The 128,128-nt window shown below is 42.0% G+C and overlaps 3 protein-coding genes across 6 annotated transcripts in view; 1 reads left to right on the forward strand and 2 right to left on the reverse strand.

Annotated features, from left to right (window-relative positions):
- The window catches only part of notch3 (notch receptor 3), a 30,804-nt gene extending 16,760 nt beyond the window's left edge, over window positions 1–14,044 (reverse strand). Inside the window, exons 1-4 of one of the 3 annotated variants that reach the window (XM_040158477.1) lie at window positions 13,756–14,044; window positions 12,442–12,514; window positions 1,109–1,251; window positions 667–1,002 (exon numbers count right to left, since the gene is read on the reverse strand). In XM_040158477.1, coding sequence (XP_040014411.1) covers window positions 667–1,002; window positions 1,109–1,251; window positions 12,442–12,514; window positions 13,756–13,816 — 613 coding nt within the window. In that variant the 5' untranslated portion in view covers window positions 13,817–14,044. Of the gene's footprint in view, window positions 1–666; window positions 1,003–1,108; window positions 1,252–12,441; window positions 12,515–12,735; window positions 13,004–13,755 lie in introns of those variants that run through there. The other 2 variants (XM_040158496.1, XM_040158487.1) reach the window with 2 other exon arrangements.
- Window positions 14,045–46,658: 32,614 nt separating this feature from the next.
- Window positions 46,659–54,258, reverse strand: rdh8a (retinol dehydrogenase 8a). Its single transcript, XM_040155699.1, has 6 exons — window positions 53,893–54,258; window positions 51,315–51,476; window positions 50,313–50,492; window positions 49,316–49,409; window positions 49,031–49,214; window positions 46,659–48,873 (listed from the first exon to the last, which is right to left on the reverse strand). Exons 1-6 carry the CDS (start codon window positions 53,996–53,998, stop codon window positions 48,646–48,648), a joined length of 954 nt encoding a protein of 317 aa, XP_040011633.1. The 5' UTR covers window positions 53,999–54,258; the 3' UTR covers window positions 46,659–48,645.
- An 8,647-nt stretch (window positions 54,259–62,905) lies between these two features.
- col5a3a (collagen, type V, alpha 3a) lies at window positions 62,906–113,724 on the forward strand. Of its 2 annotated transcripts, XM_040157418.1 has the most exons (67): window positions 62,906–63,133; window positions 72,400–72,567; window positions 72,935–73,148; window positions 73,593–73,755; window positions 78,813–78,935; window positions 80,549–80,950; window positions 81,796–81,915; window positions 82,026–82,142; window positions 82,251–82,304; window positions 82,415–82,456; window positions 82,883–82,945; window positions 84,340–84,414; window positions 84,639–84,722; window positions 84,902–84,958; window positions 85,314–85,367; window positions 85,515–85,568; window positions 85,697–85,750; window positions 86,285–86,338; window positions 86,590–86,643; window positions 87,199–87,243; window positions 88,649–88,702; window positions 88,899–88,943; window positions 89,204–89,257; window positions 89,810–89,854; window positions 90,240–90,293; window positions 91,179–91,223; window positions 91,612–91,665; window positions 92,594–92,638; window positions 92,793–92,846; window positions 92,952–93,059; window positions 93,277–93,330; window positions 93,672–93,725; window positions 93,850–93,894; window positions 94,114–94,167; window positions 94,537–94,581; window positions 94,738–94,791; window positions 94,930–94,983; window positions 95,282–95,335; window positions 95,452–95,559; window positions 95,876–95,965; window positions 96,069–96,122; window positions 96,319–96,426; window positions 96,738–96,845; window positions 96,947–97,000; window positions 97,202–97,255; window positions 97,405–97,512; window positions 97,644–97,697; window positions 100,775–100,828; window positions 102,413–102,466; window positions 102,598–102,651; window positions 102,762–102,869; window positions 102,981–103,034; window positions 103,119–103,172; window positions 103,387–103,440; window positions 103,528–103,581; window positions 103,704–103,811; window positions 103,923–103,976; window positions 104,144–104,197; window positions 104,285–104,392; window positions 104,483–104,536; window positions 105,468–105,503; window positions 105,960–106,013; window positions 106,104–106,404; window positions 109,775–109,887; window positions 110,020–110,088; window positions 110,958–111,191; window positions 111,425–113,724. In XM_040157418.1, the coding sequence occupies exons 1-67, from the start codon at window positions 63,049–63,051 to the stop codon at window positions 111,569–111,571; spliced, it is 5,610 nt and encodes a 1,869-aa protein (XP_040013352.1). In that variant the 5' UTR covers window positions 62,906–63,048; the 3' UTR covers window positions 111,572–113,724. The 2 variants fall into 2 exon arrangements, with proteins under 2 accessions (XP_040013352.1, XP_040013361.1); XM_040157427.1 differs by lacking the exons at window positions 62,906–63,133; window positions 72,400–72,567; window positions 72,935–73,148; window positions 73,593–73,755 and adding an exon at window positions 78,519–78,607.
- The last annotated feature ends 14,404 nt before the right edge of the window (window positions 113,725–128,128 follow it).

Below are 128,128 nucleotides of genomic sequence, written 5' to 3' on the forward strand. Positions count from 1 at the left end.
CACATGAGAGTTTATCAAACATTCAGTGACCCCTGTTCCAGACACTAAACATTTCTACTGATAACCTTGAGTCATATATACCACGCTAGAGGAAGTATGGTGCTAATATGGGGAGTAAAAAGGGTTCAGAGGGTGTCTGATTGTTTACATCTTTACATGACGGTTCCCATACGATGCCAGAAACAGCCGTGACTCCTGCCTGCCTCAGAGGTCTACACTCCCCACAGTGTTTGCTTGTTTTATAATCTCTCACAGTTTCAATGACTTCCTCTTTGGCAAGAGACATTTCCTGCTAGTTCCCCAGTGGGAAACCGGGAGGCCCATAAAGTAAATTCTTTCTGTTGTGAACAGAGCAAAGTACAGAAGGGTGCAGGCGGGCTGCCTCTACAACTCTCCCACCATCCCATCTCCCATCAGCAGCTATTAATAGCACACAGGAAGCTGACCTGGGACAGAAGCGTAAATCCCAGCAACAGCACTAACAGCTACGTCATCGGGCTGAGAAAATCTGTATGCCTTTAGCGCTGTGTTGGGGGCCTGGAAAAACAGTGTGATCTGCAGACTGACCTGTGTGTGTGTGTGTGTGTGTGTGTGTGTGTGTGTGTGTGTGTGTGTGTGTGTGTGTGTGTGTGTGTGTTCTATTATGCTGATAGAGAGCTATTCTACCTGGTAGGCAAGCACACTCATAGGAATGGTCGCTGGTCTGTCGACAGGTGCCCCCATTAAGGCACTGGGATGGGGCACAGGGCAGGGTGGACACCTCACAAGTGCTCCCGCTGTATCCAGGTTGGCACTGACAGCGGAAGGACCCTAGGGTGTTAATGCAGAGGCCACCGTTGAGGCACACGCCAGGCTTGCGGCACTCATCAATGTCATTGCGGCAGTTCTTTCCCTGGAAGCCAGGTGGGCAGGAACAGTTGTAGTGGTTATTCCAGTTGGCACAACGGGCCCCATTGGCACAGGGACTTGTGGCACAGGCATCAATGTTAGAGCAGTCTTGGCCTGGAGATTAAATAGTGAATTTCATTCAGTTAACATACCTACTTTCCATTTCCCTTATCAGATCTGATTTCTCTAATGAAGACAAATTCTGATAGATGTACTGTACCTCTGAACCCTCTCTGGCACACACAGGAGTGTTGCGGGATACCATTGACCACCTGGCTCTTACAAGCTGCTCCATTCAGACATGGCGATCGATGACAGGGATCCAGGTACTGACAGAGAGGACCAATGAATCCAGGACGACATCTGGACAAACAAATTCACACACACAAACACACACACACACACACACACACACACACACACACACACACACACACACACACACACACACACACACACAAATGTTAGGATGCTCAAAACAGTCCTCAAGCTGACAAACCAAGGTATTTAAGACAGAGCTGACACACTCAAACTCCAGTGCAGGACGGTTCCCCATCATGTTCTGGGTCTGGCAAACAAGACCCAATGGCACCTTGGCAAGGTCTGCCTTACTCATGCCAAGGCATGAGTAAGGCTTCTGGGCCCCGGGATGAATTTGTATGAACACAGCTTACCCAATAAGAACTAATCATGCAATGCATTGTGCATGGAATGAGACACACATAGATTACACTCACAAACTTTAAAATAAGAAGATGGAGAAAGGCCATCTTTCTATGTCTTATAATGCAAACTTGTTATTTCCAGCTGGAAAGCTTCAGTTTCTCTATTTCAGCTAACATTCCTCCATTATTAGAGTTTTTCTGCACCTCAGCTCTTGTTTCTGTTCTTGTAAGAACACACCCAGAAACAGCAGTCTGGAAACTTAACAATTGCCAATGTGGAAATTAAAAAGTGAGGACTACACACTGCACGCATCAACTGACTAAGAGAAGCAGCTGTGGTATTTGAATGAAGCAACACATTCTCCTCTTAGTGACTATATTCTGATAGAAAAGTGCATAATCCTGATAAAACACTAGTGGATTGTGTACATAGAAGGTCTTCTGGCTGTGTTTTTCAGTTGTCCCTCTCACACACATCTGACGGAACAGATACGTTTCAGTTATAATCTATACATGCATTTTGAATTATACACGTGTAACACCCGATGCCTCAAGTCTTCCGTGTTCTTCCGTTTTCCGCAAGTAACCACAGTGATTGTATATTGGGATCCGAGCAATGCCAAAACGAGGAGCTTACACTAAATACTGGGCCTGAATGCATCCTGTGTAGACACAGGTGGACGACTGCTCTGCTAACGTGTTGTGTGGGCAGTGTAGACATTGTGTAAGCCTGACCTAAACCTGCTCCACTAAGAAGTAGAGATAAACATACAAACAGGGCTTCCTATAGCTCTCTTTGGAGGTCCTACGGGAGTTTAGACAAGGTTTTGGCTTACTAAGGAGGTCAGTATGAGCTGGTAACTCTACACCCAGAGTGCAGCCCCTAGCTGGGGACAAGCCTCCTCTTCAAACAGGCTGTTTGATGCTGATGACAGGGCAGTGACGGCTGGATTTTTGCCTGTCCTTGGGCTCCGTCTTCTCTTTCTTTTGAGAGGAACCCCTGGGCAGGATCAACAATGGGTTTTCATCTGTTCTCTTTCACATGAGCATTACCACTACATCTTTTACTTTTTTGATATGCCCTCCCTCTCTAAAAAACCTAAAACAAAGGCTAAAATATTTTTCTTGCTCTCGCCTCTGGGTAGGAGACTGAAGCCGCTCCAGGTTGGGCTAAAGAGGATGAACTGATCCCGAACCAGATTTTCACTGAAATAGTCTGCTTTCTTTCCAACTAGTCTGCTCTGGCTCAGAAAAACTGGAGACTGCTCAGTTTTGTTTGGCTTTTTTTCCAGCTTTACAAAGACAATAGTGAAATGGAGGAGCCACAGGGCTAAGCACGAAGGAGCCAGGCACACAGGCGTATCCACAAGAATGTGCAAATACACAGAAACAGCGTAGAAAAAAGTAAAATGTCTCCAAAGTAATAGGTTTTTTGGTATATAAAAATTAGTTGAGGATCTAAGCGTAACAACTGGAGTCTAAGCATAACAACTATATAATGCCATAGGGAAAGAAGATTTTCCCATGATGATAACTATAGTACAAGGTCGGCACTAAGGCGCTCAGACTTGGTGTGGAAGTTAAAGTGAAGCAACAGTAGAGCTGGCATATAGGGAGAGAGTTTGCACAATTACTACAGCTACTCTTCCGTCTCCTATAGCCCCTCTGCACGCCAGCTTGCATTTCCCCCTAACAAGCCCCTCCTCTCACGTGCTGAGAGGTCAGATGTCAGAGGTCCCCCGTCTGATTGTGATGGTAATGTCATGACTGCAGGGAGTGGGGTGGGGCTGCTCTGCAGGAGAGAATGTGTTTAGAAGGTGGAATTGGTGGAGAGGGTTATGAAGAGGAGGAGAGAGTGGTCTGGTCCAGCAAGAATGTCATGTCATATTTCCTGTAATCCCTCGTCCCTCGCTCTGAAAACACCGCACTCACTCCTAATGCACAATCCCTGTTGCCCTAGCAACCTCACAGACGAACAAGCAAGCCTGACACCCAACCAATCACCCCTCCCCCTTACACCCACCCTTGGTCCCCATGGCTATTTGTCATGGCTTGGCTGGGTTTATTTAGAGGCAAATTAACTATGTCTGGAATCTAGGGTATCAATAAAAAATGAAACATGAATGTGGCACAAAGAAGGCTTTGAAAGGACTGAGGAAGAAAGTTGCTTTTAGAGCTGAAACATACAACACAGACTGACAGTCAAATTTTTCTGGAGCTGCACTTTAGTGTGGTCTTTTGACTGCTGATGAAAGCCATAGAGCTACAGCCTAAACAGGCTGTTATTATCTGGAGACCATCGTGACCCTCTTTGGACAGGGAATAACTTACAACTCATTCCAGGCAGTATTGTGTGTCCAAGTGCATGTTGTTGTTGATCCACAGAGACCAAAATACTAGTTAATGGGACTAAAGGTGTGTTCAGCTATGAGAATTAAGTGCGATAGTAATTATTTGTGTGTGTGTGTTAGTTTATATGTGTGCAGGTGTGCATGTGGGTAAGAATGATGATAATAGCAAGGTCTGATAAATGATTTGTTCTCCCTTACAAATGCACAGTAAACTGAGAAGCCAAAACACATTCTTTTGTCTAGACCTGACTCATTGCCAACATGCTACTCCCATAACACACAAACCAGAGTGCTATCAGTCCAGAGACTGTGAGAGACGCACAACTTGGTCCTAGTGCACCTGAGGGTCTCCTTATCAGGCTCTTTACAACCTTGTGGATTCTACTGCTCCTGTGGAATCCACAAGGCAGAGCAGGAACTGTGGCTTTGCCCGGGCCCCGCCTTATTTGTGGCGAATGTACGAGGCAGGTGCTGGCTGCTGTTGTGCAATGGGCCCCTGAGTCATATTTAGTGAGTGTCAACTTCTGACCTTTGAGGAAGAGAGTGCAGCAGATGAGGAGGAGGTCTTTGAGTGCAGCGGAGGGACTGGCCAGAGTGGTTAATCTCTCCGTGTCAACCCATATAAAGGTTTTTGCCAGCTGCTGCCCCGGCACCATGCATCTGTCCACATCTGTCAGTGCACCTCTGGGCGTCTGGCATTTACCTCTCCTGCCAGACTTTAAGCCAAAACAACTGTGCTGTGTTGCTTATGGGACTAGTCCTGCAACCAACATACACACACACACACTCACACACGGGCCATTTCACACCACTCAAGAGATGTGGTCATCCTTCACAAACACATGCATTAACAGTTCCTCTTAAAACACTTTCAAGACTGTTAAGCAGAGGCACCACTGCAACAAAGCAAACACATGCAACAATCACTGCACGCCCAAACACAAAGAAAAGAAACTTACAACCTGAATCAGCGTCTGAGGAATGGTGGTATCGTGAACCCATAAAAGAGAAGATCCATTGAGGAAATTATAAGAGGAGGAATGAGATGGCAATATTGACAAAAAAGGAGGAAGAGTTTAAAGATCAAATGATATCATAAAACATTTCACTCATTTGAATTATTATATTCCAGCAGTGTGCTTGGATTTGTCAGTTGTTCTGTATTCAGTATGAGGATCCTCCGACTAAAACCCATTTGATTTATGTAAGTGAGTTCTGTCACCTATACTTTTGTAACACAATGCCAGTTTTCCTGCTTTCTGGGTCACTGAAGTAGGGTAACCTGAGCTCACCCTCTCCCATACAATAGCTGCTTCTCTGCCAGAGGTCAGAGGGTGGCTCACCTGTGAACAAAGAGGCTGTAATCTCTGACATGGGTCATACACACAGTCATGCTCCACAAAGCAACAAGTAACAACTATAAAGGAGTCTTCCTATCTCAGGGGGCAATTGGACAAAAAAGAAAAAAAGAGAGGAAGAGCAACAATAGAACTACCATCTTTTGACTTGAGGCACAATTTCAACTTCTGTATTGTATGAGAAGAGCTAATCGAAGTTTTACAAATTCTTTCAAACCCGAAGTTACTAGAACAAAATCAAATCTTTGGGAAAACTCCCTCAACAGTGTCTCTTTCTCTCAACACAGCCTCTTTCCCTCACCCCCTCTTTCCACAAGCAAGCAAGAATCAGTTCTATTCCTTTATGAGAGTCCATACTGACACCATACTGCCAACAGGAGCCCATCCACATCACCCCCCTCCCTTCCAACAGCCTCTTCTGCTCTGCTCTCCTCAGCTTGGCTCTCCTTTTCTCAGCAAAGAGCCAGATTGGGGGTTGGGGAGCGTTTTGTGGCCCAAATAAAAGAGCTAAAGTAGTCAGAACTCCTTTGTATAAAAGTGTAGTGTGTGTGTGTGTGTGTGTGTGTGTGTGTGTGTGTGTGTGTGTGTGTGTGTGTGTGTGTGTGTGTGGAGGGGGGGGGCCCAAACAGCTAGTCTTTCAGGCCTGGGCTTACACGGACCAACAGGCCTGGGCTGTAGCCTGGCAACAGTAACCCATGGTGAGAGAGAGACAGAGTGAGAGAAAAGGGGGTGATGACAGACAGGGTTTCGTGAGGACAGTTGGAGCACTTTAGAGGATTGATCCCCAACATATGCAGGTAGCACTGAGCACTGTGCGCGGGCCAATTCAGTCTGGTAATTAAGTACGATCATGTCTACAGGGATGCGTGTTTGCCGGTACAAAGTGCAAAGTTTGTTTCAACAATTGTTCTTAGACACACAATGGAGGTATTGAAATCTCCAGAAGGAGGTTTCCAGAGCACCCCCTGAGCATGAATATTAAACATGTGAATACAAGGACATTTAACTTTCTCTAGAGAGGAAAAACAGTAATGAATCTGGCTATAAGGCCAGGAAGGCTGTCAGCGCATCCTTCTCACCTCTGGTAGCCACTCAACACTCAGATCTACATTTATAAGGTTATAAATCAAGAATGGAAATGTCAGGAATTTCCTTGGCAGTGGGGACTGCACAGATCTGCTACGCGAAGAGAATAAAAATAAAAATATTTTACACTTGTAGCTCATACACTAGCTTAACAAATTTACTTCAAGTGTCAACAGATTTTTGGAAGAATCCTCCCTGACATTTTTCAAATATCAATGCGCTTGCCCATAACCACATTGCATGAATCCCAGGGTCGAGGTCTTTCAAAGCATTCTAAACTGAACTCAACCACAAAATCCCCACCCAACCACCTAAACTGAACCAGATTTCTATAAAACTTTGAAATTTCAAAAGACTCTTTCCCGAGCCTAGCATGAAAGATCAACTACAATGCCTTGTCCAATGTTTTCTCTCAAGTTAGCCTGAAGTTAGTCCTAAAAACACAATGTGACAAAAGATATATTAGACCTTTCTAATGGCCTGTATAGCTATTCATTTCAGGGCAAACATTTGCTGCACAATGACTGTGGATTAAACAGTACTATAACATCTGATAAACCACACTCCAGTTTGATAATGTTGACAGAAACTGGCACACAGATTGACTGAGACCAACACATACTCTCACATGCTTATAGTCTTGAAAGAATGTGATTTGTTTATGGTGCACTGGCAAAGGTTCTTAGTGATAAGCTAAGGGGAACGCCAGGAAAACAGCCAGAGAATGTCTATTATCTCAACTGCTGTCACCCAAAGAAGTACTTGAGATGTTTAAGCAGTCTGTGGGCCAGTCATACGTAATGAAACATTTTATAAAACTAAAACTAATTAAAATAATGTAGAATTTTTGATATGTTTCTATTTGGCAAAGTAGTTAAGTCCCAAAACTTCTGATAAATCTTAAATTAGGAAAAGGTAAACACTGGCAAAATGCTGCCTGGTTAAAAATCAAGATGTCTGTGGAAAGTGTGCTTAGTGGAAAAGTGAATGCCTTTTCCTGAATAATTTAATGATGGACCCATCCCTTCCTCTTCTAAAAGGGAGGGAGAGACTAGGGAAATTTTGCTGGCGGACTTCAGCTATTCCAATCAGGCCTGCCTGAATGTCTCTTCAAAAGTCACCGTCTCCGGGATAATAACAAACAGCCAGGGGATGAGACTTCAGAGGCAGGCTTATCCCTACATAAGCATGTGGTTCAGACATACATTGAGTCCAAAAAGAATAATAATGCACAAATCCCAACTGGAGGTTCCTGTGCCAACAATGCAACAATAACGGCAAACCTGATATTAAGTATCACACTAGGTTCGTTTTCTGATGTGACATGCGAGTGAGCACATAACTTTTCATTTCTACATACTTGGATATAAGTTCCAAGTAATCAAGAATGAAGCAATTTTAGCACAACGTAGCCATGTGGTGAGAAGGAAGGCTGGAATAAAATGAAGCAAAAGAGAAAGTTGAGTGGCAGGGAGAGTAAGCACTGAGAAAACGGCTTAAGCTTCTCTGATAAGACAGGATGTGCGTCGCAGGGAGGTCATATGGCACCACTTCCTGTGATGGGGCCTGGGAACCACAGCTCCCAGTCTCCACTCATGACCCAGGGAGAAGAAGGGACAACAAATCCAAATCTTCCTCCCTGTGATGCTGTAACCTCTTGGTCAGATAGTACTCATCTCCTCATGTATATGACCACTGTCCTCCTATTAAGTCATTTGAAACTACTGGGTCTACAAAGCATCAGTTTTCCTGGACAATGACATGACAATGGCTCCATCTGTCTGTCAGGACAGCATGAGTGATATGGGCTATATGTTGCCTCACAAAATTGCAGAGTAACTAATTGCAAATCAAACAAGTCATTCTAAACATCCCATTTTCAATGAGACTAGCCTGGGAGCATTGTTAAAGGCATTCCTGAAGGGGCAAGCAGGGTGAATGGATGTATGGACAATAACCTGAAAGCACCAGAGGGACAGGAGGAATCTTACTAAGCATTCCTTCCTAATCCACCATTAAGATGCTAAAGAAAACATTAGCCCTGAGGTGCTCTGAACTAAGATAACAATATAATCTGTCTCTATGTGCCTTGGCATGTGTGTATATTTCCACTTCTTAGCAAGCTGTGTTCCTCAAAAATGCATTTTCATCTGTTGTAAATAAACTTTTTTCAAAATTAAAATGAAGTGGGCAGATACAAAGTTTTTACTAGACGAAGAGCTCCTTCACTGGCTGGGAAGTCTGCTCCCTATCAAAGTCAAAGATGTCCTCTTTCATCATGTTCTAAGAGGCTGGGAGTCGCTACAGGGTCACAACAAAACACTCACAATTGATATGGTAACTCTGCTACTGAGGCCAAGGGCAAAGCATTTATATCATAAAGAAGACCAGTGTATCCATCCTTCGGCCTCACAAAGCGGAGAAGCCCCACATTTATTTCCATTCTTCTTTGAGGATCTGAGAGGAAAGAGGTCCTCATACTCTGCGATCAGCCACTGTGTCGAGATAGACAGAGGCAGAGGATGAGCCACCCGGGCTGGGACAACACACAGAGAGAAAATGAGTGGACCTGGTTGCTGCTGCACTGTGAGAGAAGCAAAATGTGCTAGAGGGGCCCTGAGCTACCGGCTTCATTCCTCCACAAGCTTGTCTCTCACAGTACGGGGGCAGCTGACTGCTCAATGGCAGCACCTGGCCCTATGCTTCCCCTTTGTCAAGATCTGACTTCACTGGATTACCATCACAACATCCACCAGCTGTCCTCTACACAGCCCCCCCCCGCTTCCTACCCAGCCTCCCTCTACCCATTCCCTACCCCCAGTCGGATCCCTCCAGCTGGATCCTCTCTGAATGACACCCTCTCAATCTGCCTAATTATCTCTCCTCTGACCATGCCGCTGTGGCCCTCTCTAGGCAGCACATTCTGCTCACGGGGCAATGGCTGAGGGGCCAAATGCACTTCAACAGGACTTCCTGACTGCTCACCTAGAGGGCCGCACTCTCTGTGACATCAACCCTTCACTGTCAAGTTCAAAACTCTGGGCCACAGTAGGATCATATAGAGAATACTTCAAATTTTTTTATCGTGTATTAAGCTGAACACTGTGTGCATAACTTGTAAAATGTTTATCATGCGAATAAACAGGTAAAGGTTGATTTGCAGAGCTGGTGTTTTCTGGGCAACTTCATCTCTGGAGCAGACAGGCAGAACTACAAAATCTCACCTACATGTTATACTTATCTGCAGGCCTCAAACCAAGCCTGGTTTGGTAAAAACCACACCCCCACAAGTGCACACAAACATGTTCGCAGACTCAGACACAGAGGCATGTTTAAGTGCATATGCTACACAATTATGAAATGCTGCCATGTCAATGGGAATCATCTTCAAACTCATTTTACCTTAATTATACAATTTCTCACACAAACCCCATGTATGACATGGATTCTGAGCTCAGCACAACCTGACTCTCACCCTGGTTTACAACTGTAGTAGCACTTATGTCATTTGCTAAAAATGATATCACATTTCAATTAGGATGCAGTGGTCACTGATGTGTTTGAACACTGTTTTAAATTGGCACATGCATGTGCAGCTGATTTTTTTGCAACGTTAAAAAAAAAAAGGATCACTTTAAGAATAGTGAGAGCAACCACTCATTCTACATCATGTTCATTTGCCATCATAAAGAAAGGAATTAGTAGCTGACTAGCAGTTGCAGGCAACATCTATTGCACGTTAGCACCTAGGCTGGGAGAAGGGGTCATGGAGCCCGGTGTGAATACTCAACCCTTTCAGACTAAAAGCATTAACCGATTTTTACTGGGTCACTGAAAAAGATGAAATGGGTATCAGAAAGTTTGTTCTCTTGAACAGTTTCCTGAGGATTACTACTGTAATCCCCTATCAGAAACTCTGAATTGCGACTTTTACTAAGTCACCTGAGGAATAAGCCAGTACGCCCATAGAGTCAGAAAAACTAACAAGATAGGAAACTATGAGAGAACTTTGAAATTTCTTACATGTTAAGGCTTTCATTTGATATCATGGTTGTGTTTGCCAACAGGTCAGAGTATCTGGGATCTGGGACAGTAACAATGGTGTCGACCACAGCATTACGGTCACTTGAGAAGCTACTTTCCATAAGAAAAACTTAAATAACAGAGGCTGGATAACAAGCAGGAGCAGATGACCATTCTCCACACAGAACACTGTGTGTGGAACTGTGGAGCCGCAGAAATTTCTTGTAAGGTTGTTTTCCACTGCTTCTCCAAATTCCTGTCAAATGCAAAAACGTGTATCTGTATTTGCATTTGTTTCTGTCTTTCTTTTCCGCGTTGGCCTCATCTTGCTGTGTCCTTTATTCTCTCCCTCTCTACACTCTGTTCTGATGGTGCCAGGTTACAGCCAGGTATCTGGTGAAAGAAAGGATCTTTTCTGCTGTTTTGGATCTCCTGTTTCTCTCGGCTCCCAGGGGACGGGGTGGGGTAGCTCAACCACTCACCTCTGTCTAGGACAGGTCTGACTGCTCATGTGGCCATGCTCTGCTCCACTGCTCTGCCCTGCTATATGACTCTTTTCTACACTGTGTGGTATGACATTTGTCTCGTTCCATTTGAAAACCTTTCCCTTTGCACTTTGAGTTTTTCTTTTTCCTGGCCAGCATAGTGATTACAATTGCCCAACTCCTATGCACCCAACATATGTACACATTCGTGTACAAACCACAAAGGACTAGAGGTAGACAAAGCATGACTGAATGAATAACCTCTTCAAAGAAGAAAAAACACATTCCCTGTGATGTGATGACATTACTTCTGGAGATTAATGTACACACAAAGCTAAACATTGTGATTGTTGCGTTAATTTTAATCCAGTAGAAGGAAAGTGATATTTCTGTTTGGTGTTGAAAATAAATGATATACCAACAAAAATGGTGTCAGGTATGATGAAAAAAAGGATCTAACTGCATAAAATTATACATTTACTCACTTAATGACACTCACCCATCCTGGCTCCAGCTAATGATTGAAAAAATGTGGTTGGTAGTTACTTGTTCCACATGCAGTCTGGTGACACATTATACACACAGTGTATAAAAGGCTACTATTGGCAGTATATTCACTTTTTATATATAAATCTTTGTCTTATTATTTGCTTGTGAAAAATGCATTTCTGGTATTGGCTAAACTTTGACCCCTGCAGCAGGGTAAACTGCTAGCCCACTCCAATAAAATAATGCATTTACTGGTTTGGAGGGAAGCAGCTGGCAACCAAGGAGTTTTTTTGTTCTATAAATGACGCTATCTCCTCCATCTGAAACACTCATGCATGTTTCCTAAACTAAAGGGTTTTTTAAAAGGACAAATGACCCCCAGGCAAGACACTGTAGGCTATTTAAGTTGACTATTGTAATCCACCCCCCCCCTTCATGAATTTGAAAAACAAAAGCCTTATCACTGCCAAAAGATACGTGAGCTCAGAAATGCACAAAGCAGGTGGGAAACGAAGACAGTTCATCAAAAAAAGTTTTTTTTAAACTTTCCCCTGAAACTCATAGTGCTAGTAAAAGGTAAACTGCACAACAAAGAAAAATATTACACACTGAAAATAACAATGAAAAAAAAAGAAGTCACAAAACACAGAAGGAAAGCTTTACTCATACTATGTGCAGCATAATGCTGTGATTTATGTCTGACAAAGCTCCTTAACAGGTGCAAGAGATGAGTGTGGCAGCCAAACATGTTGAAGCTTGCTTATGCTCATCTGTGCAGGCCTAATCAATTTTTCCTATCTTTCACCACTTTTACGTGAATGATGTAAATTAACAGCCAAACAGGATATAAAGAAGGGATATTCACATCATTGTTTGAGACGGAGTATCTGACTGGAAATCAATCCCCCCCCCCCCGAACCTTTGAAGAGCCAACAGACAAATAACAGCCTGTGTAAATCGATTTACACACAAGGCCTACACTTTTGGTTTGAGTACATTTCAAACACTGAGAAAAGTCAAACTGGTGGCTTTGCTGAAAGAAAACTTTGGCCCACAAGCCTTATCCTGGTAGATCTTTACAGTATGTTCCACTTACATGCATCGAGAGGGTGAATCTAAGCATGTCCCTCCATTCTCACAAGGTCTGTATTTATCCACGCAACGGAACCCTGTGGAAATGGGAGAAATCAGTTAGAGAACCAAACATTTGACAAATTATTTGATGTAATCCACATTAAGCCTAAGAGGAACATATAATCCTTCAGGCAATAAATCACAGCAAAACTATTATAAAAGTCCCATTGGAATAGTTTAAGTATGGGAGAGTTTTATGAACTTTCTGTAAAATATCATGGAGATACTCGAATTGATAGGACTCCTTTAAACTCACTGAAACAGATTTCATGCATATCCTTTCTAGATAGCAGGCCTGTTACCCCTTGTGGCATCCTGCAGACACACCCGCATGTTTGGTGTTTACTTTGTCAAAAGCAGATAAAACCCTTTTTTGTCTCTCCTCGATGGAGATACAGGCTGACATGTGCGCACTGAGCTCGTTTCTGCTCGGAAACAAGTCTACCTTAGAGACATGAATTTATCTGACAGTCATTGCTCAGTCGCGTCGGGGGGGGGAAAAATATTCAGTTGCTTAAAAGGCCTTTGTTCGGAGAGAATGGGAGAACTTCAGCGCATCACCCCCTGCTTTAGGTTAAACAAATTTTCACCTTGCCCCCCCCACACACACACACTCCCCTCCCCTCCCCCTCCCCCTCCTCCACGTAGCCTACAGTTTTGTAAACTTATTAGGTTAAACATACTCGCAGCCCACACTTCCCAGGCAAACTTTTTGCAGTGCGGCTGATGTTACCGGGGCTCACTTTCTACGCTGCGGGTTTTTGTCAACTTGGTGGAGCAGCAGCGCTCCCAGGGTCATCAGACTTTTCCCACAGAAGAAACCCATCTACTGCAGAAAGATCAGATACATTTAAAATATATATATATATATCTGTTACCCCAGTGCGGCAATGTGAGATTTATTCACAAAAGCAGCTGTGTGCGTGTGCGTGTGTGATATTTTGACACGTGAGGCGTGTAAACGTCCTCGGCTATCTGTTAATATTATCTGTTGCGGTTCAATTATTCCAAAAGGACTTTGGAAAACTTTGAAGATTATCCGTTGATAGGCCACATGTAACTCAAACGACTAAATGAAAGAATCAAATAAGAAGTGGACGTAGAAATCCATTTGGCGCTAAACATGTCAGTGCTCACTGGGAGCTCGGATAGTCAAGGATAGCCCCCGTTTTATTTAGAGCCGGACTGCGGATGGGCTGTCCAGACATGTCCAGTCTACCTCTGGCTATACAGCCCGCTTCTATGCTGCGAGTGTTCATTGTACAAATAGACTTACCTTCACAAATATGCATAAAAAATAAAAATGACAAAATAATCCATGGAATATTTCCTTCCATTTCGGTGGAAAAGTTCCCAGATTTTCAAGTTGGGCTTTTAGTAGAAATACATCCTTCGTTAAGTTCACCAAAAAATAAAGGCTCCAAAATCGATGGGGGATTTTTCATAAAGTCAGCCGGGAAGCGTGGCGTTAGGTCCCAATCCCGTATTGTCCTCCGCAGCTCGGTCACGGCTGCTGTGATTCTCGGTTAACCTCCTGAAACTTCTGAGAAACTTTTCCTTCCCGATCTGTCCCAGCGTCTGCTATCCCCGCCTCCTCTGTCTCTCTCTCCCTCCCTCCCTCTCTCTCCTCCAAACTAGATAGTCCTTGCGCTGAGCTTCCCAATATTGGGTCCTTCAGGGACATATGCGCCCCCCCCCCCCAAAAAAAAAAAAAAAAAAACCCACTACCGCACACGCTCACAACTAAAACTGAATAGTTTGATGTATTGGACTCCCTAGAAAATTGAGAGCATGGTGGTAGGAAAACATAGTGATCCGAGTTCCAGACGTTTGAGGCAGTCATGCAGCTCTGGACCGAATCTGCCAACAGAAACGGGCCCTTGGCTGAGACACTAATTGGAAAGCAGCCTTTATTATAACACAACTGGCATAACAGATTTGAAGGAAAAACATGTATCTCGCCGGGGTCTCGCTCCAGAATCTTCAGTGAATCAACAGTTATCTTCTATTTGGGGCATTTTAGAGCCATATAGCTACAAATCACATACAAAACTGGGAGCACTGGGAGTGTGAAAACATTTAGTCTAAGCTAAAGGACCTAGCACAACTGCAATTGACAGCAATTGTAGGAGGGCAGAAAATTTGGGGTGTCCCAAATGCCGCAGAAAAACCTGAAACCCACTGGTATCTCAGTTAGCTTAGGATTCTTCTCTGCAAATCCTGAAACGCAGAAGACCCGTGTTGACATAAACACAAGGACTCCGGAGGTTGGAGGAATCTTTAAGTTATACAGGCAATATAACTAATAGGTTTTAAAAATCAAACTGTAGGGTGAGGCTCTGTGAAATGTGTTTAATGCAGTGTAACAAAAACAATTACTTCAAATCAAGCATTTGCTTGGAATCCAAAAACAATAACAAAAAACTCAGACTATGTCTATAAAGACATAGCTTCTGTATTATGCTAACAGTCTGGAATTTGTCTAATCCTGCGCGAGCCTACTTGTTTGTTTGTGTGTTGACAGTTGACGAATTGCAGATAAGAGAGTGATTTGTGTTTACATGGTAGCGGAGAGGCGGACGGCATTCCTGTTATCCCCATGGCCCATGTCCTGAGTTGCGGCCCTGCTCTCTCAGCCTGCACCTCCTCAGCCCAATGGCAGTGGACTCGTTTTCTGCAGCCCGCGTATAGTGTCTCGGTTGTTGTGCGGCACAGAGCGGAGCCGGTTGCTTACAGAGACAATGGCCTTGATTTGAATCATAAAAGGGGTCCGGCATTATGACACAGTTTCTCTCGGCAGGGGAGGGTAGCGCACTAATATTCAAGCACACTGCTCCTACACCACCGTCTCCCCTTCTTCATCGCCCTATTCCTGGTCCTGGCCTTGAATAAATTACAGGCATGGGTAGGGCCATGAATGTAGCAGGCTGCTTTGGAGTGAAATTCGTTAGTGCGTGTGACGTAATGTATAGGGATCAGTGAAAAGAGCTTGTTAGGCCTCACAGACACCTGCTTCGTTTTGGCACCCACAGTGTGATGAAAGTTGGGCAGTGCAAAGTTTTCAGTGGCTTGATTTAGCTTTTTGTGCACAATTACATGATGACTTAGTCCTGTATTCTTCATAAGCACTTGGATATTACTGCAACTGATTTAAAATCCTCATTTAAAATCCCATGTTTGTATCAAAGTGTGTTTCTGACTGCGTCTCCAGCTGAAAGTCAAAACTTGATAGAGTCTGTAATAGAGTCTATGGATATTACAAATAGGTATAATAAGCTGATTTTTGTGTCTGGACGTAAAATATGCCCCCCCCCCCTCCCGGGGATGTAGAAAACGCACTCCCAGCTCAGTCTGGCAGGTGCTGGCAGTATTTTGACTGGCTTCCAGTTGGAGGAGGTCAGAGGGAGAGATTTTTCGGTGTGCTCAGGGACAGACAGTTGTATTTACGGTATGTTGCTATCTAGGCACTCAAAGTCTGCAAATGCCTCACGTGCCTCATCCCTCTGGAAAACTGAAGGTCCTGATCCTTCCATGGAAAACAGCTGCTGGCATCCCCATGTCGAACAAGGTTTTCACAACAAGTAGAGGCTGTTATCAATCAACATATTATTGTAACAAAATTATTAACAGATGAATGCATTAAATATCCAAACCTAGATTGTAGATATGTTTCTTCAATGAAAACAAAAATAGTCATTACAACTCTCATTTAGAAAAGCAATTACAGCACAGAGAGAAAGACAATTAAAGAGAATAATTTAAAATTGTTTTTTTAATGGAATTTTGTACATGTTCTTTGATTTTCTCTTCTGTTAATGATTTAGGTCTTTCCACAAAGCTGAATTTAAATCTTAATTAATTCTCAAAGCCCACTGTGCAATCAGACTTTGAAAGAGTGCTGCTGAAAGGCCCACAGGACTTCCAATTTTCTTCACTCACAAGCTAAAATGCTTTGTTTGAGAGGATTTCAATCTGCGCTGCCTGACTCAAGAAAATAAAGACCCAATGAGAAAATTCCAGTTTGTCTTCTTTCCCGCTGATCTCATGAGCGGAGGTGGCTGCTCCAGCCCTTCCCTCTGGAAATTTGACCTCTCCTTGATTTTTTCAGACATGAAAGCGAACAGTGAACTAAATCTTGTCAGAACAAGAGCAGTAGGACAGCGTCTGGTTTCTTTTTGGGACAGTTTTTGTACTATAGTCTTCAATGTGTAGTTTTAATGAATTCTTAATCATGTTACATATTTATTTCATTATCTCTTCTGTCTCTCGTCCTCTTTCTCTCTGTCTCTCTCTCTCTCTACACACACACACACACACACACACACACACACACACACACAAACACACACACACACACACACACACACACACACACACACACACACACACACACACACACACACACACACACACACACACACACACAAAGACAGAACAAATAAGTGAGTGTTTTGTTTGTATTTGAAAGTGCGAGAGTAGAAGCCCTAGCGACAGAATTCCCGTGCATGACTCAGGGGGAACCTCAAATCACACAAACAAAGATGTGACTGGTCAGGATTTATAACTCTGCTCTCCGTTGGAAAGAGAGTGGCACTCCCCTTTGAACAATCGTTGGCATTGCTCAGAGTTGATAGATGTAAATATGAAGAAATAGCAGGCCTACATTTAATCAGGCAACCTTAGTGTACACATTTAATCTAGAATATGCATGTGTAGGAGCACCTTCTGCTTTTGTATACCCAGCTGTACAAGGTACTCTGTAATTCCTCTAATTGGGCATTTGGTATCTTGGTACACATTTCTGACAGAGCAGCTTTTATACAGAACTGCATGTGAATGATACTGTACGACTTGCGGTGTCAAGAGTGAAAATTAACCAAAGCCTGTTAAGTGAAGACCACCCATGGATGAGCCCAGATAACCCAGACTTGCTTTGCACTCACACAGCAGGGGAGTGTGTCCATACACTGCAGGGGTCACTTAGGCCAATATAACATAACATTTCTCTAGCAATTTGAGTTTGCATGCCATGCTCATGAGAGATAGAGCTCATGGTAGCTCTGGAGGAGCAAATTAAAAAATTTCTCATCACATCTCGCATACAGTGCCGTCTCTGTCATAACAACAGTGCGGCGTCAAGGGGAGTTGCCAGTGAGCGCCTACATATATAGTGTGGTCAGCCAGCTCCTTCCTTTCATGTTCAGTGGCCTTTCAGAGCTAGCACGCTCCATGTGATAGGGGTGCTAACAGGCAGTATGTGTGGACACAGTGGACGTGATGACTTTACCACCCAGGCCAGACTGATTTATGTGGGAAAAGCCCTAAGAGCACCCACAGAGAGTGTGGAGAGGATTAGAAGTCCCCTTCGACAAAACCGGTCACGGCCAATCAGCAGCTGAGACCCCCTACAGTCAGACAGCAGGGCCAATTGCAGCACAGTATTCAAGTTGATAATCTCGCTGCTTCAAAACTGTATGATCTCTGGTACTTTATGATCATTCAGGGTTTGTGGGTAAACCCTTCAGCTTCAGGTTTAGTGGGCTTCTGAGGTTTGAAGACGTAGTAGGCAAACTCCTGATGCAGTCGCTGTGTGCGACAAAGGCACAAGTAGGCCCCATGCACGCAGCGCATACACAACTGTATCTCTCAATGATAAGATAACTTCTCTTTGTTTCTGCTCTGCTCAGGGAAGTTGGAATCTCTAACTAAGAGAGGAACACCTCTGCTCTTCCCAGGAACATGTGCTTTTATTTGTTCACCCCCCTTCCCACACTTGTGTCAGTTTAAAAAAAAAAAAAATACACAGCAAAGAAACAGCAAAAATATTCCCGGGATGTCTGTGCTCAAGAATGTTTTATCTTCTACATTTTAAATACTAACTGAATGTAGCGAGGAAACATTTGGATTTATACCATGTGATGTTATTGTGAAAAGTGTGTATTTATGTAATTACATTCATGTGATATCACTCTTGGTATTGTTTGTCCTGATTGCCACTGTGTTGTCAAGTCAAACAGTTTGAATACACCATTTTACAACATCTCTCTCTCTCTCAATATAATGAAGTAATTTGTCATAATTCACACTAAAAAAGAGGTTTTCTGCTGGAGTTGTGTGCGTATTCATACTTTCTGTATCCTCTTTCATTGTGATTCTTTTCTTCTTTTCCTTCCACCCACTCTGACACACACACACACACACACACACACCCCACACACACACACATACACACACACACACACACACAGTGACTTAGAGTCTGGAGCTTTTTGCCTAAAGTAAACACATGTGAATGATGGATCTTTCTTTGGATTGTGGGAAAAAGTGTTTGACTTTCACACAAGCTCTCTAAACGGCTATTAAATCCTGTATGTGTACCCATATCTTGTTCCTGCAGAGGACAGGGACAGAGAGAAGGAAGGAAATAGAATTTTCACCTATGGCGATCCTTTATTTTTTCTGTACCTCTCTTCCCTGTTCTGTGTTTCTTGCCAAACTGTTGTCCCAGAAGACAGGGAGACACATAGATCTTATTGAATTTTTCAGAATAATATCCTTCTCTCCGAGATCAGGATCCTCAAGAGGAGAGAATTTTTTGTCCCTTCCCTTTGGGATATACACCTACAGAGGGGTGGACAGTAGACGGAGACTCAGTGGAAGGTCTGGAGGCATTTGCATTCACAGAGCAGTGAGCATGGAGGGCAGAGAGTGCAATAGACATCTCTGTGAAGTAATGTATAACAGACAGAGCTTGAGGTTGGCCAGCTGGAGGAATTCAGAAATCTATGACACTGCTTCCGTGTGAAATAGCTACTTAAAACCACTGTGAACAGCTGCCGGACAGTGCCCCCCCCCCCCCCCCCCCACCTCCTCTCTCCCTCCGTTGGGCTGTAAATCTTGAAGGAGAACGAAGGTGCTGGCGACTTGCTGAAAGGGATCCAGAGAAGATCCTGGGGTTTAGTGCAAAAGGTCAGGTCTGTGTTTGCAGGCCCCGGTGCCGAGACTGTGGGCTGATACCCACTGATGACTCGACACACGTTTGAGGCTTGGGAGCTGTCCACCCTGGGGACACCATGGATCTCCACTCTGTTGGCAGGATTAATTGATCTGGTGTAAGGAAGAGGGCACTGAAGGCCTGTTGCAACAAGAGGGCTTATCTTAGCGAAAGGCAGAGGGTCATTTAAGCTATTTGACAAAAGCATGTTCAGATCCATGTAATCTGACAAATAAAGCAGAAATTAACCTGAAGTTTTCTGCAGAAATATTGCAGTGACAGCCTTGAAAAGTTTTTTGAGCGGCATATGCTCCACTAAAAATGACAAATAAAAGACATATTGAGAAAAATGACTGAATTATAACTGCGACTGATCCCACATTTGCCTCTGAAAACCAGAGGAGAAAGACGTGGAGGGGTCCCAAGCTCTCTGTTCATCCTCTGTCCCTCCTGAGTCAATTGTTGGGTAAGCATGGTGTCAACCCTGCGCCATCAATCACCCCCTTTCAGAGGAGGGCAGACAAGGCGGGGACCCGCCCCCCAGGACAGGGGGGTGGAAGTTCTCATGCCCTCCCCGCCTCCTGAAGCCCCGCGCCCCTACAGACAGAACTCCGACAGCTGGTCTGGCCATTAGGGGTAGGCCAAGACCTGAGGGCCCCTGCACAGCAGCGACAGCTGCCATCTCACTGCCCCCAACTGCCCCACCAACACAGCTCTATAAAATCTGTATTAGAACAGCAACTTATTGTCATTCCTTTACATTCCTTCACAAAGATGAGCACATTATACATCATAATCAATTATTCTCACTTGAGAACAGTATACTGAATATTTGTAAAAATTCATGTATGTAGTTTTCTGCTGCATGTGGTTTTGCAAATGTTATTCATTTAGAGAAAGATCATCCATTTTTGCCTGCACTTGACTAGCAATTACATAATTTTTCTCTCAGTGGGTGGCTGAATTGTTTTGATGTCATATTTCAGTTCTCTTCCCAGAGCTGAAGATGATAGCCTACAAAAGAAAACAAAACTAAATGACCTTCTGATTTGTATAAATTTCAATATTCTTTAATGGTACAATACTTTATCCCACTCGTAAATACAAAAATACTTGCTAAAACACATGACTAGGATTATAAGATCATTGTTTATGTGTTCATTACTTATTCATTCTTTGTTTGATTATTCCAGTCATCAAGTGTTTTAATCTATCCAACCATGATCTATACCCGATTATCCTGTGCAGGTTGCTGGGGGATGGAGCCTATCCTAGCCGAAACTGTATAGTGATTACTGAAACCTTGTGTGTTTGCATTGCATCTATTGTCAACTACTTTTGAAAAATGTTAAACTTGGTAAATGTATTATTATAACTCTGCATGGTATCAACAGGTTCAGTCAAGTTGGCTAATATCCACAGGAGATAATAATGACCCAGCTAAAACCAAAACAAGCTTTATGTCACATACTTGTCGAAATGGTTAATTTTTATGATGCGATTTGTCATGCAAGCACCTTCAGCAAAGTTCAGTAATTTTGGTTCAACAATGGAATCAACACAGGGTGTTATTTACCTGGCTGAGACTGTATTTACAATACAAATATATCTGTGCCTATGTGATTTCAGATTGAGCTTTCATTTGAAGATTGCTGTTTGCAAATGCGCACTGATTGAGATAAATGCATGAGCGAACTCAGTTTTCTGTGTGAATGCGTGTGTTCTGCTGAGTGAGAGACAGAGAAGAGACTAAAGCGTTAGAGGAGATTACGCCACACTCCCTCAGGGTTCTTGTTACTCATGCACTACTGGAGGCTGAGTGGTTCCCACACTTACACACTGAGGTGAGAGAGGCTGCACCCACAGCCCCACCTGTGCCTCTACATGTCCCAGCAGAGCCCTCCTGAGCTAGGATCTACCGTAAGAAAAAGAACAGGGAGAAAACACTAAACCTGGCTAGTGCGTAATCAAACAGGCAAACAGCCAGTGAGTAACAGTTCTAGTGCATCTCTAAGGTATAATTACTACTAAAGAAACCAAGTATGGGATAATTAGCCTGTACCTGCCTACCTCCCAAACCACCTCCTGTTTCATCTACACTTAAACATGTACATAGTTTGAAACGAGTGCTTATTCCCCACAGTCACATAAATTTCCATCTACATCTGTGATAACATAGACACCAGTTTTCAGTTCTTCCAAGTCTTACTGTAAGAAGCCAAGCAATGGATATAATTGTTGTTGGTGTGTTTTTGCTAAGTTGACCTGTCTGGTTTTTGATGGTTCTATGATATTATGGCTTTGTAGATGGAAAGCGGCTATTTGTGAGTGTCTGGCATAAATCTTGCCAGCGCTGCCCAATGTGAGACTGATTCCTTGCCAAAATCAACAGGCCTGTTTGCTTTGTCGGCCAAGCAGTCTCTGATCGCAGAATCTGTCATGGAAGCTCCCGGCCCTTTTGTCCAAACCCACTGAAGCGGAGTGAGATTACATGTGTGGTTATTACCCCAAAAATTCTGCTCTTCATCACACTGGATAGGCTGTGGAAGGCAGGAGCAGAAATAGATTCAGTCAAAGATGTTATCGTACACAGACACGCCACAGCAGCTGTTGGGCTTCATTAACAAGTGGCCGATGATGCTCTGTAGTCAGCATAGTGAGTGAAAGCGAGGATCAATTCAAAAAAAGGGGGTGAATTTGGGAAATGGGAGGTTTACTGGACACAGTTGCTGGATACATTCCTTCCTCAGGCAATGGCTGGCCTAATGGCACACCTTAGTGATAAGGAAGGCAGTAATGGGATGAGAGTCAAGGGTTTGGGGTGATATGGCTTAAGTGATCTGTGCCCGAGGGCTGACTATCCTGCTTTAAAAAGAAAACTCTTAAAGCATTGTTGACCACTCTTTTTGTGGTTTATTCCACACATACCATCCATGCACAGTCAGGCAGAAACTACCCTAATAGATTACCTTTTGTGACAGGGCCTTCTTAGCCTCTCTCTGTGAGTAAGTTCATTGAATTATTGTTTGTATGCAGATAATTCTAATGTCTTTGCTTTGTTTTTACATACAGTATTGACATGAAACATGGGCCATAGCCCAGCTGACTGTTATCCTGTTAATATTACTAAGTTGCTCTTTAGAGATGGGTCACATGGGTCAAGTGTATGTTTGAAGCAAGTAGTAACCTTTTTCAGAAATGCTTGATTGTGGTTTAGAGTGGGTGGCTGACGACAGCAGGCATTCCACACCACACCACCCAGGGGCAGAGGAGAGAGGAGGTCTTCCAGTAATTCCACTTTTATTAAAACATATTGAAGAAAAACATCATGCTGGTCAATAATGGAGGAGGAAAAAATCACCATGACTGCTGGATCTAACAGCCCTCTCAGTATCTGGCAGCTTGTGCCTCTAAGCTTCCATGAATGTTTCATCGTTTCCACTCAGTGCTCTCCTTCCGATTTTTTTTCCTTTCTTCTCGTCTTCCTTTTCCACCTCCATGTACTGTTGTTCAAACAGCTGTCCAGCCATCAGAACTCAACCCACTCCTTTAATCTCTCTGTCTTCGTTTCTTATCCCGCCCATCCTCTCGCTCCCACTCTATCAATCTCTAGTTCCTCTATTTCCTCTCTCATGCCTCACTATCTATGTTCATCCACCTTATGTGAGCCCCTCACAACTGCATGACCCACAGATTTTGCTGTCTGGAAACTCTGTGATGCTCCTTCCTTACTGCTTATCTTGTCCTGTGTTTTGCCTGCTGTCCTGCAGCTTTAGGTAAAGGTTGTGTTCCTTGGTTGATCCCAGGCTTTGTAGTGGTAATATCTCCTGAATAGCCACTACACCAATACTGAGGCCGACTTTATTGTCTAGGCAATTTTACAACCATGCCTCTGGCAGCACTGACCCCAGTGACCTGGTCACTGTCTCCCCAGCAACTAATGAAGGGAGTGTGATAATGCAGGAGAGAGGAGGTTCTACCTCAGGATGGTGTGACTACTGGGCCGAGGGCATACACCATCAGCCTGCCACAAATAACTGTCATGTTCAATTCCTCCGTCCCCGCTGTTCAGTCATATTAATCTTCCAGTATTCATCGCCTGCATATGTGCCCCCCTGATGCTTTCTTAGGCAGCTGGCAATTCCAAAGGAATGCTTAAAATATGAGGTCAGGAATGCATTATGCATAGACACGATGTACTGGATTACCCAGCATCCTGGCAAAAGTTTGATTTAGCTGCAGCCATCTTCCCAGGATTCTGCGGAAGAGAAAGGCAATCCGGACAATCCAGACATTCCTGGATTCTGTTGTGTTCTCTCCTACTCTCTAATTTGAGAGCAGCTGTCAGGCCGTGCAAAACCTCAAGCATCAAAGCTGGGTAAGGAGGTGGAGACGGGGTGTGTGGGGACAACTGATGCCCCCTATCTCACTTTCCAAGGTTGTGGCACCACCTCTCAACAGAACACCTGTGGCAGGTAGAATGGAAGCCAGATTACAGGATAGGGGACAGGCAGGCCCCATCAGTAAAAACAGAAGTCATTTAACTGATAGTCCTTATAAGCGAAATGCAACTTTGTGCACCCTCAGCTAAGATCTGGTCCAAACTAATGTGCATTATTTGAGAGTACATCTCAAGTCTTTACACTTGCTCTGGAAACAGCTAAATACTATGAAAACAGTGGAAATGATTTGTGGAAATTACATATATAAAGATGTAGGCAGTTTTGTTTATTTTTGCATTTATATGTGAGACCTTTGACTTACAAACTGTGTTTTCAAATCTATCATAATTATTGCGGGCATGGCCAGAGTTTATCAGAACAGGTTCAGAGAGTGTTGGACACATCGGGTGGCAATGTTTCTCTCATGTATATTTCGACCTTCTTTCATTGGAAAGTAGAGGTTCCTGCTGGGTTGTTTGGACTGAGGCAGGCACCTGCGGCTTTGAGGAGAAAAACAGGCTTGAAATCACCTGTTGTATGATTCATTCATATTCCTTTAGTCAAAGCAAAGAAGATTGAAGTGAAGAGTGAAGATTGCATGAGATCCCATGTCTGGGATGCTTCTCACAGTGGTAGTGGCTTACTCCTGGCATAGGGAGCCATGCTTAACTCGAAAAAAAAAAAAAAGAAAAAAAATACATAGATATATATATATATTTAAATTCACATTGGAGTCTATCGAGAGTGCTAATTAAATGTTCTAATTATATGAGAAAATTGGATTTAAGATGTAAGCATTTTTAAGGTGTGCTTATGGGCTGAGTTTCTCACACTCTGGTGAACAGGTTGAGACATGAAGTCCCTGGGGTATCCCAGATGTGGTCCATACTCCGCTCTGTACTAACCCTTAATTACACTATTGGCTCCGTTATTGGACGTAATTACTAGGAATCGTTCCGTGATCCAAACTGGATGCCAATTGATTTATTTCACTCTCCTGTCTCCATTGCACATATAGTGCAGTAACACTGAATTGCCCCTCAGTCCATGTTGGGCTGTTGTAACTTAAATATTTTGTTCGAATCTTTGTGAAAATATGGGACACAGACTTCTTCCTGCTTAGCAGTTGGCTTCGGAGGTGGATTCCACATATATGAGAAAGGCCATCTTGGGGGTCTCTTTGACCTGCACTCACATGGAAGTGCTGTTTCGACAGCTTGTTCTAATTCCCCTGTCTGTCCAAGCTCCTGTAGGACAAACAGGGAGGAGGAAGCACTGAAGCCCCACATCGCTACAATAAGAGCAGCCTCAGGGGTGCAAGGAGGAAGAGGGTCAATGCAATCACAGTGGGGCTTGAGGCACAGGAGTGAGGGGGTCGCAAACAACGGAAATGGGTAGCCCACGCCCTCATATACTAGGGAATTTCTCTCCTTCACATGGGGTCCGCTCTTTTTGTGGTTTTATGCAAACTGGCCTTCAGTCCCAGACTGTTTGAAGTTCTTCTGTAACCTAAGTCTTTGGTTAAGATCTCATTCCTCAGAGAGTTGAGAGAGTGGTTCTACCCTCAACTTTAATGTTTCCATGTGAAATACTGGTCCAAGTGACAGTGTGTAGGAGTCATCTGGGTAAGGAGTGAGAATTAATTTTCAAACACAGCAGACAATAAAGAAAATTGTATATAAACACTGAACTGAATTTCTGGATCCTTTACAGTTCTCTTACAAAACAAACCACATCTCACACACCGCAATTAGGCACCACCACCCCTGTGGTTGCTGAAAACGAGGCTAAATTAATGAATGTGGTGCACTGTTTGTTATGATCACATCTGACACTCCGTAAGGAGACATCAAAGGAAAGCAAAATATGGCAAGTCCTTAGGAATCCTTTCGTTTACTTGAAGTCAGAAATTCCCTCCTGTGACAACACTGAATGGGGCCCAAGTGACTAATGCCTGGACTTCCTTTTCAGCACAGCCCTCACAAAATACATTTTCCATCATGTCATGTCTTGGGCAGAGGAAAGTTGAGTGGATAGCTGAATTCAGTGAGTGATAATGAATGGTGCAGAATTAAAAGTACATGGCCTGTTGTTTGCAATGCTGCAAGTATAACTAACTTACAAATATTATTTTCCTTTTGGGAAATAGTATTAAAATGTATGACTCCAAATTAAAATTGTTTGTAATAAAGCTAAGTGCAGTTTTCAGATTTTAAATCATGTGAGATTTGGAGGGGTGTGGTGTGACTTTGACTGAGCTGAGTGAAACCTTTGAACAGGTGGAGGTTTCATTGTTACACACTTTGGATTTAAAGTTGTTTCGATGTTTGGTCTTCTCTACACGTGTGTGGCTCACACAAGATCTACACCACTGCTTTAACAAGGCCTGAACGCTGGCATGTTCAAAGCAGCAAGAACTTCTAAAGAGGACAGGCTTTCAGGGCATACAATCCTCCTGATGACAGAAACACATGCTCTGTGTGGGCCAATGGCTGGCTTTAGGGCCCTAGGTGACTCAGCCTGGCACCCTGCACATTGTAATGTTTTCCATAATTCAGTCACGTCCAGCTTGCTACATCCTCCCTTGACTATTACTATTAAACCCCGATAAGACTTTCTTTTTACGCTCCTTTCCTTACCAAACATGTCACAGCCAGGCCACTATTTGCAGGCTTCAGTAACTCTGATGTTTCACTAAATGAGGTCTCTCTGTGTGTCTGGTCTTAGCTCTGCTGGTCCACATGCAGATGGCAGGCTTTGTGTATTTGTTTATTCTGCCGGGTGAGGGGACTGTGTGTGGGAAAAGCTGCTCTCCATGGTTGTGGATCGATGAGGGAGAGATAAGAGTACTCAGTGGCCTTGGTTGAGCATGCATGAAAATCATTTTCTTGTGTTAGAACTTCACCGTTTTGTAATTTCTCTATACAATGTGCAGCAGCAAGGTCACCCCGGGAACTGCTCACTGTTCCACAAATAAATAGGACAGCATGCTGGGGCTAGGGAACAGATCAGCTAAAAATTGAAATTTCCTGATTATGTAGACACACTCATCACAGCTAAAGCACTGGGGAAGTTTTGTGTCAGTGTGACATACAGTGATTTAGCAGCTGCTACATTTTAGCCTTCTCCAAAACAACAGATGTGGCCAGCACAGTCCAAAAATGCCATAAAACTACTACAAACAGCTTATGTGGTGTAATCAGTCTTGTGAAACCAAACAATGGTACTCTGGTTCCAAAAGTGCAATACAAGTCTAATATCCACTATTTGGATGTCCCCATTCTTAAAAGGACGTAGTTGTGTAACAACACTCTTGTGGACGAGTCTCAATGTTCTTGTCAGCTCCTTCATCCAAGGGGGTAAGTTGTATATAACTTGCCACTTGATGATAGTTTTATTTTTTGCTAATTATTTTAAGTGTCTTAGAAGAAGTTGTGGTCAAATATATAAATGAAGTAAATAATTATCAAAGAACCATGGAAACTCTAGAATAAAGTAACTATTGGGTACTTTACAAAATACCATCACTTGGGTTCAGAACAGCAGACTCTGTTTGCTTGCTTTGAAATTCAAAAAATACATTCATCAGGCTCTATTGTTTTATGGAGAAGGCTGAAACAAATGTATTGCTGTAATAATATCTCCTGTTTTAAAAGTCTTTGTACACATGACAAGAATCCTTGAATTTTTTGGGTGTCCCTGTGTTTTTTGGATCTTTCTCATCAGCGATGGTGTTTACTGTGTGAATCAAGGGCAGAGATAGGAGGATGTGGGAGAATAAGAATTGTCTGTCAAACACACAACATTTAGAGGAAAGGGGCTCAGATAGGGAAGGAGCCATAGCGTCCTCCTTTTCCTCTTCCTTGAAGTCATAACTTTAATTGCAAATCCTTCATACTTTACATGTGTCAGCCCTGAGTGCCAAGGAGTCTCTGGGAACACAACGGCAGATGTAAGGATAAGAAGGCGACCTCTCCATACGTGATTTTCCATCCATATCTTCCACTCAGACTCATCAGGCTGATCCTTATCTCTGACATACCACACACACGCTCTTAAACACACCAAACACACCTTATTGTATACTACTCTGCCTGCTGCTGTCATGTTGTTATAAGATTTGTGAGTCTTAACTGTACGAATCTCAGATATCATGCATGCAATTAAGGCTGCTGAATGATGTCTCTGGGAACTGCAGTTCAACCTCGACTTTTCCCTTCTATCTGTATCACGCAGTAATGAAGGCCTTCTCTCTCTGCCCGAAAGCAAATATATATCACCTTTAACAGGCACACATTCCAGTGCTAGCACCATGGGAAAACACAAACTAGGAGCAGGACATTGTTTCCAGAGTGTAGGGACAGAAAGAAATCGAGGCAGGGGGTTGGTGAGGGAGCTGAGTTAGAGAGAGCGAAAAAAAAAAAGAAATTGTAAAACACCACAGGCTAAAACTAACAAAAAGGTCACGAGTGAGAGAAAGAAATTCTTACTTAAGGCTGTTTTAAATTAATACAGATTCAAACTGACTTGAAGAAGTCATAAAGAGAGCATATGCAAAGTTAGTGTGTCAGCCTCTGTTCTGATCCTCCTTTGTGGTGGCTGAAGCGACCCTGTGTGTGGTCTGAGTGCTTCCCGTCTTCGAGGAGCGAGCAGATCTCTCAGACACTTCAAACTGCAGTCTCACACACAGCCACTGATGAGCGCAGAGCAAAGAGGGAGAGGTCCAATAAACAACGCCTGTTTGATCCCGCCGCAGCCCAGCAGCCTGCCAAGTTCCCTTTGTCTTAGGGAGGACACCACAGCCGTCACACAGACTGCCGTCTACCCACTGCTCTTAGCTGCGGTGAGGGGCATCATTCACATGCTGCTGTGCCAGTAGAGTCGGAAAGAGAAAGAAAGAGAGAGAGAGAGAGAGAGAGAGACAAAAAAGATGCTTGAAAATGGAGAGAAATGAAAATATCTGCATGTGCATTGCTTCACCGTACAACCAAATGTGAATGCCTATGTTCTGTTTGTTTCCATCACCCAGTGTTCTTTAAACAGCTGCAAGGGGTGATTTTGCAACATGCAGGTGATTAGGTGGCAATGCTTTTTCAGAGCTGTGATTGATTCAGCCCATTGCTGCTGGGGAGGCATTGGCGGACTGAGTTTTGCAAAGCCTTGCGAAATACATGAAGGGAGAAAGCCAAATCCAGTAAATTTGATACTGTAGATAAGTGGAACCAGAATATTTGAGCTATTGTTCTTTTAGAGCTCGATCCCTTCTAAATAATGAACTTTTTCAAAAAGCAATGGGATCCCACTGTTTCATCTGCAATGGAATGTAAGTTCTACAGGAAACAGACACTTTTTAACAATGCTGGTAACAAAAATAATAATAATTTTTTTTAGCAAAAAAAGGACTGTGTTCCAGAGTTTCTTTCTGTTTTCCCTATACTAACAGACCAGTGTTAAATCAGGGTCTAAATTCATTTTTTGGGTGTCTAAGGCTTTTTTACATCAGTGACATCAGCTATGAACTCCTATAATCAGGCCTAAGAATTCACATTATCTTACCCTAGCGTAAGCACACGATACCTGTCAGCATGCCTCTTCAGTTCTCTACAGAGAATGCAGGTCACACTGTCACATTCTATAATAGAAATAGGGATTTGGGGCTAACAAATGCTTGGGTAAACTTGTGTTCTATGCCCCTTGGCTCACTAATGGTTGAAGAGGCTCCAGCTGAGTGGCAGAGCTGTGCTTATCTTAATGAAATACCATTTTTTAGAGTCGATCTTCTAAGTCGGGTTTTGTGTGTCCTAGATCTCTGTGTTCCTCTTTAGACAGGAGGAAACTCTGAACTGAGCCCTGGATCAGGCGCAACCCGCACGACTATTTCCCACAGTTGAGGCTCAGGCAGCAACAGCCAGATATCTGACACTAATCACCCATTAAAAGTATAATGCTGTTCTGCGCCACGCTAGAAAGAGAGCGACAGTGACAGCTGCTGCTACTAAGTCCGACTGAGGGATTCTAGGAACACAGTCTTCTCTAGAAGACTGGTGAATTGTACTTTGTTCTTTTTTCTCATTGCAAAGCTGTATTGCTGCTTTGTTGTTTCACGGCAGGGTGTGAGTAAATGAGACTGTGAACAAGTGTAACTGAAGAGAGAAAAAGGAGGGTATGAGACAATAGGCGTTCCTGAATGAAATAAATCATAGTGAGAAAGAGTCAGCCATCCAAACGATGAGGCAGGAAAAGGGAGTAAGAATGATCCTCAGATCAAAGCTTATCACTTTGTATTCACTCCAGTATCAGTTTTCCTCTGAATCTTTCATTCTTTGTTTCACTTCTGTCCCTCATTAGAATCTTCCTTCCTTTAGTGGCCTTCTCGAGGCCTGATGTTATGCCGGCCTGTGCTTTCGTCACAGATCGGCGTTGGGTTTAACAGCATGCCAAAGAAAGTGCCATTCCACGGGCGTCTGCAAGAGAGGATCAACTTTAAGCCAAAGAGAGCAGTTTCAGGGCAGTTTTAATGTAGCACCTGTCAGGGCTCAGCTCGGGCCCAGGATTCTGCAGGACCCAGCCTGTGCAGCTGTGGGTCCAATCTGAACCTCAGCCAGGAACACAGGCCTGAACCCACTCTATCCCATCCCACTGGCTTCTGATCTGACACCACACATAACAATGGAGTTCCTCTGTGGATGCTCTGACCTCAGCAGGCCTGTAATCTAATGATATGGAATATGTCTCTGGTGATCTAGTAGGTCCAGGAATGCAACTTGCACAAGAATGCTTGGTTTCAAAACAGGCTTATGGAGTTGTACTTTGAGACTGCGCAAGTGTGCAACAGGCAGAACATGTGTCAAAACATTCACAAGTTGTAAACTGTATCTGAGCTTCTTGTTGATTTTATTTCTATCATAGCCTTCCTTTATCTCTCTATATGCTGAGCATAAAGAGGAGGAAAACAGAGAATAAAAAAAGGAGAGGACAAAGAGAGAGAAGAAATGCAAAAAAAACCCCAAAAACAAAACATACAGTAAATGATATATATGATCTCTGGAGACTAAATGTTTCAAACAATCAGTCTAAATTACAATTGTAAACATCTCAGGTTAAACGTTCACTCAAAACATACCAGTGTATTTTTTCTGCTCTGTTGAATGGAAAAATGCATGGCCCTCAGCACCTCTCCATCAGAACACTGGTCTCTTGAGATAGGGAATATTAAAGAGGCTAATGTGACTTGAGGGCTGTGGGCTGTCCTTGCAGGGCTGCCTGCTTGTGAATGTCCATTTATAACCAGATTGGTCCAAATAAGCAGAGGAAGCAAGAGCTGCACTTTCCCACAGTACTGCAGGAGGCCAACACGACTTCCCCTTTATAGTTCATGACTGCATGGAAACTGCACTCCCACTAAGAGCTCACAGAATGGGCAGACTGGTGGACCGTGGCAGCCCAGATAACACAACTTGACCAACACTGAATCTGATTAGCCAACTTGAAATCAACCATGCACACTGATAGTGGCAGTGCTGGAAAGAGTCATGGAAAGACTCAGTGCATCAGCCTGAAAATCAGATTCCCACCGCACAAATAATAAATGCATCAGTATTTATGTTGTGGCCACATAATAAAGGTTTTTAGGAAAAAATTTCCTTTATTTGATTTTCCAACATAGATGTTTATCATGTGTGGTCTCTGATGTGACTTGCATTTTAAGTTTGTTTTTTCATGTGTATGTTTCTTTTTGTCGTCACACTGAAAATCAGCCTCTCCTTGGGGTTAACAGCTTAACAATCAAACACATTTAAAAGATCCTTAGAATCTAAGTCTTGTGAACTTAATAGCCTATTTGTAAGGAAGACTATTGGAGGTTTACATCGAGTCCAATTCCTTTTTATGGTTTGGTGAGGCAATGACAATTTCAGCCAACTGCACTTTGAAATCGTGACCACTTTCTGCTCCAGGTAACCGAATCCGCTCACCACCTGCTACCACCCAGTTGTGCCCAGGTTTGCTCTCTACAACAAAAGCTGTGTGATGTCCACATCAGTCCAACTCACGTTCCCTACTGAACATGACCCCTCTCAGACTCCTCATCTGTATGCCTGTCTCTTTGAACCCCCCTTTGTGCTTCTTTTTTATGCCTTAGGTCCGTTTTGGGGGTATCTTATTTCTTATGCCGCAGCTTGGGGCCTGTGGCCGGACTGTGACGTTTTCGTTCTGGTTTTTAAAACTTCTGTAGCCATACACTCTGGAGGTTTTGACCCTTGTATGTGTGTGAGTGACAGGAAGGAACGGAGTCTTTTAAGAGGATTTACTGTGAATTAGCACGCCGATTTGATGCTCTTTTTCATCGTGCTATGTTCCGGCGAGAGCAGACTGCTCTGGTCCCTGTACAGATGGGCAGATTGCATTTCAGCCACTTTTTAAAAATCCATGCACACAATAGATATATTTCAGTAATGTCATTGGTCAACTGTGACATCTGCCAACTACGTTCTTTTGAAGTTGTATTTAAAGAATATTTATGTTAAAAAAAACATAATCTCTCTGCATCATTTTTCACATTAATCCCCCCTGTTTACAAACTCATGGTATTCTAACTTCACAGATGGCAAACACTCACAAGTATGTCATGGGCATGTTGTCCAGTAACACCTTATATCCTCAAAGTACAATAGACAGTGACAACCACCACCAAAGTAATCTTTCAAGTATTTTCACATTTTCTTCAAGTTCAGATTGGATAGAAGGGCACAATGGTTGCTGGTGAAGTGAGCCAGCTCTCTCTAATCAGTTTGGAGGGCAGCTGTGTAGCAAAGCCTTGACAGTTACCATCCAGCTGGCTCAGACTCTGGGAACCAGCGAGAAAGGCTAAGATGCACTTTACTCCATTACTAGCCTATGCATGGTCTCTGTCTCTAGCTTTTGTTTTTTTTTTCGCGCTCACTCTTCTCTCCTTGTCTTTCTCTCTCACACACACAAAAACACAGCAAAGATCACACCAAATTGCCCTAAGGTTTTGACTTTTACCCCCTGTTTAAACTATAATCTGTGGTTCTGTTCCAGGCCTTCTTCCAGCCTTTAAAGCGTCATGTGGTTCAGGATTCCCACATTACAGAGAACTGCATGTGGTGTGGGCTGCATGTTCCGTTTCCTGCAGATTAACTTTGTATGCCTCCCTCTTTACTGTGACAGACTGAATCAATCTAATGTAAATAAGCATTCCCAACTTTCAACAAACCTATGGCCCCTGAAAACCAAAAGCCCCCCTTAGTTGAAAGTGAGAGAATTCCACCAGGAGATCCAAATTTCCCTCTTCCCCAGATCTCAAGCTTGCCTTCCCACAGACACCCCAGGCTCAATGGCTTTGACTTCCCACATTTAAGAGTGACTAAAAAAAGCATCTTTTAAATTGCAACCATAAGTTGTCTCCCTTTTCCTCCTCCCACACAGTCCTAAACACTGGGAAAATTCAATTCTCCTGTGAAAAAAAATCGCCTTATTTCCCGTTTCACCTGACATTCTCTCCATCAACAACACAGTAACACTCTGAGAAAAGCCAACAATGTTGTTCTGTGGGATGAATACTGAGTCTGAGCTTCCAGAGAGAAAACAAGTGGACTGGAGAAAGATGAAGAAAGGGAGAGAAAAAGAGAGCATGGAGACTGGCTGACTGCACAAAGGGGTCAGAGGTCTGTTCCCTGAGGATATGTGAGTTTGACTCCTCCACAGAATGAACACGATCCACTTAGTGAAATCACTTCCCGTCAGTGTTTACAGGGTGGTTGCATGGTACAGCAGGAGAGAAGAAACCTAACTTTGTATATGTTGCGTGTGATATAGAGCTTGAATAAACACTGTGGAGAATTTGACTGTCATTGTACAAGCAATTAGTCTTTCTGTGAAAATTTACTTTGTACAGATATTTGAACAGATATATACAAGAGTCATTCTCTTGCCCTTTGTAAATGTATATACAGTGCAAGCTTTATCTTGCTCAGAGGGTTTTTTTTTTTAGACTTGATGGTGTGGTGTGGAACCTGATCTCTGTGAGATAGTCTGACAGTTTATCCTTCACACTCATCCCAGCAGAGAGAGAGGGAATGGAGTGTGATAGGTGTGTTATTGTTGCACTTTCAGTGAAGCTATGCTGGCCCATTCATGGGGCGTCTCTGATAAAGTTGACATCAGAAAGACTACACTACAACAGCAGTCTTATCTCTCGCACTGTGTAGTAGGCCCACATCAGGGTTGATGGAAGTGTGTGCAAGTTTACATGCCACAAGAACCAGGGTCAGGCCAGGAAGCCGAATGTGCATCCCGAGTAGACACTGCAGAGTACAGAGAAGGAGGATGAGGACTTCATGGCCAACAGCAAGGTCAACATGCAGCTGGATAAGTCCTGGTAGTCTAATAGTTTCAGATAAACCATTAGAAAAATAATATGCAGTGGTGGAACATAACTAAGTACATTTTCTCAAGTACTGTATTTAAGTACACATTTACTCTACTGGAGTATTTCTGTTTCATGCTACTTTGTACTTTTTACAATTCAGACACCAATATTGTACTTTTTACACCACAACACTTATCTGACAGCTTAAGTAACTGATTCATTTTCAGAATAAGACTTTACATATAAAACATACGATGAACTCATAAAATATGATGCCCTTTTACAGATTAAAATACCTAGCAGTACATAAAAGTATTTATATAATCTCTACCTTGACCAGCTACCACAGTAAAACGCTACTTGCACATGAATACATCAGTAATAATCCAGTAATATAATAGTATAACACTCAGAATTATGAATACTTTTAAGTACATTTTGGTAATAATACTTATGTACATTTACTTAAGTGACAATTTCAATGCAGGACTTATACTTTTAATGTAATATTATTAAATTGCAGCATTACTGCATAAGTAAAGGTGGGCCCCAATTAGGTTTTAACAACCACAACACTAATGTAACAGATTTAAATACTGCGAAGGAAAAACTGTTAAAGCCTCAAGCAAGTGAGCTACAACATACAGAAGACCACACAGGAAACTAAAAAAGAAAAGATGACAACAATAGGATGACTGAGTGACATCTGTCCGGGGGCTACAGATGAAAATAGACTTTTGGCTAAATTGCATTTCCTTTTATATTTATTGCATTTATAGGAAAGTAATTATTGTTACGTGTCCCTGTTCTGTTAGCAAACAAATTAGATATATGGTTAAATGTACAGAGATAGATTTATGTGTTATCATAGGGGCCCTAGATCGGGGGGACTCAGAGGGGGCCTCGCATTCTGGAAAGGGAGGTAACAATTTATGATTAAAACATACCGTGGTGACTTTGCCTAGGAAGATAATGGCCTTATTTAAGAGTCGGTGGTCAAGGCTGAGTGGGAGAGTGGTTCATTGGCTTCACACCCTCTCAAAAGGAGATCGGCAAATGTTTGAATTTGACGCTGTACGTCTTTGTAGTAAACCTTTGTATGCAATCAAACCGGTGTTGGCGGAGTCGCCTTCATCCTCTTCACATCATCATCACCACCTAATAAACTACACAAACAAACAAACAAATCCTTTTCGTCCCACCATTGAAAACATTTCATTTGTTTAATTCCATATTTTCTCAAAAGCTGTCAGATGCTGTTTGCTAGCTTTGCTTAGCGCTGCTGTAATACCTGGTTTCTTGTGCTTTGTAGAGTATGAACCTAAAATAGGCATAAAATAACCTAAAATGAAAAGGCTACAACATAGTTACCACCTATGGTATACCTCTGAGACTCATAAAATACATCTGATCATTAACTGCAGGATGAGAAAGTGAGCATCTATGCTTACTGGTCCAATTAGAAATATTCTGTCAGAGCTAGTAGCTACGACAGAACTGTCACCAACCCCAATTCACGGCCTGTCACACACGACTGCTGTTGAAAGCCCCTCGTCTCATCTGGCTGACTGCTTAAAAAACACACAACTCTATGAGGGTCTTAGTCTCACAGAAATATGTAATAAAGTCTGTCATGGTCCATAACTCACAATTCAAATGGCCCCTTGTGACACTTTTATCTTTGTACCTTAAGATATAAATGCACTACTACATTGACACACACTACATCATGATAACATAATATGCCATGAAGAGAGAAGACGTGATGAGGTAGAAAGCATACTCCCTCATTTTAGTTTTAACTTTTATGTTTTATATCTTATGGGTGTATCGTTTGTTGTTCTGCCCTCAGTAGCAGAGAGTTAATGCAGCAGTACCTTCTTGAAACTGCGAACTGTTGCCAAACAATCTGATGACAGCAAAGAAATATGTCAAGAAGAGTTATATGACCTTGTTTAAAAGAACCATAGAGTACTCTTTATAGCTGTCACAACAATAGTAGTAGAAAAACAAAGTCTTCATCTCTAAAATGTGGGGCCACAAAGCATTTCAATGTCCTTGAAGCCAGTTAATATTAGCAGACAAATCACAAGCAATTAATTACAAAAATAGAGGAGCTTTTGCCAAGACTATATACTGTTCTGCTGCTTTATCCCTTCATGTTACTTAATGTATGTGGGCGATTTTGAGTTTTTATGTCACGCCCACATTCAGAGAAAGAAAATCTGAACAGAAAGTCAGGTTATAACCCCAGTCTTGGCCCTCTGCAGTGGGGTTGTGAGAGAGAAGTTTCTTTCCCCAGGGTCTCTCCCACACCATCTCCCCCGTTCCCCCTTTCCCTTCTCTGCATATGAGAATGACCATAAATCACAGTCCCATCCAGCTTCAACCACTACACAGATCGAAACTCACTCTGTTACACTAACAGGGTTAGGCTCAGTGGTGTTGCAGGACAAATACACCTTTTCAATAGGCTATAGATATGAAAGTTGAGTCATAGCAGCAGTGGTGCGTTGGGGTAAGGTGCAAAAGGGCCAAATGAAATGATTGTTCAGGCTACAGTCACACACTCAGGCACACAGACACACTCACACCCCTCCTCCTTTTCTCCATGACTTTAAGGCCAAAAACAACTATACACGTCCCTCTCTTGGGCTTCATTAGATGGAAAAACATAAAAGATAAATAAATGAACTAACCCCAAAATTGTTGTGCTTGCGTGGGAGAGTTCAAAATGCCCGAAAATAGTCCTTCGTAAGGCCATAAGAATGAAGGTCTGCATCTTTTCACCATAAAAGGGCCTGTTCTCTGTACCCAATTCCCTGCCTAAACCCTCTGCCACACTCACCACAGTGACCAGTCTGTTGTCACATGGACCAGACTGCTGTGGCTTCTTTACATTTTCTGTGTTCTTTTGTTCTGGAGAATTTTCTCTCGTGTGTGTGCTCAAACACTCAATGCACATGCAGCAAGGTTTGAGGGGGCGTCTGCTTTTTGTTCTGCTTTCTCGGAGTGTGTATCTGCATTCAGCACATATGTTCCTGGGTTCCGCTGGATGAAGCCGCTCGCGGTAGACTGCTTGTGATGAAGCATGTCCCTATTTCTACGCGCACACACTGTTACAAGCATGCAGACACACACTCACAGAGAAACACAGTGAGAGACACACGGTCAGGCAAATAAGCAAACAACCATAGGCTACACATGGCAACAGTTTTTTAATGATGGAAATATTTCTTAAAGGAGTAATCTGAGCAATAATTTGCAGAATTATTGCTCAGATTTCTGCAGAAGCAGAAGTGAACGAGCACTCCCCACATGCCAGACCTTTTAGACAATAGAATTAGTCATTGACACAAACAAACAAGTGCACACTGATCAAGTCCAGACATCCTTGGATTTCGTCACTTCAATCTTGCTGTGGTGTCACTGCCACCACCCTATATTATGCCTCTGTACTCACTTATGCTACTTGTATACTCCACTTTTTTTTTTACATGTATTTGCCTTTGTGTGCATACAATTTGTGTTTTTTGTGTGTGCGTGCATGTCTATACTGCGCTGTGTGCCAGTCGGTCTCTCAATACTTCTATGATGTCAACTCTGTTGCAAACATTATCAGCCCACTATCATTACTGTGTGTATCGGTCACTGTCTGACAGATGGATCCAAGTGACACACAGCATATACAGTTAGACCCAACTGAAATACTTGTCTGGCTCACGAGAGTCAGTAGGGAGCCCGTTGGGATAATCCTGTGTTCCTAGGCCCACTGACCTCCAGACATTTAGTAGTGTTGGCACGTAGCTGGAGCTGTCAGCCGAGCATCTATGGGAGATCTGTCTTTAATTTACAAAAGCAGACTTTGCCAGAAAACAGAAAACGAGAATGAGAGAGACAGAGGGACTGGGGGAAATAAAGCCAGTACTTTTATTCTTTCTGTTTGAGTGCCAAGCAGACCTGCATTTCTTAACTCTGTCGTCGATGATAAGGCAGAGGCTGGAAGTCTCTGAGATACGTGTGTGTGACAGACAGAGACATTTTGAGCCTTCGAGTGGTTCTGTGTGTGTGCTGTGGAAAGAGTTGTGCAAGTGCTTGTATGTTCCATTATGTGGGTGTGTGCAAGGGTGCAAGAAGGGAGAGGGGGGTTACTGTGAAACTGAGTAGTTAATAGTCTGTGTATGTCTGCAGATTACTCTGCCACGGGCCTGGGAGAATCCACTGCTGTTTTTACCCAACTGAGAACAACCCATCACAAAATAGCTATAGTACCCAGTCACAGAAAGTTTCCTGTCACGAAACCACACGTAGTGCGCGAGACCTCACTGATGGTTTCAACGTAGAAATAGTTGTTTTAATCTCAGTTTGTGTGTCCAGACTTGTGCAAGCAGGTGTGTGTGAAAGTGACAGGTAACAGTGATTTCTGTCAGGTTTTTCTGGTTCTACTCGGTGACTGGGACAGTCAAGCTGAGGCCTGTCCTCTTCCCTCCAGCCTGGGAACCAGAGCAGTGATGCCTGCTTGCCTAAGTGCCTGGCTGCTCTCGCTGAGAGCAGTTCCCATCCTACTCATCTGTTTATTATTTTCCTGTGAGGGCTTGTGTTGTAAGAGGAGAAAGGGGGGGGGGTTGTGGAGGTCAAGGCGGAGGGAATATTCTCCCATGTTTCATTGACAATACCTCTAGAGACTGGGATGATGGGTTTTTGAAAATGAACAACTCATAAATATACCTGATGGGAACTTGGAAATATATGTTGTCTTTACCAGATCTTGGTTAAGGCCCTGTTTGTGTTATTTTACTTGGTTTGGATTTTGAGGCGAGTGGTTTGGACTGCTTCACTGGTTGGTTTGCTTTATGTCAAGCAGAAAACATAGGAGGACACTAACCTCATACAACAACACACAGAAAACAAAGCTACCAAAAAGAAGTGTCGAAAATTAAAAAAAAAAAAAAAAAAAAAAAAAGCACATACACACTGTGCATAATAGACATGCAAGAATGTCCCAGCTTACACCATGTCCTCCTTGGACCCAAGCACTTTTTAGCTGCGGGTTTCAACACCTAGTTTCACATGACTGAGTAGACATTACTCAACTGCTGTTGTGAGGTATCACATTTCTAGTCAAGATGAATTTTTAAAACCCATACATTTTTAATAAGGTTCCCTGTGACAGTCCCGAACACATACGCATGTGTTTTTTTTTGCAGACTATGTGTAAGAAGATTGTGGTTAGCTGTGTAACCAGTTTTTTCCACTGCTGCCCTCAGGGTTTTTGGATGAGTTGCAACATCAGCTGTGGGTTTTGTGTGCTACAGAGAGTGGGCACTTGGTACATCTGACCTGTGACCTTCGCACAGCCTCAGGAGGAGAAGCCTTTTTACTGAGAAAGGGAAGACCCTCTCGACAGTCCCACACGGTCCTCTCAAAGTCACATTCCAAAGGATGCTTTTCCCACCATGAACCAAACACATCACTCTGTTCTTTCCTGGAAAAAATCCAAGGAAGTGGGTGATCACATGAGTGGGGTCCTGCCCACTACTCATGGCAGACCTGACCTTCAGCAAATGCCACAGCTAGGCCATTCTCCACAGGTCAGGGGAAATATGAAGAGGGCCTGGTCTGGGAAAAAGGTCTGGTCTCTCTAATATGGCAGAGAAACATTTGGATCTGATTTCATCAAAAACGTTTTTACTTTCAACCATACTCACGACTATCCCCAAAGTCATATTATGCAGAATTGAATATGCATACTATAACATTAATAAAATTATATTTATAAAATTTCTCAGGTACGATAACTGTGTCAGACTTTTGGTGTTACTTAAAATCTATCATAAACATTATCTGGTAATTTAAATCTGATGGATGTGGACATACAGTAAATACTGTACAGATCAAGAAACGTCCCGGAACAGTGCACCACCGACAAAACTGGCATAACGGAGTGAAAGAACTTATTCCTGCATGTCACTATACAGTATGTTGTTCAAATCACGTGCCACATTTTCTCAACAGAAGGAAGTGTTTTTTTGTGTGTTTGTGACATTACTATTGCAATCTAAGGCATATAATACTGTTCTCTGACTCTTAATGATTTTTTTTGGATTAGCTAAAACAAGAAAAATGTTCCTGCACACGGTCATGTTATTTATTTGTTTTTCACAAGAGAATCTCACCATGTATTTAAATTTCAGCTATCAACTAAAATGGTTGGGGATGATTACAAAAAAAGAATTTAACTAGAATGGTTTCATTTTCTCATTTCTGAAGACTTCTGAATTAAAGTTTTTTGGTATTGGTTACACACAGTCATACACTAATGTCAAAGAAACATATAGACGTTAATCTCACATCAAAAACATTTAATACAAATCTCGCACCCATCATTTTATTACAGAACAAGATGGGCACATTTTTTATGTTTTCTTTCTGCTATTATTTGTGTACAGTAATTCCAAAAGATACTGAATTATACTACAGTAATTCAAAGACTAATCGAAAAATCAGTATCTTAAATTTAGCTTCATTAATCCCCGTGACCATATTTTTCCGCTGCATTTGGCCTAACCTATTTCAGCAGCCATTGGCAGCCACTGTGAAGTGACCAGGGACCAATTCCAGTTCTGCGGCCGATGGCAGTTCAAGGGCAACGGCAGGAGTGTTCTCTATCCATGTTCTCACAGGGAGAACATGGATACTCCACACAGAAAGACCCCAGTTGGGTTTCAACCCAGGACCTATACACAATGCATGTACAGTACAGAAATAATAGATATCTAATGACCAGTACAGATACGTTATATTCTAGATATATGGCAAGGCTAATCAATGGCTTCTACATGTGGCGACATGTCGTCCTCCACATCACACCCAAACCTTAAACCCTCTCTTATATCATCCTCTCTTTGTGTCTCTGATCCCTCCCTGTCAGTGTTATGCAAATAGTTCAACCATTCAGCAGTCAGTGATGCCAGAGGGGGCATCTGGCTATGTGAATGATGATCATAAACTTTATACTTCTTCCTGTTTTAGCCACCTCTTTTTGTCTGGAAGTGAGAGAAAGTTTCAACTCTGTTATGTTATCTCCTTTGCTACTTCTGTTACCCACCTGTTATCTTCACCCTATAACTACAACATCCTCCCTGCACTCAGCAGAAGCAGCTGAGACCCTGACCCCCATGCTGTCTCTCAAAACGCTTGTCTTAATTAACCTCTCGCTTTGATGACTGAACAGACCAGACCTCTACTTGTCAATCTTAATAACGCACAATAAAAAAAATTCTAGTCTAAGAGTTCTGAAAAGAGTAGCCTATGTGAACATGCAAAATGGGCCGTAGATACTGTACATGGAGTTTTGCTGGAGGTTGAGTTTTACTGAGTAATGTGGTCATGAATTTTGATAGAAGTGGACAGTGACAGTGATCCAAAGTTTACAACTGTTTTACTGTAACTTTTACCTGTAACCAACTGTAAGACATATTTATATATTACAGTAGGAAGAAGAGAAAATCATTACAGTAAGAATTTTTTTTAAAGAATCAACGACATGCATGCAACTGCACCGTACAGTAAATTCTAACTAAAAATGCACATCACATTCTTTGTCTCTTGTAAAGTAAAACAGTAGCCTCCACTCAAATATGTATTACTACAACACAAACTGGAGTTTTTGAGATATATTATTCATTTTAAATGTAATATTTAAGTTTTAAAATACTACAGACTAATGTGCTTTTTTTTACCTTTACCTTTTCAAATCCTGCTTTACATTTTTAGTGTTACACCACATTATACTGTATACCGAGCAATCTGTTAAAAAAAAAGATTGTAATAACTGCTGTATAAACATACAAACACAAAACTGTAAAACAAAACTTGTAAAACAAAAGGACAAATGTTCAGTGCAGTCAACAGAGAACAAACTGTGGGTTGTGTATACAGTGTAGAAAAAACAATCTTGCCTCCTACGAGACACAGTGACAACATGGAGGATTCGGAGTGACGTATCCACCTCTGGACAGTGCCCATATCAATATGACCGCAGCCCATTGCCTGGAGAATAAGCATGTTTGCATAGGGTTGGCAATCGTTTACATTCCAACACTGAAAATACCTTTTCTATAGGATTCAGAAGTGCTGGCCCATTGGCACATAATGTGCTTTGCATTTGAATTTTGAATGACACTCTCTTCCAAATGAAAAGATTTTACTTTTGAATATTGTATTTAATGTGGAAAACTGTGTGCAGTGTTTGTAATATTACAGACAACATATTTGGTACACAGGTTTCATGTTTCAAGAATTTTGTGTTTTTGTAACATTAAAAACGTTAAAATGCGCATAACATTCTAACTAGTTATAATAACTATATGACTAATTATCTAATTATAACTTCAGTGTAAAATATTTCACTTTTAATGAGTAACTTTTGCTGAAGTGGAGTTAGAGCTGATTTACTAACCTGTGCTGGTTCTGGACTTGTTTGTCCCTTTTTTTTCTTTTTAATTATCTTGATCTTGTGGCTGTGTATAGTGGCTGTTTGGATCTGGAGGCGATCAGTGTAGTGTGCATGCATTTCTTTTGGTTAAGGAAACTGTAAACCTGAAGATATTCAGGATGCGACCACCTTGTATTCATCAGAAACCCAGCTTCTCCCGAAGGGATTCTCTTTACATCGCAACACTTCCCCTCCAGCAACCGAAACCAGGCTGTGCACAGACAAGCAAAGTTAATATATGCCAGGCCTCAGTTACTTTGCCTCAGGGAGAAACACACACAATCTAGATGAGTAGATTAGATAGACAGAAGATGAAAGAGAGACAATAAATCAGAGGCAAAGGTGGGAGGAAGAGTGCCAGAGAGAAAGGTATGGTGGGATTTTCTTTCTTTTGCACATACACACATGCCCATAAACAAGTGTTAAAAGGAGAGGGTAATAAAAAAAGCAGTGAAAATAAATGGACGAGAGAGGTAGAAATAGAATGTAATTTGTAATGTTAGGTAATAAGAGATAGAGTGAAAGAGAGGAAGAGATGAAGGCTGAGAGGGACAGCAGCCAAATGACAGAGGCGTGTTTGTGTTCTGATTAGGCAGAGCCAAATGGAGGCGGCTCACCAATGGAGATAACCAACAAAGACATCTCTTCACTGGGGACAAATCTACGAAGATCTTTTCATGGTCAATAGACGGAGGCATTCTTTTGTTTTGATGGAAGGAAAAAAAAAAAAAATCAGCCTGGGTGGATCCATGAATGCAGCACAAAGTTTACTGTTCATCTGCTCTTGAAAGAAGCGGATGACCAAAATGCATACTTGTTTTAGAGTCTAGGGGCATGAAAGTATTCACAATAGCCATTTTCAATTTTCTTACGCTCAAGTGAGCCACTACGTGAATCCATGTTATGAACTGACATTTTGAATTTCTATTCACTCTCACCCTGGCTGCCAAGATGTGATGCACTCAGGCTGAATAAATAATGATGTGGTCTCTTTGGGCTAACACGGGCTTCCTGGCATGGGTGTGCCTGCGCCCTGTTTGGTTTCTCATCTTTACGGTTGGCGACAGTGAATAGATCAGATCCATGGCAGTGCTGATGGGGTCCACAGCGAGGTTTTCTCTCTGGCAGGGAAATAAGGCTGGGATACAGCCAGGGTTGCCAGGCAAGGACAAACTTCAATAACGATAGACTCTCTGATGAGGTCACTGTCTATCACACAGGGCCTAACTGTCTCAGTAACTTTGTATACTACATATTCTATCTATCGATCTATCTATCGATCTGTCTATCGATCTATCTAGCTATCTACAACTCTCATCTCAATATCTGTCTTAGAGTCCTCTCTCTCTCTCTCTCTCTCTCCTACTCTCTCTCTCTCTCTCTGTCTCTGTCTGACTCATAAACACATACACAGAAACACTCAGTACACTCCCTCACACGCTGCCAGAGGTATGAAAGAAGAAAAACACAGACATCCTTGGGGAAACAAATTAAAAGGATAATCTTCTCTTGGTTGAAAATACTCCTTCCCTGGTGTTGGTCACACCAGAAGGCAAAGCATACCGTTATTTTTCTGTAGATTAAAAATATAAATGTTTCTCCGTACTAGACTCCCAGATGTCTAATTACAACATTCAAAGAGAGAAACAACTGATCCATGGTGGAAGAGGTTAGAAACCAAAGGAAAGATGATATGTTAGGGGAAGAAATGTGAGTCCACAGAATGGTGAGAAAAGCACAAACTGTCTGTGGGCATGCCCACTTTACATGCATTGTGTGTACCAATGCAATGCCTGTGCTTTCCCCCCCCCCTTATCTGTTTAACTGTTTTTTGTGTGTTTGTTTGGCTTTCGCTTTTTGGACTCCGTCATGCCCCTTGGCTGGTCTTGCCCACAAAATGGAGTTTCAGGTTTTGACAAAAATCTGTTCATTGATATCAGCGGCTTTGCTGTCAGACTCCTCTAGTGGAATATTACACCAATCTTACCTCATTGCCCAAAATAAAAACAAGAGGATCATGTTACCCCAGCTCAGATAACATCATCTCTAAACCCAGCACAATCACCCATCAACCCCTTGTTTGAGAATTATAATCCTTGTACACAGATTGAATCCTCTAATCACACAGTTTCACAGTCACTGGAACTGGTAATTTTGAGAGAGTGAACAGAGCGGAACGCAACAATACGGTAGTGGGCAAACTGAGACCCGGTCTGGAAATTCCTGCTGGATTGTTTATGTGCTCGAAGGGCATTAGGGAAAGGGGACAACGCTAATGTTGTGGAGATGGTGACAATAGTGGTTCTGTGCCTGTAAAACAATGCGCATTACTGGCCAGCGAGAGCCAAGATTTTTTTTGATTTATGTTTTGACCTCCAAACGGTCCTGAATGGCCCTGCAAACAAGCAACTCCACTCAGAACGAGAGATGATAACCCCCCTCTCCGTGTGTGAATAAACAAGTGACCCACGTTGGGTCTGTGAGAGGTCACTGCGCAGCGGAGTTAGGGAGATGGACGGTGGAGAGGGGAGACAGACAGTGAGCCTCAGAGACAGAGAGCGAGTGAGAAGGAGAGAGAAAGGAATAGACAGAGAGGGAGGGAGAAGGAGAGATAGAGCTTGTGTATTTGTTTCCCCCCCGTGGCCTCTGCTCCCCTTTTGGACCTGGCCGCCACAGACCAGCCAGAGGACAATTTGGGCTTCTCCTGTTTTGACTTTATAAAGATTGATAGCTCTACTCAGATCCCCGATCAGCTCTATGGATGGAATAATGTCCCACGGGGCTACGTCTCTAGTCACACGCAGCCGTGTTAAATGGTGCCTGACCCCCATCTTGTTTTTCAGCCTTCATCCGTCTTTTTATGCCTTGGATATATTTCGGATCCACAGATCAAGTCATATGGTTATTCTGTTTAGCATTCTGTCACGCTCTTCAGAATTATTCAGAATGGCCTCTTGATAGCAAGGGAAGTATGACCAGAAGCAGATAAGTGGAGCCTGATTTAGATCCATCCTGACCTGGGATCAGACTGAAGCACCCTGTCTAGACATCAGCTCCACTTAATGCCAGCATCCCACAGCATCCCAGACTTCTCTTTCTTTTCCTTCCTCTATTTCTTTCACACCTTCCCTCTCTTCTTGTCTTTCTCACAGTTTTTCTCATTTCTGCAGCTCCCTTTTGTTTTTGATGTCTGACTCCCCAGTCCAACTCATCACTCTCTGAGTAAGGCTTAGGTGTGGTTCTCTGGGGATGATGGCAGCAAGGGGGATGCATACGGTCAAATGGCTGAACCTGCCATGGCCCAGCAACAGAGAAGGCATGTATCCTGCTGACATTCTAAAAATAACTATTGAAGTTTTCCCTTTCTCCTTCTCTCTACATATTCACCATTCAAAAATGCCACTTGCATTTTTGGATGTCAGTACGCAGCATGCAGGCGAGAGCTAATGTATGTTTAGTGGTGTAGTAATTGTGACAGGGTTACAATTTAGGGAAGACCTAACCACGTCATGCTGTCCTCATTATATTGCAATTACATTCTTGATTGTGAAACAAAGGAACACAACAATGGTTTGATAAGACCTCTTGTTTAATGAGACTTTGCTGTAACTCCTGTGTTCGTTCAATTAGTAAACAGGTCTTCCATTCAGGCCTGGGCACCCCAATTCTCCTTTTCCCAAATGCGACACACCCCACCCCTTGCTGCCCCAAACCCCCCAAACCACCCCCTGCCCTTAGCCTTCAGCGTCCCACATTGGGTCTTGGCATCCCCCTGAACATTCAGGACACACAGACTCCTCCCCCGACCTCCTCGGATCCCCTTACCCCCTTCTCCTCCACCCCCTGCACACACACCCATTTGATTGTGATTGACAACGTCTTTGTTCTATTGTGTGGAGCTGTCGCCTCTGATGAAGACACACACACAGAGCTGAGGCGCTGCACTCATTGTACATTGCACAGAAAACTACAGGTCTGCGACCAGTTGCACTGTCGTCTGATGATGAGTTCAATGCATTTGGGCCAGGTGAACGTAACTAGCCTGGACAAGGCAGGGCATAGCAGGACGGCAGGGGACAGGGCGTGCACACTGGACGAACTCTGGCTGGGCTATCCAGGCCGGACCTCTCCCGGTGTGGACCAGGGGGTGCCGGCCCGATGGGCTGAGGGGGCCAGCTGGAGAGGGAGGCTCAGGGCTGCGCAATGTGTCTGAGGAGGCCGTCATTAGGGTTCACCCCTCCTCAGGGATGGGAACCAGGTCACATTCTCTCACACGGCACAAAGCAGGGTGTGTGTGTGAGAGGGGTGGGGGTTCAAGGGAGGGGTTTTGATGGGGAGCAGGCCATGACCTCTTTATATCCATCAACAGATCACTAACTTGGCCCATAGACATGCTCATACAACACATTCACACACACGCATGCATGCAAACACATGCTAATGTGTGCGTATGTGCACAGGCATGCACAATCACAAAAATGCATATTTAAAAACAAGTGCGAGTTCTGCAAGAGGCCTTATGTGTGTCTTTACCTGAATATGGTCCCAGCAGCACGTCTCTGTTAGCTGAGATATTGTTCTTACATGAAAACCTTCTACAACGCCTCTAAAGAATATATATATTTTTCCTAATTGACCTTTAATAATTATCTGTATGAATTGATATTGACTTTTGTACGTTTGAAGCATATACTGTTACAAATCCATGAATTAAACAAATATTCCTATTCAAAAAACATGATTGCCTGTGTCTGCAACACTGTATAATAACAATTTAGAGATTTTAACTAATCAAGTCTATTGCACTTGTCTATCTCAGGCCACTGAAGACAAATTCCTTTGCACTACTGCTCCAACCCTGCTTGCTGCCGATCCTTTGAAATCCACAGGTTGGCTACCAGGGAAAAAAAAAACCCACTGTGAAATACTGCCCCCTCTTGGTCCCCAAGTAGTCTTGCAGACAGAGAGAAAAACCTCGCAAAGCTTTCAGTATCGATAAGCATTGTTGGTCAAAGTAGTGGGATTTTGTTATTGATATCATTTTTAAAAAAGAAAATAGATTTGAGAGTAAATCAGAATTCTGTTTATTTTCTAAATCAAGTCGCTAGATTAAAAATATCTGACCCATCCTTTCACAAACCTTTAAAAACCAAAAACATTCAGTTTATCAAAAGAAGATTAAAAATATGATTCAACAGCAGTTATGACCATGAGAACACTATGTTAATGCAAACATGAAATTGAGGGCACAACACAATAAAAGCAGATATATTCTTTCTGACTGTTATAACTCTGGTGAGCCTGAGTGTAAAGTTATCTAGGCTTCAAGTTATAGCATTATTATTTCTCTATAATTTCATTGTTTCTCTCTGTAACTGAGTTCATTTTTGTGCTTTGTTGTCTGTCCATGGGACTTGTATCTCAGGTTCTGTATGTGTGTTCTCTTTCAAACAAAATAGACATCTAACCACTTACACTATATCTGTTCAGTTCCTGCCATATAGCAATGACTAAAGCACGGCCTTCGCTTTATAATATGTATGTACAATACTCCAATGTGTGTGTTGTTTGTACTTCTGTGTTTTGTGTATGCGTGTTTCTGTAAGAGTACATGAGGTCATCCTGCAAACAACATCTCTGTGACAAACTTGTGCAATTGTGCATGTTGTCTGGCAAAGCTTATCTCGGCGGTGTCTCTGAACTAAAAGGCACCTCCTCTCACCAGGTTACTGGTTCTAGTCTACCTGCCTAGCCCGAAACCTCAAGAAAAAGGCACCGAGGAACTGGTTGGGGTCAACAAACTGGGAGGGGCAAGCGTAAGGGGGCAGGACTGGCAACCCGCTTCAGTTAGGTGAGATTGTGCGTCTACGTAGGCAGCTGCACGTCAGGCACTTCAGGATGCTCATGGTTATGTGCATGAGAGGACCGAAATTGAAGAGGAGGTTGTAGAAGGTGTTGACAGACAGGCCGCCAGTCTCATCTGCATACTTTAAGGCCACGATGGGTGTGTAGAGGCTGTTGGTCAGATTCCTAAAGCGAGGGCTGCTTGACTCAATAACCTTTTTAGTGCACTGGAAAGATGAGAAACAGAAGAGGTTTTGACTGATGCCATTACTAGGTAGGCTGGTTGAATGTTTGTACCAGTTAGTGATCTGAGAAACACAACACTTATTCTCGAATCCTGTGATAAGATTCAATAAAATGTGAGGTAGAAAACTGTTCCCTTACTTTGGCTATGTCCTCTGGTGTCTGGCCCATGGCTTCAAAAATATCTATGGACGACGGCAGGTAAACATCTTTAAAATAACGAACTGTGTCTGCATCTACTCCTGGATACTCCATCTTGGCCACATCCTCCATCATCTTTGTCTCAAACTCAGTGTGTACTGGGCCAGGCTCAATCATGGACAACCTGAGGGGGGAGTCAGACAGAGAAAGGCCTGGTAAGGGAGCATGTACAGTGCAAAGTAAAGACAGATGTGAAGGAAGAACAGAGGAAAGGGGCTAATCTACCGGATATTGAACTTCATCAGTTGCACGGCCATACTCTCGCAGAACCCTTCCATGGCAAACTTAGAGGCAGTGTAAACATCATTGAACACCACTCCTGATCCAAGAACAAAAACAGGGAGATAATTATCAATTATACGCAGACATCAATGAAACATCATTTACAAATAAAGACCTATGGTGCTTTAATCACCAAAGTAAAATAAAGCAGTCAGAAAGGACAATACAAGTGCCAGAGAGAATATGTTTATCTTACTTGCATGTGATTGACAACTTATCAGATACTCTAACTTTTTCTGTAAACCCCACCCATCTGGCACTTCAAACAAGTTAAAACAAACACTAAACATTCTTTGCAACTGCTTGCTATTTGACCAAAGTCACGTAAGTAGTCCTTTACTGGAAATGTAAAACATAGACTGACAGACAATAAATAAAAAAGGTTTAGCCTTTAAGACTTTAAATACCGCAATATTTTCAGGTTTCATCTGTCAAATATTCTGAATAACTTTTGCATTGTAGAGTATTATAAACTCAAATTTTTGACTTCCTTAGTTTTAATTCATCATTAAGCATGGAACACACTGTATGATTTACAGATCAATATGAATGTTTTTAAAGATTTCAGGCTCTGCACTGCTCCGTCCACCAAAACGTTCAGGTCACCACAGATGATTCGCAAATGTTTCCTCCTAGTGTGCAGAAATTTTGAATTAAGTTGTGCTGCTTTTCAACTGAACCTCAGACCAACTAAGTATGCCAGAGTTATATCAAATGTTGTTTTATGACTGCCACTGGACAAACTGTGATACTATAGTTCACTAAACTGGTTTACCATATCTGATTTCAGTACTCTTGTCTACGACTGCAAAAAAAGCCAGTCTTTAAACATGTCTTTTCGCAATCGGTGGGAATTCTATTATCGTTTCCTGTGTTCCTGGATCAAACTTAACCGCATTACAGATTTTCGTGTGTATTGATAATTACACACAGATCGTACCCTGAAGACCCATGACACTGCTCATGACCACGATGTGTCCTGAACGCCTCTTCTTCATGTCTGGCATCACTTCTTTGATCATGCGGACCACACCAAAGAAGTTGGTCTCGAACACTCTTTTCATCTCCTCAATGCTGATGCTCTCCACAGGTCCGAGCAAGCCCACACCTGCATTGTTGACTGACAGGAAACACACAGACGCGCAGATGACACACTGCTTGTATAACCAACACTGCGATTATCACAACTTTTAAACTGCGACGATATTGTCGGCTTAATATGAACTGATGAATGTACAGTGCACGCTGTTATCTCGGCCTTTATACATGAGATAAGGGGCTAGATTAGAGACGGTATTAGTTGATATTGCCACCAGATGTCAGTGTGTTACAACAACAGAGAGATGTGATGTAACACCACTCCGTGTGGAAGGGCCTCTTGCTCTTAAGTAATTAGGTGAAGGGGGATGCAATGTTGGATTTAAAGTAAGATGGTAACTGGTTTATAAATAGAACCTTTATCTAGGCTATAGGTTTAAACACAAGAACCGAAAGAGTCACCTATTCATGAGTTATTAATCTGGCAATATATAATTTACTGGCCCTGTGGCACACAATGACAATAAAATGGCTGAAGGGCTTTTATAGAGTGATTGATCATTACCAAGGACCCACTGAATTGTCGGGGATCTGCTGAGATTTCTAGGTTTTAAAGTAAATCTTCTGCTTTTTTAAGCTGTAAGGACCAGAACAAATGTTCTGTGCCTTTGGTTGTCACCCCTACGCACAGTTAAGAAACTGAGTTACAGTACATTACATAATGACTTCAAGTTACATACTAAACCTGTTTATCATCTGTTCTAAAAAAACAAAAACAAAACCCTTTTAGGCACATATGGTTATCTATATCTATACAGGGGATAGATTAAGAGTCATGTCATTCAAAGCCCGGGCAGGGGTCAATTGGGAGATGCAGGCCAAGTTTCAGGTGTGTCTCACTTACTCAGGATATCAATATGGCGGTCCTTAACATTGTTGATGCACTGCTTGACTGACTCGTCACTGCACACGTCTAGTGGCAGCAACATCAAGGTCTTGCCATATGTATCTCCTGCTGCCTCCACTAGCTTGTCCTTCTTCTTCAGGTCGCGCATGGTGGCAATCACTGACAGGGGAGAGACAGAGAAGTGGGAAGTATTACTGAGCTTGTGTGATGTGGCTTCACACTTTACAGAAACAGCCTCTACAATACAAGACAATGGTTCTTTAGACTTGTACAGTATACCAACCTAGAACTTCAAAGACATGCTAAGGAATGTGTGGAGCACTCCAAATCATCTGGGTCAGATTTTGTACACTTTTTTACATTTCATACTGTACTTTCACAACTCATCACTTGATAGATTATTAAGGAAATTATAAATAATTATTTTCTGTAGTTGAAAATCCCTTTACAAAACTGTCACACTGATGTAGTAACACTGACACGTACGATCTCTCAGGCCACCATTAAACCACTTCCTTAACACAGGCACACGCACACGCACGAATACACGCAAACACTCGCAGTTGTGACAGAATCAGATGTGCAGGTCAGAGTTCTCCAGGAAAGACCACGCCTGCCAGTTTACGGGGCACAGAGCTGATCTTTCTCTGAACTTTACACGCTGGGCGACATGAACCTACACACAGCACGTTAATCTATCATGACCAGTGACAGCAACTATCAGCACCGTGTTGACTCGGCTTTCATGGTTTCTTACACGTTGCGAGTTTTGCTTACACTTTGCTGACGGACGTTATCTAGCAGAGACAAGAGAGACAGTGCTGTTGCACAATGGCAGTCAGTGGGAATAAACAACTAATTATTCACACATTCATCTGTATCTACCTTTTGTCCTTCAGAGATAAAGGCAAACCCTCACCTGATTCTTGTCTGAACAAGGACAGGAGTGGATAACTAAGAGTAAAAGAGGGCTTGCTCTGCTGCTGAGGTTTTGCATTGCTGTGAAATGTTTCTGATGTAACATGTCATGCTGTATAGTAATGAAACTAAACTCATTTGTTGAGAATGTTGCTTTGAAAGTGTCACGCAACTTGTCTTTGCAAGCAGTCAAATACATACCATGCATTAATGATGTCTCGTGAAGTCTAATTAAGTCTAATCTTATGATTTGAGAACTGGGTGTCCATGAAGCAACAAAGAGATTTATGTATTGGTGGAGAAGTGAACAAGAGATCCATTGTTCCTCTGGCTCCTGCAGGAATTACTCTTGGGCAGCTTAAACATTCTTGAATGAACCGCATTGCATTACACACACAGAGGTCTTTCGGGGTTTTTTTTCTGAATTTGGAGCATGTTACTGCAACTAATTATTAGTTTATGCACAGTGCAATATTTAATCTCTGTTGGATTTCCTAAAACCCTGGGAAAGGAACAAATCAGCTTCTTTGCTCAGAGGTGGCCTTAATGAAAGCAGGTCACAATGTGAAAAAAAAATCTGCTCAAAGCAGAGTTGAGGGAGCAGTTAATTGCTTTTGTTTTGCTCATCTACTTCACTGTAATAAATCCTGTCAGATCCCAGTGGCCCTCAAAGAAAAAGAAAACTTTAACTAACCCTTGCACAGTTGTTCCTAAAGTAACAAAAGGAAAACACTAATGACTTAATTTGGCTAAAATATGTTTAATTAGAGAATGTATAAGATGGCGCTGGTAAAAGGGTTAAACTATTAACCCTGACTGTAGGTCTGCAGCCAATTATGTAATTCTGCATTAAGTCCCAGTTAACAACCAAATCTTGTCACAGAGGGGTCTTGAAAGCAAAGTCCTACCAACAGGGGTGGGGGGTGGGAAGGTGGTCTAATGTATTTCTGTCTGAGGCTCCGTGACACGGAAAGGTTTTGGATCCTCAGTTCCTAGAGTGACACTAATGATGGCTGGGAAGCAGGAGAGGAGACGCGCAGACCAACAATGTTAAAGTGGGGCACCCTAACTCCACTGTGCACCAATGAAGACTTCAAACAAGGCCCCTTGCTTTTGAGTGAACCCAGCTTGTACAGGTCTCAAACCCTGTCCCCCTTTGAACACTCGCTCCAGTGAGGGCACTATAGGCACATTAGACACGGCACTAAACCGGAGCAGGCGGTCTACAATTCAACGCAATAAAAGGGGGCTTTGTGCTGGAGAAGTCACTTGAAAGAGCACTGACAAGACTCCTTTTATGATTCCGCCTGGCAAGCGGCATCCTTGCAGAGCCCTACCCTGGAAACTGCGCTTTCACATGATAATGGTTGAACCAAAGGAGCGACTGGATCCCAGTCCTTACAAAAGGATATGGACCCGATCAGACGAGGGGTTAGCTATTTCAGTGGACACTACACGGAATCCCCTGTTTGCGTTGAGACGGAGCGCCGCGCTCGAAACTCAACCGAACTCTGTGCGTAAAGGAGGCTTGGTGCAATAGCAGAGCCTTGCGGGGGAAAAGTAAACACGGAATGGTCTTTCGGGCGAACCACGCTATTACAGGCTTGCTACTAATAGGTTTCGATCAAAGAAACAATGTAGAAGAAAGCGCATTTACCATGGTAACGCTTCTTTTCATCTTTGGCCAGCGTGACGGCGATTCGTAACCCGATGCCGGAGGAGCAGCCGGTGATCAGCACAACTCTCTGGCCGCCGTTCGCCATGATTTGCTCGGGTCGGCGCAGTGTTTTTTCAGCGGTCCTCTACTCCGGATGGTCGCTGCCGAGCGAGCTACCGATCACCGGACTTTAGAAAAAGCAAAGCGGATCATGCAGCCACTGCAGCCATGTGAGCGTCTAATTCAGTCACATGCTCGATAAAGTCAGCGACCAAAACACCCCCTTGCAGACGAGATTTTTTAAACTTGATTGGTGCCGCCTGCCCCGAAAATGAAGTTAATTCCTTCAAAATGTGTGCGGACGTGTATGCGCGCACGTGCGTGTCGGGGAGGGGGCAGTGCTTATTTGATTTCTGAGCTGGTGACCCTAACAACAGATAACTAAACTATACAGTATTCACGTAGTAATTTGTCACACCATTTCTGGTTCACTCCAATATTACAGTTAATATTCTTAACTGGATCATGGTTTTATTATTTTTCTTAAATCCGTTTTTTTACAATTGCTATTATTCTTTTAGAATTAAATCAAATTGAATAATAATAATTATTCATCATCATCATCATCATCATCATCATCGTCATCATCATCATCATTATTATTATTATCATTATTATCGTCAGCATCATTATTATTATTATTATTATTATTATTATACTCTTTGCTATAAACCTAAATTAAACGTTTTCTGTCATTCTCTATTTGGTTTATTTTTAAGTTATCCCATGCTTACCTTAACTTTGGGAGCTTATGTTTATAGCCATTTAATGCGCTATATTGTACTGCCATCTAGTGGTAAAGGAAGGTGCAGCACACTTGAGAATTCCGAGGGCTCGGGCTTGCTGGGCGCATAACGCCTCATCAAATGAACATAGGATAATTGCTGTAAGTGTGATCCAAATATTTAATAAACATAGGAATGTAAGGAGAACGGTCCGAGTCTGAGCTTATCAGCTATGTTTCAGTTTGGTTCGTCAGCTGTTATGGTGGCCAGTGGACCCTGTTCCTGATGGATGTTGTAAGGGGTCAAAGTGCCGATGATAAGAACTCAAACCAGACTCGCTTCATTTTTCTGTTATGAATGGCCACAGTGCAAGAGTCAGAGTCTACTGTGTTTTGGCCTGTTGCTAAATGTGATGCAATCCCATGCAAACTAGAAGGTATGGGAGAGCACTGTAAGTTTAACTTTACCATTTGCTCTAATTCTAATCCTCATTACCCTCAAGCAGGGATGAGTGGACGTTCCAAAGAGCAGTCTGGAATGATTGAATGAGTGAATGATTTGTTGAAAGTCATCAGAATTTTATCTCACTTTAACTGTTGTACTTATCAAATGCCATGCCTCCTTTACATGATGGAAACTTCAAACACAACTGCTGGTCCCCCCAGTTAAGGGTGTTTTGTGATTAGATTTTTGATCCCCTTGCTCTTTAAAAAAAGAAAATCTATAAGTTGTTAATGTTTTAAAACATATAATGTATTTAATGTGATCATTACGTAGTGGAATCATTAGCACATTTGTTGCTGTTTTAACATACAAAGTGAACTGGGATTATTATGCTTGATCTTGTACAGCTCAGATGCCTTTTGTTTCCTGTTCCGAAATAGTTTAGGAGGATTAGGCAGCACTTTGGTATGACATTATATAATAGTTATTAATATAATAATTAGTCTGATCGTCTGCCTATAAAGAGGGTCCACCCAGGTAAAATGACTCTGGGTGTTCTTTACAAATGTATTTTCACCTCAGCTTTTAACCCGATTCCACTGATGTAACTAAAACTTGCAAGTCATTTATGATTATTTTAACGACAAAAAAAACAGGTCTGTCCTTTACAACAAAGTTGTGAGCACAAGCACACGGCGATGACAGGTTTTCATCCTCCCACCTGGTTAACCCTTTTAACCCCCTTCCCATTTTAACATGTTAACACAGTGTCAGGGCACTTTACGGAAAAATACAGCAGGTGAAAGCAGAGGACACCGGTCCACACGCAGATCAGCAGAAGGACCGGTAGGAGAGGACAGGGCATGGGCCCCTGAGTTTTCCAGCCACTTCGTCAACCCTGGGTGTAAACTAAGGTTACTTATGGACAGACCTTCAACTTCAAGAGCAGCTAGTCATTTCCATCATAACTTTGAAAGGAGAGATTCTCCCGTAGGGAAGACATATTTCAATAATGAGTGGAGTCCTGGCCTGACCCATCAGTGGTCAGCCAGTAATCGGCAGGCTGATGGTGTGAAGACAAGTTTAGCCTTGCTGTAAAAAAATCATCCTCAAGCATATGATGCATATATAATTGCATGTGATACACTGTCTATTGTGCTCACAACAGAGAACACGCTGTCAGCTTAAGATTCAGGCCCAGTTTCCTTTTGCCGTCTCACAAAGCTGATGTCTGCTAATTTAGAAAATCCCTAAGCCATGACCCATTTCTCTCTCCGGAGAGCAGAAGTTTTAAAATTTGACAATACAAGTATACTTTGCATTGGTGGTGGTCTGAGCAAATGTCATGGTCAGGGACAGAGAATGAAAAAATGGCCCTGAACCTTTGAGCCAGACCAGCCCAGCAACACTGAGCCAGCAATTTAAAAATCACCCTTTGGCTATTTTGCTATCAAATCATTAGTTTGAAGCCAGTTCTAATTTAACTTATTTGGCCCCTAAATTTATATTATGACACAATGCAAGTAAGTATAAACTAACATCGACCCAATCATGAAGTGGCCCAACCGGAAAACTGCTGATACTGCAGATGGCCAGCCCACCGCTGGATAAGGTGCTAAAAGGGCCAGAGTAGGTCAGCTGAGTAAGGCAAGGGGCGTTCCTAGCGTGCTTTCCCTTGTGCCTCCAGAGACAGTGGACAGGTGTGGATGGAGATGAGGAGGGGTGCCGGAGATGTCTAACAGCCTCCAAGCTATTGTGTTGGAATTTGGGAGAGATTGAGGCACTAAGACACAGAAGGAGTGAGGAAAGAGACAAAGAGGAGGAGAAAATACAAGCCCATACATGCTTTTCCACGCCACGTGCTTTCTCTGCTTTTAGACTCCCGTTATACAGCATACTCCTGCTGTGCCTTGCGCCCAAGTCATCCATAACCTCCTCATCGAAGTCCAAGTAAAAGAAAATGACATCCCCATCCCCTTTAAACCCACTTTTATAGCCCAATAGTCAATTTCCTGTGTACAGACTTTTAAAAATGAGCAGATGGCCCCGGAACTTTCACTGTTTGTCCAGCGGATTTTATGAAGTCAGTTTCTGTTTTGAGTCGTCATAATTAAAGATAGATTGTGTGATTAGACAGAGATGTTGTTCTAAATGTACACTGTACTTTAAACTATTTGTTATTACAAATGAATGTAGACACTGCCTTTCAAATATTAGTCCCTTAAATTTTTTTTTTACTTCGAAATATAACATTTTTATGCATGCTGATTTTTTTCAAATTTTACTAATAATTCCCACAATAATATTCCAACGCATACATCAAGTGCATCGATAGACCATCACTCGTTTTTTATTCAGTTAGTGGCAACTCCATGCAGTAGCAGTGGACAAGAGACAGAATGGCTGATGCTGCTGGAGGGACAAGGGACGCTGGCTGGGTGAAAGGGCCTAAAGGACTGGAATGTTTGCCACAGGTCAGGAGTGGCTCTTTTGTGTGCAGTCTGCAGAGGAGGTGTGGAATGCAAACTTCATGAGAATAGAGGCGAAGAAAGGGACGAAGGGATAGAGAAGCTGGGGGTTGGTGGGTGGGAGGGAGACTTAAAAACAGAGAAAGAATGGGTGCAAGGACTTAGAAAAGAGTGAGCTGGGAAAATGTTTTAGGGGTTCTGAGGCAGGCAGAGGTCCGTTAATTGAGAGAAAGTTGTTAAAAGAGTTGCCCATGAGCTGTACCCAAAAGAGGAGACTTAAAATGATTGCTGCAGCTGCAGACCACACACAATGAACACTCCACAGAGAGTGCTTTGAGAGCAATGGCACACTGAGGGTCACCAGTGAATGCCATTCTTAGAAACATTCATAAAGTTACAGCTCATCATTATAAGTCATTGGCACATTTTCAGGCGCATGCCTGTTGAAAAGCATCACCCCAACAGGGAAATTTAGAGTTGTAGTTTTTCTGGTAGTTAACTTACACATGGAGGCAACGGTTTTTGTGGCACTAAATTTCTTCAAGGAAACAAGCTGAAAAGTAAAGGACATTGCCACTCCTAGGTTATTCAAAGGGCAGTGAAAACAGAAAGCAATGAGAAACAGCAGCATGGTGCCAGTTACATCTGATCTTATGCAAACAAAGTACACAAATAGATTCCCAGGGGGGGATCTCCACTTAGGCACCGTGTTGTATAACTCTTCCTACCAAATCATTTGCTTATTCTTAAAGTCCTCATGTATGCTTCAACTCTAACAGTAAAATATATTTGATAATATCAATAAAATGAAGTAAATCCATTCTAAAGATATTTTCTAGCATATATGGGTTAAAAATGTGTTTCATGGAGAGGTGTGACCCCATTTTAGATGTCTTCCACACATGTTTGAAATTTCAAAGAAATGCCGTTTCGCATCATATGTGGAGTCATTATTTAGTCATTGTTTAGCTGGTTTACCGCGAGTTCCCCTGAAAATCCCACTTTTCAGCTTAGTTGCCTTGCTATAAAACACAATCATGGTGTTTTGTGCTGTAAACAAACAGTGAAGGAGGGTACACAGCAGGGTAAGCTTGAGTGTGGTCGCCGGTTCAGTTTATTTAGTCTATTTGTTTGAGCAGTTCATTTAACAGACATGGTCCTTAGACGTTAATTAGCTTAGTCTCCCATCATCTCTAATGATTATAATTATCACTAGACCGGCAGTTCCTCTTACTGGCCCAGTGCAAAAGGGAAAATTTCTGTATACTTTCTTGTGGCCCATCCCTGGTTTGGCAGCTAAAGTACAACAGGGTTTAGCAACTGACTGTTTGGAGTAATATGACTGATAGCACAGCTTTGCATCCAATCCCTGCACAAATTTAGTTCTGATAGGGATCTTGCTCCTTTTCAACAAAGCTCAGCTCAGTTTTTTTCAAATTCTAAGTACCATAATTGGTTAAGATAAGAGCAGTAATGATGAAATACCAAGCAGCCAGCCTTATCCTGTCTAATGTGCACACTCCGCCCCCTTGTAATGCGGGCAGGTATACCCAGAATACCTGCCTCAGGATGGTTTTGTATCAGAGGGTGTGGTTTGGTGAAGGCTCTTATGTAGGAACACATCATGTCTGATGTATTGAGATGCAATCATCAGCAGTCAGTGGGTGGCACAGTCACATTGAGGTACTTTCACAGATCATGGGTTTTACTAGCCTCTGACAGATTAACCCCCCCCCCACAATAAAAATGCGCATTTGTTGTTTTTTTCTTGCCTTTTACTTGCACTCTTGATCGGTTAAGAATAACAGATTTTTTTTTCTTGTTTTGTAATCGCTGACAGAACCCACATTTTACACCGTCCCCCGCATAAAAGACCACATTTTTTCACCATTAGGACTGAGACCACATAGCTTTTCTTCTATGTGACATGCATTGCTGAATGATTCTGGCTGTTTCTCAGAACCTCCATACGCAGAAAAAAAAAACTGTAAGTCTGCTATAAATGGTGACGTGAAGTGACATCAGATTAGCTGTCAGGCTCCACCACACACATAGACAGCAAACTTAGATATGCAATCATCATTCACACTCATCTTTCAATCCTCATTATATCACAATGACAAAAAGTAATAACAATGTTTATCACATAATATACAACTAAATGACATCACAAGCCCATTAGGAAGCAGTGGGATAAGAAGAAAGATAGACAAAAGATATTTTCCTTTTTTAAACATACATATATGTGTTTTTAGCAAGCTGAAAGACTCGGTTGCTTCTTCCTTCTCAAACATTGGATGCATAGTTTTCCTGACGGTTGGCCTGTCATCCTGTTCTGGCATGTTTTACGGAGCAGAACAGAAGCAGACTCAATTGAAAGCCCATTTTAGGGGCTCTAATCCTAAACGCTCATCAGCTCCTCTTGAAGATTAATAAGGTTTCACTGTGTCTCACGGGGCCTAAAATAAGGTGGTGACAGATCACTTCACTTCCATCCTCTCAGTGATTACATTATAAGAAAAGTGCGCCATCATTTATCAGCACAGAATGACCTGCAGAGGGAGAAAGAGAGATACTACTTAAGACCAAAGATCACATGTCTGGGATAAACCTCCAACTCCAATACTGTAAGCATAATTTGTATCATTCCTTGGGAATTAGAGAATAACTAAAAAAAAAAAAAACGACAAGAGACTAAGACTGAAATTGGGGAAAATCCAGAGTGAGACAGAAACACATCCTTAAGCTTTTTTTTTTCTCCTACAAAGTCTGCAACAGATTGATCTCCTGCAAGACTTCACCTGTGATTTTGTTTCTAACCCCTAATCCATAAATACATGTCAAAACACATATGATTTACAATCTTAGGGTTTCCACAAGATTTGAAATGTGGGCAAAAAAAAGTGGCTGTGTTGGTCTCTGCAGATTGAATATCCGGATAAAGAGACTGCCAGCATGAACTGACTTTGCTCTCCATGTACAGCACTTTTAAGCAGCGATGATGTGTTTACACCAACCTGAAAAAGGATAATCTATTTGCCTTACATTAATCATTATCAGCCTAATTTATGAAACCCTCTTGGTTAATAGAAGTTGACAAATTACTGGCAGGAGACAAATGGATCGACTTTGATTTTAATTAGAATTTTCCTGCACATCGCAGTCTTGTCATGTGTAATAATGGAAATTTATGTGTTGGGTCCCAGGCTCAATCAATGAATGTTTGTTGCCCATCATGTGGAAAACCAAAGTCTAGTCAAGTTTATTTTTCCATAAACAACTCATTGTTCATTGGAAGCCTGAGTTTTCTTTGTTTTATCGTTTTTTTCTGTGTTTTAAAGAGTAACTATCTCTAAGCTGTACAGGTCCAAGTAGTTGGACAAAGGTACATAGCACATGCTCTGGAAATATTTCTCACCCAGAGCTCAGACTACCCACTGGACTCTTAGTAACTATCTGCTAAAAGCTGCTAGGAATGTGGCCCTGACTCAGGCTTGCTAAGCTGGTACTCAGAAGGGAGATGGTGGGAGGTCAGGGGGTCCATTGTTTACCTACCAGATCAACCTCAATCTGTCCAGTTATCTGGATGGTCCTGTTGAACCCCTTTCTCTCTTTCTATGTTCTTTCTAATCAGTCTCCCACATGTGCTCCCAAAATCCACTGTTTTTGAGGCTAAGGAAATGTATCTTTTATATTCTATATTCCAGGAGGGTTAATTATTTTGAAGAATTTGAAGGAAGATTTTTTTTAATATTGTTGAACCCAACCTTTTCACATTATTTATTTAGCATAAACAAGCATTACCATGTTTTGTAACCACATCTTAACTCTCTTTGGGTCACAACTGTCTGTTATTGTTGGGCTTCTCCCTCTTTCTGTGGTTTTCAGACTCTTCTCCCTTGAGAAATTATGGTTTGGCCCCTGTTCCCAGTTTCTATACAAAGGCCTGTTGTAGCTTGGACTCTATAGACATTATCTTTGGTAATTTTCCAATTAGACAAGGTCCTCACTAGTCTTATCTTAGAGGATGTTTCAGCTGAATACCACAGTCTTTGTAGAATTAGTTCGGTTTCTGGCAGGACTGTATCCAGCCTCCACAAGTGAGCGATACTGTATAGACTGAAGTTCTGGCTGATGATTGGGACAGATGTCAGTATGAAGAGGTAGATGACTTGTCACAACCAATTACTTCTGCTCATTCCTGTCGGCAGTGTCCCTATTAAAACATTATTAACTTGCAGATGTTTCACGCAAATTAAATTCATATGACTGTAAAAACATGTTCATCACGACGCACTCAAATATGTCTTTTCAATAGTGTGATGAGGTAAAACATGTACAAAATATATATTTCTATTCTGTGGAAACAGGAACTTTCTGTTGCCTGGTGGATTTGCATTAGTGAGCTTTAAAAGGTGGGATGACCACTCAAAGTGAAGTTAGTGGTTGTGCAATAATACATCTTATTGTTTTGAATAATGGTTTTTGGCCAGGTGTGACTGCCTCTGAACTGACGAAGCTGACCAGTCTTGCACTGTCAGAAGTCGGTGACCTCTAACCTGAGAGGATTCAGCCTCCAGCATCAAGCTCAAGCTCCAGCTCTCAGGGATCATGCTGCAGGCTCGAGAAGTACTACCTACTGAAACGCTGCTGCGGTGCTGGAATGAGATTAAACTGATGGTGGAGATAACCTGCCCTGGTCTGCAAAAGCCTAACTGCTTGAAAACTTGCTTTAATGTTGAGGTTTATTTACCTATTGCTGTGAAGTTCAGAGCTCGGATACAACGTCCAGCTTCAAAATGATTTGGTCAAACCTCTGATCTTCACTGTCAGGTGAAAGTTAACATGTGATCTATAGGCCAAATACTAAGAATTAAATACAGAAATATCTGAAATGGTTGCATCGTCCTGTCACTGTATTCAATCACCGAGACACCTTCCGATCCAGTTTAATCCTACATCCTACAGATGCCGCACATCTTGTTACCGTCTCCTCTGCGGATAATAAAGTTGCCAACGCTGACTAAACCTGCAGGAATCGGGAAACTGACAGGTTACCAGGTACGAGTGCCGTGCTCTACATCACTTCTGCGGGTAATGACCACTTCTAAAAAGCGAGACCTAACAAATTATCGCGAGTAATAAAGGTGATTTATGGCGTGAGTCTTCTGCGGGCGTACCGCTCATCCATGCGTCCCAGAACACCGTCCTATGGGAGGGAAGAGGCGGAGGAGGAGGAGAACAGAGGGAGGGGGTGATGGGGAGAGGGAGAAATTGAATGAGAGGGACAGAGCGAAACTGAGAGGAGCCATCACAACAAAACTTCAACAAAGTGGAACTACAGACCGGCTTCTCTTCCTCTCTCAGCGCATGGCTGCTCGGTTCCTGCAAATCTAACCTGTGCAGTATAACCTTCTGTTTGCGGAGGCAGAGGGGCGGGGGGGTCTCCGCTTGGAAAGATGGACCATTTAATGGGGACCAGGTCGCGCAGGAGAATACCGCTGTTTCTTTTGATCCTGCTTCACGTGACGACGACACAAGCCGGTAAAGTATCTGGTTCAACGGCTGCGGTGAAACAACTAAGATATCCACGTACCATAGATGGTGGAATAAGTAAAATTATCCATAGGAGTCCCACCAGTGCGTTCTGTAAAAAGGTGCACTTCCCCTTTATCGAGGTTTCCGTTACTTTTTTTTTTCAGACGCCCTCATTCATCACTTGCCCCCCAGCGAGTTGGTAGAGCAAAAGCACCACCTTTACTCTCTTCCTTTTATGGTTCACTTTGGATCCCGGTTTGCGAGAGGCTTCTATCTGCGCTTTGAATCTGTGGGAATGTTTTGGTGATGCCGCCACTTGCCCCGAAGAGTCGCTCCGGGCTCGGATTGCAGCTGTGAGCCGGCTCGAGCGACTTCTAGCAGCCGCCGGAACGTCTCAGAACCCTGCAATTATGATTCGCAACTATGTATCGGCCATTCCCGAGTATTCGTTCATATGAATCATCCGCGTCAGTGCGCAAGGGGCGCGTTTTGATTGCGCCCCGCTTTTTCCCGCCGCAGCCTGCATATTAAACCGAGCGAATGTCCAAGGTTCGAGCTCCCGTGCGAATTCCCTGCGTCAGGTGCGCCGCGAGACTCGCAGCGACCCCAGGAGACGTATGATGTCATGTTTGAGTTTGCTTGTGACCAGCGCCGGTTTACTGCGAAGAGGTTTAACGTTGGCTCGAGAAGCAGGCGAATGGCTGAACACCGAGTAGATTAAAATTCCTGTCATAGATCTGTTTAATGTGCCCTCTGCTTACATAGGTCTTAAGTGAAGGGGCTTAGTACTAACTCTCCTACTGCTTTAAGTTTTGATTATTCTGGTGCACTTAAGTATTTTACATGCTTTATTGCAGGCTACCACCACAAATCATATTTTAGACTGTTGTAAGTTAAGTGACCCAAAGATACTACGTCTTTTGGGACAGCAGTGACTCATTACTCAATTATCCCCCTGCAAGAAGACAGCCCGGTCTCAGCTGTGTCTAAGACTCCCTTGTTCCCAAGACAGCCAGTAACAACCAGGCTGTGCATATATACTGTATGTCATTTGGCCCACTGCTATCTGTGACCCGAGCCGGGCTCCATGCCCTGCGGTCGTGTCCCGAGTATCTTCAACTGTTAGCAGACTATTTCCTTGCAGGTGCTGCGGTTTAGAGACTCCCCGATGGACCGCCATGCCTTAATAGCAGGAGTTAACCCTGTGGGCACCAGAAGTGCTTAAAGATTTCTCATTTTCACCCGGGGCTTTCCGCATGCACCCACTTTATTGCTGGCAAGAGTGGTTGGGATTCATTGGCTGATATGAAGCAATGGCCGGTGGAAGTGAGCCAAACGACTTAACCACATCCAAGTGACACAGTGGCTGTGGTGTCCACTGCTCTCTAATGAGGGCCTGTGAAGTGAGAGGCTGAGATGATTTAAAATTGCATGGGACATATGGTGGTGCTGATATGGTGGTCTTAGATATGTGCATGTGGCTGATAATGCATTTGTCCCTCTGAGTCTATGAGTGTTTGTGTACATGTGTGTGTGTGTATTACAGTGGAAGAGTGTTTTGCCATATGCCTCCCCTGTGTGTTTGAGAGATGAGAGAGTACTTTGTAGTCATGTTTGCTGACAAGAAGTGAGACATTCTTACACACGTCCACAGTTAGTTTTAGTTAGAATCCTCTGTTCTTTAGCCGCCACATTTTCTGTTTAGTTTTCTTTTCCTCCTTTTGTTCTTTCTGTTTCATTCAACGTGTGGGAATAGGGAGAGTTTGTTTTTATTTTATATGCCTTATTTCTTCATTTACATCATCTCCCTTCTCCTGCTTATGCCTTAATCCTTCACTGGTTCTATGACAGAGGAGAAATCGTGCATATAGCCCCCTCACCGCGTCCCGTTTGATCCAACTTCCCTGCCAATCCTGCACCAGACTCCCAAAGGAGTAACAAGCCTTGTTCGCCTTTGATCCAGCAACAAATTAGTGGCAAATGAAAACAAATGAAAAAGGCAGCTGAAATTAGCAAGATAGAGAATAGAAAAAGAGGATTTTTTGCTACAGCTCTAGTCTCTTCTTCTGTTATGTAAGTTTGTGTTTCTCTAATGGAAACATTAAACATCAGAAGTATCAGAGATGCTGATGTCTGTCCCTAGTTGCTTATACTGCAAGTGTCACATAAAATTGCTTCTCAGACTTTTTGATAAGGAAAACTGTTTGAAATTCCCCCAAGTCTTTTAGAGTGTAGAAATTATGTTTATTATACATTACATGTGTAAATGATACAGTTCATGGAGCTGTAACTGCAATCTATAGTATTCAACACACATCTGGCATGCAGAAACTCAGTGACTCCCTTCCCATCGGGCTTCTGTGGCTCTGTGCCTCTGATCACTGGATGCTTCCAGCACTTTTCTGTGGGAGTAGTTGGAGATGCTTCCTGTAGACTTGCAATGAGCCGACATCAGGCAAGGTAACTTCTTTGCAGTGCCCCCCTTCAAGTCATCTGCCTCTTTAATCCCCGTTTATGAGCCTCAGAAAAGTTTTTTTTTTTTTATCATACTCATCTATCTTATGCACATCTCAGTAGAGGTTACAGTAGTAGGCTTCTCTACCAACACCATCTGTATGCTCTCGAAAACAATGTGCTGCCCTCAGTGACACCGTGACCCTGCTCGTGTTTCAACTTCTCTGAACCTGCCAAGGGTCATTTAGCATAGAGACTTACCTGCTGCCATAGTGGGGTATGATCTTTGTCTCGACGTTCCACAGAGGCCCACAAATTGTTGAGAACATCTTTAAGGTGTCCCTCAGAAGCGCAGAGGAACAGAACTTCGAGAAAAGCATGTGTATACACTGTACCATTATTACGCATGGTGTATGTATGTGTGTGTAACATGTAGCGTTATGCTATGATTTTGGCAGCTCCGGTGTTACATTCTATAATAACTGCCTCAATGTTATGATGTCTGAGAGACTAAATGATGCCTTGGGGTTGAAACATGAAAGGCTCGGTCATGTGTCTGCTTGCATGTTTGTATCTGGGTAATTCTCTGTGCCTGAGATGTAAATACTATATATGCACATGTGCGTAAGAAATTTTGTTCGTGCACTTGTGTTTGTATTTGTTGTGCCTGTTTGCTACATATTTATGAGGACCTGATATCCTCAGAAGGGTAAAGAGATGAGAAAAGATCCCCCTACATCAGGAAATTTTATACCCTCCTCCACCTCTTAAAGGAAGTTTAGTAATTAAAAAATTGGGTCAGGCTAGTTTAAGGGCCAATGTTTGGCATGCAGTGGAGATTGTGGTTAGGGAATAGATTCACTGTAGAACGTCCTCACAAGTATAGAAGTACAAATGTGTGTTTGCGTGGAGTGCCTGCCCAGTTAGAGGCCTTGAGGGGCAGGTGTTTTCTCTATGGGCCAAGCAGCTTTTGGCTTGCCGGTCCAACCTGCTGTGAACAAACATGAGCAGAACAAACTGTGGAGATTGAAGAATGCGGTGCTGATGTGAACTGGAATGAAATGTGTAACCAGATTCCACCAGAATCCTTCAGCTCCAACACCATGTGTAACTGACAGTGAGCGTTAACCTAAGCAACAGGACACAGCCACTGATCCCTATTCAGCGACACACTCTGAACAAGCTAAATCATTTGATAATTGTCATTCACCTATAACCTTGAATATTATTATTTTTAATTATTTAAAAAAAATTATTTAATTATTTTTAATTATTTTTAATAATTTAATATTTATTCTGTGTGTTTCCCTCATGTTGTACGAAATGAGCAAAGGGATATGTTTGAGTAAAAAAGTGACCCATATACGTGCCCCTGTGGTTTGTTCTTCAAAGTTGACCATGTTTCTTGTTCAGATCTATAGTAAGTTAATGACAACGCTGCAATAAATAGTTTTTCTCACAGGATGGTCTCTGCCGTGTTGTTTGCATGTGGATCTAGGACATTTCCTGTTGCTGGTCAAGTCAAATCCTTTCTCCAATCTCTCGGTGCCTGTGCAGCTCAGATTTAAAACTCTACTGCCCTTTTTTCATTAAAGAGTTGCCACAGAATTTCCGACATCTTCCTTATCCTCCGTGTTTGCATGTCTTAGGATGTCTCATGCCTACACAGGTCACAGAGAATAATCATACAAATATTAATAATGTGGCATTACAAATAATTAGGTATTGCAGGCTACATGCTTAAAATGGATCAGAGGCTTAATATTAAGCAGTATTGGTTGCTTCCATCATTGCTTTCCCTGTCTCCTAGTAATATTCATGACTTCTTGACCCATAACCCCTCAGAATATATGAAAAAAACATTCCCCAGTAGTCATGTGCACATCCTCTGACTTGACTTGCTCCTAAACTGTCAGTGATAACTGAGAGCAGATCCAACCACAAAGTACATCCAGGGCGATAAATAGCGATGCCTCTCAGTTTGCATACTTCCAGCCCAAAGAATGCATCTGCCTCAATGTTACAACAGATTTATTTACCTTTGCCAGAGATATTTCCAATATGCCCCACTGTGTTTTAATAACCTCTGCTTACAAGTAAAAGAGCAAAATGTCTGACAGATGAAATAACACAGTGATACGGAGAGAAACTATGACAAGGGCAGAGGTCCAAAGTGCTGTTTTTCCACCCTCGGTGGGCATTATACTCTGTGTACAGTCAGTATTTCAGTCATGTTTGGCTGTTCATGTGTTTAAACTTTCATCCATTCAGAGTGTGTATTATCTCTTCTCGCCTCAGTGTTCTTGTCCACACACAGTAGTGACCCAGACAAAAGGTCACACCCACTGCTAATTAGATTAAGGCTGTTCTTCATGTAGCCCGGGAGAAACTGTGCCCGGATTCATTCGATCACTTCTACTGCATCTGTCCTCAATTTTTCATTCTTGATCTCGATCTATTTTACAGCTTGTCACATTCAAAATCTTTTCTGAAGAAATGCCATCTCAACCATAGTTTTTATGGACGGTGGAATTTCAGTAAACAAAGATTTTAAAAGAAAGAAGAGAACCATAGAAGAAAAGAATAAGATACTGTCTATATGTTTCTGCTGGATATACTCATATCCAGCACTTTTCTTATCAGTCCCCTTCTTCCATTCATCTCAGGGGGTTCATAAGATACCATGGGAAATTCTCATTGCCCAGATTCATTTTGGCTTCTTTTTTTGTTAAAATTCCCCAGTTCCCAGGCGCAATAGTTTGTGACAGTGTAGTATTGTGTGTGTGCGATTAGTATTTGCAGGCTGAGCTGGGAGTGTAGGTGGTGTGAGTCATCAACAATGTCTTCAACTGTCGACTGAAGACGTGCTGGGCTGTATTACTACAGGGCATGGAAAGATTGTGTCAAGTGTCACACAGCCAGAGAATGTACACAGATATAGACTGTTTCGGTGGCATTTCCAGGGGTAGAGCATGATCTGTGAGGTGGAGTGCTCAGCTCTTTTCTGTCAGGAAAACCCTGGACACCACTGTTTCTGGGCAGACATAGTTGTCTCATAGAGAAGAACAAGAACAAGAACAAGAAAAAGACAACTTGAGAAAAGTCTTATATGGAGAATTTGTATGTGTTTATGTGCATTATTATGTACTTACACAGCAATCACATCCTGTACACAGTGGATTAGCTACAACTGTTCTTCCAGAATTGCCAGATGTCTCTGAAACGGCTGGATGTTTCAGCTCTTTCCCATGTACTCTCACCTTATGGTGTGATTGGAAAATGCTCTGACTAATAAGTCCTTAGAGATTCAACGATGCTATTTCAAACATGTTCAGCCATTTCTTAGAAGGGCAGGGACAGCATGCTGCACAGGCCAGCAGTGTAATCGCTAGGCTGCAAGTGCTTTTTATCAGTACCCATACTCATCCACTCTTCCTAAGTTTCTTAAGAAGTTACATACTTTGACAGGTGAGGTAAGGACACGATTACCACAAAGCGTAATGAAATGCAGGCAAAGCCTGCACAGACAGTCAGTGCTACAGGATAGGTAAAGAGACTGCAAGAACTGGCTCAGCTCACGGTGACATGAATGGATCCAAAGCAGGGAATAAATAACTTTTTTTCATTGAATGCTGCATGGATCCATACTTCATATGGCAGCCTGCCGCTATCCTGGGGTTTTCTTCTTGATGCCAGAGTCAGGGGTGGTGGTACTGAGGGGTTTTTTCCACAAAGACTTGTTTGTATTTTATAAGGGTCATTGGTCATTGTATCCAAACAGTTTTTGATGTTGTTCCAGCAGCTATCAGGGTTTCGTCTTCGTAAGTCCAACATAGTTTTTTTCCCACATTTCATCATCATCAGCTTGCCAAACCCATCCCTCAACAGTTTTTTTTGCACACTTGGGTGTTGGATGCCTATTATTCCCTGTACATTTAACTGAAAGATGGTTGTGAAAGCAGTTTCTTTTTTTTGGAGGAATTTCTGCTGCTTGTCTCAGATTTCTTGCTGTGTCATTGTTGCACATTTTGACTTATTTCTGTTGTCTTGAGTGAAAGAGGTCAACAGTCTCCTGTCACAGCCCATAGCTGATGTTTAGAATTGGGCAACAGTTATTTTTAAAACTCATAGTGGTTTAGGCAGAAATTTACTTTATGTAGTTCATGGGGTGCATTGATATATAATCTTTGTATTGCTTGTAATTAAACACTTCTGTTGAAAAGTTAATTGTGTTAGTTTAGGGCAATATTGTCAGGTTCTGTTCTGGATGAATTGACAGAAACCCAAGAATCCTGTTGCTTCAATTTAGAAAAATTTACAGACTATTCCAAACATAACTGCCTTATGACCTCCCTTCCTCTCTGTGCATGAGTATGTATGAGAGAGAGAGACAGAAAGAACAAGGTAGATAGATAGATGGACAGAGAGAAAGGGAGAGTTTAGTGGATTCTGATTCTAATTCTTTGACTAAAATACAAACTTTCAACTTTGCTAACCCAGGGGAAATTGGGTTTGACTGATTGCAGTTAAGAATCAAACAAGGCCACAACAGAGCTAAAAAGAGATCATTTGGGATCAGACAAAGACAGAGACACTCCTACCAATTCAATTAAATACCAACATTAAGGATCCGGACCCAGACATGATCTAAAGTGCAAAGGAGACTGTCGGAAAGAATAAAGTGCTTTGAAAGACATGCGGGTACTTACGAATTTAATGAAGAATTACTGTATATAATAAAGAGACTGGCGTGCCATGTCGTGGCAACCTGATCAGGGCATTCAACAATGCAGGTAGCCCTTTTCATGACTTGCTTACTTTAGTAAATGCTTACTTTATTAAATGTCATGAATGTACGTTTGTTGCAACCCATTAATATTATTGGCCAAATTATTTTACTTCATTAACTGTATAAGACCAAGAGGCAAAAAGACTTGATCTAATAAAACACTTTTGAAACTTTCTTAAAAAAGACTAACACCACTAGACTTTCTTGCAGATACAAAATACTTACAAACTGTGTTGTCATAGTGCCAGAAAGTGTGCAATCGAAAACAATGTTGGAGTCCTGATTCTTGATCTAAGTGTGGGTGACTGGGCTGTGACCTTTAAAAGTCAATAGATACCTCATTCCTTGACATTTAGTTCTTGGTTAGCTGTCATGATGGCTAGAGCAGATTTGAAAATGATCCTAAATGATTGTGTGTGGGTGAACATTTATTCATGCCACTTGTACATATACAGCCTGAGGTTTTTGTTGTTAGCCAGCAACTTCTTTAATTATTTAATTCACATGGTGTGTTTATAACTCAGTATAAATTCAAAATTTAAGCCCTGAGGTCTTAAATACCTTTAGATCTGTGCCTAATGTTTTCCATTGTTGGAGCCTGGCTGTAATTCACAGCTTAACTTATTTACAGCCCCATTGCCATGCTAGGGGACTGAGAGGGCGAGCTCTCAAAGCTGCTTGGAATAAACTGCCTCTGCTATGCAAATAAATAATGCCATAAAATGTAACATGGTGTTTTTCTGCGAGCAATGTCTGGGCAACGGTAAACTCTCTCCACATGTTTAATTAACAAGGAGAATAAAAGGGCGAACTCTGTATTAGCGGCGAGAGCTACAGGAGGCAATTTGGTTTTAGGATCCTCATTTCAGATGCCTGGAATGCTAAGTGCTGAGTTGCCCGAAACAGGCTCTCTCTCAGCTGGTGGGAGACTGGCTACGCACAAAGCTCTGATCCTGGCTAATGCTCATGGCAGCACTCTATCAACAGAACATCTAATAACGTGAGCAGCAGACTGCAAATAAAGTACAAGCTCAGTGTAATGAGAGAGACCCACCCCTGGGAGAAACATTACACCTTTGTCACACAGTTGCTGTGCTCATTGCAAATAAGCATAATTTGATACTGTACATGTGCACAACAAAAAAAAAATCTCTCTACCGTAACAACTAATGAGATCGGTTTTCCTGTTTATAATAAAAATCTACTTGTTTTAAATGACAGAGTTTAAATGACAATAATATCAATTATCTTGATTGTTATGCAGCAATTTGCCTTATTCTGTCTTGTTTCGAGATATTTACATGCACTTTTAGAAAATTCCTGAAAGAAAGGAAATTGCATGCGGAACAAATACAATGATCTTACCCCATTAGCAGAAAAATAATTTTTGAAAAAAATACAAAACTGGCTGACTTATTAGGGGAGATGTTTTAGCAATGAGAATTGATGAATCACTAACGTGCTTATTTATGCCAGTGAAGTGTTTAAATTGTGATAAATGCGATGCATAGTATTGCTCCCTGGTGCAGGCAGAGTGTTGTGCAGGTGTCAGCTGTCAGGTGTGCTCCAGTAGGATTATGGGTTAGGCTGTGTACCACCCCTATCCTATAATAACACCCACAGAAGCCTGGCCACCTGCAGCCACATCTCAGAGGAGCTTGTCTCTTCTGACTCCTAAGAAGCAGGAAGCGTCCCCACTTTAAGACCAGCTTTCAGCCACACTAAACCCTGCTTTTCAGCTCGGTAACAACCAGCACTTAACTGAGCCAGACAACAAAGTGCTGTCACACTGGCAGAATTTAACTGTGAGTCTGATATGACTAAAGGCATGCTGCAGCCATCTGCCACAAGCTCCAGCCTATCTGTTTCTGCTAGAAAGAGGAAAATACAGACAGCAGTGCATCTTGTTTAAAGAGACAGAATTGGCAACTGTCTATGAACATTACATTAACAAAAAACCCCACATTTTTTCTAAGTACTTTATAACTATGTGCAGATGGTTGATTTTCTCTCTTGTTTCCATTCCCAGTGGATCCCATTGATGTTCTGCGAGTGCTGGAGTTATCAGAGAACATGGAGGGTGTGTCCTTGGAGGCTGGTCTCTGCACCAGCAGGAGGGGCATGGATGCGACGGACCTGGCCTACAAGATAGACAAAAAGATCCAGCTCAGTGCTCCCACCAAACAGCTCTTCCCTGGTAGTGGACTTTTTTTCCTACTAGATCATATATATACAGCATAGCTTGCAGTCCAATCAGTCAACAAGAATTTCCAAAAAAGGCAAAAAGCATTCAAATGTGTCACTTTAGTGAGGGATTCTTCTCTCAGTAAAACCTTTGGAAATCTGACTTTGAACTCCATTTACTCCTCCTTGTGGGTGCTTGCTGCTTTCATGGGCAATATTCTTCACCATTATTATCTTTACTCAGGTCTCACTGGCAGCAGGCATGTGATAAAAATGTCTGCTCCCTGCTGTGTTCTCTCTTGTATGACTTAACAACACCTCTCCTCTCCTCTCCTCCTCTCCTCTCCTCTCCTCTCCTCTCTTTTCCTCTCCCCTTCCAGATTCCAAATTTCCTGAGACCTTCTCCTTGATGGCTACTGTGCGAGCTAAGAAGGGCTCCCAGTTCTTCCTGCTTTCAGTGTATGATGACCAGGGGGTGCAGCAGCTGGGGATCGAGGTGGGCCGTTCACCTGTCTTCCTTTATGAGGACCAACATGGGCAGCCCACACCAGACATGTACCCCATCTTCAAGAGGATCAACCTGGCCGATGGAAAGTGGGTAGTTTGAGGGCCTATAACTTTGCCTTTCTGTTGATTTTACAGCACACTGTATCTGATGTGTGTTTTCAATAGATCAATAATTTATCTTAACTGTGCGTGTGAAACTTCCCCAAGCCTTGAAATCTGAGGCAGGCCTCACATTTCTGCAGTCTGCTTCATACACCTGAATCCATGGGATGAACTTGAGCAACCTTAAAGGAAATAAGATGGTTGTGGAGCACTTTCTGCAAGGATTTCATCTGATCAAAGTAGTTAAGGAAATCAATCCTTCACAGTCTTGGGCTCAAAGACTGGTTTGCTGGACTAGCGAGAGGCATGAAAAAACTCTTTACATTGCTGATTCTGCTGGGCAACAGACTTACCTTCAGACACAAAATATTTCCACTACTATGTTTCGTTAATTGTATGCAAATGTTGACTCCGTCTTTGTTCTTTCAGGTGGCACAGGATAGCCTACAGTGTGCACGAGAAGTCTGTGACCCTCTACTTGGACTGTCAGAGGGTTGAGACCTTGGATCTGCCGCGCGGGGACAGTGCTGTGGTCAGCACAGAGGGTGTCACTGTGTTTGGGACACGGCTGCTGGATGAAGAAGTATTCGAGGTAGGACTTTATCAAAGTGTAGGAGCCTCTGAGAACAGATAATCCAGTGCTTCGTTTGGGTATCACACTCTTATCCAATTCAGTTACCTGTTTTTCATTGTAGTTAGTCAAATTTTTAGCAGGGTCCAGTTGGGCTGTTACTAAGAATAACAGTTAATTTGAATGTTTCATGATCTGTGGCCACAGAATGTAGGTGATTGCCAGCAAGTGTGTGTTTCTTGCATTTCTGTGTTGAGGTAGACATAAAGACGGAGATTCAGTATGATGTGAACGTTGTGTTATTAAGTATTCATGTGAAACCATGGGAGGCTTTCACTGGTGTATTATACAATGCATATTAGCAGAATCATCTGACAAGGCGCTGTAGGGGGACGTCTTGCTGACCTAGTTTTCATTTGTGCGACTTTTCCTCTTTTTTACTTTATTTGTCAGCCTCTATAGGCTATCACACTTCTTTACATTTAACCAGACTGGGTGTATTTTATCTGTACTGCTGCTAACTTTAACATTTGTATAGCCGGCTGAGTAAAGTCATAAGTAATTGGATAGTTTGTCGATCAGATTAGACGACCTCTCCATACTGCACCAATGGCCAAGCACTGTTCATACCTTTTTTGTTTAAAATTCTTGTCAAGATCTAAAACACACCAAATATGTCAGGCCTGATTTTGGAGAAATGTGCATAAAAACGCACAAAAATAAGATATTGGATTTGAATAGTTCCCTTTATAACTTGAATGCATTACCATACATCATACTGTATATGATCTATGGAGCATTATACAGTATGCAGTTGTGTCGGTGAAATTGTGGGATAAACAGAATATAAATTTTATTTGCTACTGTGGAATACACACACACACACACACACACACACACACACACACACACACACACACACACACACACACACACACACACACACACACACACACACACACACACACACACACACACACACACACACACTTTTAAAGCTGCTTAGGAAAAGATTTAAAGGGAAAATCACAGTTCAGGAGGCTATGGGGTGACAGGGGTGTCCTGTCAATCAAGTTCCGCAGGAACAAAGCAGTGCCGAGGAAAAGGAGTTGTTTTGGAGGGAGGCATGTTGTTCAGACATGCCCAGCCTCGTCACTTCCATTGCAAAGCCAAGAAATGAAACCTTTCTTTGCTTTATGATTTGTCAGTTAGATCTGTTGGCTATATATGCATTGACGTGAGCCTGAATGGGCCATCTGGGCATTTGGGCGTTAAGAAGCATGTTTGACTGTTTGATCATGTCTTCTGATGATCAGGACTTATCGTCCTGCAGGAGATATACTTGCTTCTTGTGGCTGCGCATGTTGGGCTTTTTTTTTTTTTTATCAGTGAGTAGCCAAGGACATGTATCACAGAAAAAGTTCTTGCGTTTGTCTTTCCAAATTGCATTCACCTGGGAAATTTGATCATTTGATCCTGTTGAAGTGCACTTCAACAGTTTAACACATTAGACTATGTGTCCACACATGTATCAATATGCAGTACAAAAAATGGAAGCACAAGAAGCTTCTTTTCGCAGTTCAGTAACCTTTATTGTCGTAAGTCATTCTCTGTGCTTCCAGTGACAATATGCAACCCCTGCTCCATTGTCATTCTCAGTGAGGCCCCACTCTAAATCTCTCACCCAGAGCATGAAATAAAGATCAGCTCAAGCCCCTTCCCCTGCTACGTCCTCAGGGCTCTTTGTCTGCTTACCAATGGAGCGAGAAAGAAAAGGAAATATATAGAGAGATATACGGTATTATATATATAATATAATCTTCCCAACCCTCCTTCCCCTCAGTGTCCCAGAAATATGCCACAGTCTGCAAAAGGGAACATAATGTAGTTAAACTTTGAGAAAGCACAGAGGGAGGGTTGTTATTACTCCTTATTGGTCTAATAGACAGAAACCACAGCCTCCTTCACTTTCACCAGGAGAAAACCAGATGTCCTTGGCCCTGACAGGTGAACACCTACTACTTTTAGGTTTGTGTACTCAGTAACCACCCCCCTAACCTTGTCCACACATTAATTTTATTTACCCTATGTCCTAACCTAACCTCAGTTGCCCCAGCCATGTTGCTTTATGATCCCCTCTCAGGCAGTGACGGGCTTTACAGTTTTCAAATTACTCTATATCCCACTCCAGTTAAGAAATGTGTCTCCTTGTGGGCTCTATAAATTCCCCTTTTCAGAAGCAGTGGAGACCATTTAATCTTTGTCCATACTCCAAAAACACTCCCATACCCATATACAGTATATCATCCTATGTGAAGAGTTGTGATAATGATATGAGTAATAGTTGTGATGACTAAAACCCTTCAGACTATCTGTTGATGAGATCCATCCTTTAGTCACGTCCATGCACTTTATCGTCATCGCGGTAATGTTTTTAGTTTAGTTTGAATTTAATTTAATCTAGAATTGAGTCTTAATATATTGTTTTGGTGAACCTCACATTTAACAAAAAATGGAAGGAGTCAAATGATTTTTTTTCTGTTTTAGATTTTTCATTGATACATGCGATGGTAAAATATGAATTTCATTGTGTACATTTATGTATCCATAGCCATAAGAATGTATGTCTGGCTGTGTATATTTAAGAATCAGTGTTGTATACCTCGAGTAAAGCTGGAAACAGGGGAGGACAGATTAAGCAGCCTGACCTCTGGGCCTCTATTCCCAGGCCCTGGTTCTGGGGTGGAGGCCAGTGTTCCGGCCCAGTTGTCCCAGCGTGGGAGCTCAGTGTGGGAGCATGGGGACCGTGGTCAGCCACTAATGTCTCTATTGCTTCCAGATTGCCTATAAATGAATACAGAAGTTTGGTGTCCAAACTCTACAGTCTGCTTGCATTTGCAGTGAAGCAAACATCAAACTGTCCACAAGTCTGGTTGAGCTCCTACTTGGCTGCTGCGTGCCCTGTGTATGTGCCTAAAACACACTGACTGCTTAGATAAGATCCAGCCCAGCGTTTATTTGTTAGGAAATTCAGATCCTTCTCGTCTCGATTAGTACTGGAAATAAGAAATGTTTTTGGCTCACTGTTATAGGCATGTTGAAACCATGACTTGTCAAGCATATCACTAAAGGGCAGCTTTATTTCAATGTTTAGCAACCCCATCGATTTATCACACAAATCGGAGAAGCACATCACATCAGTCAATGTCTGTTTCAGTCATATTTTAGCCCTGGTAATGACTTATGTCTGATGGTGGTCATATGTTTTTGCTTATTTGTGAGCATCTGTTGCACTAAGCAAGTGACGAGTATCCACAGGCTGTTCCATTACAGTGAGCTTGTTTGTTGTAAACGTCCGGTTACTCCCTAACCCACATGAGTTTGTGACTCACACGAGACCGCAAGATATCTTGTGCCTTAATCAGGATCTGATTAAGGCACTGCAAATGAGTGGGCAGTTCCTCATATAAGGTCTAGTTGCTGGTGATTTGGTAAAGCGGTATGAGTGTTGGTTAGCTGGCACCAAACACCTTATCGCAGACGGCAGGGAAAAGCAAGGAGGTCACTCTGAAACGCTAGTGAACCTTTGCCAGTAGAGCCATGTGTGACCTCATGCAGGATGTTTGTGAGCCCTCAGAAATTTGTGGATTCAGCTGAGGTGCTTTCCTTTTCAGCACGTCCTCCCGTCCTCTTCAGATGTCCTTGCCCCATCCTAAATGGAGAGTGGCAGAGCACACATGGTTTTGGGCAACACTTTACTCAGCAGAGAGCCCCTGCTAGGCAAGAAAAACAGGAAAACTTCTCTGTGAAAGTGTTGCCTTTGATGTCAAATTGAGATTGGATTAGATTGGATTAACTCCCTGTTGCATTTCTCTCTCACTCGCTCTCTCTCACCTTGGAGTGCAATAATTTCCTTTGCTTGACACTGGCTTTTTGCCAGAACAGGAAGAAAAAAGGATAAGTGGATAACAACTCCTTTCATGTCGGACGTATTAAAGCATAAATGAGTGTTTCAGCAGTCATTCCTAGGTTTACAGTATTGTGTACGGTGATCCAGACTTTGCGTGGGCACGCATTGCTTACAAGGCATGATTTGAGCTGTATTAGACAATATACAGTATATCTGGTGGCGGGAAACGGAGAAGCGATATGTTTTGATTTATTTCACCTCTGGCCGCTAAAGCCTAATTAAAGAGATTACAATGGAACTATAATTACCACAACATCAAGCAGTTAATCTGATTTAATTCATCACAAATGGCTGCCCAGCTGTCCCTGGATAACATTTCACCCAGTAATATGTTTGCAGTGGCCTGTCAGTTACATAGATTCATATTACTAATGTAATCTAAACCTTGTCAAACATTGTGCCATGGGGCGCCCTGCATTTTGGTTCCTGGTAAATTGAATTGAATTACTTTCTGACTTGTGTCTCAGAGAGAATTAGCACTGCTGCTCACAGATATTTTCAATATCATTTAATTTTTTGTATATATATATATCTATATATATCTTTATATATTCATATATATACTTGTTAATTGACAATTTTGTGCCTTAAAACATCAACTGACAATGAATCGATTGACGATGTGAGGCCACTAAAGCCAACAGAGGCTCTGGGCTCGGCGCTGCAGGGTCCAGCAGCGCTGTCTCTGTGCATGTTTGTATATACACACTGGCCACACCTCCAGGGCAGCATGGGAAGTGAAAGGTCCTGACAGGGGGGTGAGAGAGCGCTATTTGACTGTTTTGTGTGCACAGTCAGGGCCCTCCTGGAGTTATGAAACACAGAGAAGCAATAGTCAGTAGCAATTGTACCAACAGTGGCAGTTTGATGATGCCGCTGTGTTACACTTTTCTTTACATCTAGGTATGCAGCCAGTTTTGTTGTTCTCATAGTGTCTGTGGTGTTGTAGTTTATTGTTACAGGGTCAGTCCTCTTGTCTCTTCACTATGCAGTAGCAGCTAATGAATGTGTCACTGCTCCATTGGGGTTATTCTGTTTTTCCTCTACTTCTGGCTTTATAGCATGACACTTCTCTACCTTTCTGTCTGCTTTGTCTCGTTTATTTTAGGGAGATATTCAGCAACTGCTGATTGTGGAGGACGCCCAGGCTGCTGCCAACTACTGTGTCAACTATATACCGGACTGTGACACTGCTTTGCTCTACAACAGCCCAACCCTGGACCTGCAGGAGGTTAGTGCTGCCACCAACAGGAGGCATTGCCCACTGGAAAAAATAATGGAAATCTTGATGCTGTTCTTTGACAGTTGATGTGATGCATAGCCTTAGGTCACCTCAATTTACTGCAGACACAGACTTGGATTTTGTTATTTAAACTCAAAGGCCTGGAAATAATTTTTATTTATGTTTAATTGTTCAATAAGATAAAATTCTACCTCTTATACTCATGTCAGGTCCCTTTGGCTGCTAAAGTGGGCTTGCAGAAGCCCTTACTTGACAGCCAACCAGTAAAAGGATCACAAGCATACCTATCAATAGATCTATGTGTCCCAGAGACTCTTGTTCATATAATTTACAAGCAGACATCAGCCCCAGCCAAGAAGAGGTCTGAGTATAGTGCAAATGTACTGAGTGTTTGCAAAAAGATCAGTCAAAGTACGAGTGTCTACTTTCAAATGCGGTCAGCAGTGGAGCATCATACGCTCAGGTCTTCCTTTGAAAAGGGACACACACACACACACACACACACACACACACACACACACACACACACACACACACACACAGACAGACAGACAGACAGACAGACAGACAGACAGACAGACACACACACACACACACACACACACACACACACACACACACACACACACACACACACACACACACACACAGAGCCAAGAGCCTATAACTCAAACATGATATAATAGCTTTTCTCCTCCTCAAGGCGTGTATAAAAATGAATCAATCATGGATATAAATTACTGTATATTTCTTTTCTGGTGTGTGAAAAATAGAGATAAGGAGGATGAGGCAGTCAGAAGAAGAGAAGCAGACAGATGTGAGCGTGTGTGTGTGGCTGGGCTTCAAGGAATACATACTTTTTAACTGAACATTTAAATGTCTTATTTATGGGTCTATTTTTTAAGTGTATGCTTCGTACAAACACTTTTATGGGTACACACTTGTGTGAGTGCATATGTGTCTGCATGAGACTCTTGGAAATGCTCCCAGCACGGTCCATTATTGGTAGTGTGAGGTCATTACGATAGTCATCCAGCTGGCTTTTATAGAACCACAGCTGAGCAATGAGCTCTGAATCCAGAACCTGTCAGCATCTGTCACCCCAGTGACCTACTTCTCATCATTTTCCCTTACACACTGACCTTGTTTACAAGTTGATCTAAATCACATCATCAGTGTTTTTAAGAGACTGGGCCTTCAATGTCATTTTCAGGTAGAGGCCATTCATATGACTGACATGTAATGGGCATCCCTCTGGAAGATGGTACAACCCATATTTGCTCACTTGAAGAGCAAGAGCTTGCAATGAGCACCTCTATAGAATCATAGACTCTGACCACACAAACAAATGTGTCTTTTGCTTTGACAAAGAGGAAACAATTCTACATTTGTTCCTTCTCATATCATGTTTGCTTTAGGCTTTTACCAGTGGGAATAATAGAAGTTGTCTAACTCTATAAAGGTGTCACAGGTCCTATATGCATCACTTTACTTTCCTGTTGCAGGTTTTTTTCTTTCATTGTACCTTCATTCACAACAGTGTTTGTTTTTTCTCCATCCTCCACCTGTGCTCTCATCTTACGTTCCTCTTTTTGATAAAGAACTCCCAAGTTGGGTCTGATGCCTTGATGCAAAGTGACCAGCAAGATGAAACAAAGGAGGTCTCCAAAAAGGACAGGGGAGGCAAAAAGAACAAAAAGAAGAGAGACAAGGGCTCTAAAGGCAAACGTAAAGGCAAGGGCAAGAAGGGATCCAGAAAGAAAAAACATGAGGAAGGTCTTGAGGATGGCTTCCTCAGAGTGTCCACTACACTGCCTGAGTACCTATCCCGAGAACCTTTTCCTACAGAGTTGCCAGAAATTAAGAGCATCCAAGAAACTCTCATTCCCACTGAAGTCTTCGACAGGAACCTCATGGAGATGCCCACGCACGAACCTGACTCAACAACCAAGAGCCCTTCTGTGGTACCCAGTGCATTGCCTGAATCAGTGGTTACTGAGGAGGTAGACAAGTTTACCTGTAGATGCCCTCCAACTTCACCCCTCCTGCCATTTGCACTTCTAACCGAACACTCCCCTAATACCTCCTAACAATAGTGAGCACCTCTTCCCTCTCCAGTTGCTTTCCACCACTACCACTAACCAGTACCATCTTAATCATCACCTCCTCTACATCCCTACCAGAAAAAAAACAGAGAATGCATCTTAAATGAGAAAATATGATGATCTCACTTTATGCCTTCTGGCTGTGTGTGCATGTTTTTTGTAGGATGTGCACTTGAACATGCATACTAGTTTTTCAAAAGGCATGGTAGGCATGGTACATACAGTATATATTTTCCTGAACGCGGACTTATAAAATGAATATTTGGTTCATTGTTCATTCAAAGTGAACGTGTTGCTCAGACACCATCTAAATTGTTTAAATCAAACTGCATATGTTATCATGAATATCTCACAACTGTAAACTTTTTTTTGAAATCCTATCAATTTTCAGCTCCACACAAACAAGGAATCTCTCCTCCATGTTTATTATTTGCTAATTTGACAAGTAAACTAATTTTTCAGGCTCATGCTGTTTCTGTAGCTGTTGCCGTGTCTGTCACGCTGTTACATGAATCTGATGTAGTCCATCAGCTAATTACACTCCAGCATTGTAATTAACTGCACACCCATCAACCTGTATTCTGGATAATCAACACATTGCCATAAAACCCACCTGTTTTGCTAACATTCATACATTAAAAAATGTGCCTTTACTTTGAGGCACTGTTCACTAATGAGAAGTACCTGGTGTCCTGTGGTTCATCTTTGCTAGGACTCATTTAAGCACATGTGTTGGCTTGCAGGTGAAAGAGCCAGAGAAGAAGCCAGTGGTGGAAGACTATGGAGATGACCTTGACAGAGACCTCTATGATGATCTCTCAGTTTCCACGGTAACAGTGGGCCCAAATGTTACTGAGTTTGAGGTAGGTTAAATGCAAATACCAGAGATGTCTTTACCTCAGCACAGAAACACTGAGAGGTTATTTTAGTATTCACTATACCCATCACTAATGATGTTTTCATTCCTTAACAGGTTCTTGAATATGAAGATTACAAGAATGACACAGAGTCAGAGTATGAAGAGTATGAAATATATGAGGATGGTTTTGACTTTGCAGAGCGGGATAGAGCGGAGACGTGGGATGGAGAGGTAAATCTCAAAGGGAACTCACACACGAACTAACTGGTCACGTCTTCAATTGCCTGTGTCAATTGTTTTCTAACAATCCACATCTATTCATCTGTTTCTCCACCTCAGGCTAGCCTCAGAGCAGAGAAAGGCCAGAAGGGAGAGCCAGCTATTATTGAGCCGGTGAGCTGCTAGAGGCAGTTAATGAATAGTCTCGTAGCTTTAGTTATGAGCATGAGAATAGGTTGATACTCTCCTAATGTACATTCCATTCTATCTGTGCTTGTTTCTAGGGTACTTTAGTGGAAGGACCCCCAGGTCTACCAGGGCCAGAGGTAAGCCTATCCTCCGCCTGAAACCAGGAGAAGATGGAAATTTTAACTGTTGTCTCCATTTTGCGATAGGATGTTAAATAATGTAACAGTCCAGATGTGGTGCAAAATGTTGAGAATTTTGGATCTTAGCCATCAGGTTGCAACTGTGGTTTTTACATTAAAGTAAACATGGTTTTTACACCCAAAAACGTATACTTGTATACTTCTACTGACACAACATGAAGTGGCCTCTGAAAGTATATCATTACAAAAAAGTAAAACGATTTAGATTCTAAACTAGATGAGTAAATAAAAAGGGCTTAATGTCAAGAATTTGCAGGGTTAGAATATAGCAAAGAAGAAGATAATCATTTAATTGAAAACTAAATTACAGTATGCCAAAGCTCTTTAATGTATGTTTGACTGCTGTGAATATGTCCTTCACAGGGGCTTGCTGGCCCAGCTGGCCCAACAGGCCCTCCAGGACCCAGGGGAGATCCTGGTGAATTGGTGAGTGTGGCCTAGGATGTGGACTCCTTGGCTGAACATCCAGTGGGTTAATTTTACTTCAATTTGACCCTTTCACTTGAGGAACAGGGTTTTGGGTGAGACTGCAACCTCAGTTTGAAACATGTCCATGGGATCACAATGTTCTGGTTTACTGAACGGAAACCTGCTGGACTTCAGGGACAGATGTTGACTCACACATATTTGACTGGATTTTCTTACTCTGTGTGTGTGAGATTGCTCAAATGAGGGATTCATCACAATGGAACATACTCCAACACACACACATACACACACAAAGACAAATGCTCTGGCATTTCCCAGTAGTTGATGGTCTTTATCATTTTTGCTCTCTAAAGATGATGATGGCAGTTTATTACCATGCAGATTCCAATGGCTTGCAAGCAGATGATCAAATGGAATATATTTACAAATAATTAGGCAATACATTACAAACCATAAATAGGAATAATCGTCAAATTTTACCCTGAAAAAAGTAACTGAAATGACAATAATAAGTGATTATTTATTACATTTAATACTATTACAGCCAAATTTACAATTCATATAAAGATGAAATAATCATTCTAAAACCATCTAGTGTAAATGTAACACCACAAGTTAAGTGAAACCTATGACGTTAAAACTGCTCAATTCATTTTTGAAATATACGCTTTAATACATAATGCCTTTGTATGGTATAGTTTAAAAGCAGCAATAGCCTCTATCTCCTCCTGAAACACAAGTATTGTATGTATTACATGCGAAGGAATCGAAGAGAAGAGCGAAGGAACTCTCCCCTGCCTCTGTTCATGCTACAGCATGAGGCTGTTGAATGCACTTAAGCCTGTTCTCCAGTGACTGACACATATGAATGAGCTCACGTCTTTAAGGCATTATGTAATACTTATGGAGACATCCTGTAGACATTTAATGCTACAGCTACAACATTAAACCCATTTACCCGTTTTAATGTTTTGGCTGAATGGTGTGTGTATATATGTATATACACGTACATACATACATACATAATAAATCAGTAATCTGATTTCATACAATCTTTATGACTCATTTCTACACTGAATGACTTGTTGAAATGGTTATTTACATTGTGTAAACAAAAGATAAGGTATTGTGTGTGTGTATGACATGCCATGTGGAAATAGAGTAAAGCTTGTTTTTACAGTGATTAGATTGCAGGGATGTTTTTCTCTCCATTTAAACTCTCTCTCTCTCTCTTTCTCACACACACACACACACACACACACACACACACACACACACACACACACACACACACACACACACACACACACACACACACACACACACACACACACACACACACACACACAAACACAAAGTAGCCAATGCTTATCCCTGTCCTATCTTTTCAGGGTCCTCCGGGACGTCCTGGTCTTCCAGGTGTTGATGGGATTCCAGGCCCTCCAGGAACCCTGTTGATGCTACCAGTAAGACCTTAAAGCACACTCATCCATGTTCTCACACACACACACACACACACACACACACACACACACACACACACACACACACACACACACACACACACACACACAGCAAACCTTTTCCCAGAGTGGTGTAGTGGTATGACCACAAGGGGGGGCTGTGTGATTGAACTTCATTACATTTGGGAAATCCTGCGGAACTGACTCCACCTTTTCATTGCCTCCAGTTCCAGTATGGAGGTGATTCCCAGAAGGGACCAGTGGTGTCTCCCCAGGAGGCACAGGCACAAGCTATCCTGCAACAGACCAAGGTACACTTAACAGAAACCTGTACACTGTTGTCATCGTGCCATACTACACCAATCGGTGTATAAAAACTGTAACTGTGACATTTTCTTTATTCGCTGTCTGATGGCCATTTTATAACATATTAAAAGCCGAAACAAAGTATGCAGCATGAATAAACCACCCAGTTGTGTTTTTCTTCCAGCTGTCACTGAAGGGACCTCCAGGTCCAATGGGTCTCACAGGGCGACAAGGCCCACTGGTAAGCACTCCGCTGTCCTTGACCAAATTTCCATCATACCTCAAGGGCTCCTGCAGCCTTTAACCTCAGCTTCACATTATGGCTGACCAGGCACAAGCTCTACTGTCTCCCCACTCTAACCTCATCATTATGCATGCTTAGTATTTCCAAATGTCTTGTGGAGTCTGCCCTCATTTATGAAAAAAAAAAAAAAAAAAATTCACCGTAGGGTTGCAAAAAAATGAACAAATTTTAAAGATTATTTGTTTTTAGCTAAATTTTATTTTTCTTTTTTGATGCTAAATTTGAATGAAGGGTTGAATTGCTTCTGTAAATCGTGTCATTCTTTAATTACCTTTTGCTTTTATTTTTGCAGGGTGCTCCAGGTCCCACTGGGCTCAAAGGAGACAGCGGATACAGTGGCCCTCCTGTAAGACCAGACATTATTCCCACCTCACTACTAGCTTCCTTCATACCACTCCCTTTCTTTGTTGAACCACTGAATTCCTTTTGTCTTCTTGCCTTCCTTTTACACCTTTTTTCCCCATTTGTCTTGCCCTCTTCCTTCCTCAAACAGGGAACACGTGGGTTGCCAGGCCCTCCTGGAATGAATGGAAAGACTGGAAAAAGGGTGAGATACCTTGAGTATTGCAAGTGCCCACGCTGAAAACCTCTGTATCTACATCTTGTATTAAAAGCATACTGTGCCTGATGTACTGTAAAGCAGAATCTTTTTTAACTGGATTTTGCGTGTCATAGGGGCGTGCAGGAGTGGATGGAGGTCGTGGAGCTCCAGGTGAAACAGGCTCTAAGGTAAGCTTTTAGAGATCTCATTGCACTGCGTTCCAGCAGTGATAATCTCATCTAGCTGCTCTGCTATGAGCTGCACCAAGGACCCGCTGATTTTTTTGTCCCAGCAAAGTATTTACGTGTTGAGTTTCCTTTAATAGTTTCTTGTTCACATGAACACAGCACTATCACACGTGTTTAGGCAGCAAGGTCTTGTGCGATAAAAAACTATCTCCACTTGCAAGTGTAAGCCTTTAGGTATCCAGCAGCCCACATCTTATTATATGTATTGACAATGAGGCAACTCAATACCTAACAGCTGCAGGAAGAGCTTAGTAAATAAATCAGGCTCCCCTGATGCCGCTCTGACAGAACAGCAGAGTCTTTATCAGTCAAAGCAGCATTTTAGCATACCTACAGCTAATCTTAATGCTTCCTCTCCCTGACACACACTCAGAGCAGCTCTGCCAGGAGAGACTTTCAGTACAATTCTGCTAATGTCTACATACTATCGTATGTGTGTGTTTCAGGGTTTAATGGTTCTCTATTACTTCTCAGGGTGACAGGGGTTTTGACGGCCTGCCAGGTCTCCCAGGAGACAAGGGACACAGAGTAAGTTAGATTTGGTAACTTAACATTATCACTGTATTCATTTAGTCATTCAGACACTAACCCACCATCACAGCATGCATAAATACCCTAAACATCATATAGCAGGTGTTTATTTGCATATTATGATCATGATGATTGTTCTGATTTCTGTGATTTAAGTGTACACTGAAAAGCATCTGCTTAATGTTGCTCCACATCTCCATGTTGCTCTAACTATCTTGAGGATTGTGGCTAATGCTTTTATCTTGTAGGGGGACAGAGGAAAGCCTGGTCCTCATGGACCTGTTGGAGAGCCAGGAGAAAAGGTGAGTGCACAGTATCTACTAAAATTTACTTGCAACAAACACAGTCTAGAAAACGCACCCTACAGCGGTGCTTTGTTTTTCCTCATTTCTTTCCCATCACACAAGGTTAAAAGGGAAATACTCTCCGGATCAATGAATCAATTCTACAAACCATTTAGACGGAAAAGCACCACAGATCAAAGCAGGCCTTGCTGAAATGAAGTGATAAACTCCTGAAACTTTAATTCTGCTATGCCGGGCTGAGTTCATTCAGTATCAAGGTTTGCAAAAGACATGAAAGCTAGGCAGTGCATCCCTGACATAGAATTGAAAATATGAAAGATAGATGCTCTGTCAAGATAATATCTATCCACGCAGGCGGGCGGATGAAGTTTGAGAGAACGGCCTATTAGTCTTTGCTCGAAGATAGTTGAGCCTTATCTGTCAGGCAGTGAATTTCTTTAATGAGCTATTTTAACAGATTTTGTCTGTGGGGATATAAATGTATCCCCCCTGGGGCTGACTCAAAGAGATGCATAAGGTTTATGTGTTGAATCTGTTTCTTTGTCATTTCAGGGATCTGATGGACCTGTGGGGCCAAGAGGGCAACCAGGTGAACCTGTGAGTAACCACATCTGGAAGAACCACACTCCTCCCTCATAATGCACACACATAGACAACCACATCACAGCACACCTCCACATTAACATATATCAAGGTTATTGTTTCTCTACATTAAAAATATTTAATGTAAAAACTAGATTTATTAAGTCTTTGCTTTGAGTTCTCAGAAATATACCTTTTTCTAAGTGTAGAATCGTAGGAACAAGTGATTTCCACATCAAACCCTGAGGGGATTGCAGGCGATCACTCAACTTAAGCTCCAGCAGACGTTCTAGCCAAATTCCCACAGAAGACCTTTACAAATACAAAATCTACTGCTCATATTGTACATGTACAATAGAAACACTGCTAAATATTTTACAATATACAACAACTATGAAAAAGTTGGACAGTCAAACCTTATTAAAGCATTAATGCCAGAGTGTTCACCCTGGCATTAAGAGAGAAAAGGCCACCGAAAAAAGTTGTGCAGTTTGAACACAAATATATATAGTGGCATAGCATGCTAGCATATTCAGATTCTGTCATTGAGATTTTACCTGCAAAGTAACTTTGGATCATTGAGCGACCACAAAGATCTAAAGAGCACTGTTGGAGAAGCTGTCATTTTTTTCCATTGTGTCTTTGCGGTGCGCACTGGTTGATTAGTTATGACTCACACGCTAGCTTTCTCCCAGTAGGTGAGGTTGGGGCTCAACAGGGCTCTGTCCCTCCTAATGGATCGGGTGCAGGAAGAAATAGAGTGCCATAAAACATATTAGGAAAGCTGTGTTAAGCTACAAAGACACAGAAAAGGAGAAGAGTTGGCTGTTTTGATGAGAGAGAGGGAGCAATGGTAAAAAAGAGACGAGAGACAAACTCAATACAGAAATTTGGTTGTTGGTGAACGAGATAAGAGAGATGGAGAGGGGAAAGAGGAATGAGAGAGATTCGGAGGGGGAAGAGATAAAATCCTGGCCTGAATGATTATATTTCCATATCAATCACTTCCCAGGAGATCACAGATGTAGCTTTGGAACAGGTGGCTTGGCCAGCCTACAAAGAGGGAGTCTGACAAAAACAGAGCACACCAACACACTCGTGCAAGTAGAGACTAGCACAGTCTCTGTGGCTAACACATACAAAACCAGATGCACACACACACACACACACACACACACACACACACACACACACACACACACACACACACACACACACACACACACACACACACACACACACACACACACACACACACACACACACACACACACACACAGATTAAAATACGTTATCTTTTTCTCTCTGTTTTTCACTCTCTGTCTCTGTAGTTCTGATTTATGATTTAGTATTCCACACTCACTCCATCTCATCATGAATGCAGGTTAGCTGCTGACGATTTGCTGTGTTCTGTCTCCAGGGTCCTCGGGGGCTTGTCGGGCCAAGGGGGCCACCTGGCCCACCTGGCCAAACGGTAAGTCAACATTGTCTTGATTACAAGATCAGAGCTATTCAGTCTCTTCAACTCCATAAAAGGTCCTCTAGTGCATGGACACATCGATATGTCACTGAAGATAAACAAGGAAGCTATTGAACTGTCTCATTTTTGAACGTACTTTGACAATTCACCCAGTATTTTCTGACATCTTGTATGTGTGCATTTTTATCAGGGTATTCGTGGAACTGATGGAGTACAAGGGTCAAAGGGCAATCTGGTCAGTCCTGCTACCTTCATCAACAAATTATCTCATCCCCATAAATACCCTTATATACCGCTGATGACTATAATATATGTTAAGATAGTTTTCCATGAAAATGAGTATGCAGGTGTTTTTGAAAGGGATCTAAGCCACAGAAACATCAGGTTGAGTGTCTTACTCTGGCCTTCTAATGAACTTTTTAACCAGTCAGGTGATGATGAGCCCATGACAAACATCATGTGAAATGTATGACTACCAGTGTTTCGTGTTCTCAGGGTCCACCTGGAGAGATAGGGCCCCCAGGTCAACAGGGAAATCCAGGAGTACAGGTACTGTACCCAGACAAAAACAACTGGTCTATTGCTGTGAGAGTTAATCCACTCATTTGCTCTCTTTCACACACAGACACTTTTATCTAATTTTTCAATTTTCGTTGCATAAAAACGTCCTGTTTCTGATGATTGAGGGTTTTCTTGCTCTTCAATAGGCTTTAAAAATTCCCTGGCCTTTGGCATATGAAATACTTTAGCAATCCAACTGGAGTGACACTAAAATGTATTCAAAATACAAGGCTGTTTTTAATTGTTCCTTAGGAGAATGTTTTTTGGAGATACAAGATTTTCACCCCACATCATCAAAGTGTAAATTTAAAATGTTGTCAGAGACATTACAGTCATATAAAAAAGAGTTTATCGTATTTTTGGTTTTTCAGCATGTCAGCAATCTAATCCTAGCTACCAGCTGCCACAAGGACATCCACACATACTGCTCATGACTCTTACATACACATACGCCATATGCACACATACACAGGCTCAAGCAAAACCTCAAACTCCTAGTCTTGTGACACTTAACCTGATTGAAGCTTTGTTCTGGTCCAGGGCTTGCCTGGTCCTCAGGGTCCCATTGGATTGCCAGGAGAGAAGGTAGGTAGCATGTCTCTCACCTAATTCCAGAATTAAAGCTGTGACCTTGTGACCTCTTTCATCACACACCCAGGAGAGGCTGGCTGAGCAGGACAGTACAACCCAGACACTTCTGGCTCCCATTCAGACAAAGACAAGGCTAGACAGGAAATCAATACACAAAAAACACACACACAGGCATAACAGACACTAGGGACAGCCTTGAACGTTGCACTTCATGAGGCTAGACTGATCAAAGAAATAATTGGTGGACTTAGTCATAAATACAATATGTTTGGTAGAGGAGCAGCAAAGTTCGAAATGCGGTCTCTTAGGGATGAGTTGAGGTGTTCTATCATATCTGAAGCTCTACTACAGTATTCATACCTCTCTCTGTCCTCTACAGGGTCCCCAGGGGAAACAAGGCATGCAGGGACTATCAGGCATTGATGGCCCTCCTGTAAGTTCACGCAGACACACAGATACACAAATGCACGCCTTAGCACAAATATACATAAACAAGCATGCATCAATAGATACCTTTGCACATCCAGTATCTATGTACATATACATAGAGAGCGCAGTTGAACTTGAGTGACAACTCTGTAACATCAGTTGATTTACTAGAAGAGTCTGCACTTCAAACTGCTCGGGTAGTTCATTGTTCATATGTTTTTTGACAAAACGGGTAAAATATACGTACATACATAACTATGTGCAAGCAAAAGCCTATATACACCACATAGTGACTACATCTTTGTTAATTATTCAAAGAGGAAAAGACCCAGACGAATAGTCTCTGCAGTATAGGATGCTTTACCTCCAGTCGAAAAAATGACAAAATAAAAGCCCATCACATAATGCTATACAAACCATAAATACATCCAAACAAAATGTGTACGCATAGATATGTTTATCTGTGCACATATGCAACCCAGAAGCTAGTTAATCTTAAGTAGCCAAGAGGATACAATTTGCCAACTCACACTTTCTGTTGTTTGCCACTAGGGGAACGCAGGAGTCATTTCTGGCAGTGATCCAAAGCAGGATGACATTTAGGGAAAAAAAGAAAAATCTTCTTACAGTGAGGCTTTTCTCATCTCCAAGAACTAATTTTAGATTGCATTTAGACACATTTGAATGAGTTTCACTTAATGCTTCTTGTATTGTTCCGCAAAGCTTTGTGACACACAATGATATTTTTATGGTGCTTCATTCTCAATGGCACTGGGATTTCCTCTTTTTATTGGTTGGGTGCATTCAGAAATTTCAGTCAAGGAATGATACACTAATGATTTATTTGCAGCAGAACTAAGTCAATTTGCTTCACGTTTTCCTGCTTTAGGGTCACCCAGGAAGAGAGGGGCCCGCAGGAGAGAAAGGAATCCAAGTGGGTAACTGAATATCTGAGGCTTGTCTACTGTGGTGTCATGATCAGGATATTAAAATGCAGTATCATTCTTTGTCTTGCAGTCTATTGTAACTGTGCACTCACTCACATTAGGTTACAATAATGCTCAGTCTCATCATTATAATCATTGTGTTCCTACGATGTCATCATCTTTATTGTGCAAGAGCAGTAGCCCATTAAAGTCAGCAGCATACACTCATCAGCATCATCCACTTTTTATGTTTTTCTTTTTTTCCTGACAATAAAAAAGGATAGGGCGCAGTGACTGAGTGCATTGCTCATTCATATCTGGACAGAGAAATCCATTTCTGCCGGCTGCTGGCTGCCAATACTGAAGAATACTGTTGTTCTCTTTATTTTCATGTAGGGTTCACCAGGCGCTCAGGGGCCTGTTGGGTACCCAGGGACCCGCGGAGTCAAGGTGAGACAGCCCCTTTTAAACAGAGATCCTTCTATATTGCTTGTTTACACTGAACAGAACAAAGCTGGCATAAAGCCGCCCCCGTGTGTGATTTCAGATTGCATGTGTCATTCCCGAATCAGAGGCGTGACGTGTAACACAACAGTGTCAGGGTCTGTCCCGCAATGCCGGCTCTCCCTTTTACACAGATGTCGATTCGGCTCTGTGACTACAAACACTGCCGGCTAAAAGGCAGAACAACAATGCCCCCCCCCCATTCCGTGTTTGTACCTTATATACAGAACGGTGAGGCGGAATAAAGGCGCACCATTCCCGCCTTGGACAGGCTGTGTAAGAGGGGCTATTAACGCATCATGAGGTCAGGTGTAGCGTGTCCACTGAGATATTTGTTCCCTCGCAAATTTTCATTCTGCGTGTATGTCTATCTGTGAAGGACAAGCTGTTTGGGTCTATGACTTACAGGTGACGGGTGGTCACAGCAGAGTTAGGACCATTCGGTGGAGAGGAGAAATGTCAGGGTCGGATAAAGCAGAGCTGTGAGCATAGGAGTGGAGCAGTCCATTTTGACTGAGTATGCTTTTGAAATTGAGGAATAAAAATGAAGTTGTGAAATGGCATTCTGCTTGATGTTTGTTTTTGTCATATAGTTTGGCTCAATATCCCTTAGGGGAAACATGATCTTGTTGGCAGTTATTAGTATGACATAAATGTAAGGTCAATAACTGCTCAATAACAGAGCAATGTTAGGTCAAGAGAAAAATCAATACACGCTTATAAATCACTTCAATGTTTTAAGATAGGGTATTTCTGAAAATATAGGCAACCAGGGACTTTTCTGTGTGATGTCCAGAGTCTTTTCTTGTGAGTCAGCCTGCCAATGATCTTGGGGTCTTGTTAAATTGATTGTTTTCTCCCCACCTTTTCACAGGGAGCGGATGGAGTTAGGGGTCTAAAGGGGAGCAAAGGAGAGAAGGTGAGTGGAAAAGACAGTGAGCCTTTGCTCTGCTGTTTGTCAAACTGTGGATTGTGACTTAGGAGGAAGGACACTAGACGGAATACAATGGTAATGGTGCCATTTATCATTGAAGAACTTTCATTAGACATCACCTCTTCTCAATGCATCACAGGGAGAAGATGGCTTTCCTGGGTTCAAAGGTGACATGGGCATCAAGGGAGACAGGGTGAGAGTGCCCTCAAATCGCCTCAGTGTAATTTTCTCTTAGTTATTCTCCATCAGAGTGGAGATAAAAATATCACTTGCCTTTTACTCTCATTCTTGACTGTAGGGTGATAATGGAGCTCCAGGTGCTCGTGGAGAGGATGGTCCAGAGGGGCCAAAGGGCCAAGCAGGACCGATGGGAGTGGCAGGAGCTCTCGGGATAGCTGGCGAGAAGGTACATTTTTTTAAAGATTACATTTATATTACAAGGTTAGGACACAAAAGAGGAGGATAGATTAATTAATTTTGAGATATCCTGCTGTATTGCTACATGCATAGTCAGCAGTATGTCATAAAAAATCTTAATTACATGGTTTTCATGCACTTTTCCTTTTTTAATATTTCTGCGGTTAATTTCTTCCTCCCCTCTTATTATCCTTATCTCTCTGCAGGGTAAACTTGGCGTGCCTGGATTACCTGGATACCCAGGAAGACAAGGTTCTAAGGTGATTTGGCATTGATGAGCTATCATGATCAGTTAATGTGTCCTCTGGTTCCTTTGTCAGAGCTTAACCAGTAAGATGTGTGTCTTTGACTGGACTGTTTCCTGTCTGATTAAAAATAACGCATGATATATGGCTTATTAAAAAAGGCTATTTTATTAATAGTTCATAAGTGACATCAATTCATTACATGTTGATGAATGATGTATTTAAGGCTGTGTTGGGCTCATGGATTAGATTTGCTTTAATTTGATACAGTAGTTAATTATACGTTAATGAGACATTAGGGGTGATGTGTGATAAATGGCAGGCTGAGGCTGATTAACCTCTCCGCGTGTCTCCAGGGATCACTTGGCTTCCCTGGTGTAGCGGGGGTCCCAGGAGAGAAAGGACGAAGGGTGAGGACTGTATTGACATTTTAATCACAGTCTGACTTCTTCAGAATATGTAAACTTTCCTATGTAGGAGCTTTTTTTTTTTAAATAACTGAGCAATAAATAACTGTTAACCTCTACAATGCAGGGTCCAGCTGGTCAGCAAGGGCCTGGGGGCCAGAGAGGTCCTAATGTGAGTACAGCTACAGTATAGATGACATGCATATGCACCATAGTTTTCTCAGTGTATAAAGCTGTATTTGCTCTACTTAGATACCATCGGTTTACAGCAACTTGTGGGAGTGAGGCACACTGTTACACCACTGCAGTGTTTTCACTTCACCAGACATTTATCTTCCACCTACAGATGAGTTATGCATGTGCTAATCAGACTGTTGTTTGTTTTCAATAGGGAGCCCGAGGGGGGAGAGGAGCAAAGGGGCCCACTGGAAAGCCTGGCGAAAAGGTGAGCTTAGTCTGACAAATAGACATCCGTGCATGTGCACGCGCACACACACAAACACACACACCCTGACACAAACAAAGACATATGCACATAGATAAAAACACACCTGGCTTTCTCATGAAGTATTGATGAATGCCCTGACTGAGTTGGAACTGGTTGTTGCTGTTCAGTTCTAGATGACAAGCCATCTGTTGCAGTGAGAAGCCTCTGTCTGGCAGGGAATGCCGCGCTTTGCACTCTTACCCAAAAAGACCATCATGGGAAAGCTAAAGATTTGTTGTAGTGCAGAAGGCTCAAAATGCTTGAGTGGTTCATGTTTTCATACCGTAACTTTGTTTTTATTTGTCTTCTGCCTTGTCCACCTGGTAGGGTTCTTCTGGACAAGATGGTCCTCCAGGATCACCTGGAGAACAGGTAATCTTTTGACTCTTGGATAATACTGTTACATACAGTGCCCTCACAATCTTGACATCACAGATACAGTCTCATAAATCAGTCTAGGCCAAGTACTAGAAAATACAATCGGGGGTTTGGGCCAGAGTTTTGACCATCTGTGTTATTATTTTCTAGGGTCCCCAAGGACCACAGGGAAGACACGGCGAACACGGACCTAGAGGGCCTAATGTGAGTGGGTTAACATGTACTGTAGAGTGTTTGCCCTGTTATTGAATGTTACTTATTTTTAACTAATTCTGCATTTTATGCTCGCCTTTGGTCATGTTCACTTTATTACAATTATGTAAGAAAATACCTCCTTTTCAGGGTCCGGCTGGAAAAGATGGATTGCCAGGTCATCCAGGCCAGAGAGGGGAAACAGTGAGTCACCTTTACTCTCAATAAAGCTACATATGTAGTATATAGCTTTTTCCTCCATGAGGTGCGCAAACCAGCATTAACTTAAAGTTGGCATGATCTACTGTGTTAACACAGCAAATAAGTCAAACATTATGACTTCAGCATTAAATTACTGAAATTCCAGTCGGAGTGCAAGTTGACAGGCTTTTACTGAATCTAGTAAAACACCCTGCCCTGTCTGCAGTCCTCAGATACTACCTACTGCCTCTGTTTCAACTCTTGACTGAGAGTCACCAGATTCACTTGTCTTATTCTTCAGGGCTTCCAAGGCAAGAATGGACCCCCTGGCCCCCCAGGTGTTGTTGGACCACAGGTAAGAGGATCAGCCCTTGGTATATTAGTTGATTCTAAAGCAAACAGCTGTTTATTTCAGATAGCATGTTTTTAAATAACAGAAATTTGTTTGCTATGTAATTTGGTTGTCTTCAGGGCAAATCTGGTGAAACAGGGCCAACGGGAGATAGAGGCCATCCCGGTTCACCAGGACCACCGGGTGAGCATGGTTTACCGGGAGCTGCCGGAAAGGAGGGTGCCAAGGTGAGTAGTTTTCATCACGTCAGGATTATAATCACTTACCAGTATTCACCTTATTACTGTTATATTAGATAAAACCCAAGGACTCTCTCAGCACTGCCTGAATATCTTATCTCCTGGGTCTTATCCTATCCTCTAATTTGCCAATAAATAACAGAGGAAACCTCACGGTGTTGCGTGTATTATGGCTCATAAAAGATAAATGTTCCTTCCTGGTGTGACTTGCTGGTTGCTGTTATTTATGACTGCATAAGGGCCTGCTGTCTGCTGGCTACTTGCCTTATATCTAATCACATGTGTGCGTGTGTGTGGTTTCCAGGGAGACCCAGGTCCACCAGGAGCCTCAGGGAAAAGTGGCCCTGCTGGGCTCCAAGGCTTCAGAGGGAGCAGAGGGACCCCTGGTGCAATGGTAACACGAGATTCCCTATATATCTCTCATATCCTCACCTTCATTCACTATCAACGTCAGAGTCTCCTGATTGTGAAGGCTGTTTATGTCTTTGTCTCTCCAGGGTCCTGCAGGCCTTAAGGGAGGAGAGGGCCTACCTGGCATTGCAGGATCTATTGTAAGTCTGATTTTATTAAATTGCTTCCCATCCCATCCCTTGGTCTCTGTTCAGCTTCTATGTAATATAGAATGCTCGGACATAAGAAGCAGGAGGCTGTTTCCATGGTGATCAGTGATCGTGACCGCCACATTAAATCAAAGCGGGAATCACGTGACATACTCACCTAACATCTCTGTCTCCTCTTATTTTCCAGGGTGCTACTGGAGAGAGGGGCCCTGCTGGGCCAGCTGGCGCTATTGGGCAGCCAGGACGCCCCGGTGGTGTGGGTCCTGCTGGGCCTATGGGGGAGAAAGGCGAGCCAGTAAGATTTGGAACATTGCTAATTTAATTTCTTAGGCAACAATGTCCACTAACACATACCGTACTGTCACCTCCCCCCATTGGTTAGTAAAAAAACATGTGCCCTTGCTTCGAAATGTGTCATTATGAGACAGAGAGCAGTACAGAGGTAAAAGAGACAGAGGGCAATACAAAGGGAGGGAGAAAATATGAATGTGATCAAGCCTTTTTCTTTCCTGGTATGATACATTAATCAATGTGACATGCTGCTATACGAAGATAATAAGTATTTTAGCATTTTAGATTGGTGCGGTTTTCCCATCTGTTCCCTAGGGAGAAAAGGGGCCCATGGGGCCGGCTGGGCATGATGGGGAACTGGGACCCGTAGGGCTACCAGGGGCTGCAGGACCTCCAGGGCCTCCGGGAGAGGACGGAGACAAGGTAGTTACATTGGTCAACTAGCATGGACTGTAGCACGGCTGTAAAGTGCTTGCTGATTTTTGGACTCATTTCCTTGTGTATGTGTTCATTTGTCTCCATAGGGGGAGATAGGAGGACCAGGTCAGAAGGGCAGCAAAGGAGACAAAGGAGAAGCTGTGAGTATGAGTTTTATGCTCTAACATCACATCATTACTTTGCATCACCATGGAGGTAGAGAACAAACTGGTTTATGATCGGTTTGGGGTAACTCATTTTAATAACTTTGGACAGTGCATTCTCTGGTGGAATGGGCAGCTGGTTTAGATCATGTTTGTCCTACAGTGAATGTGTATTGAACTGCCCCTCTCCTTTTCTAGGGACCCCCAGGACCCGTTGGAAGTCAAGGACCTGTGGGCCAGCCAGGACTGCCAGTATGTGGTGATAACTCAGAAGGCATCTGGGTTATCACAGATGCATTCTGTGATAAAAGCCAGCTAAAACCAGTTACCAGTTGTAATGTTGTGGCTGAATGGTGTAAGATTGAGTTGGTTTGGTGTTAACCTGTCTGTACATGTTTCAGGGTGCAGATGGTGAGCCAGGTCCTCGTGGGCAGCAGGGCATGAATGGGGCGAAAGGGGATGAAGGACATAGAGGATTTAAGGGGGCATCTGGTCCTTCTGGACTACAGGTAAAGATTACTATAATTTCAAGACTGACTGTATCTCCTTGGGTCATCTCTAATTTCACATTTATTCTTTAGTTTATATCTGTTTCCATGCCATGTCTGAGACTGCTATCTCACCATATCTGCATTTGTAGGGAATGCCAGGACCACGAGGGGAGAAAGGAGAGAGTGGGCATGTCGGCTCAATGGTGAGAACTGCTCAGCAATCTCAGCACATACAAATCCATACAAAATTGCACTTGCACTTTGCTTCATAGTTATTATGACTTTGACTTGACTTGGTCTTCTCTGATATTGGATATTGACTTGAATTTTCTGCACTTTCCAAAAACCATTGAATGTTTCCCCACTTTTCTTCATTTCTCCCCAGTATCAAAAACAGTTTCACAGATCTTGATGACAATCAAAGATGTATGCATTAATGAGTAGAAAAACAATTAATTATTTTGTAGAAACTTTGGGGTATGATGCGAATACTGTAAAACTACATTTATGTTTATGGCTAGGAAGCTCCTGTGGCATTATTCTATTTGAAAAGACAGGGGCTTCTAGCCTGAGGTCATTAAATTGTCAGAGATAACTAGATAACAAATATTATACTGTTGGTATTGAAATGTTTTTGTCAGTGCCAGTCTTATATAGTCATTGTGGGCGTTGCATTCCAGATATTGGTGTGTTTTGAATGTGGTCACAAGGTTCTTAATTGCTTGTGGCAGCCATATCCAAGTAGCAAACAATTACCATCCCCTTTGATTTGGACAAAAGGAGTTGATGATCAGACTAAGTTGGCAAGACGCAGTACGATGCAGTAAATTCAAAAGGGTAACTTACTGTAAAAATCAAACAGCCCCCTACACCAGTATAATGTTGATACCCCCCCCCTCATTATGTTTTCCCACTTTTCTTCATTTCTTCCCAGTATCAAAATAAGTTGATTACATCTCAACTGGAAAGATGAGGAAATTTAATATTATGGAAAACAAAAGACTGTAATTAAAGGTGAAGAAGAGAAAAACATGTTGTTTTAAGATTCCATCTGACCTGGTGTTTCCCAGATTTCCCAGATCACGGATATTGCAATTACAGTATGGTATAGGTTCAAGCTATCAGCAGCCTATGAAGTATAGCTGTTACACGACAACTCATCACAGCTCATTAAATTTTAATTAGTGTCACCTATTTAGTTTGTTAGCACCAGCTGTGCTGACTTTGCTGTTTCGTGTCAAACTCATGAACCAACCTTTTCCAACAGCTATCATCATTAATGTAAACCGCCCTCAAACTCCAGGCAGTGGTCTTGAGTGGAGCTCAGTTTGCTCTGATCCTTGATTAGACTCAATATTGTTTAGACCCCGGTTCTACAAAGAGGTGTGAGAGCTGTGTGTTTCCATTGTTACAGGCTTGACAGTCCCTGTTGAGGGACTGAGGAAACTTGGTGGTTTGCTAAGAATAGACATTTTTCAGAGCAGCCCATTTTACTTGTCAAAACAGAAAATGCCCCTGTGTAAGAAATAAAGTTAATGATGGTTCCGCTCCAGATAAGTATCCTAGAAAGCCACACCAGTGAGCAAGGATGCACAATATCGAGGCCCTGGAAAGGGCACACCTAAATTGAATGCAGCAGTTATCAAAGTTAGAATTAATATAGAACAGACATATCACAATAATGACATAGTGACACTGTTAACAGCTGAACAGTGCTTGCACTTTGTGGGGTTTTGATGTGCTAGAGAGGCAATGAACATCCCACATTAACCCTGCTAGCTACCTGTCCTTAGCAGTTAACTTTATTCTAACCCATCAACCATATTACTATGGCATATAATAAATACTGTATTACACTTGCTAGGAAAAAATACAGCCTTAGGTTAAAAAACACATACTCTCATGTTCCTCTGTCTGTTGGCATTGGTTATATCTTTTTGTTATCTTAAAAAAAAAATGTTATCCACAGTAATGATGAAAGAAAGAAAGCCTGTTAAACCTTTCAACGTATAACAATCACAACTCACCTTTTCAATGCGTGATAGATCGTCAAGGCTGTGAATGTGAATGACAAAATAGACCGTGACTTCATGTGCAAGAAAGACGAGGCCAGAGAAAGAAAAAGGAAAAGAAAGATTTAAAAAAAGAAGAGAGTGACAGAAAGGAGGCAGTGGAGCAATGGAGTGGAAGGAAGAGGAGGGGCACCGATTGTGAGCAGGAAGACAGTGTGACAGCTGCTAATCAGATTAGCCTCAGCCTTGGCTGTCTAATGAGCATCCTCCTTTGTGACAGTCATCTCACCACGCCGTCAACCATGAACACACACTCAACAAGATTCTGTATATCCCCTCTTCTCCACTGCCAGATTAGGGTGGGAATGCATCAAAATGGAACCAAAACAAAAGAGAGAGAGAGAGACAGGGGGAGGGAGAGACTCAGTGGGGAAGTTTCAGTCATGTGTGAGCATTGCGGATCACAAAATTCTCCCCTCTAATGCTCAAGTATCTCTCCGCCAGAAGGATATGCGTTTCCCCTAGTCCCACACAGTCTCTCTCTGGGCATATTGTCTGTCTTTCTGTCTCATGTCTTTACAACACAAGGCTCCCTCCAAGACTTCAGAGTGATTCAGAGCACAGCTCAACATCTACTCAACTGAAACTGAAGCTGAGCACAGTTAGGATTAATTGCTTGAGCTGCTCTTGAGCTGCACAGAAGAGTCAAATGACATGCCGTCACTGTGGTTGAGAGAATATGGTCTTGAACATCACAGGCTAGAGGTTTCTTATTAATAAGAGTGAATGAGAGAGAGGGGGTAGGTGGGAAAAATGAGAAAGAATCACAGCCTGTGTCATATTGAGGGTAATGACCTGTCTGGATGTCTTCATCATGTCACTACAATAATGATCATAGATACTGGGGCCATTGCATAAGCAATCCACCATGGGCTGACTTCTAACTCTCATTTAATTTAGGAGGCAACAGCCAACCCCTAGCTCACATTCATTTTGTCTCTCTGTATGTATTTTATCGATACAGTACACCCATCAGCCACAACACAGCCGCATGCTGTAGCTGAGTGGTGTATATATACTGTATATATATAAATACACATATATATATATACACACACACACACACACACATATATATGTATACATATATATGTGTGTATAAATACATTCAAAACCGGTAACTGGTCTTAATGCTGTAGCTGATCAGTGTATATCCTTGTTGTCTGCACTGAGATCCTGATAAAAACATTTCATTTCTCTCTTCACAGGGACCTCCAGGACAGCATGGCCCACGAGGCCCTCAGGGGCTCATTGGTGGAGAGGTAAACTGCAGCAGAACCTTTTTTATGTATTTGTTTTTTTTTAAATCACATATTTGGATTTAGACGTGAGCATGACTAAAGTAATACATGATGGAGAAAGTCTCATTGAGGGAGAAGAATACTCTATACACATACAGGTACACTAGAGTAAATAAAAGGACAGTTTCCCTGAGGGGCACAATTCAGGCTTTAAGACAGTAGATATCAACAAGCTGTTCATAAGCATTTTCATAACACAACTGTAACTATTCCTTTATGTAATTCTCTAAATATTATCTCTAGCAAAAACATTTGAATGAAACATATAGACTGCAAAAATCAGTGTTAAATGAGTTGAAACAATAAACGCACCAGCATGGTTTATTTCATTTGGTAATGCTAATCAGCATAATCAGCATTACCAAATAATATAATCGGTTGTCTCATAATGAATAAATGTGCATAATTTTTCATAACTTCTGTCTATCAGATTTCAGCCCAGTATCTTTGCATTTTTAAGATAATTCACTGAGATTTGAAAATACTTAGTTTTCTTTTTTTTTTCCTTTTTGAAAATCATTTAAATCTAGATCATCTAAATCTAAATCATCTAAATTGTTATTTTTTATATTTAATTTTTGTGTATTAAAAAGTGTTTTTGCAATCAAGAAGATTGCAAAAACACTCATTCAATACACAGTATTATCTGAAGTTCAAACTGAAGTAGCTTATTCTTACAAACCATAGATGCTTATATTTTCCAACCCCTCATTTCTACATATACTGTCTCTTTGTTTGAATACTTCCTTCCACAGACCCTCCACTGCGTTTGAAACTTGAATTATTTAACAGTATTAGGATATAATCCCTAGGAGAGAGTTATATTTACTGCTCTATGAATCATTAAGATGTATTAGACTATCATCCCTGTGAGGCAGTTATATTTACCTCAAGTAATGGCCGTCTCTCTACAGCCTCTCATACTGGTCAATTATTCAGCAGTGAGATGCAGAAAGCTGTGTGAGCCACGGTAGTGCTTCATCACAGGAAGCATGGAAATACAGCAGTGCAGAGAGGGTTCGATCCATAAATGGGCCGATAAAGGAATAGTGGAAAAGAGATAAAATGGGATGGGATGGCATGTGAGGAAAGTAGTTGACAGCAGGAGGTCAGTAGTAGTGCGTGGCTGTACTCAGCTCTCATGTTTTCACACTCTACCGAAGACATGCTTTTACTGGGTTCATCTCAAGACACAAAGCACAATACACTGACATGCGTGCATGAATGCTAATATGCATGCACATACACATGCACAAGCAAACAAACCAACTGACTGAGAAAGGGCAAATAGAATCCACCAACGCTGTGTGACTCAGACACTATCCACATAGCAAACCTGACACTCAATATTTTTCTTTGTGTTGTGATAATTCTGTCCCAGTTTCAGCATTCTTTTAGCAGAACTGCTGAGAAACCAAAATAAATATATAAATAAGTAAAAACTGCACCAAGAACTTGATTTTCAAGAATCAACTGAATATTTCAAACATGCCCTTGTTTTAAAAATATATTTGGTTCAAGCTGTTCTTTCTCCTCCTGCCACAGGGTCCACCTGGAATGCCTGGTGGAGTTGGTCAGCCTGGACTTGTTGGAGAGAAGGTCAGCATTTCCCATTAGCAACTACACCACATGAGCCCGTGCACGTACAGTAGAATGGTGGTTGTTTATGTATGTGGGCTTTTGCGCCAGTGTGTGTGTTTTTATTTTACTGAGTGTGCCCTCTCTACCAGGGTGAGGTTGGTGAGGCTGGAGACCCTGGATCAGTTGGAGAGCCTGGCATTGCTGTAAGTCACATTACCTGCATCCTTCCTTTCTGGCTTGCTCAACATCATCCTTTCTTCACTTTTTCTCTTTTCCCTTTCAATGATTGTCACCTCATTTGCTGGCGTCCTAGGGTGCTAAAGGCGATGTGGGGGAGAAGGGTGACTCTGGTCCTCCCGGTGCAGCTGGGCCTCCAGGACCCAGAGGAACACCAGGCGAGGACGGACCCAAAGGCAACTTTGTGAGTCTGTCTCTCCGGTTCAGTGACCTTTTCTTGCTCTAATTGTTACTGTAGGTCAGTCAGTCTGTTAATGTCACGTATATGATGGTTCAGAACTATTTTTGCCTGTAGGGCCCTATTGGATTCCCCGGAGATTCAGGACCCCCTGGAGAACCTGGCGACAATGTGAGCATTATTGTTTGATTATTTCATTAGTGATTGTCAATTAATTTTTTGATAACTTCTCTTACATGAAATTTCTTCATTCAGGGAATAGATGGTGGACCAGGGCCTAAGGGAGACAATGGAGAACCTGGCAAAGCAGTAAGCAGTGTTTTTTTTTTTAAAAATTCACTCACTGCATGTATTGACAACACCAATATCTGCTGTATGTTTAGCTGAATTCTTTATCCTCTGACATTGTGAATCTTTAAGTCTTCATTACTGTGGCTGGGCTTTCTTTCCAGTGTTTTGTGACAGGATAGAAAGGAGATTCTGTTTAACTTATTAACTTAAGTAATTTTTCTGTTACCTGCAGGGACCCCCAGGAGCCTCTGGAGAGCCAGGTCCTCCAGGACCTCCTGGACGGAGGGTGAGTTTAGTGTATTGTATACAGTAATGCTTGTATGCATGCATGCTCTTGTCATCATCCTAGCAACATTGTCTTTCTCTACCCCAGGGTCATGTTGGTGCTGCAGGAAAAGAAGGGAAGCAAGGCATGAAGGGAGTAAAGGTAAGGATGAGGACTGGCACCACTGGCACTCAGTCGTCCTATATGTTGCCTTTCAACAAAACATTTCTGATAATTTTTGCTCCTAATACCTTCCTGTCTGTCTCTCTCCCTGTTCTCTGTAGGGGACAACAGGAACCCAGGGTCCAGTGGGTAAGACAGGCCCAGTGGGACCCCAGGGACAACCAGGGAGGTCTGGCCCAGAAGGGTTTCGAGGCATCCCAGGTCCAGCGGTTAGTACACACTGTCAACCTACAAAATTTTAACATGAGGACCTTTTTGTGTTTATGTACAATTAATGTTTTGACATACTGTAATATTTAATTTCTGTTTTTACTCTCCAGGGTGAACAAGGGTTAAATGGGCCATCAGGACAAACTGGACCACCAGGACCAATAGTAAGATCCGTATATTTGCCTGATAATGGAACCTACCAAATGAAAAGGGGGTTTGGGACATTCATAATGATAAATCAGGATTCAAACACAACACAACGAAACCATAGTTCATATACAGAGCCTACAGCATAGGTGTGACCAACTAATGTATCTGGCATTGTTAACAGGGGCCATCAGGACTTCCAGGATTAAAAGGAGACCCTGGAACGAAGGGAGATAAAGTGAGTGCTTAGCCATTAACAGAGAACACTCTGTACCAGTCTAAACCCCCGGGAAACAATGCTGATAAACCATCTCTCTGTCTGCAGGGTCATGGTGGGTTGATTGGTCTAATTGGCCCCCCAGGAGAACCTGGTGAGAAGGGAGACAGAGGCCTGCCAGGGAACCAGGGCACACAAGGACCTAAAGGAGATGCGGTACATATAGTAGCAACATGATGTATCGCATACATTTATGTACAAGGAAAATTCAGTTCTGTAACAAGATGTGTTTGTCCTCATATCTAGGGTGTGGCTGGCTCACATGGTCCCGTTGGACCACCAGGACCACCTGGACTGTCAGTAAGTGACATAGCTGTTGTAACAATATGCTTTTCTATGATCCATTTCTATGAATGATTACGTTTCAAGCTACCATACATATTAAATCCTTTGATTTTGCTGTGTGTTTGCAGTGTTAAACACAAAACATGTGCTCAGTTACAATATACAGATACTTTATAGGAATGTTTTCATCTCTACTTTTTCAGTAAGTACTGTTTAAACTGTATATATCGATCAATATTCATTTACCAATATTGTCCTATTGCTGAAAATCATTGTTTGACAATGACAAAACACCTGTAAGGCTTACAGAGTAAGCTGCAGGCTTACTCTTTGTTGCATTGATATATTCCAGTTTAGCAAGTTAATATTTAAGTCAGGCCATGATAAATCTTTAGAAATGAATGGCTCTTTAAAAATGAACTTGCTCTGCTGCATCTTGTTAATGCAGATTTAAATGTCATTTGCATTAGGAATGCATCTTTTAGTCTTTTGCAAATATTCTGCAGGTATAAAACAAACATATGCATGTCTGTAGAGTGAAGAAAACAAGAAAGGCAATAAGGGTTTTTAGATTTTGTCTCAGCTGAAGCAAATGCATCACCGAATACAGTTGTTGATCTATACCTTGTGCAAATTGATTTAATGAATACTCATTTAAAAAGCATAAGAGTTTTGATCTCAGCTGAAGATTGCATCTACAAGGAGCTAAGCACTTATTCAATCCAGAGAGCGTACAGCCCTGTTCTTAATTTGTGTTTCTCAGTAGTGAGATTTCAAATTTTGACCATAACCTGTCCTATCACTAAACAGGTGCCTGATTTTTCAGTGAATAGCTGGTTACCATTAGCTGTTTACTCAAGTAATTACACAATTCTCCAAGGTTTAATAACTTTTACACTTTTATTTATGTTTTTACTGTTTGCTTACTTCTCCTCTCCACCATTAGGGTGCATCTGGCGAGAAAGGTTCAAAGGGAGACATGGTAAGTCCAGTAATCTGTCTTATTTATAGATGGCCATTCCTGTACTCAGACCTCAGTTTGGTCAGCAGCTGTTGGAAGCATATGCTAGGGAAGGGAGAAAAAGTATGTTTGTTGGCTTAAATGTACCATGCTTCATAATCATAATGCTCTACTGTGTTTACGGCATGTCTTTGGAACTAAAAGCCTGCTGTAAAGCCACTCTTGCCTTGTGTGTGATTTTTCCATTGGGCCCTTTTAATAGGATTTGGTTCTGGTGTGTGTGATGTTATGAAAACCACTATAGTGTGTCTTGAGAGCCAAGGCTTTGACCACAGAGTGCTGATGCACAAAGCTGGATAATCCTATAAAGCAGCAGCCATATCTGCCTGGATAAAGCTGGGGTTCAGCCAAGTAGTGTGAGAGAGGCTCCAGGTGAGACATGATTGACACAAAGTTTTGTCCTCTTCTGTTCTTCAGGGTGTTGTTGGTCCCAGAGGAGATCCAGGCCCTGCCGGCCCCCCCGGACTCCCGGTGAGTACATCCAATGATCCACATCATGGCCTTCTCAGTGCCAGCTTTATCCCCTTTCACCTCTTGCTCACCTCTCTGTGCTACCTCCAGGGACCCCCTGCAACAGTGGTTCAGCCCCTGCCTATCAGGGAGGGCAGGCGGAAGAGACGAAGGCACTCCGACCGGGCAGGAAGACCAGCCCCATCTAGTGAGGAGGATGTGGATCTGGACATGGAGGAATTCCTCCAGGGAGATCAGCCCCTGGAGGATGCTGAGGGAATGGAAGAAGTCTTTGCTACCCTCTCTTCTATGAAAACAGAAGTGGAGTTGATGAGGAGGCCCTTGGGAACCTTTAAGAGCCCTGCCCGGACCTGCAAAGAGCTTATGATGGTTCAACCTGACTACAAAGATGGTTAGCAAAGACATTGCTTGATGCCTATTTCACCAGTAACTTTCACATTCTTCACCCTTTTTTAAGTCAAGATGCTGTTTGTCATTTCACCAGCTGCATGTTATCATCTTGTTATAACACCAGGTTATTCTATGCGTTTTTATATATCATATCATATCATATCATTTCATATTTCATCAATATTCAGGGCACGCCCTTGGCAGGTGCAGGTCCGAAATATAGAGACAGAAAAACCATTCGTGCTCGCATTTTAGACTCGCCAATCAACCTAACCTGCACGTCTTTAGACGGTGGGAGGTGGGAGTATCCGGAGGAAACCCCTGAAGGCACAGGGAGAACATGCACACTCTACACAGAAGGGCTCCGGCAACAGTGCTAACCACTGCGCCACCGCGCCGCCCTGATCTAGATCCTACTACTGTAAACGGAGAGTGGTTTCTGTGTGTGTGTGTCTGTCCATGTAACTGCTCCGTCTAACCTATTTCTTTATGAGGCCTTTCATCCACCAAGTTCAGTTCAGTTATCCCAGGTTCCGGTCCGGTCGCTCCGTTCTTTTCCCCCTTTGCACATTTACTTTGTTATATACGATAATACTGTGAAGAGGCGGGTTGTTCTGTGCATTGATTTCAATAAGATTAACTTAGGCATGAGCTTAACTATCATAGCTACAAACAAAGGTCCATCTCAGGTGTCACTCGCCCCTTGATGCATATACTTCTATGTAATGTTACTGAATCGTTCAGTCGTTTAATTCTTTTTTCCTTGCGCATATACTGTGTGATATACGGTATTATTGTCAAAAGGCGATTCTTATCACCTCAATTATCTATTATCTATCTATCTCTGTAATTCATAGAGAGGAATTCACACTGATGTTTGGTTATATATTTTTGTTTTTCTTAGTTGTGGACATTAACAAATTAACATTCACTATTTACATTGCAAACATTAACATTTAGTAATATAGAAGCCATGAGTCTAAATTTTCCCAAACATACCCTACTGACCAAAAAAAATATATAAATAGCAACCAATCAAACATAGCAAAAGTTTTGAGGTATTGAAGAAGAATCAGAAGAACCTAAAGAAACAAGTCTGTTGACAACTTTGATACTGCAGTTAAAGGTAGAACCCACTGAAGACCAGTACCGTGAATACAACTTAATTTTTCTTCATGCAAATACTAGAAATAGTATAATAAAAGTGGGCTCTTTGGGTGAGGATTCATTTGTTTTCCTTCATATGAAAAACATAGGGACAATTTTTGGATATTTTAATAACACCACTAAATCTAAAGCAAAAATCCATCAATAGTATATACTGCCTATATTTAGGAAACTCCCCTTTAATTATAACTGACATTTTAGGTATGTATTTTTTTTTTGTTCCTTTGTCTGCAGAGTTTATATGTTTCATAGGTCTGCCAGTCCAGCATCATCCATTCACATTCAAAATGGGTTAATCTAGTATTTATAATGGGTAAGACAAAAGATTCAAGGGAAATCAGGGAAACTGGGGGTAAAGCAATAAAAAGGGCCAAAGTACAGTTTCCAAAATCTTACAAGCCCGGAAGGGTCAAAGAGACACATCCCTAGACCCAAAGGGCGCTTTGTTCTACACTACCTTGCCTCTAGTGTGCTGAATTTTTAATACCAAGTCCCATGCTGACATTTGGGAAAATTTTGGCAGTTTCGGTTGACATTTGGGAATGCCCTCCACCGCATTGAAAATTATGCCAAATATCAAAATAAAAGGTTCAGTTCCTTAAATTTTGACATTTGGCATACTTTTGAATGGGGTGGTTGGCGTTCCCAAATGTCAATCCAAAATTGTTCCCAAATGCCAGCCAGGGACATGGTGGTCCTGGTACTCCCAGACACCCCAGATTTTGTGGGAGGGACCTAGAGCGACACCCACATGACTAAATCCCCTCCACGGCATTTTGGGGGAAAAAAAAATTTATAAGGAATGATCAAGGTGTGCGAGGATGGTATGAGGATTGACGAGTCATACACCCTCTGTCAAAGTTTTGTTGATTGGCCACTTTAGGACTCTTTGGCACACTTTTAAATGGATTCCTCAGCATTCCCAGAGTTAAATTATAATTAGTCAATTAAATTGCGTTAAATTAATTAAATTAAATTAAATTAATTCAAATTCATTAAATTGAATTGGGGTAATCCGATAGTCAAGTGGTTGGGGTTCATACCACATAGGCGTTAATTCCCTGAGCAGCGAGTCCTGGCTCACTGGACCATTTGCTCCATGTCACTCTCTTTCTCAACATTTCCTGTCTGTCCTCACCTTCCATATTAAATCAAAAAAAAAAAAAAAAAAAAAATTACATTAAGGGTGGCAGGGGTGCATACCACGTGGTCGTAAATGCCCTGAGAAGCGTGTCCCTGGTTCGACTCTTGGCAACCCAAATGGCAAAAATGTTGCCAAATTCACTCAATTAGATTAAATTGAGTTAAATTAATTAAATTCAATTCAATTCAATTCAATCAACTAGATAAAGTGAGTTAAATTCATGAAACTGAAATGCCCTGAGCAGCAAGCCCCTGGTTCGACTCCTAGCTGGCTGGACTATTTGCTGCATATCACTCTCTCTTTCCCAGCATTTCCAGTCTTCGCTATCCCTATCAAATCAAAGCCAAATAAAAAAATTGAATTTACTCAACTAAATTACATTAAATTTACTCAAATCTAATTGAGTGAAATCAATAATAATAAATAATAATTATATTCAATCAGTTAAATTACACTTAAATTAATTAAAATAATTTTACTCAATTAAATCAAATTGAGTTAAATTAATTTAATTAAATTATAATTGTACAAGGAAATTACATAAAATTCACTCAATTAAATTACATTGATTTAAATTAATGTAATTTAATTTGCTCAATTAAGTAAATATACTCTAATTAAAATGATTAATTTTAGTCTATTGAACTATTCCCTTGATATCAAAGGAAATTTATTTTCATAAAGTCAAAACATAAATCTAAAAAAATGTATTTTAACGATATAGAAACATTTTGGGAATATGAGAGATGTGAAGTTAGAGTTTTCTGTTTAAACTACTTTTATTTTGAAGTCTACTCCACAGCACTATCTTAGACATTGATGTGTAAAAATCCAGTCTTCAAAAATGTATTCATTATATTATATAACATTATATTATATAAGATTATATTATATATGTTATATGTTATATATTATATATGTCATGTCATGTCATGTCATGTCATGTCATGTCATGTCATGTCATGTCATGTCATGTCATGTCATGTCATGTCATGTCATGTCATGTCATGTCATGTCTGGTGCTTGATTGATTGAGGTCCTTTTTTTGTGCACTTTGTAGGAGAGTATTGGATAGACCCTAATCAGGGCTGTCACCGAGACTCCATCAAGGTCTACTGTAACTTCACAGCTGCTGGAGAGACCTGTCTCTACCCCGACAAGAGAATTGAGATGGTAAGTCTCCAGTGTCTTGCTCTCAGCCTTTACAAAGCCAAACTCATCATATGACATCAGAGCACAAATAACTATATCCCTTGAGCCTAAAATTTTACTGAACGTCCTACCTCTGTCCCTCTGTGTGTCTAGGTGAAATTAGCAGCATGGAACAAAGAGAGGCCAGGAAGCTGGTACAGCCAATACAGGAGGGGCAAGCAGGTACAAAACAAACAAACAAACAAACAACCCCATCAAACCTCACTTCCTACTATTAATTTCAGATGGCTCCAAATGCCAGGCCAGTCTTTTTCAGCTAAATTACTCATCCTAATCCTTGAAAGTGTTTGACACTTTTCGTTGTTGACACGAATGTGTAGGCCCGCATGTGTGCGTATCCACCCATGTGTGCATGACCGCATGTGAATGTTTGTGTTTATTTGGAAATAGTAAATCTGTATAATTTTGTATAAATGTATTAGTCTATGTGGAATGAGAGAGCTGATTTGGTATTTGCAGCAGTTGGTTTCAGCAGTCTCAATGACTCACACAAAGTCATTGGCAGCTCTGGCTCAATAACTAGTATTCAGGGCAGCACGCTTAGAGCACTGGCTTTTTCATGTGCACCTGATCAGAGGTCTCATAACCCTCTCAGATAATCACAGAGCTGCCAGCACAATTGAAATTCACTGGATTTCTCACACAGAGTGCTTGGATTTGCTTAGTTTTTTTTTTTTCTTTCCTGAATTTAATAACTTTCTACTTTGTTTTCCCTGTCTGTTCTACTTCTGAAAAAGAAGTTGCTGTAACCTTTTGAATCTTGCTTACAAAAATTCCTTCATAAACACAAGTAGGGGGATTTGTAGTTTTTGCAATATTTGAAATGTTTTGTAATATGTTTCTGATACAGATTATGTGTAGCTGTATCTCTTTGAGAGAAAAACCTGTTTTTGTTTATTTTTTCACATTTAGTGAGATTTTGTGGTGTGTAAGGGTAATGCTGTCATAAAGTTCTGGCTATAGTAGCCTACGTATTAAAATTCCCTGCCTACTGTATGTAGCACCCTAACATCTGTATTTGTGCCATACAGTTCTCCTACAATGACATGGATGGGAACCCTGTACATGTAGTTCAGCTGACCTTCCTGAAACTACTGAGTGCCACGGCCAAGCAGAGCTTCACCTACAACTGCCAGAACTCAGCAGGCTGGTTTGACAGCACTTCCACCTCTTACCAGCGTGCCCTCCGTTTCCGGGGAAGCAATGATGAGGAGTTGACCCAAGCCAAAAGCCCCTTCATCAATGCAGCACATGACGGATGCCAGGTCAGTGCTGGGACATGCCAGGGATAGGGACTAGCTGGACAAACAGGAAGTAGCCTTAATGGAACAAGAGTGTTTATCCTTTTTCGTAGCTCGTGTCAGTTGTTACTTGATTCAGTAAGTGGGTAGGAATCAAATCCCTGATTTGAAGAGGGACTTAGGCCAGAGTGGAGAGAGCTAGTTAGTTGAATTAAGCCAATCAAATTCTAATAGCTGGCTTTAATTTTCTCTTTCAGTTCCGAAAAGGTCAGGAAAGGACTGTCCTAGAGATTGACTCCCCCTCGGCAGAGCTGCTCCCTATTATAGATGTGGCTCCGGCCGACTTTGGCAACAGCAACCAGAAGTTCGGATTCCAAGTTGGACGAGTATGCTTCAGTGGTTAACATCTTGCCAGCAACAAATGGAAAAAAAGACCTGCACAGCAAGTTTTCAGTGATAGACACTTGACTTTTACCGCTGCCCCAAGCAATATTTATTAGATTTTGTTCCTGTATGTGGTGGGTTTGTGGTATATTATTTAAGATTCTTCAACAGCCAATGAAATAGGTTCTACGGCTCAACAACACTAAGAAGAATGGCAAGAAAGAGGACATGCAACAGTGGGCACAAGGCACATTTACCAAAGGGAAATATTCCAGTTAGATATATTTAATTTTAAGTGTTTTTGTTTTTTTCACTGCCTGAGTGTGTGCTAATTGATCCTCAAGAATTATGAGGACTTCACCACTTGACAATGACCACTTATAAATGAGACGGATCTGTCCGATCATCGAAAGGAACAGTCCGTCATTCTGTGGTATGGGTCAGTTAAGTGGGACTTTTCAGATCATGGATGAACTAGTTGCTACCTAATGTTTTACAAAGACTGACCCTGAATGAATCAGAGACGTCGTCATACTCATTTGCATGATCAGATTTCACTATAAGGACAATTGCATAGCAGTTGTGAACTAGCGTAGCATATTAATTCTACACAAGCACCATAATTAATTTCCTGTGTGCAAGAATGATAAATTGTCCTTTTTACCCTTCAACTGCAGTTTTCTCAGTGAATTACCTTGATTAGTATTCAATAGGTGTAGCTAGTTACTGAACCCGGCACTTACTTGAATGGATAAGGTTGTTTCCTTTATTGGACTGCTTCCCTCCGTGGGCTTGATATTAAGCTTTTTTGAGCCCTCCATGTTTTCACAGACTACAGTACTGTATGTGTCAGACCAACATCCTTTCTACTGTGTATGTCATAGCAAGTACATAGTATGTACTTGCTGTGACATACATCAGCAACTAGATTGGGGATATTTCAGGGCAAGAATTAAGAGCGTGCAGATTAAAATGTTCTCTGTTCTCTTGTCTTAACTGCAGTCCTTTATACCAAGAGACAATTCACGCATCTCTTGAAAGCATTCAATAATTGCTGACGTAACCTATTTTCACTTTTCTGCCCTACAGAGGTTTTTGTTTCTCTGTTTTGTTCATATGTTAAAATTTGAACAGAGAATGTTGCTGTTCATTTGACATGATTTGCTCTTCAGTGGTGCTAAAGATGATTCTGTTATTTTTGTGTCACTGTGTTTGTGTGTGTCTGTGGACAGGATTATAGGACTAGTGAGGGAAAGTGTTATTGCTCTTTCAGCAGCATGAAACACCCTCAGAAGCTGGAGACTAGTCTACTGTGTTTTTTGCACATCTTCTGGCTGATTGTGCCAATTTCACAGGGCCAGTGAAAGGAGGTTAGGGACAGTTCAGAGCAATGTGGCTGATCACTTTAAAGGGACAATCCACTCTTAAACGAATTTACACTGTTTTCCAGTGATGTTGGACAGTTAATCCAGTATCTACATAGACAGACAACTGTTTTCCTAAACTAGAAATTACAACATCAACACTGGAGTGCTGTCATCATGTAACATTTTGAGAATTTGATCCATTGCAGATCTCTTTCTCAGATATTTTTACAAATAACTTTGTTATTGTAGAGCTGTGAATCTTAATCACAGCTCTTAATCTTAATCTTGTCTTCACATCCCATGGTAAAATTACTATGGTTGCTATTATAGGGTCATAACCATTATTCCATTATTTACTGTCTGTTGAGCAGCTACAGGATTTGTTTTTAGATGACATTGTTACTAAAGTCTGTCTCTGCATTTTTGCTTAAATGGAGCCATCTTCAAATTAACAAATAGAGCTGTGGAGTATTACAGCAATGACCGATGTATGTGGATTCTATTTTACGGTTGATTTTCCCTCTAGCAAATGAAATTTCTTAAGGCTCTGCTTACCTCCTCCCACTCAAACAGTAGACTGTGTATCCAGCAGGTGTAATTTTACAATTCACTCCCGCTGTTCTATTTGTTTCACAGCATTTAAACATTCCAGTAATTACCTCCTCGCCTCCTGTCCCATCCTGCACTGCCCCCCCTATGTCTAGTGTTTGTTGTACTAATTTTATATACTGTACAGTTATACTGAGGACTTTATGAGCAATAACCTGTTGCCTTAATGAAAAACAAATGTATTTGTTAAAAATTGTTGTGCGAATAAAAACAAACAAGAAATCGTTCAGTTTTCTTTTTCCTCTCCAGACCCTACAGTTTGGTTAGGACAACATTAACGGGGGCTTGTGGCTGTCTGCAATGTCCAGTCAGAGTGCAATAGACAAACAAAGTTCTTCATTACCAAGTAGTTCTGCTACATTCACTCAACAAGTTTGCAATCAGCATCCACGCACAACCGATACTATCAACTCTGATTTGCTCCCCAGTTCATTTATTTCAATTAGCCCTGTTTCAGGCCTCAAGAGGGAAGGTGGGGAGGAGACATAGGAGAGGGAAGAACGGAAAGATGGATGGTAAGAACAGGGGAGGAGGTCAGTAATGAAATGGCTGTAAATAAGAGGCAGCTGGGGAGATTTGGTCTGTGTGGTGGTGGTAGCACAAGCTGTGCTGATTTGTATTTATGTGAGACAGACAAAAACAAATGGTAAACGTCCCAGTGACTACTTTATTTTTAATCAGTATGACTTTGTGTTTCATCACACCCCCATACATACTCTTTCTTTCAGTTACTCTGTCTGCTTACTTTTTTCTGTTGCTACCACAAACACACAGACAATAATTGCTTTTTGCTCCCTTTGCACACAGTCACGCGCATGCACAACACAATTATATACCAAGGCGCACACACACACACACACACACACACACACACACACACACACACACACACACACACACACACACACACACACACACAAAGTATAAGGTACCCATCCCCTTTGGGGCCTATTGTTCAAGGTTAGCATCAATGCAAAATAAAGGTTACTATGTTATTTTTTTTCTCTTTTCAGCTCTCTTCAACTCAACTGAATTATAACCACACTAAGCTCCTGACCAGGAAAGGTCGTCTTTTGCCACTACTGCAGAATAATGATCAAGCAGAAGAGCAGTGTGACTGTCAATATGGTATTTCTACAGTACTATGCCCTTTTTACTTTCTCGCATTCCATCCTCTGGTGCCCACAGTTCCTGTGACATTGTGTCTCCAAATTCTTCTTTTTCTTCTGCTGAGAGCAGAGCCTTTGTTAGATAGCATCACTGCAGCGCTATGTACAACTATTATCTCTGTTGAGAGCTGAAAATCCTTTTGCTAGACTAATATACAAGAATAAACCCTCAGAATTGAGTTGTCACAGATGACAATCATTTGGAAACCATTTGTACACACTCTCTCCACCCCACAGAGATAAACCAGTTTGAGCAAAGCAATGAGAAGAGCTCCTCATCCAGCTGATCCTGGAGCTCAGCTCTGTGAAGTCTGGAAATCCCGTGGAGTTGCACTCCCACCAGAGGAAATTTGTATTTTATGCTACAAATATAAACATACAACATACATACATCAATGCTTAAGAGTGTGGATGAATGAAAGCTTCTTGAATCTAGAAAACAATCTACAATGATATGTATATTGTTTGGCTTTACTATTTTGTATTTTAATGTCATAATACCTTAAAAAAAGACCCTACAAAATTACAATATACTATCCCTCTGTTCTGTTGGTGCGTAGATGACAGAAAACATGAAGGATTTCAGTATTTGTTTTTTTGAATCATTATAATGTTGCAATTAGCACCAAAAAATTTGGCAAACATAAACTGCTCTTGGCAAACAAGTTTGGAAAAAATAGATACGATTATGGCAAGATTATTTTCTTTTACTATTTTAGTATCCCTTAACATGTTCAAAAACCTATGAATTTATACGGAAGGGGTTGGGATTGAGACTTGTTAAAATAAGGAGGATAGATTAGGTTTGTTTAACATAACTGTTACAGTGAAAAAAATATTTTAATATTTGCTCTCAGCATTATAGCACCATTAAAAAATGAACTATTATTTGAACAAATGGTTGTGACTTTTGAATTTAATGCCGGTGACACTTACATAAGTTTAATTTTGTATCAGAACGCAAAGTATTGATTGGCAGCCCAATCTCTGGAACACATAACCCCTGTCGTGCTCTGTATTTTAATACAATCTGAACAGGATTGTCGTAATATCTTTGTAGTATATCTTCCGCTGTGTGGAGAGGGAGACACACTGACTCTGATTCGTGCCAGTCTGCGAGCAATATCTGTGTTAGACACAGAATATCTCCAGTCAACTTGTAAGTTTCACCATACAGATCCAAAAATGTTGGGTTGACTCTTGAGCTAAGCTCCTGGCCAAATCTGCATTGCTGTTCACAGCTATTCCATTAAGGATTTGAGGAGAGCTGCAGGTCTATAGTTTAGTGCTGATGAGCTACTTTTAGGCCCAGGAGTACATAACCCACAGGCAGCAAGATCGTTAGTTGCTCCATACTGGAAACAAGATTGTCTCTCCTACTCCATCTCTCGTCTCTCTTATCTCTGTCTCTGGCTCCCTCTCTCTCATGCTCTTCTCACATCGCTGTCTCATTATTCTTGAGTTGAAAATGTTTGAGATTTTTCTTTGTTGTTCGTTGGACTGTCTAGGCTCCCTCTTATACAATCTCTCCCTCTAATTTTCCCTGCTCTCGGCCCCTCTCCTGTGACACTGATTCTAACTCAGCCGAACGTGTCACAGAGTCACAGTGAGAAATGAAAAAATTAAACAGACGTTCAGATTAATAAGAGAGAGTCAGTGGGAATATCAGCATTTCCGGGTGAACAGGGACATTCCCTTGGTCTCAACACATCCACCCAAATCCGGATGTTTGTCACTGTAGATAACAGCAGAAATTATTTTCCATGCCACTGGTGTGTGTATGAGTCTGCATACTGCTCTCAGTTTAGCATCTTGTACTGTACAAGTGGTGGGGAATAACTTTGATCATTTCTAGCTTGTGCTGAACATGCTCCTTGATGCGTAGGCCGGATATACATGTTTGTGTGGGTGAAATCATGAGATTTGGGGCTGACCTGTGGTATTCGTATTAGTGTGCATGCAAGCACCTCACAGCTCCTTTATCTCAGGAAGGATGGAGGAAATCATTTTCGCAGATGCTTTTTCAATCAAAAACGCTTATCGACAAAGCTAACATTAGTAAAGCGGTTTGAAAAAATGACTTGAAGGCGAGAGGGGGGTGGGGGCATTAGAAACCCCTGGGTGGGTGGACAAAGAGCTTGGCGATGGTTTGGAAGCCCAAGGCCTTGTAAGTCTGAGAGAGCGTCAGATGATTATCTAGCAGACAGAAAGCCAAGATTCAAACACACAGTTTGAGAACACCCCCGCTGCGTCCAACACACACATCTTACTCCTAATTTGCCGTCTGCTGCAGCTCTCAGCATTCGCTGCCACAGCCACAACCAATACTACTGCCATGTCATCCTAATTTAACTCAGCCGCCATTGTGACCATGTTTTTTTTTTTTTTTGGGTTTTACCTGGAGGCTCTAAAATTGTTGTTGTTGGCTTTGGGCAAGAAGTTCAAATTTAAATGAAAATGAAAAATAGATTGTCTTGATTAAAATTTATTAATGTCATGTGACCTTTCACACTGGTCAAATCAGTTCACTTCCTGCTTACACCTCTGGAAAAAGATGACTGCTACCAAAGGAATAAATAAAACACCTTAATTAAAAAGGTATAACTAGTATATTTTGAACATATATTCTTTAAAGGGTCTACTACGGATATATTTTAAAAATTATACTTCATATATATTTTACTCGTACCAGGTTTTAATTTGTTAGCTGTCACAATTTTGACCAATACAGTGTTTCAATTAAAAAAAATACATTTTGGCTATTAATCCTAGTCATCATTTGTTTTTTGTTTTTTTTTACAGAGTTTCAAACTATAAGACGTGTTTGACCTCCTTGACTTACGTATATGACCCCTCAAGTGCTGTGTGAAACATCAGCATCGTTCCTACACTTGAAAAAGAGGCAATTAAAAGTAACTGTGATAGTGATGGCTCAGACGGGGAGTACCAGGGTAAAACTGGTCATTTGCCAGGTGGACTATTGAATAGCAATGCAGAGGTGAACTATTTGAAAGATGAGGCATGTGGTCACGAGAACCAATTGGTGTGCCCCAATCCCCCCACCTCCCACTCCTGCAGCAGTTGGTGTTGAAGTAAACTCACCACCATTGCTATATCTTGGGGAATCTCCCACAGCAACAGCTGAAAAAGGAGAAGCCCTGAGGAAAACGAGACGCCACAAAAAAAAAAAAAAAAAAAGGAACATCTCTTCAAATTATTCAAAACGCAGAAAGGGTTTTTAAATTATCAAAATGTCCAAGACTCTGGTTTTCGTGACCTATGGCCCATCTGCAGCAGAGTGCATTAAGCAAACTAAACCTGATCCAGTCGATTTGGTCCTGTTGATGTACGCTCCTACCCTGAGGGAGCTCAATGTTGAGATGTCAAACACCTATTCAATGCAAACCAAAGGGATGATACTTGATCTGAACATGGATGAGTTGCTGACTTTCTTACTTTCATCTTTCACAGATATGGAGAATTTCCAAAAAAACCCTTGTGGAAGCTCTGAGGTTCTTGCACAGGGGTAAAGGTACTGGTACAGTAAAAATGTTGTAACCATGGCAGCCAATGCTGATATGAAGTATTCTGAGGTGCCTGCAAACAGGTGTAACACAGCCACATACAACCAAAACACGGGGGTCATTGATCTGCGTGATCTTTAGGTGTCAAGATACAGGGCTACAATAACTTCAGAGAAATTATGTTTTCTTGGACCCCTCATGGTGCGATGGTGAATAACTGGTTGTTCTTCAGATATGTACAAATTCTGACTATGCTTTTTCCTACCAAACACCATTGGGACAGAGTTTGAAACTTATATTTCACTAACTTAACCAACATATAACCAAAAAGGGTTAAAGTTTGTGTTTAGGGAGGTCTAAGGAGTAAAATGCATGTACTCAAATTGCAAGGAAATATTTGAAAGGAGGATGGAGTTGTCGGCAAGCATCCCCAGACAGCCAAAATAATCAGTGATGTCTTATTTACCAGAGTGGGGGAGGGACATGGTGAGAAATAGATGGAGGAGAGGAAGGAGAGGACAGGAAGAGAGAGGAGGAGAGTGATAGTCATTCACCAGACATGCCTGTATTGTATGACTCACTGAGGCCAATTTAAACATGTACAGCTAGTCATAACTCCACGGCAGACAGTGAGTGAGAGAGAGAGTGGTAACTGCATGACCCCGTCGCTCAATAGAGATGATTTTTTCCCATAAATCAGATGAGGCAGCGAGGGAAAGAGCGTGCGAGAGACAGAGACCGAGTGATTCAGCTGTGGGAGTACACTGGCCCAGACCTCAGTTGAAAAGCAAGGGAAACTAATCGTTTCCATTCACCTCAATGAGTCTGACTGCTCTCGTCTGTCCTGAACGCAAAGAAATCCTCATCTTCTCTCCAACTCTCATTTTGTCCCCCCTCCTCGTGTCTTCCTACTCTCTCCCGCCCATTTCTCTCCCTTTCCTTTTTTCTCCCTCTCTGAATTATCATCGCACCCTGTCCTGTATCAGTTCCTGTAGCGGCACAGACACGGTTGTTATCCTATCACAGAGAATCAGATGTGGCAGCATTTCATGGGCACCTGGACACTTTTAATAAATCTTGCAAGGCAGAGGTGAACTGCAGAGGAAGCAGAGCTTGTTGTGTGACCGACCAGGGAAGAATTGGTGCTTAAAAGCCTCATTTAGTCTAAAGATATAGACAAAATACCTTGTTGGAGATATGAGGGTGCTGAAACTCATATAGTGGTTAGAAACAGCATTGTGTTTCCTGTCACTTGTACATCATTGCCAATGGCGTGAAATATCCCCACACTTATACCAGCAAGATAGATAAGGCATAGTAATCAATACATTTGCTGAGGGGTTAAGGTGCATCCCTTTCTCTCCTCTCGTCGGTGCAACTGGCGACGTTGGAATTATACTTTCATATCTTTCACAGTAATGAGTACAATTGGGTCCCACTCTGCCGTTCTTCAATAATTCAGAACCAACCTGAAACATAAAGAAATATTTTGAATCTACAATTGGGAATGATTCCCGCACTCACTCGTTTTTCTACGTCTGCCTCTCTCACTAACTCTGATTTGCTCTTTCAACCTAGTTTTTCTCTTTTTTCATACTGTATACGATCACACATTGCAGCTCAAAAGACCCGTGCCTTCGCTTTATCTCACTCACACATACACATGCAGTACACACTCACAGTTTGGTCACGCAAAAATTTATTGGTGGCTTTGACTTGGCACAGGGTGAATTTTCTGGAACAGAAGTAATCAGAGAGGACTGGGAATGCTGTATTACTAACAATCATCACTACTACTCTTGGATAATTAATTTTGTACACACACACACACACACACACACACACACACACACACACACACACGCACACACACACATTTTTTTTTTGAGGAAATAAGTACCTGTTAGGATTATCATTTCACATTCAACAAATAACCTGTTTTTCTGGGACTAGTATAAAGGCAGAAAAAGCGGGCTGATGTTTACATAAACCCACTATCATTTAGTCTTTGTGCTGGTGTTTCATTTTCTTTTACTGTCCAACATACCCTGTAGAAAACAGAGGTTTTTAGTTAAACCCCCCAGTTCTCTATCCATTTCCTCTAGGATACATCAAACAGCCATTTCTAGTCAAGTCTCATATGCATGCCTGTTTCAGCATCAGATGAAAGTGCAGGAATGTACTGACTGACTGCTTTGCTGCCTGAATAAACCAGAACCTACTCTGTTTAAACCACGATTCAATTTGAATTCTATTGAAGATGCAGGCTGTACTGACGCTGTATGTTTTTCTTTACATCTTTACACACGTGTACGAATATTACGTACGGGTCATGTTGTACAATGAATGTATGCTTGTGTTAGAGAGACTGTGTGTGGGTGTGTTTGCCTACAGTGCCGCAGAACTAATGAGAGACTAGGGGTTTCGGGGTTTCAGGTGCTGGTGCGCTGAGAGAGAAGGTGAGTGACAGGGCTCATGAATAGTGATGGCCGACAGCTGCTCATTAACCAGGAGACTGTCTGTCAGCCAGCAGACTGGAACAGCAGCCCTTCCCCTATGTGTAGACGCACTTGCACATATACACACACACAAGTGTGAAAATACATACACACATGTACAAGCCCATGCAGATGTGCCCACAACCACGAGTGCACACACATGAGACACACACGAGCACACGCACGCACGCACGCACACACACACACACACACACACACACACACACACACACACACACACACACACAGAGTTCATATCCCCTTCATCTGGGTCCCCTGTGCCTGCTGTGGAGCAGAGGCCAATTCTGTCTTTCCCCTAACAGCATGAGCGCAGTGTGCCTATTACCTATGTGGTCACGCTGCTCCCAATGGGGTAAGACCCTCAGTGAATATGTAAACACCTGCCAGATGTAAAATATGAATGAGGCCCAGAGTGCAAAAGGTAGAAAAGATTAAGGCTGAGGCAGTACCCACAGAGGAAGTGATATTCATCTTTTAAGTGCTTTCAAACTATTGTGTGAAATTTCTGCTACCTTTATTGTCTGCCTCACTTTCATTTTGACAACCTTGAAAGAAAGTTAAAACTCAAACGCAAGGTGACCTAGAAACTGTACGTACATGTGTGTGTTTCGCTACTTTTATTACTGTGTCACGTTGTTCTTCAAAATAAAATTGCACACAGTGATAGGTGACAAAAAGTCAGCAGTCCTGTGGGGGTTGCATAGTCTTACAAGAATATCATACTGTGAATGGTGTTCGTTGAAATCAAGCCAAGAATATGGTTGGTCTGCCCATTGTGGACAGTACTGGAGGCTTATTTAAGAGGACAATGTCAACCTGATTTGACAGAATCTCTGTTGCTGAAGGAAAAATTGCAAATAGCGGAATAACTTCTACAGACTCCTCAATTTCCTTTTCTTAAAAATATCCTTAGAACGCTTGCCTTCAATCAAAGATAGCAAAGCATGCCTGAGACCTCTCCATTGCAAGAATAAAGAAAATACATCCCACCTCTTGCATACACCAAAGTTATTTATCAGATGGAACATATTAAAGCTTAAGTCTGTAGCTTTCACTTATTATTGCCCTCTGCAGCTGTGAGGGGTCAACAGAGAAGATGACAGAGATTTTGGTTGTATTGAAGTCTGCTGTTTACTTAACTCATCCATTGCACAACTGTGTGTAATATAGGGCTTATGTTTGAAGCTTAACTGAGCTGATGCTTCATGCGTGAGAAATATAAACATGGGGTGAAATGTGTTGATTTCAGTGTGCTGGTTCCATTTTGAACTTACTTTATATTTTGTCCACCGAGACAGTTGTAACACAAAGAGCATGAAAGGCTACCGGTCTCAGTGGCAGGCTGGAGAGTGAATCTCCACATTACAGCCACAGGTAACGGGGCAGTTTGTGTTTTACAAAATTTGCACCACATACAGATCTATAGTACTGACAGTTTGTTAATCAATCAACATTAAATTCACTAGCTTTAAAAGAAAGCCTGTCTATAAATGACAGCAATTAAATTGGTATTGAGCAATATTTATGAAATTAACACTGAATCAAAAGATGCCCAGTAATGTGAAAGGGCTTCTAATGCTCCTGATCCAAAGTAAACACACGACAATTGTTTTTTTTGTCAGCTAGTATGGGAAAGAGGCCCATATATTTTTTCAGGGCTCAAATGCCACTGATAATTGGCATTATATCTCACATGTAGTGAGAGAGAGAACTTCAGTGGGATGTCCATGTTGCTCTTTTCATTTGGACGTCTATGTTCCAGAGTAACTCACGACAGGACTCAAAAGCTTACAAAGGACTTTGCGGTTAGGCCTAACAGGCAATTTATTCAGAACAATGATTAAAATCTATTTAAAGCCAGCAGGCAGTCAGGTAGAGCAAACAAGCCAGAAGGGCTGAGTCGGTAAGGCAGGGAATAACAGATAAGCTGCAGGTCAGAGACATGTTGGCAGTGTGTTTCAGACAGGTAACAGTCACAAAAATAACACAGGTTATCTGGCAGAGAAAACTTGTGATCTAAAGTCAGTTGAGCTCAGCCATGAATGCTATCACGTTAATTAACTTTTTCGTTCTGATGATGGAAAAGGACTACTTAGAGCTTTATCTATATAGTAGAATACAGCTGCTCACAACAATTACTGATATACACTTCAAAACCCTGAGAGAGGTTCTTCTGTCATATTAGTCTACTTTTCCGGTTTAAATGATTATCATAAATTGAATTAAATGTGAAGATTTATTATGTTACAATATCACAGTCAACAATTTATTTTCTATTACTGGTCAATAACAAACACACATGACTTGAAGAGAATCCCTTTTAAGGCTACGATTAAGTTTCCAAATAGGGAATAATGATAAATGTAGTTACTTTTGTTAATAACTGGGCAGAATGGTGGTAACTTACTATACTTGCTTGTCTAATCCGCAGACGTCTAATGATCATGCTCATTGTACTTAACATAATATTGTCTCCATCTCACCTGAAATATTTCAGATGCAAAAGAGCATGCAATATCATCTGAAGACCTCTTTAGTCTTTTTGAGCAACCAGTACCTACATTCTTTGGAAGAGAAATGGTAATGCATGAAGACTGCTAATTCTAATTTCACTTTAATGCTAAACTATTTAGGCAGAGCCTATTTGGGCAGAGCGCTTCCATTTGAAAATCACTCTCTCACTATTCTTACAACTAATTCCCATTTCTTGTTTCAATTCAAAGCAAGGGAACAATGATCCACTAAGCCACAGATGGCAATACATGAAGCAGCACCTCTAGTTAAAAGCTTGTGATGGAATGCTCCTTTTGTTTGTAATCGATCGAGAGAGAAAGGCATCCACCGTGTAATTGTAGCCTCATTTGAGCTCAAATAAACCATACTGTCCTACACAAGGGAGAGAGCAGTGCAAGGATTAGCTGGAAACACCTTCATTACACCAAACACGCACTCCAACATACTTACTTCCTTGACCTTACTCTTGCACACACAGACACACACACACACACACACACACACACACACACACACACACACACACACACACACACACACACACACACACACACACACAAACTCATTTGCACACTCCATTATACTGCCCTCCCTCTGCTGGTCTGTCTTTTTCTCCAATCTCACTCTGTCTTGTCTTCAATCACACTCAACAAACAATTATACACACAGGGTGCACACACACACACACACACACACACACACACACACACACACACACACACACACACACACACACACACACACACACACACACACACACACACACACACACACACACACACACACACACACACACACTCTCTCTCTCTGCCTATCTTGGAATGATCCTGGGATTGATTCTAGTCACACTGGAGTAGGGCGAAATGAGCAGTCACTCTGGATAGGCAAAGGCATCAAATAATACAGATATGAATGTCGGAGGAATAATTGAAGAAAGTGTTTTATATGTAAAAGACAGAGGAGGATGGAGTGGAATTGAATCTCAGAGAAAATGAGGAGCGGGTTGTGTCCCAAGGGACCGACTCACAATGCCTCAGTCATGTTTGAAGAAAATCGAGGATAATTAGAGTGGTCAGTGGCTTCCATGGGGCCAAACACAACTCAGCCTCACTCTTCCTTTATCTGTCCTTCATTCACTCTCTCTCTCTCTCCATTTGTTAGCCTTTTTTTTCGCATCTCTCACTCAATTGTCAGTCTATGTTCATATACCCTATGCCCCTGTTTTCTCTCTGTCTCAGTCTCTTGCTCTTTCTTTGTTCTTTCATCCCATCCGTTGCTTTTTATTTGTACTCTCAATGCCTTGTTTTTTTTTTATCATCCTCTCTCACTCCCTCTTTCCCTGCCTCACTCCATCCCACTATCCATCCCGGCAGCAGCCGCAGGGCTACATCAGTGGAGCTCATCACTTATTCCAGGCACATATGGACAGCACTGACAGGCATAAATCATGAGTATTTTGAAGTGCCCATGCAGGGCTCTTCAGACTGGTTGTAGTGAGCAGAACAAGCTCTGTGGAACCAGTGCATGAAATCCCCCTCTTCTACCTCCAGTTTCATGCCAAATCTCTTTCTCTTACTTTTCTTTATAAAGTGTCAACGCCTGCCTCTCCAGGCTTTCCCACTCTTTTTCCACGTGCCTTTCATCCCGATCCAAATCGGTGTTAATACTAATGCATCTTCCAACCCTTCCATGTCTGAGCACTGTGCAGTCAGAGCCTGAGAGGTGACTGATTTTCAAAGGAATCGCCACCCCACCACTCCACTGCAAAGTTGTGACTCTCTCTGTGATCTGATCCCCTCACCTTATCCCTTGTTTTTTCACGTTACACACTGGCTAGCTTGTCGGCATGACAACAACACGTCTCTATGGCAACAGACTAGCAAGCAGCTAGATTGCTGGGTGTTTGGACATGTAATGTTGCTTCAAGCTTTCCCCAGGGTCCCTTGGTGGTGAGACAGGAGATGACAATCAATATTTCCTTCTGAGCCAGAGGGGGTTAAAACCCGCTCTTCCCCCTCTCAGAGTCACAAACCACTATCATCAACAGACTACCAGGCATGATATATGCCTCAAGTTGCTTGGTGTATAACATCACAATGAGTAATGTTTTCAAAACAAAATATGAAATAAAGCTTCCCAGTAACTGCCATTCATTGCTATGTTTTCCAATTCCAATCAGCTGTAAATGTCATCATAAACTAAGATTACCTCTGACTAATATACAGCTAGTCAATATTGTACAGAGATGAAAATCGTTACAAATCAATTGAAGTGCTTCAAAATCACAGAGGAGACTCCTGAAGCTTCCTATAAGCATTTGTCTCTCTGTGTGTGGCCACAAAATGACAGGCAGCACGAATAAATCTCCACGCTCTGCTCTGTCCTTGCGCTCTCTTTCCGTGTGCCTCTCTCCAGATGACTTGTCCTCTGTCTCCCTCTCTCGCTCCAAGTCCCTGGATATTGATTGGGACCCTACTGGAGGGAGCAGGCATAAGATAAATAAGGAGTCAGTGGCCATGAACAGCTCTCTCACTCACCCTAACATGAAGGGAAGGATAATCCTCTGCCAAGCCTGAGAAAGTGGCCATGTGTTTCTCAGGCAACTTTCATACAAATTACCTTTACTACTTTATTACTTTAGCCATAAGGAACGTCAGTCTCAACCCCACACATGCCTCAAAATCTGCTGGATTCAGTGATGGTTTGAAGATTTTAGTTAAAAAGTGTTTTTGCACTTACAGCAGAACTTGTCATAAGAGTCATATTTTCATGTAATGGATATACTTCTTAAAGGAAACCAACTGTAAAACATCCCGTCATCAACGCAGAAATAAAATGAAGTACAGCTGCAAACATTACAGGTACTTAACAGAAGCCTGGTGCATGGTGCCTCCTCAACTGTGCAGTGGAAAACCTCATTATTTAAGCAGGTGCCTGACTGTTTTTCACTCTGCGCTGGATAATTATCTAAGTTGTGCACAGGGCATCAAGTTCTTCTACACAGACCATAACACACCACATCACACTAGACCTCTATCAATCAAGCCAGATTTTACTGAAATGCAATGAGGAACGAAGCTGATTGATTGTCACACACCACTATGTACAGCAAAATCCTGTTATCTGCACACAAATACACAGCACACAGGCATGCGGAAAGTCATCTGTAAACACAAGCTCACACAGTGGGGTAAATAACTGCCAGTATCTCTTGCAGCGTTGGGAGCAGTGGCGCGAGGCTTCCCCTCAGATTTTGAAAGCCCTATCTGTATCAGGAACAGCAAACCGAAAAAAGCAATTTGCTTTGTCACACAGAGACATGCTTGACTACACTGAATAATTGCACTGTAGCTCTGGAAAGAGCTGTTTTCCTTTTATCTAATGAAGGCCTTCAGGGGAGGGAGCCCAGGTTTTGTTTTGTTTTGTATCTGCATGTGTGTTTTGTATGTGCGCGTCTATAAGAGTGATATGCAATGTATGTTGCTCTGGACTTCTGTATATTTTTGTCAACATAGATAACTATGCTATGGGAAGATAAGTGGTTGAGGCATAAAGAAGATATTCATTGCTCTGTCTCTATCTGATCCAATCCCACCAGTGTCCCTTTGCTGCTTGCCTTCCTTCCACATTGTTCCAATGCAATATATTGATTTATCAACTCTGCATGTTGCCTCTCGGCTGAGTCCAGTTCCAGATCTAAGGTAGTCCCCCTGATTCAATAATGCAGAAGCAGACTGGAGAATAAAAGCCCCTGTGCCTGGCCCCAGACACTAACTCCCGAGAAGTGCTGAGTCCACACTCTGCTGCCTGCTAGCCTGTCTCTGTGGAGTTTGACATAGTGCTGTGGAAGCTAGAGAGACAACTTCAACCTCCTACCACAACATAACTAACAGTACAGACGACTGGAGGAGACCCTAGTGGAGATTTGGAGAGTCAGGTCAAAGACAAGCAGTATAAAAAGGAAAAACTGAGTCTATCTTTCACCTTTGTCTGTATTATTGGTCACAGCATTATCCAGAGGCAAATGAGAGAGCATTGTTTGATCATCAGGGGCATAGGAGAAAGGTATGGAGAAAATGAGAAAACAAACATTAGGGAAGAAAGGAAGCACCTTCTCTGAAGAGTGATTGTGAGCTCAGGAAGAGGTTGGTGAGTTGCAGTAATGGCTCTAAAGCATTTGTTTCACTGTGGAACTGTAATTAAGCCATCAGCGACAGTTTGGAGTCTTTAACTTCATAATGAGGCTGAATGTGCACAGTTCGTGCTCTGTGGATAAGCTGCTGTAATCACTTCTATCTGCTTAATTATGTAAAACCATTCTTTTATCCTCCTAGTGTCTCTCTTTTTATCTCTTCCTCTCTCCCTCTCGGTCTCTGTCAGAGTCTCATCTTTTGAAAATAACTGGTACCACATAAGAATAAGGACGCAATAGGAACGAACACACGTGTTGGGAGATATGAACCTGAGACAGCTGCGCTGTGAATTGTCAGTCTAAATGGCTGGAGGGAGATAAAGTACAGCCAAGACTGAGTGTTAACAAAGGGCACTATATAAGGGAAGAGGTGTGTTAGCTGCAGCCACTTTAAGAATAAGCACAAAGCTTTCAGCAATCTAAGGAGCTTATTATTACCTTTCTTTATGCCCTCTAGTATTGATCAGAGGGACATTACATCTCAGATGGAGATATTCTATGAGACATTTTCCTTCCTTCTCCCTCTCTCTTCCATTTTCATTTTTGATTTCGGGTTCACTTGCACATATTTCCTGAACTACAATAGCACTATCATTATCACTAGGGTCCTGCTTCAGAGTGACGGAAGTGAAGGTTCATACTGGGTGCACAATAGAAGTAAACACCATCTACCGCCATCTCCC

The sequence above is a fragment of the Xiphias gladius genome, chromosome 3, assembly GCF_016859285.1.
Source record: "Xiphias gladius isolate SHS-SW01 ecotype Sanya breed wild chromosome 3, ASM1685928v1, whole genome shotgun sequence".
Taxonomy (NCBI): Eukaryota; Metazoa; Chordata; class Actinopteri; order Istiophoriformes; family Xiphiidae; genus Xiphias; species Xiphias gladius.

Coding starts and splice junctions, on each gene's coding strand:
- rdh8a (XM_040155699.1), bottom strand. CDS start 53,998: ATGGCGAACGGCGGCCAGAGAGTTGTGCTGATCACCGGCTGCTCCTCC. Junction 49,410..50,312: donor CAGTGTCATGGGTCTTCAGG/GTACGATCTGTG, acceptor TTCTTGGATCAG/GAGTGGTGTTCAATGATGTT. Junction 49,215..49,315: donor CTGATGAAGTTCAATATCCG/GTAGATTAGCCC, acceptor CTCCCCCCTCAG/GTTGTCCATGATTGAGCCTG.
- col5a3a (XM_040157418.1), top strand. CDS start 63,049: ATGGACCATTTAATGGGGACCAGGTCGCGCAGGAGAATACCGCTGTTT. Junction 93,331..93,671: donor CAGGAAGACAAGGTTCTAAG/GTGATTTGGCAT, acceptor GCGTGTCTCCAG/GGATCACTTGGCTTCCCTGG. Junction 106,014..106,103: donor CCGGCCCCCCCGGACTCCCG/GTGAGTACATCC, acceptor TGCTACCTCCAG/GGACCCCCTGCAACAGTGGT.